At 37.0% G+C, this 144,179-nt stretch overlaps 1 protein-coding gene across 1 annotated transcript; it reads left to right on the plus strand.

Annotated features, from left to right (window-relative positions):
• Positions 1–15,396: 15,396 nt before the first annotated feature.
• On the plus strand, positions 15,397–78,488 carry cdh10b (cadherin 10, type 2b (T2-cadherin); the record flags this gene model as incomplete). Its single annotated transcript, XM_079388904.1, has 12 exons — positions 15,397–15,613; positions 21,726–22,047; positions 44,783–45,077; positions 49,889–50,008; positions 54,266–54,433; positions 55,855–56,042; positions 56,755–57,008; positions 63,586–63,722; positions 64,171–64,289; positions 64,487–64,595; positions 68,968–69,219; positions 77,998–78,488. The coding sequence occupies exons 2-12, from the start codon at positions 21,850–21,852 to the stop codon at positions 78,486–78,488; spliced, it is 2,331 nt and encodes a 776-aa protein (XP_079245030.1). The 5' UTR covers positions 15,397–15,613; positions 21,726–21,849.
• Positions 78,489–144,179: the final 65,691 nt, after the last annotated feature.

The raw sequence follows: 144,179 nt of genomic DNA on the forward strand, positions 1-144,179 counted from the left end.
TCGGTGCAGTGTTGGTCAGGTGGCTTCGCTGCTTGTTTTGACGCTGTTGGCAGAATAAATGCATCCCTAGCTCAAGAATGCCAACATCATCACTCTTTATAAAAACAAGGGTGACAGGCAGGACTGTAACAACTATCGAGACATCTCGCTCCTTAGCCTTCCGGGAAAATGCCTTGCCCGTGCAATCCTCCCAAGACTGCAGCACATTGCTAACCAGGTGCTGCCAGAGAGTCAGTGCGGCTTCCGTGCTGGTTTGCTCGACCTTGAACATGCTTTTCTTGGTACGCCAGCTTCAGGAAAAGTGTGTGGAACAACAACGCCCATTGTACATGGTGTTTATTGATCTGACTAGGGCTTTCGATTATGTGAGTCGCTCTGGTCTCTTCCACGTTCTGCAGCGTCTCTGTTGTCCGGCAACTCTTTCGGCAATACTCCAAGGTTTCCATGATGGGATGCGGGCAACCGTACAGTTCAACGGTGCCTGCTCAAATGAGTTTGATGTCTGCTGCAGAGTAAAGCAGGGGTGTGTCCTTGCTCCCACCTTGTTTGGCACCTATTTCTCGGCTGTGCTGCTACAGACGTTTACGGATCCAGGTGGGGTTCTGCTGCACACCAGGCTTGTCTGAGGGCCAGAACCAGGGTGAAGCACATCCTTGTGCGCAAGTTGCTCTACGCAGACGACGCTGCCTTCGTGGCTCACACTGAACAAGAAATTCAGGAGATGTGCAATTATTTTGCCGCTGCCTGCACAGAGTTCGGACTCACCATAAGCCTCAGTAAGACAGTGGTGATGGCTCAGAACGTTCCTGCTCCCCCTCACGTCACCATCAACGGCACAGTGCTGTCGGTTGTCGAGAAATTAGTCTATCTCGGCTCAACTCTGAGAGCAAACAACAGCCTTGATGCTGAATTGAATACCAGGATTGTTCGTGACTCAACAACCTTTGGGCGACTTCAGTCTCGTATCTGGTGCGCGTATATGAAACCTGTGTGCTCTCCGTTCTGCTATATGGAAGCGAAACGTGGCCTACATACCGGCGGCAGGAGCACAAGCTTAATGCTTTTCACTTCCGTTGTCTACGACAGATCCTTGGCCTGTCATGGCAGGATCGGGTCCCAAACACCACCGTGCTGAAGCTCACTAACAGCAGTGACATGTACACCGCGATCCGGAGGAGACGTCTTAGATGGATCGGCCATGTGCGCCATATGCCGGATGAACGTATCCCAAAGTCCATCTTTCATGGGGAGTTAGCTGTTGGACACCGCCCTCATGGCCGACCCAAGCTGTGCTTTAAGGATGTCGTCAAGTGGGACATGAATGTCTTTAACATCAACCTGACCGATGGCATCACCTTGTGGAAGACCGGGCAGCTTGGCATTTTTAAAAATCAAAATTTGCCTCCAAAAAATTCCCATGCTATGAAAGCTGAATTTAAAGACCAAACTACCAACAACACAAGCACAGATTTCTAAAAATACACTGTTTCTACCTTTCAACACATACACACAACTAGGGTTGACTGAATTAGCTCAGCTTTCCCTTTTAGCAGACCACAGAAATCAATACACGATAACCGATCTACCTCAGAACAAAGCTGCTAATTGTTTTCACTACATCTTTTACTTTGGGTTTCATCCAGTGTTTCTCTGTGAAGGGGGACTCTAAATCTTACACTTCCATGCTTTCTTGTACTTATGACGTAAGGCTCTGTTGGGATTCACTCACCTCTGTGGTTTCGAGTACATCAGATAAGGAATCAGAAATGAATAATTATTTTTTTCTTCGCATGGATTGCAATTGATGTCGTTATCTAGCTTGGATATCCTATACTATTTCTGTCAAGGATCAATCAGCTTGATGATCAACATCTTATATGTTCAGTCATGACATTGTGGGTCACAATGGGTAAACGAGATAACCTAATCCTCTTCCTTCCTGTATGTACAGGAACTCTACATCCACAAATGCGGACATGCGGATTGGATGTCAACATTCACTTACAGCTTCCCTCCTACCTCCCTTTCTTCTTCCTCTCTTCCATCAGTGCTACACAGATTGCGAAGTAGTATTTTCATCATAAGCAGCAACAAGGGAAATAATCTGATCAAAGAGTCCCAGTGAAGGTTACAGGCAGTAATAAAGGAGGAAAAACCCTCAGTCTGGAAATGAAGCATTTTCTAATCAAAGGACTCCACACATCTCACTGTTGTGTGTTTAACTAAGGATGTGTGTGTGTGTGTGTCTGTGTGTGTGTGTATGTGTGTGTGTGTGTGAGAGAGAGAGAGAGAGAGAGAGAGAGAGAGAGAGAGAAAAAGAGACAGAAGCCAATTCAATCTCATAAAGAAACAAAACTTCAGTGATTTTATTCCTGAACCACCATTGTGCCATTGCGGCGCCATAGTTAAATGTTGCTCTATTGCCGTTTCATAGGAAAAATCCGTCATCATTTATTCACATTCATGTTGTTCAAAACCTGTATGGTTCTTTGCTGTTTTTCTTTTTTCTTTCAAGAATATTCAAGCTACATTTTTTCAGTGCATTTAATGCTCCCAAAATGACTACAATAGTCCATAATTGTGCACAATATTCCAAGTCCTCCCTAAACCAGTTCTCAACAATATAAATAGGCCTAATAGCAGATACAAAATTACAATAACTTTAGCAACAGATATTATTATATAGATATTTTAGTCACTTGATGATGTCATTTTTAATCCTCAACTGTCCCCAAACAAAATAAGATAAAAGATTCCGCAATGATTAAATTATGACAGAATTTTCATATTTTGAAAAACTAATTAGATCCTTTAAAACGAGTTGAATTTGTCACCAGAATTAACATAGAACACAATGAAAATGTCCAGAAATATAACATCCAGTTAGTTAAATGTCCAAAGACATTGGTGCTATAAAAAAAAAAAAAAAACATGAATTGAATTGAATTCCTTGTCTTTTTTTTTGGTTTTGTTTTTTTGTCAAGAATGTTTGAAAAAATGTTCCAAAAATTAGAAACATTCTGTGTTTCCTAAACCTTATCACCTATTAACAATGTAAATGTAGAAATAGGGGCATAACTATACATATCACATTTTAATTACAATATACTGTTATACATATACACACAATATACTGTGTATTAATATTATGTATATATAAATAAAAACACGTATCTATATTTTCGTAAATATATGCATGCATACGAGTGTATTTATATATAAATTATTATTATACACAGTACACATACATTTATTATGTGAACACAAACTTTTATTTTGTATGCGATTAATCATTTGACAGCACTAATATATATATATATATATATATATATATATATATATATATATATATGTGTGTGTGTGTGTGTGTGTGTGTGTATTTCTCTTTTTAAGTAACAGCTAACCCAAGGTAAACAAAACTGAAATGTTAATTATCGATTTATGTTTAAGTAAATTGATAACATATTTCAAAACCAGCTGAATATGACACTAGAAATCACAGACTGAGACCATTATAATGTCAAATTACTTGAACATTGTCAAGAGATATAATGACAATGAACACATTTAATTAGTAATATACTTAATATATAATCAATATGGAATTGATGTCATCGATTATAGACAATAAAATTAATTCCATTAAATAATTTTCATTCATAAAATGCAAGCATTTGATTTTACATAAATGTCATACAACTACATTTGCAGAACTTGAACTTCAAAAAACCTCAAATATGTGACCCTGGATCACAAAACCAGTCATAACGGTGATTTATACATCATCTGAAAGCTGAATAAATAAACTTTCCATTGATGTGTGGTTTGTTATGATAGGAAAATATTTGGCTGAGATACAATTATTTGAAAATCTGGAATCTGAGGGTGCAAAAAAAAATAATAATCAAAATATTGAAAAAAATCGCCTTTAAAGTTGTCCAAATGAAGTTCTTAGCAATGAATATTAATTATTAAAAATTAAGTTTTGATATATTTAAGTTTGGGAAATTTACAAAATATCTTTATGGGACATGATTTTTGATTAATGTCCTAATGATTTTTGGCATAAAAGAAAAATCAATAATTTTGACTCATACAATGTATTTTTGGCTATTGCTAAAAATATACCCCAGTGACTTTTACCATATGACAAGGTCTATGTTTATGGTGCTATAATAGTGCTTTTGAATTAAATTATTACTTTGTGAAGTGGTTAGGCATACAGTCTCAAAAATATATATTAGCATAATGATACTTGTGTTAGTAATTCTATTTGTCATTCAAACATATGATAACACAAACATTCCAAGAGGCTTTGATGGAAGCCTCTAAACTGAGGTGGGAATGTCATGAGGGCAATGTTTCGGTGTTGCAGGATAAAAGTCACTACAATGACATTTCCCTAATAAAACCTAGCCTTAGGATTGATTTTAAAGTTCTTTTACTCGTTTATAAATCACTAAATGGCCTAGGACCCAAATACATTGCAGATATGCTCACTGAATATAACCCTAACAGACCACTCAGATCATTAAGATTGAGTCAGTTAGAAACACAAAACAAGGGGAGTCCGCTTTTAGCTATTATGCCACACACAGAGATCAGATGTGCTAAAACATTAGCCTCATTTAACTCCAGACTCAAAACTCATTTGTTTAGCTGTGCATTTGTTGAATGAGCACTGTGCTATGTTCAAACTGATTGCACTGTACTTTCATTTTATATAATTTTCCTTGTTTTTATTGTTGTGATTATTATTCCTAGTTTTTACTGCTGTTATAATCATTTTCTATTCTTAACAGTTTTCAATTAATCAAAATTTTAAAAGTTTAAACTGAAGGCTAAAGTAAGTGCTGTGATGGTAAAGAGAATGTGGGCAAAGAAAGACAAGTGTGTAGGTTAATCAGTTTAAAGTAGGACCTCTGAGTTCTATTTGTTTGGTTTCTGGTTAGGGACTGTCTGTAAGCAGAGGGAGTGCTGGAGGGGGAGAGCGATGGACTCACTCAGATATGAGTGAGTCATAATTTAGGTACACCTGCAAGTGTAAAGGTGTACCAGTGCACATCTATAGATTGAGAGATGTGCACAGTCCGAGAGGGACACAATGCATTCTCTAAGGCACTAAGAGCCCTAGAGGCAAGGGGTATAAATACCGAGAGAATGTGAGACGCTTGAAGGGAGGTTCTAGTCGTGAATCGCTCTACCAACTCTAAATTCCTACCATTACAGACAGGGGCACACCCAGAGTTTGAGCGAATAGGTCAGATATGATGATCATGATAGTAAGTAGGGGGTGAAGTAATATAATAGTTAGGTGTTTTGGAAGGTTTTTTTTTTTTTTTTCCGATCACTTAGTGCGGAAGAGATTGAACAAAGCTTGAGAATATTCATTTTTAAGTTTTATTATTATTATAAAATTTGTCTTTTCTCTTTTTTCAACTCCTTATTTTTATTGCTGTGATCAATATTATTATTATTATTATTTTATGACTATTTATACTTTCATGTAAAGCACTTTGAATTACCATTGTGTATGAAATGTGCTATATAAATAAACTTGCCTTGCCTTATGGCTGTTTGTGATGCATCTATAGGCATGATCCTTGGCTCTTACTTAATCAAAGAATACAATAAACATACGACCATCAGTCATAACCTTGCCATAAGTGTCAATTATTTTCCAAGGCAATCCTCTGATTGCTTCCCATTTTAGAGGACACGGAAAGAGAGAAAGAGAGGGGAGAAAGAGGGACTAAAATGTAAATTTGACCTTTCTTCATTCTCCAAATCTGATCTGAGGTCAGTGCTTTATCTCTTGTAACATTTATCTGCATTCAGTAATGACCTTCCCATCATGCTCTACTGGAATACTGATGGGACTTAAACTCCACTAGCTGTCAGAGGCCATGAATACTCACACTTAACATGATCATGTCCTGCAGTATGTAAAGCTGTAAAAAAAAATCCTTACTAGTCCCCATTATGTCAGCAAGCAGAGAGTTTTCAGTATCTGGTAGCCTAATCTTCAGCAATCCTTTCCAGTTCTCTTTATGAACACTAATGGTGCTGTTTAAGCTCAATGCAGATGATGCCATTTTGTCTCGAGTCTTATTCTCTTGTCAACCCCTACCCCACTCTCGTTCTCTGCGACTGTGAGGGGATCTATTTTTGAAGTATGTACTATGATAAGCTATCTAATATTGTAAAAATCTGAGTCACACGTTTAGAAAGTTAACCTAGACTGCCCAGTCACTTGGCTAATTAATAATCATAAGCCAAATCCTTTGTCATAGTAGAATTTTCAATGCCAAAAGGCAAGTAAATGAAGCACTATTTCTGAGAAATCATGAGAGCCTTTAAATAAATCTTTATAAGTTCAGCATGCTTTAAAAGCAAACATTTGTCCAAAAGATATGGTTAACTGTTGCTTTACCGCATCCTTTAAATGAGATAACACTCATACTGAGTTTAGGAGCCATTTGGAAATGCATCAAGGCTAACATTATGCACCGTAATGACAAATAATCTACACTCTGGTCAAAATTGAAGTAAATTGTCAGTTAATTGAAGCTGAGTAGATGACTGGAACCCATCCAATTAGATCTCATTACTTCAGCATTCTCTTCATTTTCTCCTCGACGGTGTGTAAATTGGAAGCTAATGATTGTAAGTTTTCTTGTGGCAGGTAGCCTATGTTTAAAAAAAGAACCTCAAGAGGGTTTACGGATGTAACATACAATCAAAAGTTTGACCACTCAAGATTACACTTTCTTCCCAAAGCAAAAGACATGTTGATACATGTGTTGTTATGAATTATCAATCATTAATTTTCTTATGCCCTCAAGAGACCATTCTGGACAAGCTACTTTCAAAATGTCCCACATGAAGCCTAGTTAGATTGGTGTTGATAAGCTCCATCACAGCAGAATAATAGTGGTTGACAGACTCAATGAAAATAGATGATTTTTTCTTGCCTTCCTAACCTTAACAGATTTAAGTCATTCTTACTGACTAGGAATGTGAGTGGTTTAAGTAAATAAATAAAAAATGATATTTGAGATATACATGTATTATATCATTCACTGAATCGACTCATTTGGGAATCGCACTACGCTGGTTGGTATGATGAAAGTTTTAAGTATTTGATTCACTAAATGTAATCGGCTCATAAGATTCTTTCTCACGAGCCATTTGAGAAAATAACCAAAAGTTATTCAAATCATTCTGGGCTGGGTGCGTTTCCCAAAAGCATCGTTAGCTAATGTTCGTTAGTTCCATTTAACTCCTTTGGTAACGACTGAACCTATGACCATGTTAGTCGTTTTTTGGGAAACGCACCCGTTTCGTTTTTTAATTACAACTAGTCAAGAATAAAATTATTTTTGATTACCAATTTTAGTGCAATGTGAAACTCTACCTAAAAGGCAAATAAGAAAATAAACAAAAACAGCACGAAAACCACACACAATGACTGCTGACTACTATGACATTGCACCTAAATGAAGACTCTTCAGGAAACTAAACATATACAGCACCATAACCAAGATCACAATAGCAAGTGACGTAAACAACAAAACTGCTGGAAACAAACTCTGAGGGGAAAATACACAGAAATAGCACGACTAGACACCATAGCAAGTGACATTCCGTGTAAACTTGTAAAGAAGTTTAAATCGGGTAACTTACATTCTGGATGCAAAATTGTCCATTGCTTTGTCTGTTTTTTGCTCCACCGACGAATTTAATTCCAAACGAACTCACAGTTCACATCACGCCAACACATTGTGGTCTAAATGTATGTAGGCTATCAGTTATTTTGAATTAATCGTTTGAATGAATCCATAAATGACTCACTCTTAAAAAAAACAATCGACCGTCAATCAAGGTTTTTGAAGGATTCAGTTTATTACGTGAACAATTCACTCAAGACAGTTAAGTTGCACTTAACTAAGAATAATGGTCAAATTTATAACTGTTAATATTCTAAAATACGATCTTCTTTATGATGTATGCAGCCTACAAATGCGACCTCCGGAGGATGAAGTCTTATGAATCCCTTATTTTGCTTCAGAATGAATTTGAGCAAATCGATTGATGGGTGATTCAATGATTCAATGACTCACTCACAAAGTCGCCATCTACTGGCTACACATAAAACGAATGGAAGATCTTCAGTTCTCCATAATACATGCTAGCTTGAAAACAAATTAAGGTTGACTATGTGAATGTGTGGCTTCTTGAAACAGATAAGACTCGGTGTGTGAAAGACTTTACTAGCATTCACAATAACACTCAGAGTAGCCCTGTCCGCGCGCGTGTGGCAAAATGATGAGAAGCCTCAAACCGGGTTATTTACAGGTAAACATGGCAGTGATATACGAGCTCCATCTCACACACTTACGACTCTATTCCACATTATGATAGATCACCTCCTCCAGATTCACATTGTCCTGTCAGCTATGACAATAAAAAACGAGGCACACCAAAATAAAACAAACCACAAAACTCACATATTCCAGTCAGCTATAACTGTAACAAATGTGGTGTGCTAGGAACACAGTCTTGATCCACAGTGAAATTTTAAAAATACTGCCGACAATATGTTCCTCCTGTCTTTACCTCACTTTGTCTTTTTCCTACACAGTGTGGAAACTCAGATGAGGAGCCTTTTATAATAATGACAGTTCTGAGACAACAGCTGTTATCAGGATTGTTGATTTGTGGCTATAATGGTGAGTGTTGCTATCCACAACACAGTGTTCACGATGACAATACGTATGGACATTTTTCTTACAGATAATCACAACAGTTTACCTCATACCAGTATACAAAACAAATCTCTGTTCTATACAGTCCAGCTCGAAATGAGCATGACATTGCCATGTTTTACTGGACATGGCATATCAAAGTAATATATTTAGGAACATTGTTCAAAATTATTTATCCAGTTACTAAATAAAACAAAGGTTATTGGAGTACATTGTACAAGAAAATGTTCAATTTCAGTCTTGCTAGCAATTTCTGAGAAAGATGTTTTTCTTATGTAGATGTCATGATATTCTTTGTAATACCTTATAATCTTATACTATATTAGTGTTTCAATCAAACAATACCATGGTATTTTTCAAAGTGTTTCCATCACTGAACCACAATAAGTTTTCTATGAGCATTTTTCTTGTCAGGCCCAGCAGTAGCTCAGTAGTGTCAAATAAGTCAATAAATATATAATTATTCTTGTGATTTCCTTTTTTTTTTCTTAGTAATTGCTCGGTTGAAAAGCTTTTAAAAGACTAAAAAGCATTTTTTCTGTCCACTCTGCCATCTTCCCTTCAGATGTGTTTGATCACTACAAATAAGCCTATCAGTGCTGGCCTGACTAATTACGCAGTCAGGTCTAATTCACAGTTGAGGTAGGTGTTCGGCGGCCCCTTTCAGTCATTTTCATCATGCGAATATGAATTGACAGCTGAAGGAAGGTTGAAATGAAACACGCCTCACTGCGGCTGACGGTGCTGGAGATGAGAGCTGAGGAGCTCCGAGAAACATGCAGTGACACCAGAGCGCCATTCATTATTCCAGCAGCGCTTGTCCTAATGTTTTCTCCTGCAAAACTTGAGGAGAGCAGCCATTAGTCAGCATAATCTCCATGAGAGGGCCCAATTCTCCCCCTATAACTGACAGCCCGATGTCACATCTGTAGTGATGTGCTGTACACCAAAACATGGCTCTGGTAATGCTTTAACAAGGACAATATAATAAGGGAAACATCACTTGAGCATGTGGGTTTGGTAAACTGAGTTGAAAAAAATATATTTATTTTTAGAGTTTTTGTGCGTGGACATCTGCACCATATGGTTTAAATCACACTGTAAGATTGATTGTCTGACTCTGATGTTTGTGATGCAAGTGATTCCATTGAGTGACATATAAATCATCTAATGAAAACATCTGTCACGTCTTCTATCAACTTCAACTTTAGCAGAAATTGGATAAGTTAATTTGATCTATGCTTATATATATATATATATATATATATATATAAGTTTGGAGTTGGGAAAGAAGTCTCTTATGCTAATCAAGGCCGCAAAATACATAATAATAATAATAATAATACATAAATTTATGATCAATTTAATGTGTCTTTGCTGAATAAAAATCAAATAAAATCTTACCGACACCAAACTTTCGAATGGTAGTGCATTTCTCTTATAGGGCCTGTATAGGCCTATATGTGCAAACATACATATAAACAACATGTCTCAAAAAAAAACTACTTAGGTAGTGTTAGCACATCTTATTTTAAGCCTGAGATATTCAGAACTCATTTCCAATCCCAGACACCCCCTGGAGCACTTGACAGCAACGGAAGCATCTGGTGACGACACACCAGAAATCTCCCAGTAGCCAACAAAGACAGTGGCTGTGCTTTAGGATCTATCGCCATGCCAACCATGTCTTCCCAGGATTATCTTAACATCTGGGTTGGTTTACTCACATGGAGGCAATCCTCTCTATTAATCCACACAAGCTGAGCTAACCAAAGGTTAAAGAGCCAACCGCAGATTCACAGATGATTTTCCATAATATGCTGATTTATAAACCAATTTTGAAAATGGCCTAGTGGTTAACGCACACGTCCCGACACAATGAGCTGTGCTGCTCTGCTTTCAATGTGTCTTGATCCTGCTACCTATCATTTCCTGTCTGCAAAATTAAAGAGAAGAAAAGGCCAAAAAAGTCTAGTGGCTCATTTTGACACTGACAATAAAACTCAACCAAGAAGGCTGATGTGATTCTGCACATAGGTCTGTACTTTTATAAAAGTCTTTGTGAATTATAATGGCTCATAATTTATTTATATATTTATTATTTTCCTTTTTTTAATGAAACTTACTTTTGTTTTGCTATTTTTTATTGTTAATGTTGTTTATAATCTGACCTATGACGCACTTTTTGCATTTTATGTCTAAGCTGAATTTTATGTCTGAAATGTGCCATGCAAATAAAATTGTATTTATTATTATAATAAGGCAGTATTATTTTAGTGTTATGCATTGGCTAAAACAATATTTATTAATATTATAAATTAGCTTTTTGTTATATTTTCATTTTAATTGTAATGATTTTGGTGTGCTTTTTTTCTTAATTTTAATCACTTTTTTACTTCAGTTTTAGTTTTCATCTAATATTTAGCCAATATTTTATTTCATAACATTTTATTTCAATGAAATAACAATTTTGAATTGCTTTGGTTTTAAAGAACAACACAATCAAAATGTATCAGATTTTAAGTAACTGAATCACACGATTACTTAAAGTCTTCAAACGATTCAAACTGACAACTCAGAGTCGTTTGGTCCATTTTATTAAAGAGAACCAGTTCATAAGTGTCTCTTCTACACAAATCTGACTATACCGGTCGTGCTAAATATTTGTTGTTGTGTGCAACCTGTGAGGATAGCTCAATAGAAAGATGTGTTGCCTATTTTTTGGATTTGTATCATTCTGTGCCTCCCAGTGTTTCTCTTTCATTACATCCAATTCAGACTGGAAGCAAAACTCAGCTAAAACATAATTTATTTTGCTGTGACGCTGTAGATTCAGTAGCAGCACAGCTGAGCGATGCAGGAACCACAGTCAGAGTACTTAAGTGCAGTGTTTCATCCCAATAATAAAACCAAATAAATGATCATTAAATGATACTTTGTGTAAAATACTGTGCTTGTCTCTCACACTTTATCCCAGATGATCTGCAGTAACGTGTCGGAGTCCATCCCAGATGAGCAAATCAAAAGAATATGTGCAAGAGAGAAAATATCAGATGGATGGGCAGGAACAATACACTGTGCATTTGTAAAGGTATATAGAGATTATTCATATACATATAAAAAAAAGAAAAAGAAAGATAGATGAAAAATTAAAAGCCCAAGGTAGAGTTTGAAAAACTCACTATACTGTCCTTTGACACATAAATATATAAAAAAGAGGAAAATATGAAAGAAGCTGACTTTCAAAGTCTTTGAAAATAAGTTACAAGGACTGACTGCCTACAAAAGTTTACAAACGTCATATGACTCATATCGACTGTCTTTATTCATCAGAGAGCGACTGGCATCCAGATCCTAAGAAAGCTATACTGTTAATGCCCTTTTGCTCTGTTTAATGATTGTGAAGGATCACTGCGGTGTCTTTAACATCACTGTGTATCAGTTTCACTCAAATCAGATCACTGTCTTGTGGCCGTGATCAATAATGCTCATCTGCGGTTGGCCACTTTAGAAAAAAAAAAAATAAATAAATCATAAATAAATAAGAGCATATAAAACAGCTTAAAGCACTGCGGGATCCAGTCTGCAGTGTTTACCAGCATGACTCAAACCAACTCTGACATTTCTGTTTGTTTAGGAAAATAAATGTATGTTTATGTTGGGAGGAAGTTAATGGTTCCCCTGCAGTGTCCAGTAATAAGCATAAAGGTAGAGAAAATGTAATTGGAAAAATTTAGTAATAAGTGTAAGTATATGTGTTTGTGATTTTCAAATCTGCATTAGCGTTCCCCTACATCATCATTCACGGTCATGACATTCCTGTGGTCTCGATTCCTCATGCACTTCTGTATAACTGTGCTGGCCACATTGTAGCTCTGTTTTTAATTGTTTATTGTATTTATTGTTGATAAGTCCTAATAATGTGTCATTACTCAAAGAGAATGAATGTGGAGCTTTTTCAAAAATAACTTTGGCCCAATACTGCCCCCATCTGGAGACATTACACACTGTGACTGTACTTGTCTACAGTCTAAACTTCCCACGCTTGGCCATCAGCAGCGATGCGATGAGCTGGAAGAAGGAAAAGAGAGTCTGTTAAAGATCTGTATCACATGTGTGATGCTAAATGACAGTCAAACAGCGTCATGCAGCAGTTGTGCCTCATGTGGTAATGTTTTCCACTGCATAAAAGGAGATGGTACAAGAAATATCTAATTTCAGATATAGCCTATAATAGTTTTATATTAATTTTATTCATCATGCAATAGCTTGAAGCCCCAGACTTGCAAGGTAGACAGACCGCTACCTTGCAATATACTCTATGCATAATACTGCTTTCTCCAGTTAAAATATTGGCTGAATGAGGAGAGAAATATGCACAGATCAAACAATGTTACAAGCCAAAACAGTTCTAAGTGAATATGTTGGTGGATTTTGATGTGCGGAAACAACATGGAATGGACTTTTTTTATTATTTTTACTAGGGGACACACTTATTTTATTAAACATTTTAAATAAAAAAAAATCCTTGATGGATTTATTTTTTTACAATTACACAGGTTTTTGCTACACAAAACATTAATTGATTCATTATTGTGATGTTTTTTGCTGTTTGGACTCTCATTCCGACGGCACCCATTCACTGCAGAGGATCCATTGGTGTGCAAGTGATGCAATGCTACATTTCTCCAAATGTTTTCCAATGAAGAAATAAACTCATCTATATCTTGAATGGCCTGAGGGTGAGTAGTGTTTTGTTTTGTTTTTGTTTTTTTTTTATCATTTTTTGAATGGACGGTTCCTTTAAATAGAATTGGTTATAGAAACCAAGAGTTTTTTTTGTTTGATGTTTTTTTTTTTTTGGCGCAAGAATCCGCAGAGCTGTACAGGTCTCCCATCATTCCCCACAGACTGAAAATAAACCTTGTGTTCACAGTATCTCTGTAAAACAAACCAAAAAGGTTTGTCTTTCCCTTTTATCGCAGTGATTGTGCATGTTCATAAACAACAGAAGTGCATACACACATTCTGTTTAAATTGCAGAAGATGAGAACTTGGCACTACAACAAAGCAGTGTGTTACAGCACACAGACTGTGTTAATTGAGCCCATCACTACTCTGAGACCAACCTCCATGACATTACTTTTTTTTTTTTAAGACAAATTTAAAACCTGCTTTTGTGCCTTTTGTGAAAGTAATGTAACAGTGTACCATGTCAGTAATTTGTCAGTCCTAACTGAGTGAGACATTGCTGCCCGACATGTCAACCACAGCCAATCATGTTTTATGTATCGTTTATACTGTTTTAAGTATTTTAGGTTTCTATAAACCTCAATCAGTCACCTATGCTCACGAGACTGCATTTATTTGATCAAAAATATGTTAAAAACAACATTATGAAATATTATTACAATTTAAAATATCTGTTTTCTATTATAACATATTTTAAAATATTATTTATTCCTGTGAGGCAAAACTGAATTTTCAGCATCATTACTCCACTCTTCAGTGTCACATGATCCTTCAGAAATCATTCTAATATGCTGATTTGCTGCTTAAGAAAAATTTCCTATTATTATGCCCATGCTCTAATATATATGATCTCTTCAGCTGGTCTTTGCAGCATTAAAAAATCCAGCTTTTCTCCATTGGTTCGGTTTATGTGAGGTGATGGACTGATATGAATCGGAGGAGAGAGCTGGTAATGACGTTCCACTGAGTGCCTGGACATGGTCCACCCCGCCCCCAACTCCAACCTCACTTTTGCCTCTATCCTGGTGTTGATTTACTTATTATGAGCTCTTTCTCCTTCATTCCACTGTCATTGAACCCTGATTAGATCAAGCTCAGATCGCTTTGGACAGTTAGCATCGATGAGTCCATCTATCACGCGACGTCCATTAGCTGTGGATCGCTACCGCCATCTATTGCCTGCGGTTCTAACGCCCATGGCCCTCATCTCCTTGACCTCTTCCCTTTTGCTTTCTCACTTTCCACCTCTCTCGGACGTTGGCAGTGTATCTCTCTAACACCCCCACCCCCTACAATCTGTGGCAAGCCAAGTCAAACCGCAGCTCCAGGGGAGTAAAGCCTCTTCTTCTCGCTCTACCCTTCTTTTTTTCCCGCTGTCTTTCATTGGCGATGGCTGAGTGGCAGCCAATCATGGGCTCAATCCCACTGCCACAATCTCCCTGACACTCAAAAGGAGAAAAAGAGAGGGAGAAATACATGTGAAAGGAAAATAATACACAGGGAGACCAAAAAGGAGACATAATGCAGGTAAAAAGACAATCAAAAAGCATTTAAGACAAAGGAGCTAGAATAAAAGAGAGAGAGCAGTCAGACATCTCCCTCTCCCTCTCTCTCTCTCTCTTTCTCTCTCTTTCTCTTTCTCTCTTGCACAGTAAGCTTCAGGACAATATTCAGTCTTACAGAGAAAACTGAGAGGGAAGGTGACAAGCGTGGAGCTTATGCTAAGGAGATATAGAAGTGTGCCGAAAACACAGCAGAAAACAATGGAGTACAGACAACGAAGGTAAAACTCTCTCTCACTCTCTCTCTCGTTCGTCCCTCCCTCCCTCTCCAGCTCTGTTGCTCTTGTGCTCTCTCGGTCCCCCACTCTTGCTCAGACGGATGAGGAGAGTCCGGAAAGAGAGCAGTCATGTACGTAATTTTCTCTCTCGCTCTCTGAATCTAAAGGTTATCATTAAGACAGATGTGCCCTGCAGAGTGGTTGCCGTGGAGATCATTTTACACTGGAGGAACTATTTGATTAAAGAGTGGCTAAAACGGATTTAAAGAGAGGGATTCAACTGAGAAAGACGTGGCAAAAGCAAAAAGAGAGTGTGAGTAGACGGCTGATTAGTTTCTTTTGCAGGTGGTTCAGAAAATGCGTCTAGAACCTAAAGAGAGGGTTTGGATGCTTTTGTGAATGTTTCACCGGCATATTAATGCTCAAGGATCTACTGTGCGGGATTTATTGAGTTTTCAGTAAAGTGAGTTTATATTGTGGGGAATTGAGAGGGAATTCCTGGCTTGAAACTGTTCAAACTGTTTTCTTGTGTTGTTGAATTTTATCTCTAGACATCTGAAGTCTTGAGAAGTCAGATTTAGAGGCGCATCATTTCTTTTTTTTTTTTTTTTTTGAATAATTTTTTACATTTTGCAAATATGGAGGTAAAGTTTGTTGATTTAAGATCAATTGGAGAATTATTGTTAGTTATGATGATTTTATGATGGTTTGGCTACAACCATATAAGATTTTTCTATGTGCATATTAAATAAATATTATATATTTAGATGTCAAACAACGTGTTTAAAAACTTCATACGGGCTGGCAGAGCTGCTCTGCGGTAATTTTATTTGACAAACGCTATGTTATGAATCCCGCAATTATACAAATGCTTTTGCTTGATTCTGATAAGCAGATTATTGCCTTGACCTGTGTGTCATTTGGCAGCTATTTCACTGGCTGCCTTAGTTTGAAGATAAATTATGTACGTGTGTGCGCGCAAGAGAGAGAAAGAGACGTGCAGGAATATTTCATAAATATGTATTGTATTGGACACAGCAAGAGTCTACCCCACTGCTCAAGCCTAATCACTCACTCACTCTCGTTGTTTCTTTCACAGACACAGACACACACACATACACACACATGCATGCATGCACACATAAACACTAGTATATGCTGCTTCTAAATACAGCCGATCAACTGGATCTCAGTATTGGAAGTCATTAGTGAGTGGTCATTATTGTCCAACACAAATTAACCTCTAATGCACGTTGCATTTCTGCTTTCTAAATTAGCCACACTAATAGCATCTCTGTCAATGCAAAACGATTCACTTGGAAACACACACAAAAGCCTGTGAATAGAAGATCTGTCACTGGCAGCACACACATTTAGGAGAAGAATATCTAGGGAGACATTTACAGGCTTATGTAACTCTTCTTATCTGTTTTATATGGATTAGTCTTCTGGAAACAATCTATATGAAAGAATAAAATCACATGAAATCTCTATAGTTTCTTAAACTGAATGCAAAAAATAGACTATTAGTTTCTTCCTAATAGTCTCCCTTGGAAGAAATCTCAACAGTGTCTCAAACTTTGCTCAGATTTGCGAGATTCCAAGGTCAAATTTCAATATGAATATGAAATTCTAAGCCATTATATTCATGATAATTGTATAGCTCTATACTTTGCCTGGATGTCAAAGTTTATACATAAAACATAAAACTGACAATCTCCTGAGCTATGAAAGAGCTTTACATTCATTTACATTAAAAACATTAATTTGGGAATGATATATAAAAACATCAAAATACAGAAAAGTGTTTTGTTTTGTCCTGCAATGAGCATAAAACTTATATTAGCCTGAAAATGAAGGTAAACAGCCAATTAGAATCCAATTCCTAGATAATGTGCAAATCTATTAGCATGTATTTTCAGCATTTTAGGCTGAAGACACATGATATAGACAGGGAAACAGGGTGAGACACAGATAGAGAACTTCAGTGTTATCTGAGAGAGAGTTAGCTCCACCAAGTGGCTCAAAATTCAGTTCTAAGCAGCAAAGAAGCGCAGTCTTCACCATGGTTGATCTTCAATCATTTTAAACCCTCATGACTTCACTCTCACAAACAAACATTTAAAACCCCACAATCCTGATTCTACAAGCCCCAGCCTTACATTTAAAGTGAAGGAAGGGCTCTGCCATAGTAAATGTTACAATAAAAACTCCATGTCCATCTTTATCTGACCGCGGCAAAGGGTTTGATGCCCTGCGAGTAATCTGGACAGACCGCGAGGCTGCTTTGATTGTCAGAAATCAGACAGGCCTCGGGCAATATTTCAATCTTTCAGAGCGTATGCAGTCTATATATATTATTAAGCGATTTGTCCATCCTGTTTCCAGAAGTGAAGTTCTCCCGTCAAACTTATAATCTGAATGAAGTCTTCATCCTTTAACGCTTGAGATGTCAAGGTCACGAAAACAAGAAGCACTGAAAAAAAAACTTCCCCCAGCAGTAATAAGCACGACAAATGTACAGACACAAACCTCCGTATCCCACATATGGCTCCAGACATCCATCAGAACACAGTCAGGTGTGGACAGAAATAACCCAGTTTCCCTAAATGATCCGTGTCTGATATGGTCTTAGGGGGAATATACTGAGGAGAGAGAGAGGGGGGTGTTTGGAGGCAGATAGCATGAGTGAACGAAGCTATGTTGAACTCTGGCAGATGTATTCTCCAAAGACAACGCTGCCCCAGACTGCTTTTATAAACCTCGGGAGAAATATAGCACTACCTTGCAGACAGGACTACGGCAATTACATAGAAAGACTTTGGCGGGTCTGTGCTCGCGCTAGTGGTCTGATCCTGCAGACTTGGGCTGTATATCACTGTCAATCAAGTCTGCAAATTACAAAACTTGAACTTTGTCGCCCATTTGCAAAATACAGCTCACAAAATGTTTTCAGTGTCTCACACTGATCAACGGGGGTCAGCTGTGTGGAGTTTTTCGGAAGGACAATTCGCTGTCATTTCTGCCAATTAATTCATAATTATATAGCATTACCTAATTATGCCTAAACTAGCATGTCTACATACGCCCAAATTCACATATACACACTAATTAGACACTCTTAATAGGACAAGTGAGAAGATTCTTCCTCCTCGCTCGACTCCCTCTCGCTTCCTCCGTTCCTCCCCCTATAGTATCACGGATCCTCCCTTACTGCCGCACATAAACAAGTTTTTAATGCACTAATCAAAGTGAGATAATTAAGTGATAGTCCTAAACATCTGGCAAGATAGCTTGTCTTTGTTGTATGGTAACAGGCGAAATGATAATAAAAAAGATTCGCTGGCCTAATGCTTAATAGGCATGCTGTAGCAAAGATTAATATCCAGAATGCTATTAAACCTCAAGGACAGACTTGAATGATAATTAGAAAATGCAATCATGAGAATCGCCACACATAAATTGGTGCACACAATTTCGTTTTTTTCTTGCCAGAACGTTCTTGACATTGCAGTGGAAAGGCTAAGAGTGCATGATAACAGGATTTCAAAAAAATAAAAAATATCTCTGGGTTTCTAGCACCCTGTGAGTCCTGCAGTCATCATACAAACACACAGTCTCCTGTCTGGGCCTTTTCACAAGCTACATCCTCTCACCACTGTAGTGGTAACATCTTCCCGACTGAGCTGGATATATGCATTGCCTCTCTCTCCTTTATTATGTTGTGAAAATTTGCAAAAATCTTGTACAATGTGTGATTACATAACTCTACTCGCCATAATGAAAACAAAAGCACCCTGAGGAGAAGAACAATTCTTAAACAATGCACATGAACAATGGGAACCACAAATTGTTTGTGACTTCAGCGTATGCAGTAAATATACAGTATGCGTGGATAAGATTGTTTATGTCTTGAATCCCTTATCTCTCAGATTTTTGGCAATCTCATGTTGTAATCTCAACAACACTATAAACTATGCTTAGATTTCCTAGCATACCAAAATCTGCAATAAAAAGTGCCATCAAATTCTTCCAAAATCAAAGTATCTGAGATATGCTGTCCACATTTCTCAGCTTTATTCTCTTATAAAAAATAATAATAATAATAATAATTAAAAGAGAATGTGTACTGATGCATAACTCTCTTGAGAACTCCATTAAAACATCAGTGGAACATCAATTCTTAGACTTTTGGAAACTTTAATACATGAATATATAAATATGTCTCTTTCTTCACAGACTTTTCAAAATAAAAAAAAAATAAATTTAAAAATTCAAAGTCAAAATTATATATGCTGCTTTCTACATACATTTTATATTGTTATACTCTTATTGTACTGTATGTTAACAGTTGTGGCTATTTATTTCTTCTGCGGGATCCTAGGAGAACCATAAAAGACAAATAAATGATACTTGAATGAACTCTATAAGAATTCTATTAAATCTCCTGAGCTATAAAAAAGGAGCAACCTTAAACAGCATTTATTGATTGATTTTAGCAGATATATATATATATATATATATATATATATATATATATATATATATATAAACATATAAAATGATAACCTATAAAACATATTAAATGATATATAAATTATATATATATATAATAATAATAATAATTATATATATATATATATATATATATATATACATATATATATATATATATATAAACATATAAAATGATAACCATCTCAGATTTTATTTTCTTCTGAGAAAAAAGTCTGCATTAGGCTACACATTATCTGTGCTGCTATCCACATTAATTGTATAGCTCTACTCAGTGTGAGTAATTTGTGGCTATTTTTATTTTAGGAGAATCATCTAAAATAAAAATTGATAGTTAAATGACACATCACCGAGAACTCTATTAAATCCATCAGTACTATGAAAGAGCAAACTCTGAGAGGGCAGCACCTGCTTCATCAGGCTTTGAAAGAACATGCAATAAACATGCATGAATCAGAACAAATTTTTATTACTCTTTTGTACGCGCTCGCCCTTGAGCAAAGACCGCAGATGGAAAACGTGACATAGAAACCGTTAAATCAATCAAGTCTGTTGTGGACCATGACACTGACAGATGGATATTTATCTGGATCTGTCTGTCAAGGTCACGCCAGAGACTTGAGCAGGTTTTTCGATGCCAGCTGCTGATTACATGCCCCTGTATGATCAGTGCGACCCTCACTCTAAAATCAAATGTGGGCGGCACTTTCCACGCAGACCATCTCAGTTCGTGCCAATGCGTGATTCATACCGGATGTGAAAGACTCAGCTTGGTCTCGTGAAAATAAACATCATGATTAATTCATAAGGATCTTTTGAATGTCAAAGTTGTGCCCTACCAGCTAACCCTGGGCTGCACTGAAACATATGTCTGAATGGAAGATCGGGCCACAAAAGGCCTCCTCTGCTGGGGCTGACAAAATTCATTACTCGCATTAGCAAAGCCAGTGATTCCACAAATTACAGTAGTCTGCACACTTTCAAACGCTGCCTAGTGAATAATTCCTGACTTCATCCATATCTCATTAAGTAAATTATTTGATTCGTATTCACAAGACAGTGTTCATTTACATGCATAACTTCAGTCACATCAAATAGAACCAGAGCCCTAATTTGCTCTCAGACAAAGAAAGGAATCGCTTTGTTCGCCGAGATGGCCTTGCTGACACCGTTTGTGTTTTATTTCTTTCTTTCCCCCCCTTTCCCAAGCCTCCCCTTCTTTTCTTTTCTTTGATTCAGATCGTTAAACAAAAACGGCACAACATTATGAATCTGATCCTCGTTTGCTCACGAGACCCCTGGAGACATTTGCCGTAATGAATGCCTGTCAGGCTAACCTGGCTCCTTGGCCTTTTCCTGCAGACTCCTGGAAAATGGGCTTTCGTCAAATGAGGGAAGAAAAATTTATTAGGATTAACTTCCAAAAGCCAATAAATTATGCATACATCCTTAAAATTACCTATCAGAACTAGTCCTGGAGGAGAGATCGCTCCAGTGAGCCGCTGCCTTTGCTTCTTTTACACTAGTTTGTGTTATAGAAGTGGAAGTCCTCAGCATTTTGAGTTTGCTATCGATTTTTTGGCTATTGCCGCGTTTTGAGGGTAACCGCAAATCTATGCAGAGCAAGGAAATCAAATGTTTAGAGACGTTCGGGCTCATGAAGTTCATCAATTAGAGACCACCGAGAGACTGCTGTGTGCTAAAATTTGAGTCACTTAATCTTTTGCGATCAATCAATATTAACGATTCGTTTTCTAGTTAGAAAACACGTTTTTAGTCAGTTTACACAAATTTACAGAGTGCCGTTCTAGGCTGTGGCACTCGCCCCCGATGTAATTTAGCAAAGGCGTAGCTTTCTGCTGATATTGCGTTGAAATGGTTTCTTAATGATCTTTTTCTATCCATCACAGGCCCCAAGAAGACAGAATTTAGGAGAATTAAGGATAAGATGCCCCATTCTGCAGTATCTTCAACGCAGAGCTCTGTTTCTTAATTGATTCCTTATCAAGGACTCTCCAGGAGTGATCGGAAACAATGATAATCAATCAACTTACTTTCCTCCTGTTGTTCTGCTTGCTGGGCTGGAGCGGCGCACTGATCCGGCCGGTGCCTGGAATTAGCACGTCGGATCGGGATGGACAGACTCTACAACGCACTAAACGAGGATGGATGTGGAATAGTTTCTTTCTCTTAGAGGAGTGGACGGGATCTGGAAAGCAGTATGTTGGAAAGGTAAGGGCTGTTACTGTGTGTGTGTTTTTTCAGAATAACTGAGGAAGTGGAAATATTTTCAGAGTGAATCATGTGTAAGTGAAGATGATTTCTTTTTACCCCTTATGAAAAAGTACCATGGCATTCCAATGTAGGTTTGGATATTGATCCATGTTGGTAATACCATGGCATTCTTTCAAACACCTTAGACATTAATACGGTAATCTATCAAATAATACCATATAAACATATCATACCATGGTGTACCAACACAGTACTCTTTCTAAAGGCTATTTTACCATGTAGAGCAACATAAATGTGCATATAAAGAGTGCATTTCAAGATTTGTGCATGTTCCTTTTAGTGGGTCTTGGGTTCGATTCTCAGGGAATGCACAAGCTGATAAAATCTATACATTTAATGCAATGAATTTGAGAATTTGGTAGATGCATAAATCAAGTTCAAGTTCAAGTTCAAGTTCAAGTTGAGCTTTATTGTCATTCCGCTACATGTGGGGACATGCAGTGGAACGAAATGTCGTGTCTCGCAGGACCACGGTGCTACATAAATACAGACATACAACAATGAAGTAAGAAAAAACACTATAAACCTATACACTACTAACAGATTTAACTATAAGTATACTATATATAAGTATTTACCCTATACAAACTAAAAGAATAAAGGATAAAAAATACAACTATACGAATGCTTCACATAAATATTATCCTATACAAACTAAAAAATAGAAGACGAAAAAAACAAACTGTACATGTGCAAAGAGAGACATTTGAGTCAGCAGCTGGTTGGGGAACAGTGCAGGATGATTTGTAGTGCAAGAGCATGTAAACATAACATACATATATTGCTGAGTTTTTTGTGAGATTGTGCACACGCAGCAGTGTGTGTAAGTGTCCATAGTGCACCTAGTGTAGAGTGTGAGTGTCCATAGTGCACATAGTGTAAAGTGTAAGTGTCCATAGTGCACATAGTGTAAAGTGTGAGTGTCCATAGTGTAAAGTGTCCATAGTGCACATAGAGGAGAGTGTCCATAGTGTAAAGAAAAATAAGAATAAAATAAATAAAAAAATATATAAAAGTTCCATACAGTTTTTCTTTGGTGTGGTAAGGTTTGGGGTGGGGGGTGGTCCATGTTCAGGAGGTAGGGGTTTGCATGAGGTTTCAGAGGGGGGCGGGGTGGTTTGAGTTCAGGGCTCTCACAGCCTGGGGGAAAAAGCTGTTGAGCAGTCTGGCGGAGCGGGCTCTGATGCTCCGGTACCGTCTTCCTGATGGTAGGAGCTGGAAGAGACTGTGGGAGGGATGGGTGGAGTCCTTCACGATGCTGTTGGTTTTGCTGGAGCATCGTGTAAGGAAGATGTCCAGGATGGAGGGGAGAGGGGCACCGATGATCTTTGCAGCTGTGTTCACTGTCCGCTGGAGGGTCTTGCGGTCAGCAGCACTGCAGTTCCCGTACCAGACAGTGATGCAGCTGGTCAGCACACTCTCAATGGTGCCTCTGTAGAATGTGGTGAGGATAGGTGGAGGGAGACTTGCTCTTTTCAGCCGGCGGAGAAAGTGTAGGCGCTGTTGTGCCTTTTTGGAGAGTGACATGGTGTTGGTGGTCCAGGTGAGATCCTCTGTGATGTGCACCCCCAGGAATTTAGTGCTGCTGACTCTCTCCACAGTCGAGCTGTCGATGGTCAGTGGGGGGTGGTCAACGGAGTTTCTCCTGAAGTCCATCACAACCTCCTTTGTCTTCTCCACATTGAGGGACAGGTTGTTTGTGCCACACCATTCAGCCAGCTGTGCCACTTCCTCTCTGTAGTGCGTTTCATCGTTGTTGCTGATGAGACCTACCACTGTTGTGTCATCAGCAAACTTGATGATGTGGTTGGAGCTGAACTTGGCAGTGCAGTCGTGGGTCAGCAGTGTGAAGAGCAGCGGGCTGAGCACACAGCCTTGTGGGGCACCTGTGCTCAGTGTTGTAGTGCTCGAGGTGTTGTTGCCGACACGGACTGACTGAGGTCTTCCAGTTAGAAAGTCCAGGATCCAGTTACAGAGGGAATTGTTAAGGCCCAGCAGGTTTAGCTTATTTATGAGCTGTTGTGGGATTATTGTGTTGAATGCCGAGCTGAAGTCAATGAACAGCATTCTAACATAGGAGTCTTTATTTTCTAGGTGGGTAAGAGCCAGGTGGAGGGTGGAGGAAATTGCATCGTCCGTAGAGCGGTTTGGACGGTATGCAAACTGGAGCGGGTCAAGTGTGTTGGGGAGGCTGGTTTTGATGTTATGCATGACTAGCCTCTCAAAGCACTTCATCATGATTGGAGTCAGTGCTATGGGACGGTAGTCATTGAGACAGGACACAGGTGATTTCTTTGGTACCGGTATGATTGTTGTGGATTTGAAACACGTGGGGACGACTGCCTGACTCAGCGAGGTGTTGAAGATATCTGTTAGGACATCTGTCAGCTGTGCAGCACAGTCTCTCAGAACACGGCCAGGTATGTTGTCAGGACCCGCAGCCTTGCGTGGGTTAATCCTAGATAGGGTCTTCCTTACGTCGGCTGGGGACAGACAGAGCGCCCGGTCGTTGGGAGGTGTGGGCAGTTTTTGTGCAGGTGTGTCATTCTGCATTTCAAACCGTGAATAAAAGTGGTTGAGTGCATCGGGGAGGGATGTGTCCTCATCACAGGCCTGTGGCGGGGGCTTGTAGTCAGTGATGGTCTGAATGGCTTGCCACAGGCTCCGTGTGTCTCTGCTGTCTGTGAAGTGGTTGTTGATTTTTTGGGCATATGACCGTTTTGCTTTTTTGATGCCACAGGACAGATTGGCTCTTGCTGTTTTGAGGGCTGCTTTATCTCCTGATCTGAATGCTTCATCTCTGGTCTTTAGCAGCCCACGAACCTCTGCTGTCATCCATGGCTTCTGGTTTGCACGTGTGGTGATGGTTTTGGTGACTGTCACATCATCAGTGCACTTTTTGATGTAAGCGGTCACAGTTTCAGTGTACTCATTCAGGTCTGTGTGGTTGTTGTAGGTGGCTGCCTCTTTAAACATATTCCAGTCTGTGTCCTGGAAGCAGTCCTGCAGTGCTGAGGTGGCATTGTCTGGCCATACTGTGATCTGCTTTTCAACCGGTTTGGTGAGTTTGAGAAGTGGTCTATATGCTGGGATTAGCATAACAGTGATGTGGTCTGAGTACCCGAGGTGGGGGCGGGGTTCAGCCTTGTAAGAGTCCTTAACTGTTGTGTAAACAAAGTCCAGTGTGTTGTTTCCCCTTGTTGCAAAGTTCACATGTTGGTAGAACTTTGGCAAAACTGTCTTTAAGTTTGCGTGGTTGAAGTCACCGGCTATGATGAAAAAGCCGTCGGGGTTATTTGTTTGTTGTTCACTGATGGCGCTATACAGTTCACGAAGCGCGTCCTTAGCGTTTGCACACGGGGGGATGTAAACCGCAACGATAACAATGGCCGTGAACTCCCGCGGCAGATAGAACGGTCGACACTTCACAACCATAAACTCCACCAGCGATGAACAGTGTTTTGATAATACCGCAGCATTGTTACACCAGTCTTTGTTGATATAAACACATAAGCCACCTCCGCGTGTCTTACCAGACAGTGATGAATCTCTGTCCGCTCGGAAGTTGGAAAGCCCGTGCAGTTGAATGGCGGAGTCCGGGATGTTGTCGTTTAGCCATGTTTCGGTGAAAACAAACACGCAACAGTCCCTTGCCTCATGCTGTGTAGATCGACTGAGTTGAATTAAGTCCAGTTTGTTTTCCAGAGAGCGGACGTTTGAGAGCATGAGTGTTGGAAGAGCTGGTCTTGAGGGGTTAGCTCTTAGCCTAGCTCGTATACCTCCGCGCTTACCGCGTTTCCGTCCTCTCTCACACCGCTTGCGACGCTGCCTTGTGCGGGTAGCGTCAGTAGGCGAGGCCGCGGTCTCGAGGTCCGGCTCCAGCAGTAAACAGAGGCCTCGTAGCTTCTCAGTAGCCGCCGGCGAGAGTTGGTGTACGTAAGCGTTGCTGATATCCAAAAGACTTTGGCGATCATAGATGAATTCTGGGGTGATTTCCTTAAGAGTTAGAAATGGGAATCGAACCCATGGCCATGTGGTGGCTAGCATCATGCTATACCAGTGAGCTACTGTGCAGTATAATATGAGCAATTTCAGTCAGTCTGACCATTAACGCACAACACAAACAAGCACAAGGCTCAGTTATGAACATGAATCACGAACATCAAATGAACTCATACCTAACGGATAATGCTTTCAGTATGATAGCTAATGATGTATTAGAACAAAATCAATGCGAATGTAGGCTATTAGAATGAATCGATGTGTGGGATACAAAGTGACATAATAACCCTCTTTATATTAATGACCACATCCTGATGTTCCAAAACTGATATGCTTGTGTGGGTTTAATTCAAAGGCTTACATTATAACCGTGACCTGATAATAATAGCTGGTGTCCCGGCTTTCAACATGCACAACTGATGCATGTTTTTTTTATTTTAGATCAAGTCAGGACACAAACCAGTCGATAGTCAAACCTCTTTGTACCATTTGTTGAAAGGTGGACCTACCAGTGTAACACGATTCAGTTAAAATAAAAAAAAGCCAAAGTGCAACTCTTGTGGCGTCAGATCAGAGCGGAGTGCTCGTCAAGCTACCGCGTCAGACGGTAGAGACAGCAGCAGTTACATCCCCGGTGCATGGGAGGAGTGGGTCGGCCAATTTTACGTCAAAGATGTCTGTTTTCATCACCGCATTCATCTTCTACAAGTAAACATGTGATAGGTTCGGGCTGGAGAGAAGAGTGGTAGCACAGACAGATCATCATGTCGTCCTCTTATGGTGCAGGGTTGTTTTTGTGGGCAATAATGCAAGAAAAGAAACGTGCAACAGAAAGGCGAGCAAGCAAGAGTGGGTGAAGAGAAAACAATAAATCAATCAAAAACGAGAATGAGAATGAGATTCCGCCCTCATAGCGTTGCATTTTACGTGACAAGGCAACAAAACAGCGCTGACTGCGAAGAGTCCGTCGGTTGAGGAAGTGTCAGACTCAGCAGTGTCCTGGCCTCCTTCCCAGAGCGTTGATGCTTCTCTCTTTTCTCTAGCTCTTTCTCCTTCTATCTCTCCCTCTTTTTCTGGCTGCTGCGTTTCTCTGGCATGACAGCAATCACATGCTTTTGGCCCGCTTTTCATCTACCGTCCACTCTCATTCCCAATTAAAGTGCCAGAAAGACACAGGGCTCCCATAAATACTTTAGGAGGGCGAGGGAGAAAGAAACACCCACATGCTGTTCGGGGAGACCACTGTGGAGCGACTTGATCATCCATTCCATCCATTTCCCCCCATTTCTTACTAGTGTGAGTGTGTGGATGACGTGTGAGAAGTTGTGTAGCCCAATAGATGGGTACTTAGAGCCCCAGCGAGAAGCCATCAAAGCCATTGATGGTTCTCCTCATAAAGTTAATTCAACAACCTTTACGGAGCCTTGTGGGATACCATATTTATGCCTATCTGCGCAAGGCCTCCACTGGCCCCTGACAAAGACAAGCCCTAAAAGAGGATTTATTTTCCAGTGTGGAGCCAGAAATAATCCATAAAATGGGAAGAATCTTTCCAAAAATACAACAGTGCTCTCGACGCTTGCTTCATGGCTCTTTTTCTGTTTTCTATAGCTATTCACAATACACTTCTATATTGTACGACCAACAAGCTCCAGTTTCAAGTAGTTCAACAGTCAAACCACTTTTTAAAAGTAGCAGCACAACTAGATACAAATAAAAAGTATATTTTTTTTATAAGTAATATATTGTAATATCTGGCATAAACCAATGAGGAAAATATACATTTACAATAAATACCATCAATAAAACCAGAAAACATTAATTTATAATAATAAATTATAAACAATGTATACATGATAATGAAATGCCACATATTTTATTATATTTGTTATAATATTATTAAATGATTTATTTAAAATAAATTTACATAATACACATATATATATATATATACATATATATATATATATACATATATATACATATATATATATATATATATATATATATATATATATATATATATATATATATATATATATACTCACACATGCATGCACTAAACATATATTATTTCTTAATAGTAAGTATTATAATATTACATGCAAACTTATAAAATGACAAATAGTGATTATATGCAGCGAATAAAGGTATTTGTTATTTTGAATCAGTTCATTTTAAAATATTGTCTGAATAAACCGATTCACTAAAATGAATAAGATTAATAAGATAAGGTTCATATGAGAGACAATATTAGACCTCTATCACTTAATGTGGTAAAAATGTTAAATATATATATATATATATATATATATATATATATATATATATATATACAGAGGTGGGTAGAGTACCCAAAAACTGTACTTAAGTAAAAGTACCTGTAGAAATATTTACTCAAGTAAAAGTAAAATTAATAGTCTGAATAGTTACTTGAGTAAGAGTAAAAAAGTATCGGATAAAAAAACTACTCAAGTAGTTAGTTACTAGTTACTTTGGATCATATATGTACTGAATATAGTCTATTTTTATTTAGCTATATAGATTACATTTATGTAACGTGTATGTGTATACACACACACACACTGCCGTTCAAAAAAAAAAAATAAAAAATAAAAATATATATATATATATATATATATATATATATATATATTAATGTAATTTATTTCAGTGATGCAAATCAGAATTGTCATCAGCCTTTACCCCAGTCTTCAGAGTCACATAATCCTTCAGAAATCATGTTGATTTATTATCAGTGCTGCTCTTTTTAGCTTTCTATTCATCAAAGAATACTGAACAAAATGTCACAGGTTCCAAAAAATATTAAGCAGCAAAACTGTTTCCAACACTGGTAATAAATCGATATATTATAATGATTTCTGAAGGATCATATGACTCCGAAAACTGGAGTAACAGCTGATGAAAATTCTGATTTGCATCACTGAATTAAATTATATTTTAAAGTAAATTAATTATGTATTATCCTATAACCTCTGACACTGAAACCTCTGAAAACGCCTCACATGACTGCTCTGAACATAACGAAACAAATGCATATTGACGGATCTTCTGTTCTGCAAAATGTAAACAAATGTAGCCTATATTTTTGCAAGCATAAATATTGTAAAAATATGAATATTAATTGTGTCTAGAACAGGCGCGCGCCGCTGCGCAGAGCTAACGCGGGTTTCGCGGGTGTTCATTTCATACTCTGTGACAGCTTATTTAATGTATAAATTATACATTGTATTTAATGTAAGGTACATGTACAACAAACTGGTAATGTCATAGTGGTAACGTGGCCTATACCTGTGGAACAGTAGACAGCACACGCGATGTTCATCTAATAAAAGATCTTCATATAGCTCTAGCAAACAAGCCTTTGCAGATTTGCTTTCAACTGACTGTAAATCCAAAGCCACGTCTTCAGCGCTCTTGATGTTCTTAAACTCTCTGTTATCTGAGTGAGAACCGCTTCAGAGACTCAGCGCGTGCGGCAGGGAACTGAACGAATCATTCAAACTGATTCGCGAACCGATTCACTGGTTTGCCAACTGGTTTGATAAAGCCTTTAAACAGAATCCACTCAAAAGAATGAATCATTCGCGAATGGGCATCGTTCATTGCCCAGAGAAAAGTAGACGGCGCGTTTGGAATAAACCGAAGCATTTTTAACTTGTTTTGCATTAAGATACAGTAACGAGAGGAGAGTCGCCCACAGTAACGAAGTAAAAGTACCGTTTTTTCTCTAAAAATATACTTGAGTAACAGTAAAAGTACCCATTTTAAAATATACTCTAAAAGTATTAGTTACCCAAAAATGTACTCAAGTAAATGTAACGAAGTAAATGTAACTCGTTACTACCCACCTCTGTATATATATATATATATATATATATATATATATATATATATATATATATATATATATATGTATACACACACACACACACACACACTCTATATGAATAATTCAGTCACATCATCATCACTGCAACTGGGATGAATGTGAAATTGATAAATTCAATATTAGCACTCATGTTCTACAGAGAAAATACAGTATAATTTATAATTCAGTTAGCGTATGATATGTGAAAACAGCTTCTGCTTTGAATTAATATGAAGCCGCATCAGGCAGAAATGCAAAACAAACAGGATTAAAAAGGCAGTTTTCTAAATGCAATTTCATGATGACTCAAGCTTAAAACTATTGTGAATTCTTTCAGATTTTAACAGCACACACCATTATATTTATAAAAGAGAAAACTCCCAATCCAGAAAAATCTTACGGACATCCACTGGTCATTATGACCACTCAGGCGCCGTGGCCCTGTTGTGCAGAAAGACGCTCAGAAGTGCTGAAGCCCACCATGCATTTCACCGCTTTTGTGTCGTGAGTTTGATGTGGGGGCAGCGGCTCACATGGCGTGGCATCAGCGTTATTGATGTGAACAAAATCCTATTAACCTTCTCCAAGCCCCATAATGCATTGTGCAAATAAATCTGTTCATACTGTCCCGTTTTCCTCTTCTTGTGTCTACCTAACCCGTTTTATCCTCTTCATGTAAATACTCTGCACTTTAATAAAAAAGTAAATAAAAAAATGCCTTGAGCTTGATCATTTTTGCAAGTATTGATAATGAAAAGTAATAGAGTGATGGCACACATTTGAATTTTTTAATATTTAGCACAGGTTAATTTGGACTTGTCAGGATTATAAACTCATCTGAATGTGAAGAACCACTTCATGAAGCGATAGGGGGGAAACTCGTGCTAATCTGTGTAGCACTACGGCAAGTGTCAACTAATTATGTGATGTAATTCTAAATATTAGATGTTAACTGAGATAACATATGTATAGCAGGGGCATCACTACATTTAGGCTGAAGATCTTTTCTGAATAGAATGTTTTGCAAGTTTAAAAGGTAACTTTTTAATAAGCTATGTATGGCCCATTAACAGAAAATCTACAATACAAGTTACACATGTATGTCAATTTAAACGACAATTATACCTAAAATTCATTAAATTTGTCAAAAATCACTGTAATCACTGAGGTTGTATCCCAACAAGTAGATGTGTGTAGATACTTCTTTGAGTAGATACTTCTTGAATAAGTACATACTTTGCAACAATAAATATTATGTTCCATATCATTTGAATGTGTGTAGTAATAATGTAATATGGACGAACTACACTGCCATTCACAAATTGTATCCTGTGGCCTCATGGAATAGTCCATTGGATGGATATACACACACACACACACACACACACAGACACACACACACATAAACACATACACACACACACATGCATATTTGTTAATTAGACTTTAACTAAAATATTGTGACTGTATTAATATCCACATATCATTAGTTCATAGTTTTTATATGACTACTACCACTAATAATAAATATAATTATTATTATATACACTTAACATATTTCATGTTTCTATTGCAATAATACTTGTACTGTGATAAATACTTATTGTAAATGTAATTTATGTTTAATTAAAATTATTATTAATATATTATTTATATATAAATTATATACTACTACTACTACTACTACTACTACTACTAATAATAATAATAATATTATAGGTATTAATAGTATTAAAACCTCAATGGCTGCATTAATAGTCAGATTAAACAATGGAATATTGAAAATCTGTTTTCTGTTATTTATGCATTAATGGATTTCCAGTATGATGGAAATGCACTAATGGGCAAACTCATTCTCGTTATATATCAGGCAATGGTCCTGATGCATATTATACCTCAAATTAAGTACTCGTAATACTTATTAACCACGAAAAGAGGAAGAAAATAAAACCCAAACCATATAGTTGTCTAATAAAACTCAAACACAGCGTACAGAAATCTGCATAGAAGCACACTGAACGAGTTGGATAAAACCTGATAAAGATCTTGTGGATGTTTTTTTTTTTCTTTAACTCTCTGTCACAGCAAAGTCAGGCCTCACAGGAACCTCAAGCTATCTAAGTAGTTGCAGCGCGTGTCCTTATCCACTCAAATGAACCAGCGGAGTCCACAGCCAGCAGAGGAGATTAGAAGAGAGAGAGCTTTGCTGAGTTTGGGTTCATGCTCTTTTCAACTCCTCAGAGAGTCGGCATGCGATGAAATCTGTAGTAAACCTTCGTGAGTGACAGAAAAAAAGTGTAAAAACTACAGTGCGATCCGCATGGCCTTATGATTAACATCGAACAGCGGAACCACAAAAGGGACGACCGAGGTGAGGCGAGCCAGCGAGAGGAAGATTGCGCCGCAGTTGAGTTAGTCAACTCGAATGCTACTCTGAGCGAGCTCAAGATACACAAAAAGAAAGAAAGGGTGGGGGGAAAATACATAATTATTCTGTATCCGTTCTGGGCCCGGGCTCTCATTTTCACAATCTCCTCTCTGCAGTACTAAGCAAGTGTTCACCGCCGACCTGACAAGAATTGTCAATGATTTCTCCCGTGCTCAGCTAACAATCCCTCTGTGTGTGTGCAAGGGATTTAATTCCTAAAGCTGCTCCGACTCAAAGGCTAATTTTGTGCTACGCGAATTAGCAAAGGCAAATTAAAGCAAGGCCGGGATAAATCCGCATTGCCTTTACTTCATATTCAACTGTCAGCTCATTATAATCAAGAACATCCTTCAAAAATAATGGAAAAGGCACACTTTTGCTTGGAATACTGGCACGCTTCGTGTATTTCTCCACGTTGCCTCTTTGGGGACACGCTTGGATTTTTGACTGCCAGAGATTATTTAGGCAACCTCACGCCGGAGACATATTCTTGCCAATAAACAAAGGATATCTGTTCAGGATTGCCGGTGCCACAGAGAGCGCGGCGTTGTGCCAAAAAGTGCTCCCAGAGCAAAGGAGCAAGCGATCAGTATTCACTGCCATGCGGCACTCTCCCTGTAGTGCATTTGAAATGAACAGAGGGATTGTGGTTAGGGTTGAATCAGGATCTATGAGGCCGAATCAAATTGCTTATATTTTTCATGAGTCACTGCGAAAGGCCACCACATGGCCGACAGACTCCTTATTCTGAAATGTCTTTTAATTCTTCCCCAGAGTCCCAGAGGTGCTTTGGCTTTCTCTTTTTTTTAGTTGTTTTTTTTGGAGCTGGCAGTAATTAGGACACCCCGAGTCTTCCAGTGAGCAGCCAAATGGAAAACATTGGCTAGACTGTGGAAACGAAACATCTGGTGTATTGTGATATAGACCTGTTGGAAAATAAATAAATAAATGGGGTTTACAATTAATTAGGCGAGTTACTAAGGTGCCTGTAGCTATAGCAGTTGTACATGTGCCGTGTGTTCGCGATACGCGATGATTTTTGCCTGAAATGGCGTAAACAACCAATGGAGCAAATGTAAACTTGTACTTTTAGAAGAAACAAAATGTTCAGGTGAAGCACCATGTTAATAAAAAAAAAAAATGATTGTTTTCCAGTACAAATATCTAAATATTCTTAAATCAAGCTACATTCTTGTAGGCCTATTTGAGAAGCAAAATCATATAAGTTGTTTTCTGAAAAAAAAAAAATAAATAAATAAATAAGTGAAGTTTTGCTTAAAATATGCCAAATATCTGAAATTGAGGTAGGAAAAATAATAAAAAAAAAATGTATGAATTAAGTTTATTTTTCTTATTTTTCCCCATTTAAAGATTTTTTTCCCCTTTCTCTTGTTTTAAACATTAAAAACACTGTTTATGACACAGAATTAAAATAAATAATGAATAAATAAATACAAATGTATTAATAAAGAAATAAAGTTAAAAAAGGGTAATATCTGATTTTTATCTCACAATTTGGACCCCCACAGAGTTGCAAGTTTATAACTACTAATTTTGTTTGTATCTTGCAATTATGTAGTAAGAATTGCAAAATAAAGCATAAACTAGTAATTCTGACTGTTTCGTAATTCCAGATTTACATCTCGCAATTCTTTTTTTTTGTTTTTTTGTTTCAGCCACAGAATAAAAAAGTTGATAAAAAAAGTTAATTGCAACTTTTGTCTCAAAATTATGACATTTCTCGAAAGTTATAAATTCACAAATCTGACTATTTCTGACTAATTTTCATCTTAAGTAATTTTGCTTCTAAAGCAATTGTTTAAAAAAGGTCCATTTAACATTTTACAGGTTCGCCTGATTTGTTTGCTCTTTCCAAGCAACAATGCACAGCCCTAGTGGCACCTTTAGTATTTTGAGTTTTCAAATGCTTTATAATTAGAGCGAAGCATTTTGTGTTAATGACTTAAAAAGCACTGAAACTAATTTACTGCTTCTAAACATGTCAGTGTTTCCGGCTCTCCATTCTCTGTGCAATGTTTTTAGCGAACAGTTCCTGGTATCTGACTACTGAAATAATATGCAATGGCTAAAGACTCACCCGCAGCACTTTATAGAACAAGACAGGCTGTTATGAGACGCATTACGCCTTCGCTAAAGCAGGGCCAAAAACATCTTTCACACATCGCCTTCATTCCTGCAGGGAATTTCAGGCTCGACCAGAGTCCACCTCAAATTAATGACCTAATGAAACCCGTTGTTGTCGTTCTAGCATGTGTTTACCTCAGAGATTAATGCAATGTTTTATGTATACCCTTTAAGTGCGCGTATACACTCGTCTGACAAATACCAATTAGCCCAGAGAAGCTGGGGTTTGTATTGGCTTTATGCAGTTGTCTGCTTTCATTGCATGTCTTTGTCTCAGATGTCTTTTTATGGATTTCAAACTCACGTCTGTGTGGGCCATGGCAGCGCTGAAGGATTTCTTCACAATAAAGGACAAAGAGAGACTAATTATGGTGCTGTCAAGGGATTTTATACATAGCGGAGATGAAAATGGAATCTACATCTTCATATCGGCTTCCTCTAGTTACAACTAACATGAAAGTCCTCCGTTTTCCAGAAAATACTCTTTGGAATTGGATGTACACCGTATTGATTTGTTCAGGAATGAAAGAAAGAGAATTAAACCGTGCTTCACCGATATAATGCATGATAAGTGTCGGCGGTGTAGCATACATTGACATATGACTTAAAGGCCTTCAGATGTTCATTTAAAAACATCAAGGTTGCACAAGGGTAGATTTCAGACTGTGGCTGATGTCACCTGTCATGCTTTTAACTATTCCCTAAACTGTGCCAAATACTTACAACAATCATGTTGCTATATTCTAATTAGTAATTTCTGAAACATTGAAGTTCACAATCAACATTTGCGAAGAATGATTAGACATTCAGTAGCACCTTCTAAACTAGAACCATAACTCGTCGCTTATGCCTAAACTATAATGTTTTTGAATCCTGTGGACATAGATTTTTAAATATACATTTTTCCAAAAAGGGAGTCTCACAGAAATGCCATAGAACAGGGGTGGGGAACGTTGATCCTGGAGGGCCGGTGTCCCTGCAGAGTTTAGCTCCAACCCTAATGAAACACACCTGAACCAGCTAATCAAGGTCTTCAGGATGCAATTTTTTTTTTTTTTTTTTTTTTTCAGGGTTGGAGCTAAACTCTGCAGGAGAATGGCCCTCCAGGATCAACGTTCGCCACCCCTGCCATAGAAGTGACATTTTGGGTTCCCAAAAGAAACGTTTAGTTAACATTTCTTAAAATAATAATTTCTTTCCTTAATGATCAGAAGGTCTTTTTCTACTTAAAACATACTCTTAAAAATTAAGGTTATTTATTGCCATCTATGGTTTTCTGAAGAACCTTTAATATCCATGGAACATTTCCATTGCACAAAAGGTTCTTTATAGTGGAAAAGGTTTTAGATTATTGGTTTATTAAAAAGTTTTTAAAAGGATAGGGGAAAAAAATGGTTATTTTAAGAAAAGATTACTGAAAGGGTTTTTGAGGAACCAAAAAAAGGTTCTTCTACGGCATCACTGCAAAAACCTTCTTTTGAAAGCTTTATTTCTAAGAGTGCGAAGAATCATTTGTGCTTTGAGAAGGGTCCATGAATGTTAAAGGGTAACTAAACCCCTGGTCAGAGCCTAACTCCACCCACTGGCAATATTTGAAAAATGCTGGAAAAGTGGGCAGAGCCCAGTGGAGACAGAGGGGACGTTAGTAAGTGCCATCATACGTCACAGGGGTACATAAAACAATAACAAAAAAACATTTTTTATATTTCACATTTCCATCAGAAAAAAAATAAATAAACGCATCTTGAGATGTCATTTCTTCCTAAAAATTGGTTCAACCCCCATCACACTTGGGTCTAGAGTCGCTGGCTGTAAATATGTTGAAAGTAATTAGATCTTATCTCAAGTTATTTATATCTGCTTTGGCTTTCCTGCATGCTGTGTCCCTCACTCGCTCTGTCACTCAGGAGAATGTGGACCCGTGAGATAGAGCGCACAAACATTTCATTAACCACATGCTAATGACTCGCATGCTAATGTTTGCATAGATTACTGGCTTGAAGCTGAAAGCAGAGACGTTCCCCTTTTTCACTCGCTGCGGCTGACAAATTCAGGATTTATTTATTTAGACTTTTCTGGCGTTCTTGTCGGTGACTGTAAACATTGAGGCTTTGTCATCATGTCGCAGGAGGTCGATTAAAAACACAGGCTTCATAGATGTTTCACAGATCAAGTCCAGGTCACTTGAGAGACAAAGGCAGTTTCATAAAGCATTCAATGTTATATTCTTAAACCTTTAATATTGCATTGTGGCCTCTGGTATGCAAAGTAATAATATAATATATTAACTATATACATGCATCGTGTTCACAAAACCCCAATGGAATAAATAAGTGACCATTTTACATGCACAAGAATATTTCAATAATATTCCAAACTTGGTCATATGTCTTATACAGTGTCCTCAAAAAGTATTGGAACAGTAAATACAAAATTGCTCTGTTGGCTGTGGAGTCAAGACATTTAAAAATATGATTAAAAGATGAATATGAGACAAAACTACAGAATGTCCCATTTTATTATTGGGTGATTCAACACACAGATGTTTTACCAGCTAAGAAGTTCAGCACTTTTAGAGTTTCATCCCTCTATCTGATGTGAGCATAAGTATTAGAACAGTTGCCTCACAGGTCTTTCTAAGTGATCAGCTGTGTCCTGTTGCATTAATTCTTCAGATATTAAAAGCAGGGAATGTCGTATCAGTTATATCCATTACTTCTGCATTCTGAATCTTGCATTCGATGATGACACACACAAACCAGGATGAAGATGAGGGAGCTGACTTTGAGAGAAAAGCAAGCAATCTGGATGCTAAAAGAAAAGAGGAAGTCAATTAGAGCTCTAGCAAAAACAAAGGGCATGGAGAAATCAAGAGTTTGGAAACCACCAGCAACCAAGAACTACCCGATCGGCTGAGAACACAACAGTAGTTGATGACAGTTTTGGAACTGTTTATGGACCGATGAGACAAAGATTAACCTTTATCTAAGTGATGGGAAAGCAAAAATGTGGAGAACAAAAGGGAACTGCATATGATCCCAAGCATACAGCCTCATCTGTAAAGCATGGTGGAGGTGGTGTCATGGCATGGGCATGCATGGCTGTCTCTGGAACAGGCCCTCTCAACTTTACTGATGACTTAATGTATGATGACAGTAGCAGAATGAATTTGGAAGGGTACAAAACCATTTTGCCTACCAATATTCAAGAAAATGTCACCAGATTCATTTGGAAGTGCTTCATATCGTATCAGGACAATGACCCAAAACACCCTGCCAGTTCAGTCAAGGAATTTATAAGGGCAAAGAAATGGAAAGTCTTAGATTGAAAGTCAATCTCCAGATTTAAATCTGATTGAACATGAATTTCACCAGCTGAAGAGGAGAGTAAAGGCAGAAACTACCCAAAACAAGCAACAATTGGAATTGTCTGCATTAAAGCCTGGGAAAAGTATTTCAAAGGATGAGACCAAGAGTCTGGTGATGTCTATGGGTCACAGACTCACTGCTGTGATTGTGCGCAAGGGATCTGCAACTAAATAATAGCTTTTAATCTTGTATATCTGCCTTATGTTCAACTGTCCCAATACTTATGCTCACATCAATGAGTGGGATGAACTCTAAAAGTGCTGTTCTTTTTATTTGGTAAAACATGTATGTGTTGAAATGACTAATAATAAAATGCAACATTCTGTAGTTTTGTCTCATATTCATCTTTTAATCATATTTGCAAATGTCTTGACTCCACAGCCAACAGAGCTATGTTGTCTTTACTGTTCCAATTCTTATTGAGGGGACTGTATATGTTCATATTATGAACGTCATCTGTAATATTGATTTATTCCTGTGCATGTCCATAATACAGTAATTTTAAGACCTCCAAAATAAGAGGTCAACCACTCAAATTTGGAGTGAGGAGAGACAGATATGAACAGTTAAAGAAATTAGCATAAATCAGTATACAGATAAAACATCACAACAGTCTTATATTTAAAAAGGTTACTGGCCTTTCATCCTTTACCCTCTTGTCTGCTATTGTAAAAACATGAATGAGAATGAATTATTTGGCTAAAATGCTGACAATTGAGTGTAATAAATGGGGGAATGTTCCATGTGGGAATATTCCAGTAGCTCTGTACATATGGAAAATGGTGTGTGTGTGTGTGTGTAAGAATGTGGTATGAAATCTACCTAATCACTGATTGGGTTAATGAGCTGAACATTGGCAGAAACTGGGAAATAGCCTAAGGAGCCACATCGCAGACCACACTATGCTTGAATAACTCATACTTAATAACTTAAATCCCATATTTAATGCTGTTCCTTTGAACTTTCTATTAATAATAATAAAAAAAATATGTTTCTTGAGCATCATATCATCATATAAGAATTTTCTGAAGGATTGTGTGACACTGGAGACTGAAGCAATGATGCTGAAAAAAATCAGCTTTGCATCACAGGAATAAATTACATTTGTAATATAGAAAAGAGTTATTTCAATTTGTAAGAATATTTCACAATATTATTATTTTACTGTGCATTTAATAAAATAAATGAACACTTGGTGAGCATACAAGATTGTTTTCAAAAACTTTCAAAAGGTTATTGACAAACTTTTGATTGGTACTATATATATAAGCAGTTTCAAACCATTAAATCTATCTATCCATCCATCTTGCAACTGTATTCACTGACTGGTGTCTTTCGAAGTGCTGGACTTACAGCCGACTCAACCAAAGTGCACTCCTGCTGTCTACTATAATTCCCAATAGTTTTAACACCTAATTTTTCAAACAAGTAAAGGTGTTTTTTTATGCCCCTGCACTAAGAAAGTAAAACAGAGAAAAGAACTACAGACGTCTGATGTGTGCATATATCCACTGACCCACAAACCCCCTGCAGTGACAGAGTCTGCAGTGTCTGCTCGTCACAAATGAATGACAGCGCACACTGCACACAGTCTTTACAAGATGGGGAAATTACAAAACATACGGTACTACATCTGCACTCATCTAACATAACAAAGCAACATTTTCTTTTGACTTCATTCTTAAAAATAAAGTTGTATCCATTAAACCTTCCCATTTCAAAAAGGTTTGTAGTGGATAAAGGTTATTTATATGACACCACCACAGTAAGGTCCTAGGGGAGCCAAAAAATGTGTTTATTTGGCATTGCTGTGAAAACCAGTGGTTGCTCTTAAGATCACAGGCTAATGAATGAAGTATTTCATGAATACAAATGTCAAATTGGGTTCATTTGGGATTTTGAATTGAGCTATTGTCAATTTTAATTGTTTAAACAGCGTATTGCTAATAACTAGATGTTAAAGGATTAATATTATAGTTTTGACATATTTTTGATGAGATCAAATACTCTGCTTTATATGCGGTTTCCAAATCAATACATATTGTATAATGTATCGTATTACTCTGTGCACTTAAATAAATATTGAATAGTTTGTTGTCAGAAAGCTTTTTAATTTTACTGAAATAAGTCTCTTTTTCTAACCAAGGCTGCATTTATTTGATATAAAGTACAGTATAAACAGCAATATTGTGATATATTACAATTTTGAATTTGAATATATTTTAAAATGTAATTTATTCCTGTGATCAAAGTTGGATTTTCAGCATCATTACTCCTGTGATCCTTCAGAATTCATTCTAATATGATGATTTGCTGCTCAAGAAACATTTCTTATTATCAATTTTGAAAATGTTGAAGACGATTCATATTTTCTGTGGAAACCATGTTAGATTTTTCCAGGACTGATGAATAGAAAGTTGAAAAGAATCACATCCATTTGAAATAAAAATTATTTTAAAAGTATGGTCTGATATTGAATCACAAATGCCAGAACTCAAGCACAGGATATGACTTATGAGGCATACTATGGTGAAGGTTTTCCTCATGAATATTAATTACTTGCATGACTGGGCAGTCTAGAAAGGTTACCAAGCAACGTCAGCACGGCTTAATTAATATTCATGAAATTAGCCATCACCATGTCATAACAACCGCTGACTGGTATGCAAATTGAATGTCCATCACAGCATTACAGTCCATATACTATTATATATATAGTACTTATATAAGTATTTCATATTTAATATTTTTCTAGTTTCCCACACAAACCTTCAGCTGCATATTTTTTGTGCATTTAGAATTCTGAGTAAAATGGGAATTTGTATTAAATTTGCCACACTGTTTGTCTATGATTGAACAACATTGACATAACTTTCTCTCAACTTTCTAATGCTGGAGCAATATGTCACTTCTAACCACTGGAGAAAAACCCCCTGATGTAATCCAATTATATACACTGTGCATCTGCTAATACAGTACATTTGTCAGATGTCAAGTATAGGCTCTTCACGATTTATTAGATTTCAGTAAAATAGCATAAAAAAACCCACAAACCAGCTTTTAATAGCACTAGAACAGAGTGTGAAAATGTGTTGTATATCTACCATCTGTATTTACACACTGATGCTGTCACATGTTTCCAAAACAGTTGTTTTATACATATTTCAAAGCTGTATCTCCAAGATATTTAGTTTGTCTTTTTCACGCAGTGAGATTTGAAGTGTCATCAGCAATTATTGTAATTTAAACTGTGCAGTTATGCTATAAATATGGATAACTGATACGGTCCATAATGGCTGACGTCATTCTGGTATTGAATGGCTTTATTTGTGAGCGAGCGGTGTATGTTTCTCTTCTCTCTGTGTGTCAGCGGTGACAGCACAATCCCAGGAGACCCGAACGATCAATAGAGTGTGCACCAACTCTGAGACAGGGGTTCACAAAACTAATCAAACTTGTGTTACGTATGTCACCTCTATACAGACAGTTCTGACATACTGTAAGAGAAATCTCTCTGTAAACAGTGCATATACACTTGCATAAGATATCTGAAATAAAAACCAGGGACATTTCTAGTGTAAAGTGTAAAATTACACTTTTCTCCATGTGGTAAAAAAGTGGACAATTTTGCTTTTGTGTGTTTTGACCATTGTAAATGTTACTGTAATGAACTACTCTATCATACAACTCTAAATTACACTGCCACTGAAAAGCATGAGGTCAATAAGATTTCTTTCTTTCTTTCAAGAAATGGCTACCTCTTTTCAGCAAGGAAGCAATAAATTGATCAAAGTAAAGACTTCGAAAGATTTGCTGTTCATGTGAACTCTCTGTTCATCAAAGAGTTCTAGGAGGAAAAAAAAAAAAAAAAACCTTACATACTTCATTAAGCAACACAACCAATTTCATTACCAAATCAGCATATTAGGATCATGTGACACCGAAGGAAGTAATGTCTGCAGAAAATTCATCTTTCCATCACAGGAATAAATTACATTTTAAAATATATTCAAATAGAAAACAGTTATTTTAAATTGCAATAACATTTCACAATATTACTGTTTTTCTTGTATTTTTTAAATGCAGCCTTGGTGAACAAAAAATAAAAATAAAGAAAAAAAGATGATTAGACACCCTGCACTTTCAAAACACTAAGCAAATATGAGGACTAAAAAAGGATGACATGCATGACCCTCTCTGTTCCGTGTTTGTGTTATGATCAAACATAAAATAAGGTATAAACAAAAATATGTATAATTGACTCATCAGCTTGCTGATGGGAATTGAGAACCAATCAGACAGCCACTGTGGTGGTGGTGGTGGGGGGGGCAGAACACTCCAAACACAACAGCAAGATTTTTTTTTTTTTTTCCCAGAACAAAGTCTTTTTTTCCCCCATGCAGAACACAAATGTGATTCTTGTATTTTAATATGAGGGGGTCCCAACCCTTAATTCACCTTCATGCCATTCCACTCCTGTATGACATTCTTTCTATGGTAAAGTAGTCCATTTGATTCACACACTGATTTCTACGAGGAACAGAATAAAATTGAGATATTTACTCACTGAACATATGTTTGATTCATGAATGAATCCTATTGAGTCAGACCTTCTTGATGAATCAGTTCATCCAGTTCACAAACTTACTGCTTAAGCTCTCTGGTAGAGAAAAATATAAGTGAGATTCAACAAAATGCAGTTTGTTCTTCAAACAAAGCGTGTGTATGACTTCAGAAGGTTTAGAAGAGAGTGCACGAGTCATGCGTGGTATTTTTAGGGTGTCTTAATAGTACTCTTGTATCTTTTCTGAAGCTTTCGTCCCCAAGGGGACTAAATGGATGGAAAATAACTTTTTTTTTTTTATTAACATAAATTTAATTTTATGTTACATTTTCATTTTAGTCAAAGTTTTAGCATTTTGTTTTTTATTTTTGTTGTGTATTTTCACCAGTTAGAATAGTTAGTTATTGTTTTATTTAATTTCAGTTTCATTTAGTAACTAAATTAAAATTCTAAGATTTTTTTTTCTTTTTTTTTTTTTTAGTTTGACTGCCATTTTCGCTACTGAATAAAATATAAAAAAAGGAAAATGTGACACTTTATGTCAATTGCGAGTTTATATCCTGCCATTCTGACTTTACATCTCGCAATTCTGACTTTAGAACTCACAACTGTTAGCTTATATGACATAATTCTCAGAAAAAAAATAATAAATAAATACAAATTGTGAGATTGTGAGCTTATATCTTGCAATTCTGACTTAATTTCTCATAATTTATTTTAAAAGAAAAGTTAGAATTGCGAGATGTAAACTCACAATTGCGAGAAAAAAAGTCAGAATTGTGAGATAAAAAGTCACAGTTACTTTAAAAAAAAAAAAAAATGATATATTTTTTTTTATTCAGTGGTGGAAATGGAAAAGTAACAAAAATGTATGGTTTCAGTTTTAGTTAACTTTAATAACCCTGCTTTGCGGTAAATGAAACAAAATCGACACCATTCAGTGGTGGAAATGTATTTCCACCATGCTTCCATATATTTTTAATTTATTACAGTTACTTTATTTCAAGTAACAAGAATATATGGTTTCAGTTTTAGTTGAATATAATAGCCCTGCTTTGCGGTAAACATTAAACGAAATTGCATTCACACAGGCTTGCCTCCTATAATCGCCTATGCCAGGACATAAACTACTAAAATAAAGATAGCCATTTCTCTGAGCAGCATGCTAGTGTGCTGTTAATGCAATTGTGTGTGTAATAGATACCTAATTCAGTTCCAGGACAGAGAGGAATGCTGCTTTACAATGACGCAACCTCCAAATTGAGGTTTTAATTGTTACGTGTCAAATTATCTACATCCTGATAACAGTGGTTAGAAAAGCATCTAAAATCGTTTCCAATTATAGTGTACATTTAGCCGTAAGTGGACAGATTATGAAATTGTAGGGTGCAATGCTTAGCATGCCGCTCTTAGAACGGAAGATATTTTTTTATTATTATTCTTCTTATTTGCTGCTTAGGAAAACAAGGGCTGTTTTTGCAGCTTCTTTCAGGCGTTGATTGTTCATTTATTAAATATGAAACATTTTATGGCACCTATGCTGATTGGTTATTTTGTCCAGGGCTGCATGTCTGGCCTCTTCTGGTAAAATCCTAATCAGGAAAAGAGGAACTGCAATCAAATGGAGAGGGCTGTTGGGCTTCCTCTTGTTGCTAAGAGACAGGTGTAAAATGAAAGTTCTGCTCTGAAGGAGCGTTTTGTGTAATTGTGAGTGTTCGGAACAAAACCGGTCATATCTTTCCTCCACAGTTTGAAGGTACAGGAGTCTATTGACAGTTTTCTGAGATATCTGACATATGCCGTCAACCACGGCAAACACAGAGCTTTCTACACAGTAAGTTCTGTGCTCCTGCAGATAATGGCGAGATCGCCATTCGGCGCTCTGTGTTTGCTGTTGAATAGGAGAAGAAGAATTGTGTAACTATTACTGATACTGATGTGAATGAAATACTTAAGTCGAAATTTCAAGCTGCACCCACAAAGAAAATTAAACCGAGCGCCGAGGCCTTTGAGCAAATTCATATTCACATATTCATGACTCATTTAAAAACATTGCTCAAGAAACACATTCTGACTTCGGCCAGCAAGGGCTTAAACTGCGTTTAGCAAATGGTTTAATTTCTGTTTCCATTTGCACAAGGTTTAGGGCCACCGCCTGAACATTTTGCCTTGACAGACTGAGTATATTTGTGAACAATTTGCCAGTCGCACACTAAGAAAACAGTTCATTCGGGAACTGTTAATTCCAATAAAACTCTCTTTGCTCTTTTCAGCTTCACTCAGACATGGACACGGAAGATGGAAATGTGAAGTACGTCCTCACCGGAGACGGGGCCGGAACTATTTTCGAGATTGATGAGAACTCGGGTGATATCCACGCCATCAGGAGGCTTGACAGGGAAGAGAAAGCAATGTACACACTGAGCGCCAAAGCAGTCAACAAAACCTCCGGACAGGATCTGGAGAAGGCCTCAGAATTCATCATCAAAATCCATGACATCAATGACAACGAGCCAAAGTTTGCCAAGGACACCTACGTAGCCGGTGTATCAGAAATGTCGAATGTTGGTGAGTATGCGTTGTAGGCTCAAGATGTTCTGCCAAATTCACAAAAGTTATTTTTTTAAGGAGCAACAATAAATAAAAATAAGGAGAAAACCTATTGTGATGGGTTATATAATGCTTTTCTGCTTATATGGGGTTGAAAAAAAAGAACATTTTCTGAAAACGTACTCACCTTCAGGCCATCCAAGATGTAGATGAGTTTTTCTTCATTTGAACAGATTTGGAGAAATTTTAGCATCACATCACTTGCTCACCAATAGATACTCTGCAGTGAATGGGTGCCGTCAGAATTAGAGTTTAAACAGCCATCACTTGCTCACCAATAGATACTCTGCAGTGAATGGGTGCCGTCAGAATTAGAGTTTAAACAGCCGATCACAAAAACATCACAACAATTGACAAGTATTGTTAATCGTTGATGTCTTTTGGAATGAAAAGCTGCATGTTTATGAAAAACATATCCATCATGCCATTTTAACTTACTAACAAACCGTTGCTTCTAGACAAAATATAGGTCTATAATCTATAATTACGCTTCCTCCAGTGAAAAAGTTCATCTCCTGTTGTCTCTCACATCAAAACAACATATGTGTTTAGGATTGATTTGGCTAGTAAATGGTGCTTAATCTGTGCATATTTCTCCCGATTCAGATGAGTTGACTTTTTCACCAGAAAGCAGTATCACAGTATATTAAATACATAAAACCGGCTTGAAAACAAAAGATTTCAGAAGGATAATTTGAAATGATTACACGTTGAGCGGAAAAAAATGGGTTTGCCAAGCAGTCAAAACTGTCTCCACCATGATGAGCAAAGTGACAATAAAGAGAAAGACTTTTTTTTTTTTTTTTCGCTAAACAGAAAACACTCTCTTACAGCCACTTAATCAACGCTGATTAAAACTATGACAAACATTCAACTTCACGTGATTTGCAGTGAGGATAAAGATCTGACAATATCCCGTCTGAATTCATTCAATTATCAGTGATTTTAAACCCATTAAGAGCAGCAGAGAGAATCAAAGTAAATGAACGGGATGCAACAAGCTGAAATCAATTACTCTTCACGATGCAACAAATTAACCCGCAGGTTTATCTCAAATGAATCAAAACTCATTTGCAGTTCCGACAAAAACAAGGCAGCCGGTTTTGATTGAAGATTTTGTGCTATGATAAGCTAATCATTGTGGATCTTAATCATTGTGACCAGGCAAATGAATCAAAGACTAATCACTAGGAAATGAGGAAATTATGCTTGAAGTTGTCCTGGTGTACCTATTTGTGTTTGTCAATTCATAAAGCACTGTTTGAGAACGCTTGACACAATGTGACGGAGGTTACCAAACAGAAATTAAATATTTTCACATTTTTACTTTTGCCATTTTGACACCTTAATAAAAATTAAAGGGTGAGATGTAATGCCCCCCAGAGCACAATCTTCATTATAGAAATATATCCCAAACGGTTATTATTATTAAATATAACAATAATAATAATATTCTAATAAAATACAAGCAGTATTAAAATATTGTTTCTTATTTTGAATCATATTTTTCATGATGTATGCTGAATGAATGAATGAATGAATGAATAACCAACCAGTGCTTCAGCGTACCACTTGACATGTACTCTCTTTCTAGGAGAGCTCATTTTTCTGTGGCTTTATGTTATGGATGCTTTTTCCATAATATCTGTTAAAAATTAGAAATATAATATAATTAGGCATATCAATTATCATCAGTTATCAATATCAATTATCATTATCAGTTATCACATTTATCCTTGTCTAGAAAACAAAGCGCCACTGGTTACCTCGCTCTCCCTTACACCAGAAAAAGGAAGAAACGGGACAAGAAAATGAGCTTGATTCAAACTAGCCTGTCCTCGTTGTCTGATTCAATGGGGAAAAAAAAGTTAGCAAGCAACATAGTGTCAGAAATCACAAATATGTCATTATATTATAGCAGATGCTTCACTAGTCCCCAGCATTTTTGAAGCATGAAATGGACTAATATTTTCCCCTGTCTGCTGGCTTTCAAGTCACAGCTCAGTCACTATAGTGAAGGGTTTGGGACTATATTCATTCTTGAGGTGTCATCGGCCAATCAGCACTATCGTCACGTCCTTGCCGTGACATTTTCTATGCGACATTAAACTGAAATGTGCTATTAAAGCATAAGGTATTCAAAATTCTGTTAAGTTCTAGATGTCTCATTGGAGAATATATCTTAGTACAACGGTGTTTGTTGAAAGATGGATCCCTGAGGCGTGAAACACTACCAGTCATCCTTTCAGACAAATGCAACACCACTCCACTCAAGCTTCAGGGACTCTCAGTTGGATTCTTACATTCCAGCGCCTGATCTCCTTTATGCCTCCACTGTCGATAGTCTCAAAGCACATGTGTTTTACAAGCAATGTTGTTTAATTCAAGCTTCTTAACATGATACATGGCAAATTCGCTGTCACTACCGATATTTATTTCCTTCACAGATGTAAAAGCACGTCATGTTGCAACAGTTCAACTGTGGCCAGAGTTATTTATTCAACACAATCTGGTAAAAGCAGTCTTGTAAATGGACCAGTCTTTTTCCCTCAGGCTTTTGCACTTGAAACCCAAGCTCAGCCTTTCTTTTCCATTTCTCTTTCCGTCAGGCTCGTTCTTCCTTTCATATCCGTATTTCTCCGTGGGGTACAAAGTTACATCATCCCCGGTACTCCGTAACATAAATGGGACATCGTGCTCGTTTGACACTTCGCTTGAGCTCTTCCTTTCTCCCGACCGTGTACGAATTCAGGAACGGCTCTGCTTGCCAAACCATGAGGTCACGGTGGCACTCGCGTTTAAGCTGAACAAACCGGCCATGTGTTGCGAACGTGCCTGCTGTTAATCAGATCTGGCCATCCATGAAGCCTGAGACTCTGTTTCCCTCCATGTTATCGGAATGGGAACGGAGGGCGACAGATGTTTTCGCATTCATTAGTATTCTTCAAGCCATTCGGAGAGCGAACGCTGCTCGGCAGAGGTCTTGTTGATGCCAAGGACGCCACTGATCCATGGCAGAAACAACATGTGCATTCAGTCCACCTTCAAAGGTGAGACTGAGAAGCCGCGAAGTCACCTCTAAAGTCTATTGAGAAGAAGGAACAGTAAGTTGTCAGTAGTACACAAATGAGAACTGAGCAACCTCTGAGGAAACTACTCACAGGAAGCCGTGAGTGTAATGGAAAGCTCGGTTGTTGGCAACAACGAATGAGGAGTAATTTTACCCTTCATGTGGCAGGAGAAGAGTTGTTGTCTCTAGTTATTATCTGAGACCAGGCCAAGATCAGACTTTTATTGGCAATAGTGTACTACACGCTTGAAACCACTTTCAGTAGCACATGGGATGAGAGATACAGCTACAAAAAGAGAGAAAAATACTGATATTTTACAGCCTTTTGATGACATTCAAAATTGAAGATCAGATTGATCTGAAATGGCCAGATATATAGAATAAAACGGATGCAAAATGTATACTCAAATTTAATATAGATTTGTTTTTGTTCACTGAATTAATAAAATAATGTTTAAGTATATATGTATCAATATAATATTACACCATTAAAAACAAAAATATACATTCAGTTTTAGGTTAAAACGTAGTACGTCTTATATATAGCTATATTTATATCTATATATATATATCAATCTATCAATCTATCTATATATAGACATATAGATACATACACATGCATACATACTGTGTATACAGTTCTATATATATATATATACACTTTGTAATTACATTGTTGTATAGTATTAGTAATATATAAAATATATACTAAATATAAAATGTTCTATAAAATATAAGAATTAAAAACACTTATTAAACACTTTTGATCCTCATGTATTAATGCAAAAAAAAAAAAAAAAAAAAAAAAAAAAAAACACTTTTACACACTGTAGATGGAAAATGCCAGTTTCAATTGATTCAGATAAATTAAATCAAATTTACCAGCAACAATGACGTTTGTTTTGGTACTGAAGTTAAAATGCTTTTTCAACATCTTTAATGACACTTTCATACTGGCGAGTAGTGAATTAAGGAAGGATTGCAAAATTACTGTACTTATGATATCTTGTGAATCACCAGCAAAAACATATGAAATAGTGTGAATATTTAATATATTGCTTAGCCTATAGTAGAACATTACTTTAGAGCCAAATATAAGCAGCCAAATGAGTTGGTTTACTTTACTCCATGGCCAAATTTCAAAGAGCTTTTCGTATATGAGACATTTTTTTTTTTCCTCCTACAGATGTCCAAAGCTGTGTCAAGCTGAAAACGAATCCCCCAAAATCATGTTAGTTCTAGATTAATTGGTCTAATTATAATGTTTCTTTGAGCAGATTATTAGTCTGACGTTTCCCAGCAACATACAGCAGATTCCATCAGAGCGGAAAATGAATGGAATGACCCAGAGATAGTGGGAAAAGAAAAACTACAATTAAAGATATGTCCATCTCACCGTGCAGCTGGAGTAATTATGAGACTAGGATTTAGATAAGAAACGCACCGAGATAAAGAAGATGAAAGCACGAGTGATCATGCATTCGCCTTGATCGCTGCTCATGCTGGGAGGGAGGGGTCTCATCATATAGGCTAATAGCCAGTTTTACAACTAGGAATTTGTCGTTCATGGTGTAACTTTAGGATGCGTTGCTTTGATCATGGTTGAGGTTTTAATATGGATGTGGGGATTATGTTTCACAGTCATGTTAGAACTGAAATACCTCTCTTTATAATTCTCTTTTGCTCTGTCTCTCTCAAGGTGCATTCGTAATAAGAGTTACAGCCACTGATGCAGATGATGAAGCATATGGAAACAGCGCCAAGCTGGTTTACAGTATACTGCAGGGCCAGCCATATTTCTCAGTCGAACCTGAAACGGGTAAGTTGGGACAAGATGAGAGAACAAGCATGATTTGAAATGATTAAAAGATGGGATACAATAGTGAGGGGATACAGGATTTGCTAACATACTTTCATACATGTGTGGGTGAATCGCATAAAGCCTGTAGAGAAAAGATGTCTTGATCAGATTTCACCCTAAAACCAAAGGATAAGATATTATAATTTGCATAAAGAAAACAAAAACATCATTTAGGACCATTAAGATTTAGAATTCCTTAAAAATCTCATTACTGTAATCTGTAATAATCATATTACAGTATTTCACTGTATTAAAGTAAAACAAATAACTACTTTATAACTACAAATCTACTTTATAACCTATATAAACAACAGACAGTACAATATTTGATTTTAATAATATTAATTATAGTTATAGCTATTATGGTTTTTATTAATTTTGTATACTACATGCAGATAGATAGATAGATAGATAGATAGATAGATAGATAGATAGATAGATAGATAGATAGATAGATAGATAGATAGATAGTGTTACGGGGTTGACGAGACGTGAGACGTGCGGATCCATTCGCAAGGCTTTATTATAAAACATGGTCAAGACAGGCAGGGTCAGGAGACAGCAAACAGGTATGGCAGAGGCAAGACAGAGCAATCCGTGGAACAAGCGAGGGTCGACGATCGGCGTACAATATCCAGACAGGGCAAGGCAGAGAGATAATCCAATAAACACGGGCAGGGTCAGACACGGCAAGATAAACAAGGCAAGACTCGGAAAACTAGGACTAGAAAACGCTTCGTAAGGTAGACGGGCTAACAATACTCGGCGGTGAGCAAGAGCAAGTCCCAGGCTTAAATAGAGTGATGGTGATTGTGAAATGGTGATCAGGTGTGGGCGAAATAGTGAACAGCTGTGCAAGTCGTCAGTGCAATGGATTGTGGGAAATTGAGTCCAGTGTGCTGTGTAGTGTGAAAAGTCCATGTGGTGAACGGGTGACCTCTGGTGGTGAATGAGTGGAATTGCAAGCCAGGATTCGTGACATAGCCCCCCCCCAAGGAGCGGCTTCCAGATGCTCCTAAACAATCCAGGAGGGCGGTGGCGCGGAGGCGGAGCAGGGGGAGGGACGGAGGGCCAGGTCCTTGAGGACGTGGGAAGACCGGGGATAGAGGCAGAACCGGCAGAGCAGAAAACCAGGGCGGAGCCAGAGAACAGGTCAGGACCGACAGAGCAGAGGCCCACCAGGGCGGAGCAGACGGCACGGGAGCCCACCAGGGCGGAGCAGGCGAGACCAGAGCCCACCAGGGCGGAGCAGATGACCACCAGACCCGAGCATAAGACCACCACGGCGGGGCAGACAACCACCAGACCCGAGCAGAAGACCACCATGGCAGGGCAGAGGACCACCACAGGGAGGCAGACAGGGCAGGAACCCGTGACGGAGACTGGGATCTGGGCAGAATAAGGACAGACAACACAGAGAGAGCAGGGACAGACAACACTGAGAGAGTCCTTGTTGCAGGGCAGGACGGGACCAGATTCCACCTGGGCGGAGCAGGAGACCCCCAGAGCCAGACAGCTGACCACCACGGCAGAGTAGACGGAGCCGGAGCCCACCAGTGTGGCGTAGACTGGGCATAGTATCTCCACGGTAAAGCGGACTGGTCAGGAAGCCATGGCAGGATCAGGGATCTGGGGAGAACAGAGACAGACACCACAGGGAGAACAGAGACAGACAACACAGAGAGAGTCCCCATGGTCACAGGAGCCGTGACCGGCCAGGTCGAAGGTTCACAGACGGCCTCCATGGCCGTGATTGGCCAGGACGAGGATTCACAGACGGCCTCCTTGGCCGTGACAGGGCAGGGCGTGAGTTCACAGACGGCCTCCTTGGCCGTGACAGGACAGGGCGTGAGTTCACAGGCGGCCTCTTTGGCCGTGACAGGACAGGGCGTGAGTTCACAGGCGGCCTCTTTGGGGCGCTCTGGAGGAGCGGGCACTTGAGGGCGCTCTTGCAGCGCGGACACTTGAGGGCGCTCTTGCAGCGCGGACACTTGAGGGCGCTCTTGCAGCGCGGACACTTGAGGGCGCTCTTGCAGCGCGGACACTTGAGGCTCGGGAACGGCACTCCTGGCCGTGACAGGGCAGACAGTGAGTTCAGGGACGGCCTCCGTGGCCGTGACAAGGCAGACAGTGAGTACAGAAACGGCCTCCGTGGCCGTGACAGGGCAGACAGGGAGTTCAGGAACGACCTCCATGGCCGTGACAGGGCAGACCATGAGGTCAGGAGTAGGTGCCACCACTTCAAGAGGTTCTGCAGCGGAAGCCGCCACCTCTGGAGGCACTGGAGCAAACTCGTGGACAGAAGAGGCCTCAGCAGCACACTCGTGGACAGGAGAGGCCTCAGGAGCACAGTGTGCAGCCCACACACTCAAAATGGCAACCGCCATAACGGGAAGCACTGAGATCAGGGGAACAGTCTCTGTAACAGCCAAGGTTGAGGCCCTGGGAATGCCAGCTACTCGCACCGACATCAGTGGTGGGTCCATCACACTGGATATCATAACTCGAAGGACTGACCTTGAATCTGTGGTAACAGCCTCTGGCAGTTCGGCGGAGGCGTGACGTGACTCTGGCTGGAGCACTGAGACGTGCTGTGACTCTGGCTGGAGCACTGAGACGTGCTGTGACTCTGGCTGGAGCACTGAGACGTGCTGTGACTCTGGCTGGAGCACTGAGACGTGCTGTGACTCTGGCTGGGCAGGCATGACGTGAGCAGACTCTGGCTTGACGTGAGCAGACTCTGGCTTGACGTGAGCAGACTCTGGCTTGACGTGAGCAGACTCTGGCTTGACGTGAGCAGACTCTGGCTTGACGTGAGCAGACTCTGGCTTGACGTGAGCAGACTCTGGCTTGACAGCGACGACGTGAGCAGACTCTGGCTTGACAGCGACGACGTGAGCAGACTCTGGCTTGACAGCGACGACGTGAGCAGACTCTGGCTTGACAGCGACGACGTGAAGGGGTGCTGTTGCTGCCGCCATTTTGTGAGTGAGTGAGGTGTCGCGTTCCTTCGCGACACCCACAGTAAAAGAGGAGCCCACACACAGTAAAGAATAGTCCATAAATTGACTGAGAGATGAGCGGGGACCCTCGCGGATTAACCTTGACCGGAGCGGCTGATTAATGCCCTCGCAAAAAAAATCTATAAGTGCATAGTCCGGCAGATCTGAAAAATAGGCGAGGTCTAAGTACTCCTGAATATAATCCTCGAGCGGTCGCGAGCCCTGCTCGAGGGTTAATAACAGTCGTGCACAGTCCATACCTGGCCAATGTCCTCTTGAAAAGCCGCTGGATCCTTGTGTGGCCGAGTATTCTGTTACGGGGTTGACGAGACGTGAGACGTGCGGATCCATTCGCAAGGCTTTATTATAAAACATGGTCAAGACAGGCAGGGTCAGGAGACAGCAAACAGGTATGGCAGAGGCAAGACAGAGCAATCCGTGGAACAAGCGAGGGTCGACGATCGGCGTACAATATCCAGACAGGGCAAGGCAGAGAGATAATCCAATAAACACGGGCAGGGTCAGACACGGCAAGATAAACAAGGCAAGACTCGGAAAACTAGGACTAGAAAACGCTTCGTAAGGTAGACGGGCTAACAATACTCGGCGGTGAGCAAGAGCAAGTCCCAGGCTTAAATAGAGTGATGGTGATTGTGAAATGGTGATCAGGTGTGGGCGAAATAGTGAACAGCTGTGCAAGTCGTCAGTGCAATGGATTGTGGGAAATTGAGTCCAGTGTGCTGTGTAGTGTGAAAAGTCCATGTGGTGAACGGGTGACCTCTGGTGGTGAATGAGTGGAATTGCAAGCCAGGATTCGTGACAGATAGACTATCAGTCTATGTTTTTTTCTTTTTTTTTTTTTTTAGTTGGCATCATTTATTTCTATTCTAATGTAATAACATATTTCGTTTTTTTTTTTTTAAATCTATTTTAGTGAATTTATTATGATTTAAGTGTGTTGTGCTTTAAAAAACGTATAAATTCTGCTCTCATGTACTCATAACCTTATCACAACATTATTTGAAGACTGACATCCTACTCAATTAAAACTCGCTCTTTAAAATACCCCAGGGCAGGGAATTCATTTCCTTGGTTGTGTTTTTTTTCCCTCGTCCAACCTTCTTTTTTAGCATGACATTAAGATATAAATAATGAAGTCAGAGAAGCTCATTAGATAACACCTAACAAAACCTGTGTCCGTCCATCCTGTCAGGCGTCATAAGGACGGCGCTTCCGAATATGATTCGAGAGAACCGGGAGCACTATCAGGTGGTGATTCAGGCTAAGGACATGGCTGGACAGATGGGCGGTCTCTCCGGGACCACTACAGTCAACATCACTCTCGTGGATGTCAACAACAGTCCTCCTCGATTCCCCCACAGTAAGACAGCACACACTCTCACATGCATATGTTGACCTGACGGAGACATCTTGACATCAGTATTGGATTTTGATTTAGAAAGGAACACAGATTCAATACAGAAATAAATTGTTCTTCCGCCCTGGTCCACAAAATTATTATTATTATTATTATTTTTATTTTTATCTATCACCATAAGGCCTTTCTTTAACTTTTTTTGTAGTCAAGCCAACATTCATAGTTTTTTTTTACCTAAAAATTATGAATGTTTAATTCAATTTAATTCTATTTCCTTGACTGCATATACAATGCAATTCCAAATCATGTTTGCTACCTCAATTTGAATCAAATTAAAGAACTGAACTGAGCTTCAAATTCAAAACAAATTTTGACAGAAACCACTCTCCAAAGCAATTGGTAATGCATTCAAGCTATATTAAGTTAGTGTGTGTGTTCTCAGGGAATCAAAACCTTGACCTTGGCGTTGTTAACAGCATGATCCGCCATTTGAGCTACTGAAATAATTTCCCTTGCTGTAAATCTTTAATTGAAAGGGTTTAATATACAAAGTAGCCATAATCTACCAAAAAAAATGCAAAGCTTTCTTCTCTATCCACAAAAGATAGTTTGCAAATGGAGGCCTTAAAAGGTATAGGAGCAAAAACAGCCAATTTTAGGTCAAATAAAATTAAATTATGACTTCATTAAAGAAAAAAGGCTATTGAAATGTCTAGAACAAAAGACCTAGAACAAGCCAGAAAGAGCATATCAAATTAAGGAATGAGTTTGACTGCCAGTCATCTATAAAAAATTGATGCAGGCTAGATTATCAGAGTAATTATGAGCAGAATTGTGCTTGGATTTTCAAACAGATAATTAGCATATGAAATCAACTGTTCGGATAGCAAGTTTCGCAAGTGATATTTCATAAGAACCACAACAGACCTGCGTCACGGTTCAGCCGAATTATCATGGAAATGCTTGGGGCCCGTTTCTCCTACTGACCAGGATGAGTCACAATGTGAACACAGAACAGAATCTACACAGAAAGAAGCTTTTATAGAGCGAGAGAGAAGGGTGGATAGAGAAAGAAGGATAGAAACTAGAAGACAGAGAGATGGAGAGAGAGAAAGAGAAAGAGAGCACAGCAGGAGCTTCATTTGGGGTGATAATCCTTCTCTCTTTGCCACAGTCTCAAATCCAATACAAGAGCCACATCAGAAACAGTTTCCACAAACTGGGTTTAAAAAGAACCTTCTCCAATGGCTCATCGGAGCTGAAATTCTATTAAAGAATAACCACTGAGAGGCAGCTCCGCTTTCCCCTGAGAGAAGGATAAACAAATAGACAAATGCACGCCGAAGCGCCTCGCTCAGGAACAAAGAGTTCGTACAAACACCTGCCTGTTTACTCAATTGATTTATTTTGCTGTCCTTCTCCAGGTACCTACCATCTCTCTACTCCAGAGTCGGCCGGAATCGGATCATCGGTGGGCCGGATCAAAGCGTACGACGCAGATGTGGGAGAGAACGCTGAGATGTGGTACTCCATCCTGGATGGCGAGGGGCAAGACGTGTTCAATATCATCACGGACAGCACCAGCCAGGAAGGGGCGATAACGGTGAAGAAGGTAAACAGACCCTATTATCTAATGTTTTAAACATCACACTGTAAGTCAGCGGTTGAAAATAAAATCCGCACCATCCGCCGGTCTTTCCCTCATTCTCATTCTCTCATTCTTTCGTACGCACGCACGCACCCATACGAAGCGAAGTGCTTAGAAAGTAATCCCCTAAATCGAAGCCTTCGTGTCCTATCAACTTTACAAAGGTGCTTAATTCTATTCACAGCCCAAAAAGTCCCTTTTTCCCTTTTGTGTGGCACAGGGATCTATTTGCCTGCTGAAATCTGCCTATAGCTTATTTCCACTCTCTGTCAGGTCAGGCCTTGACGAGGCTCAGGCAATTATGCAAATCTTATTGCTTAAACTAGAATGAAAGATAGCTACAGAAGAAGGCCTGAATGGGCGAAAGGTAAAAGATCGTACCTTGAGTCTTTAATCGGTTCATAATTAAAAGGCTGCATTAAAGCACGATGCCCTGCCTTTATGAAAAAGACATTCAACTCAGAAGAAAAGGGAGAGAGATAAGCACTCGTATGCAAAAATCGAGCTTTAGATTTAGAAAAGTTTAGGGCGACATTGCTAGAGCATGTCGTTAATCTGTGACCAAAGAGACCTGAGCTGGAACATATCAGAAATGTAAGCCTTTCTTTATTAAGAGAGGTCATGAAGACCGGACTAACCATCTTATCTTTGCTCTTGTAACCTTTCTCCCGTTCAGCAACTAGATTACGAGAGTAAGAGGTTGTACTCACTACGGGTGCAGGTGACCAACACGCATATAGATCGACGCTTTGAGCAACTGGGGCCTTTCAGTGACACGGCGATTGTCCGGATCACGGTCACGGATGTGGACGAGCCTCCGGTCTTCAGTCGGGCCATGTACATTTTTGAGGTGGATGAAGACACCCCTGCCGGCAGCTCGGTTGGCACTGTGTCCGCTCGAGATCCTGATACAATCAACCACCTGGTCAAGTAAGTAACTCTTAAACATATTAAACTTCACAAGCATAAACAATTAATTCTACTTTGCCGTTAGGAATCGTTAAGCTTTATTACTTCAATTTTCTAATCATCCATTAGCAAAACTATAGAAATACCAAGCTGGGGTGCTCACTAAGAGTGGGAGAAAATTCAACACGCAATATGGCAGAATAAATCCTACCATAGAAACACGCTGCGTCTGAAATCGAATACTTCCCTACTACAGGTCCTTTTCAAAAAATTAGCATATTGTGATAAAGTTCATTATTTTCTGTAATGTACTGATAAACATTAGACTTTCATATATTTTAGATTCATTACAACACAACTGAAGTAGTTCAAGCCTTTTATTGTTTTAATATTGATGATTTTGGCATACAGCTCATGAAAACCCAAAATTCCTATCTCAAAAAATTTGCATATTTCATCCGACCAATAAAAGAAAAGTGTTTTTAATACAAAAAAAGTCAACCTTCAAATAATTATGTTCAGTTATGCACTCAATACTTGGTCGGGAATCCTTTTGCAGAAATGACTGCTTCAATGCGGCGTGGCATGGAGGCAATCAGCCTGTGGCACTGCTGAGGTGTTATGGAGGCCCAGGATGCTTCCATAGCGGCCTTAAGCTCATCCAGAGTGTTGGGTCTTGCGTCTCTCAACTTTCTCTTCACAATATCCCACAGATTCTCTATGGGGTTCAGGTCAGGAGAGTTGGCAGGCCAATTGAGCACAGTAATACCATGGTCAGTAAACCATTTACCAGTGGTTTTGGCACTGTGAGCAGGTGCCAGGTCGTGCTGAAAAATGAAATCATCTCCATAAAGCTTTTCAGCAGATGGAAGCATGAAGTGCTCCAAAATCTCCTGATAGCTAGCTGCATTGACCCTGCCCTTGATAAAACACAGTGGACCAACACCAGCATCACTGACTGTGGGTACTTGACACTGGACTTCAGGCATTTTGGCATTTCCCTCTCCCCAGTCTTCCTCCAGACTCTGGCACCTTGATTTCCGAATGACATGCAAAATTTGCTTTCATCCGAAAAAAGTACCTTGGACCACTGAGCAACAGTCCAGTGCTGCTTCTCTGTAGCCCAGGTCAGGCGCTTCTGCCGCTGTTTCTGGTTCAAAAGTGGCTTGACCTGGGGAATGCGGCACCTGTAGCCCATTTCCTGCACACGCCTGTACACGGTGGCTCTGGATGTTTCTACTCCAGACTCAGTCCACTGCTTCCGCAGGTCGCCCAAGGTCTGGAATCGGTCCTTCTCCACAATCTTCCTCAGGGTCCGGTCACCTCTTCTCGTTGTGCTGCGTTTTCTGCCACACTTTTTCCTTCCCACAGACTTCCCACTGAGGTGCCTTGATACAGCACTCTGGGAACAGCCTATTCGTTCAGAAATTTCTTTCTGTGTCTTACCCTCTTGCTTGAGGGTGTCAATGATGGCCTTCTGGACAGCAGTCAGGTCGGCAGTCTTACCCATGATTGCGGTTTTGAGTAATGAACCAGGCTGGGAGTTTTTAAAAGCCTCAGGAATCTTTTGCAGGTGTTTAGAGTTAATTAGTTGATTCAGATGATTAGGTTAATAGCTCGTTTAGAGAACCTTTTCATGATATGCTAATTTTTTGAGATAGGAATTTTGGGTTTTCATGCGCTGTATGCCAAAATCATCAATATTAAAACAATCAAAGGCTTGAACTACTTCAGTTGTGTTGTAATGAATCTAAAATATATGAAAGTCTAATGTTTATCAGTACATTACAGAAAATAATGAACTTTATCACAATATGCTAATTTTTTGAAAAGGACCTGTATATAGTATGCAAAAAACTGTACAGTATTCCAAAAAAGAGTAGCATGTCCAAATTCATAGTATTTGCAAAACGGTAGGCGAAAAAAGTACATGGATGATCTACTAGTTCCACCAGGATTCTCAAGTGTGCATTCAATGGACACTTTACTGTTGTATCCCATAAGGCCACGGGAGAAGATTTATTAATGAAAGGGAAGCGGCGCAACTGACTCTGGTAGGTCATGTGATAGTAACAACATGGTGGATGTAGTACATTATAGACTGTACTTTTTTAAAAGTTGTGTAGTGAATTCACATTCATATGTAGTACAGTACGCCATTTAGATGCATGCTTAGGACTACACATGTACATTGGCTGGTCTGGCTGAAAATATAAGCTTATTTAATGCTATTTGAGCATATCGACCAACATTCATGAGACAGGTGTGTCAGATTTCAGATTTTAAAAGTTACTTAAATATGAGTTTTTGAGATTTCAAGATTTCCCCATTCAAGTAGATAGGATTTGTTCTTGCATTCCCGAAATAACTTCCATCTGGCCACCGAATGAACAGACTTTTCTTGAAAGGGAGTTTGTCTAATAGGCATGTACTAGACCTTAGTCAGAGTATCACCATATTTAATTTTTGACAGGTCTGAAAATGAGGCTGTGAGGGATAGAATAGGTGCAGTGCGTTCAAAGGACTGTACTGTTGTCTAACAACATACCAGCTGTTCAGTTGACGAATTGCAAACGTGAGTTGTGAAAATTATGTGATCTAGGACCTTTAAAGCACTATATAAATAAAGGTGACTTGACATCTAACCTGACTAGGGCCTATTAGCATTAGAACAAGGACGATAGGACGATCGTGCTGCTGCATTTTGTGTGATGTGTGGTGATTATTTACATATTGAGTATGCGTGTGAGTGTATAAAATATGAATTAGACCAACTACACTAACTTATATAATATATTATTTTACACTATAAGAGCAGTATTTATATAATATAAATATTAGAGAAATAAACATGAATAAAATATTTTCGAATATGAATTAGACTCATTTAAAATAATTACAAAATTTTAAATATTAAACTTTAAAAAAACAGTATTAATAATAATGAATAATTAGCGAGGACATTTTGAGTATCTGAAAGTTGCTTTTTTAGCATAATGAAGGAAATGGAAACTTGATTCTGCTTTATATGACCCCTTTAATGCTTTGATGCTCATACTATCTTTGCGATGCTTTCTGTTGCACTCATTATATTAGTTTCATTACCATCCAAAGGATTATTCAGCTAATAAGGAGGCTTCTGTCAACATATAATCTTAGCCATTGTAACAGGCAATTTAATGGTCCAGTAGAGATTTGAACAGAGGGACTCAGTAATTAAATGCTTTTGAATATGCAACGAACAAACAAGTAGTTCCTTTCACCTTAGACACAAATAAAAGCTGCAGCGGGGGAAAACAAAAAAATGACACCTTGAAAAGTGTCTCCCAAAGCATCAGAACATAAAGTTCATTACGGTGTATGAAAATCAAGCAGAACACGTCTTCGCCTTCTACATTTTGGTTGTTGATCAGATGTTTTGTGCTCGGTTAAATCCAATCCATCAACATGCTCCCAAGCGCGCGCGTGTGTATGTGTGTGAAGACGGGGGAAAAGCGAATTATTCATGGGGCCTCAGTTGGTGATTTCCCTCCGGAAGTTTGACAAGATGAATACAGGCGCTGTTTTATCCCCCCCCCCCTCCTTTCCTTTCTGAATTCAGACTTTTATAAGTCACAAAGTTGGTATGAAAGAGTGTGTCTTGTCTCTCGTCTCCTGTCCGTGTGCGCACTGTGAGCGATTGTCTGAAAAGCTTGTCCTTCTAGCTTACTCATGCACGTCACACTCAGTTGCATATTTAAATGTCAGCAGAATATGTAAGCTGACATTGATAAATGGGTTTAATAGGAAAGATTTCCTTTTCTTATTTCATGAAAACAAAAGGCAGGGGATCAACAGAGTGATTAGCATTCAGGCTCTTTCAAAGCCACTTCAAAATTCACAACACGCAATATGCGGTTAAGAATAATTGATAGTTGCTAATTGCTTCGGCTAGGAAGGTATTCGTCACAGCTGGCTATTCGATGCATACCGCATAATTGATTACTTAAAAATTAGCACTTACTGGCACTAAGGTACTACTATTCTGATGAAAAATGAAAAAAAAAAAAGTTTCAAATGCTAGAGTTGCAACGAGACCAGCAAGACTTCTGAGGTCAACAACCATCACTACATAAACTAAGATCTGGAAAAATCAATTTCAATTTTTTCTGATCGTCTTGTTTGATTAGTTGGGGATTGATCAGAAAATCGCATACTATTATAACCAATTGAATTGACAATATATATATATATATATATATATATATATATATATATATATATATATATATATATATATATAGCAAACATCACAGTGGAATAACTTGTAAATAAATAAATAAATCTCCAAAGTGATCTAAAATAATACTGATACTTAAATAATTATGACTGACATCGATAACTGGTGTTTGGAATCACGGGGAAAAAACAGTTTTGAAAAATTATAGTGGAATTAATAGTAAATAAATACATACATTTTTAAATGCCTAAATAAATATCTCTCCAAAGTGATCTAAAAATAAAATATAATACCCAACATTACTAATTTCACAAGTATTAAATATGAATTATTTATTATTACATAAATAATTCAATAAAAATAATTTGTGTGTAGTCAAAGGTTTTGAATAGATTGTGGTCTGAATACTTCCATCTGGAAGGTCCAACTTCTGGTGAGTCATTGTGGCAGAACTTACACCATAAAAACACCCCCAGCAGAAACTAATTGAAATGCACAAGGCAGGGGATGATTACAAGATTTTCAAGTCATTGAATGTCCCCTGGAGTACAGTTAAAATCAATAATTAAGAAACGGAAAGAGCCTGGCATAGCTGTAAATCTACCTAGAGGAGGATGTCCTTAAACGATGTGACAGTGTGCTAGAAGGAAACTCAAAAAAGGTCACAAGCGTCAATACCTGATATTGGAAAGACATAGGACATCTGTTAATCGTGTCCTTCACCAGTCAGAGCGGAAAAGAGAAAGCCACTGCTAAAAAACTGTCATATGACATGTCGGCTACAGAAGGCATGTGGGAGACTTTGAAGCCAGCTGGAAGAAGGTTCTATAATCTGATGTGACTAAAATTTAGCTTTCTGGCCATTAAAAGAAACGCCACGTCTGGCATAAGCTCAACACTGAGCATCAGCAGAAACAGATCATCCCCACTGTGAATCATGGTGGTGGCAGCATCACGCTGAGGGGCATATATGCTTCTCTGCAGCAGGCCCTGGAAGGCTTGTGAGGGTAAAATGAATGCTGCAAAATACACAGAAGCCCTGGAGGAAAACCTGATGGGGTCTGCAAGACACCTGCAGGAGGAGATTTGTTTTTCAGAAAGACAATGACCAGAAGCATGAAGTCAAAGCTACATAAGAATGACTAAAAAAGCTCAACAAGTGTCCTGCAGTGGTCCGAGTTCAGACCTCAAACTGAGAACTTATGGGTGGACTTGTGATGTCCATGCAACCTATTAGAGGTGAAGCAGTTTTGAAAAGAATGGAAAAAACTACAATGACCAGATGTGCAAGGATGAAGGTCGTTTGCTAAAATACTGACTTGAAGTACATGAATACTGATGGGGTTGTGCGTCATTCAGATTTGATTTGAAAAATCATTTTGAATTCCAATTCAGTTCTTTAATTTGAATTCAACATGTATACAAACAAGTATCATTTTTATCCAGAAAAAGGAAATGTCATTGCACTGAAAAAAAAGGTGTTGGTTTATGATTTACTTTTAAACAATTTTCACTGAGAAATGTTTAATTTCACAAATATTTACTAAGAAACCACAAGTAACACAATGAATTAAACAAGACATTTTGAAGTAAAAAGACTAAAATTGTATTTTCTTGTATAACTACTTCAGTAGGTTTTGTTTTATTTACAACTTGGATATTTTTTTTTTGTAAGTGTAATTATTAAATTCGTTTTAATTGCATTTCAGCAAACGTCACTTCCTGTTTTTTTTTCGTATTCCAGTTCCATAAGGTTCCAGTTCAACTTGAATTGCTCAATTTCATGCTCAAATCCAGTTCAACTTCGTGAATTCTAAGTTCTGCATCAAATCATGATTTTATGCTTAATAAATTTAACCCAAAAATGTTCTGTTAAACTCTGTCAAAATGGCAAATGAAATCCTTTGTTATTCAATGCTATAAAACAGCAGAACATAAAAACTTCCAAGAGGGCGAATACTTTTTTTATAGATGCTGTAAACCAGTCCGGACCGGCATGAGAATTCAATATCTGGTCTTTTCAGCAGGGTAGTTTGCAGCCGCGGTCTTAAAAGGCAGAGGTACAATGTATAGTTTGTTGTCCTCGGCGTGTAACTAACATCAATGCATTTGACGAGGGCAAATTTGTTCTGTAATAGAGATGCCAAATCATATACGTCCAACCGTTTGAAAGAAAATTAAACCAGTCGGGGCTGATTTATTTGGTGGACCGCACAGGCACCGTTCTGCGCCCTTGATTAAGGGTGTGTGATGTACCCTATTTCACTTCCTGGGGCCGTGTTTACAACGCTTTAAAACACCGAAGACGTTCCGTCCCTGTGCTTGGGCATAATCAGAGCTCCATTGTCTCGCATTCATTATCGTCATTCTTGTTTTCAGATACACCATTGATCGCCACACAGACCTGGAGAGACTGTTTAACATCGATTCCAACAATGGGACCCTCAGTACACTGCAGGGTCTGGACAGAGAAACTTCCAAATGGCACAACATCTCTGTTTTGGCAACCGAACTCAGTAAGTTTGCATTGTGAGCCTTTGCTGATATGACATGAGATAATGCCACAAGGTTTACTTATTTAACAATCCAGAAAGCTCTTGCCTTTTAATTAAATATTTCAATTTCAAATCATTAACTAGTTATGGTTGGAAATTCATTTTTAGTTTTTTTTAGTTTGTTCAAACCTGTTAAAATAATGTGCTAAAAGGTGGACTAAAACTTCTAGAGCCTCAAGACATTTTCAGAAATGGCTTAAACCACAGCAATTCAATAAATGACTGATGACAAAAATCAAACTGTCACCTTGAGTTGTGATTTAATTCATGCTTTCTGCATTCTCTGTAGAAGAAAATATGCCTGGGGTAAAAGGCTCAAAGACAAATAGAGAGAAACAAAATTAGACCTCTTGAATGCAAACGGAATATCTTCCACAATTGCTAAAATGCATTCATCATTGGCATCTAGGTACTGCCCTGCAAACCAGAGTGCCGGTGTTTATCAAAGTGCGCGACGTGAATGACAATGCACCTGAATTTGCCATGTACTACGAGACCTTTGTCTGTGAGAATGTCAAAGCTGGTCAGGTATGCCGCAGTTTCATGTTTATTCATTGTTTCACACAAATATTTCACTAAATACTTCTGCTTGTTTTGTTTTTCTTCTGTTCTGTAGAGCTTTACAACTACATTCATGACTAGGATGGTTTTGTTATATTACACAGTTCTATGTTGAATTAGAATGAAATAAAAAAAAAGTGAATCATCTTAACTTATGTTTCCAGCTCATCCAGACCATAAGTGCTGTGGACACTGATGAACCTCTTGTCGGGCACAAGTTTGTTTTCAGTCTAAGCATCATCAATCCAAATTTCACCATCTTTGACAATGAAGGTAATTCAATGGAAAACCATTTCTGCATCATAATAAAAAAGTAAAATGTGAGAAGTTTTAAATAAGAAATACAATGTAAAATATAGCTGCAAGCAGCAATGACGGGGCCAAGCACATCAGCGGCAAAATGAGGAGCTAAGCATAGCATGGAGCATCAGACCACCTGCAAAAATGAGTAATTGAAGCCATTTTAAGATGATTGTAGTCCAAATGGCTGAAAAATCATAAATAAATCTCTAGTAATAAGATTGAATGACTTTTAACTTTTGACCAACAGGTGGCACCATTATCAAATCGATGTGGTGTGTTCTGTGTGAGGTGACAATGGCACACACAAAGTTTGGTGTCAATATGCCAAAGCATTGCAGAGATACAGCCTCAAGTGTCATTTTGGCATCATGCCTCAAATTCATTGTTGTGGTATGTGAAAATAGTTTTGTCTTTCAACACAAAATCCGTAACTTTTTGTCAGCATGGTCTGAAGATGATATGATTCGATTTTTATGAAAATCGGACCAACGGTCTAGGAGGAGTTCGAAAAAGTAAGTTTTTAAAGAAAATCAATAGGGCAGAGAGGAAGTTTGACTGACTACGGAAACATTGGTATCACTGTTCTCACCATGACCCAAGGAATCTATTAATACCAGTCTCATTACAATAGGCAAAATTCACAGAAAGCTATTAACATTTATTTGACATTTCATTGTAACTTTTGACCACAAGGTGGCATGGTCTCAAAACTTTTTGAGTATTTTCAGGTCATGGTATCCATGGTAAATATAAAGTTTCGTAATGGTACGCCAGTGCATTCGTACAATATAGAATTTTTTTATCATAATACCCTAATATACACAATGGCAATTGGCAATTTGTTCAATTATACCGCCACCAAGAGGCACAATCCCACCAAATTGTTTATGTGTCCTTAGAACGTACCCATACATATGTGTGTCAAATTTGGTGAAAATATCTCATTTTGCTTTGGAGTTATAGACATATTTGTGTGTAAGTAGATGAAAAAATTACTGACTGTTGACTTTATTTGCATTTTTGTGCCACTTACTATCAACATTTTGGCAACTGGACATTAGCATATAGCCGGGATGCTATGTTTTTGAATTACCTGCGGTAGTTTCGTGTACGTACAAACCATAAGGCAAAACCTGGCAAGTTTGGTATCACTGGACTCGGCAAGGATTCAGGAGTCTAAGAAGGTGACTCCCGTGAAAGTAAGTCAACCCCACCAAAAGTTATAAGCATTTGAATATTTAATTTTACTACTAGGTGGCGCTGCCTCGAAACTTCTCAGGCTCCTTCAGAGCATCGTGCTGATGACCACCAAGTTTCGTAACGATACGTTGATGCATTCATAAAATATTGCATTTTACTACAAAATTCAACATGGCTGACACCCACAATGGTTGACATGGGAAAATTGGATACGGTTTGACTCGGCATGATGCACCGAATCTAAAGAGACCAGTTTTGTGATTTCTGGCCAAACCATTCACAAGTTATAAGCAAAAAAAAAAGCATTTTTCATATCTCCTGACCACTACGTGGCACAGCGCCGAAACAGGTAGCCTCAGGTTATGCTTATTATAACACACACCAAGTTCCGTCTCAATCCGTCAAACCCTTGCGGAGATATAGCCTCAGATCCATTTCTGCATGCTTTTCGGCAAATTTGTTAGTGTGGTATTCGAGAACGCTTGGACGAATCAACTTGAATTCCATCAATTTTTCCAGCATGGTCTGTAGATCATTTTCAATTTTGGTAAGAATCGGCCGAACCGTCTAGGACGAGTTCAACAAAGTAGGTTTTACGAACAATTGAGGATAGCGAAAAAACTAAACCTTACAATTTTTGAATCTTGGACTTGATTCGACTCGGCCTGAGCCAAGGATTCAGAGGAAAAAAACTATTTTTGTAGCTTATGGTTCAAAAGTTATTAACATAAAAATCTGTGAACTTTGGACAAGTGGTGGCGCTAGAGAATTTGAGTTAGAGACTCCAAATTTGGTGTGGTTACTATTGACAGTATCATCTACCAGTGTGCCAAATGTTATAACTTTTTGCCAAGCGCTTCTATGGGCTGCCATAGCAGAAGAAACGGAAGAAGAAGAATAAAAACGCCAACGGTTACAATAGGTGCCTACGCACATTTGGGGCTTGGCCCCTAAATATAAATGCTGAGACAAAAGGTTGCAATTCCAAATATAAATTAAAATTTAAACAAAAAATACTGTATAATATACACTACCATTCAGTAAGATTTTTTTTTTAAAGAAATGAGTACTTTTATTCAGCAAGGGCACATCCATTTGATCAAAAGTGACAGCATTGACATTTATAATGTTAAAAATGATTTTGCATATTATAATTGTAATTGATTCTAAAAATCCAGCTTTGCATCACAGGAATTAATTACTTTTCTAATATATTAAAACAGAAGCATTGTTTCCCGTGGTGGGCCGTGCATTTCACAACCTAGGCCTTTAGTGGCGTCCTACATTAATTAATCCACCTCTTAATACCAGAGTGATGCCACGTCTATAGAAACCATACATATTACACAGAAATGCAGTATAACAGGGCACTGCATCACAGACAGGTATCTAATGTAGCGAGAATGAAAGCTATTACTAAAGCAACAAACACAATTAACAAATTCAACAAGTTGCCGCAGCTGCGCAAAGCACATCATCTCTAGCTCAAGCATTAACCTAATAAAATGACACAAATATAGTCCACCCGATTTTCTTACAGACATTTATTAACTCAAACATATTTATGCCTTACAGATAACATTGGTATAAAACAAATAAAGCGATTACATGTGTTTTGAATTTGACCTAACAATTTAACGTAAGTAACTCTTACTGCTTTTCATCTTCACGAGTCTCCCCGCCACTCTGCCAGCACCCTGTGGGAGGAAAATACTAGTTAGCGCAGCTTTACTGGGAAAGCGAACAAGTAACATTAAAATAATTAATACAAGATGATGAAGAAAAGTGTATACATGTGTTTTAACGTAAAACTGATATATTCTTACAGAAACTTAAACCTGGCTTTATACGGTATCTTGCAATTAACATCAGAATACAACGCATAAAGTGATAAAAAAAAGTAAAAAATGAAATTGAACCTACCATACATACCATACTGGTGGTTTTTCATCTTCACGAGTCTTTCACAGCACCGGTGCCAAGGAGGTGTGTGGATGTTTTTCGCTGTCATTTAGTTGGCTACTTTAGTATTAAGATTTACGGCAAATATTTTTCAGAATGCACTAAAAATCTACAATAACACACTGTACACAGCATATACGGTAAGAAACCTGAGAAACAGTAATAATACTGTGAAAACAAAAATTATTTATAGTGATGCTGTTGGCTAGCTTTGACTAGTACGCTCAAAAGCTAGCCAAAACGCCTGCACTGTTGATTCTGAAGGCCTATAGGCAGATTTCTTTGACCCTGGCAACACGATTGCTGAAATATGATTGGATAAAAGCTCTAATAAAAACATACACTACTGGAAGCAGCGCAACCAAATGAAAAGCTATGAAATGAAGACAATAGACAATTTTTTTTTTAATACACATTCATGGAAAAATATATATTAAAACTAAGTCAGTGATTCTGATAGTGTTTAGGACAGCAGAGAACACTTTGCTGGCCCTGAAGGCCCACCACTGAGTGTTTCTCATTATTATTAAACGTGTTTTCACTGTACTTTCAAAAAGTACAAAAAAAAATAAAAATCTTACTGACCCCACAACAGAAATTTAGTCACACAACTGAGGTAAAAAGCTGAAATTATTTGCATATACATTTTTTAATAAATGGTTAGATATGAACTCACATATGCAAACCACAAAGCCACAGTTAGGAGAAATAAAGTCAGGTTTGTGAGACTTGTTGCAATTAAAACGAAAAAAAAACAAAAAAAAAACAAAACATGCCTATTAATTTTTCTTAAAGATGTGTAAAGCAGATGGGGGGAATTATTTGAGAACCCTGTTTGAAAACAGTCACTATTTTTCTTTTACAATTCCATTTGGTGCCACTAGAGGCACACACAACACACTTCACCTTGCAACCAGTTACAGCTCTTTATTGTTAATATGTTTGTACTTGAAAACAGTATCAGCATAAGGCATAGTACACTACAGAAGCACATCTGTCATGTAGGCAAACTACAGTTACTGTGTTTTAATTAATTCAAAACATATTATTCTCGATGCCAAAGACACAACAATTACATTGCTTGCTACATTGCAACTCAATACTTAAGCTTTGAAAGCAACATAGTCTATTACACACTAGTCACTGTACCTCTTTTAATCTTGACATCGCTGTCTTGTAGACAACACAGCGCGGATCCTGACCCGCCGGGGTGGCTTCAACAGGAGAGAGATGAGCTCATACCTGCTGCCTGTCGTCATCTCAGACAATGATTACCCCATCCAGAGCAGCACCAGCACACTGACGGTCCGCGTCTGCGCCTGTGACAGCCGTGGGAATGTGCAGACATGCAGTACCGAAGCCCTGCTGCTCTCAGCTGGACTCAGCACCGGAGCCCTAGTGGCCATCTTACTCTGCATTTTAATACTACTGAGTAAGTGTTGAACTCCTGTAAATATACAGCATTGGGACATGTTTAGCTATTTAAAAACATTTATACAGCCCTGCATGGTGCCACTCTGAACATGGTGCCCCTGGGCAGATGCCAATTGTCCATATGGTTAATCCGGATCTGATTTAGACCACCCTGAACATAGCAGCCCTCTTTACTTGCATCATTTTTGTTTACTCTAATGCATGCTATGAACCTTCCAACCATATGTAGTGCACTGTCTTTGAGGCATTTCATATATCATCTATATGCACTGATATAACTAAATTACAGACTGACTTCACCAAAAAGTACAAGTGCCGTGGCTCTGCAGTGCAACTAACAAGGCTCATACAGAGGCAGGAGAAAGGTTGTTGGGTTTCTAGCTGTTTCTGTTGTTGTCTTACCTATTTGTGTCTGTGATTGAGTCGTATATCTCTGGGTTGCAGGCTTGGAACAGGGTGTGTTAAGACAGAAGATACATTAATCACCTTCTGATGAGGAGGAGACTGTATTTTGGCGCATTGTTGTGATTGGCTCTGACTTCAGAATTGGTCACACATTGTGTTCTACACGTTCTCATGGATCTTCAAACCTGGCTGGTTTATCACAGTCTTTGTTTACAAGTATTGCACCTTTCAAAAAGGGTGCATTAAAATTGTAAATTAATTTTGACGTACTGTCAGTAGATAATTTATCACTTCACAACAAGAAAAGACAAAGAGACAGAAAATACAAACAAAGAGACAGATAGGCAATACCGACAGATATCACAAACAGACAGACAAAGAGACTGACTGACAAACTATACAGATTGACAGATCACAGACAAATAAATAGACAGATAGAAAGACAAAGACTTAGACAGATAAACAGACATATAATAGACAGACAGACTGATAACACAGATAGAAAAAGAGACAGACAGACAATACAGACAGATAAGAAACAGACAATAGACAGAAAGACAGACCAAAATAGAAAAAAGATAGATAGACAATAGACAGAGACATACAGATAGTCCCTGTTCCAAATGGAACACTTCATGTGCACTTTCAGTCTTGCGGACTTACAATGGCCGCCACGTGTGCGTTTCCGTTAAGTTTACGAGACCGTAAAAGGTCCCATTCGTCATTTTAGTGTTCAGAAGGGTGCACCCCCTTTGCAGCCGTTATGCCAAAGACTATAGAAATACATAGATGGTTCACTCCCATAGATATGTATACTATGGTTCACTCCTATACTTATGAATGGGAGAAAGTGTGACGCGCGATATGGCGGGATAGTCCCGCCTTCTAAATGAAAGAGCCAATCACTGATTGGTAAAGTCATTGCATCAAGGCAGCAGCTGTTAGAAGCTCCAATTTTCATAGAAACCTGAGGCTGGACCAGCCGATGCGTATGCATAGTCATAAGCGCGTTGGAGCTACGCATGCACATTGGCTGGTCTAGCCTAAAATTTTTGATTTTTTTGCTGATTTGAAATATGTAATTTAATCGTGAGTTCAGAGAGCCGTTTTTTGAGATTTAAGTAAATTTCAGGTTTTAATTTCAGGATTCCCCCATTCATTTAGATAGGACCTGGTCTTGTTTAAGCTGCCCGGAGGCGTTGCAAATATGGCTGCCGAGTGAATGGGTATTCCTTGAAAGGGACTTTGGTTATGTGCCCTCGATACGCACTTCTGTCGAGCTCCGCAACAGACTTCTACTCGACAGTCAAAGCGGCATTACGTCACGTAAGTGCAGACTCAGAGGAAGACCGCAAGGGTTTAGGGTACCATTTGGGATAGGGCCATAGACAGATGTTATCTTTTCTTCAACCTACTTTTGTGCTGAATAACTGAAAATTTACAGACAATTTGCTTCTTTCATCCAGTTCTGGGGCAATTTAGAGACCATACATTTTTGTGACACATTTGATAACAATATCCTTTCTAGACTGATGCAGCCTTCTTAATACAATAAATATTCTTATATTCTCAAAACGACACCAAAGATATAACAGATCTGTCCTGAGGACATGGACCAAAAATAAGCACTTGTAACATCTCAGCAATGTGTCTGGCAAGCAGAGCGGAATGAATCCTGACCTCTTGCCTTGCTATTCTGATGATTCAGCACAGTGTGGGCCGTTCAGCATCCTTCTTGCAATGTTTATCTTGTTATTTATTTATTTTTACTTTGAATTTTCTCCAAATATTTCCTCCAGACAATTAAAAAGTAGGGCACCCTATTAAGACATTACTGTAGGTGCTCTCTCTCTCGTTCTTTGCTTTTCTCATAAAGTGCAGCGGTGTGGAAAAATAGCTTTCATTATTAAATGTATGCAATTGACAAAAATGCCTTTGTGTTCTTCCGGGCCTTAAGTAGGTCGCATGCTCCTTCTCGACGTCCTAAAATGCCACTTGTGCAAGGTAATGCAGTATGAAAGCGCAGCTGGTTCTGAACAGCATGTGTCTGTGTTGCTTCTGCAGAGAAAAGGAAATATATGTTGTGCTTAAGTTAAAACATCCATCAATAATTAATTGTCCAAACTGCTGGTGAGCGCATCCCTCAAGTCTCTAATCTAACCTGAGGCAATCCATCATCGTTCTGCATTTTCTATTATCTGCCTCTGTACGAATCTGTAAAAATAAATATTTTCAGGAACTTCAGGTTGACTTTGCTATCTATTATTTATGCTGGCCAAAGCGGGCTCCATTTGTTTATACATTTTAAAGACATACTGTACCATCAATTTTGAAATAAAATAACTGTGTTTCAAGTAAAGACTTTTACTCCAGTGTCAATGCTTCTTCATGCATCAGCTGTGTTGTGCACCAGTCAAGCGATTTAACTTGGCTCTCAAAGTTCTTACAAATTCAACATAGGACCTGTTTGCAGCTGTCCTCTCGAATGTGTTACATATTCAATATCTAGCCTAACTTTTCACCCAGTGATTTTCTTTACTGATGATATCTTAAAAGTATAAAGCAAAGCAGCAAGAGATGTTAAAAACTGTCAAAATTTATGAAGACATCAAAAATGCTTCATAATTTATTACTTTTAAGTCATGGTGCCTCAGTTCTTAAACTCATTTATATTCACCAACAGCATCCTGAGACCCATGAGTCGTGTTTTTCTTTTTGCGATGTACTTTATCAAAGCTGGTGTTGGGGAAGCTGTTTTAAAATGTCAAGCTACAAGCTACTCAAAACATTATAAGTAGCTAAATTTTTGGAAAAGTAGTTAACTTTACTGCTACGTTTACAAAACACAAGTTACAGTACTAAAAAGAAGAATCATTTTACCACCCATGTTTAAATATCAACACATATTCTATATTCATGAGTACATAAAGTTCAATCATAACTCATAAAGTAAACAAAGCACTGTTCTCAAATTTGTGTCGTTAAAAAGTTAGGATAATTATGATTTGCACATGTTTTTGTAAGATGTCAGGTTCACAGTGACTGAATTTATTTGATACAAAGATGCAGTAAATACATATTAATATAAATAATATTTTTCAGAAACTGTGAAACTGTGATAGAAACACTACCATTCAAAAGTTTGGGGTAAGATTATAAAAAAAAAGGGTCTTTGGACCTTTTTATTAATTAAAGAATGCTGAAAAAAGTTTAAACAAAAATGTTAAGCAGCGAAAAGATTTTCCAACATTGGTAAAAAAAATAATAACCATAATTAATAATTGAGCAATGAGCATAATTGATAATAATTAAGAACCAAATCAGAATATTGAAATGATTTCTGAAGAAATTATATGACACTGAGGCTGAAATAATAGCTGCTGACTACATTACATTTTAAAATATATATGTTTTAAATGAGCTCTCTCTCTCAAGTACATGGCCCCTTTAAATTCCTTCCCAAAATTATATGTCCATATTTATATGTTTCTACCCATTACACAACACAGACAATTGTGCGCCGTGTGTTCAACCAATTCTGCCATCTCATATTCTGCTGTTCCCCTGTACAGGCACCATCTAGTCCACCACTGATCCTCTCTGGGCAAACTTAATATGGATATTTTCCCCTTTATCCTTCTCCATTTTCAGTATCTTCCCCTAAACCCGTCCACTGGCGCTGAGTGGACAGGTCACAGAGGACAGAGCCTTTCCACAACAAACTATTGCATCTTTCTGCTTTTTTTCCCTTTCCTCAGGCTCCTGCTCTCCATTTGCCCCTCATTTTATATCCTTTCCTTTTGCACCCTTTTCTGATGAGCTGGCTAATGCAAAGCCCAGAATATACACTAATAGATGAAGTAACTGGTTTACGCGACCAGAGCGAGAAATATCCGCATCCAGCCCACACTCTTCCACCATCATTTCTCTTCCAGATCACAGAATGAGCCCTGCACACACCACAGGCCCCCAGGCTGGGCAGAACACAGCATGTTGCCCCCCACCGTTCCTTCTTCATAATTAACACCTGAGTGGGAGGCAGGGGCGAGCTCTCCGATTACCTGCTGGGAGGAGAGAGCAGCCACTGAACAGGAAAAATAAGCTGCAAACTACAGCACCTGTTCCCTTTTTAGGACCATAATTCCCTCTTCTCATCTCTTCTAGCTCAACATACTGTATGAACATTATGTGGTGAATTCACCAAACAGTGGTAGCACTTGGCATGACGCATTTCAGCGCTAAGGCCTGCATCATAAACAGTGCCATCTGATATTTTTGCAAAATGAATAAAATATCATATTTTGTTTCTTTTAAAGAAGTGCAATTAAACAAACAAGCAAACAAAAAAAATATTAAATAAAAAAAAAATTAAAGCAAATATTCAATATTCAAATCTAACCATTTTGACAGTTTAGTTGATGAAAATTGAAAAATGCCAGAAAAAAAAAAGTTCTGCAACTTATAATTCTATGAATACTGCATTCTACAAATTATATAGAGACATATTTATACCGCGGCAGCGGTCGCGGCAGTCGTCGTGTGAAGCCCTCTTAGTGTGAAGACCAAAGAGTGTAAAGACCATCGACTCTACCGTGCGACTCCACCGGGCAGGGACACCGGCAAGGGATAGTAGTAGCTTTTTATTTAATTTTTTCATTGATATGTTTATTATTGAAATGTTGTTGTTATATGCATGTGTTAATTTTATTTAATTTCTTTATTTTCTTAAATATGTGGGTAGATAGTATTTATAGAGTTGTAACTTTTTAGTTTTAGTTACTTATTCTTATTTGTAAGTCGCTTTGGACAAAAGCGTCTGCTAAATGACAAAAAGTAAAGTAAAGTATATCATTTAAATTGTATGGATGGCATTATAACAATAGACTATACATTCAGTTTGAATGATTCCACTCATTTTGTAAAACATAATTCATAATTATTAAGTGATAACTTCATGAATTATAACAAGGGCTGTCAAGCGATTACATTTTTTAATCTAATTAATTACACGATATGGGAATTAATTAATCAAATTAATTGAAAATTAATCAGACCTAAAATTTGGCTGAGAAATCACACCTAAAAAATCAATTAAAGCCATTATTGTGTTAAATGAGAAAAGCATTAAATAGAATTTATTACACAAACATTTAGGCAAAATAAACTGTGCAACAAAAAATAAGATAATTTGACAAATGGCTCAGTATTTGTTTGGTTAGATACTTAGTTAGTTCATACAATGGAAGTCAATGGTAACCAAAACAGTTTGCTTACCAACATTCTTCAAAATATTTTCCTTTATGTTCTTATGTTTTTCATGATTAATATATTAAATTAATGTGCTAAACCGGCAACCCTAATTATTAAAATACTTAAATAAAAAACATACTAAAAATAATAGGCATTTTACCCAAGGGGGTCTAAATTTAATCAATCAATCAGATTAATAATAATAATAACAATATTAATAATATTTTAAAATCATCAGTACCATGACCAAATCATAACTCAATCTATTAATAATAATAGATTAAAAATAGAATAGAATAATAATAGTCATAAAACACCGTAGTAAGGCTTGACACATTTATCTTATATTATTATTCTTATTCTTATTATTAACAACATTATTATTATCTCTATGCTGTTACTCAAAAAAGTACTATTAAAAGTACTGTTAGAATGAAAAAAAAAAAAAAAAAAGAGAGATATGTCAAGCCTTACTGCGGTGCCTTACATCTGTGCCCTTTGGAACCTTACAAATTTGTAATTCACAAGAGAAGAACGCAAACCCTTTTTTATTTCTTACACAATTTTAAAACTGCAAGGTGATTGCTCCAGGCAGTAGAAGTCTTTATCTGCGTTACAGTGTGTGTCTCTCTTCTGTATTCATGAGTACCTTAAGCGCATGACACCTTTTGAAACACACTCCTCTGTATCTCAGCTAAGCTCTCTGTAGTGCTGCGCGCTGTTCACTTGGTTCTTATCTGAGTGCTCCGCTTTAGCCATCCAAGAACAGCCTGTGATTCTCCAGCAGTCCTTTCTTCTCTCCGCAGTGATTGAGATTATGCACGCTTTCTCAATCTGTTTCTCTGAGCAGCCCCAAAACTGTTTTTTTTTTTAGCTGACTCAGTGCTTCTATTTTCAGTTACTGTGATAATTTTATTGTCCTAGCCATCGATTGTCTGGTCTGTCCCTGATTGAATTAGCTAAACCTAATCATAAGTCTCACTCTTTGGTGTGTATGCAGTCTCAATTGAATGATGGGGAAACTACTTTGAAACGGTAGCTAGCTGAGGTAAAAGCTATTTAAACAAGCTACACAACTCTGATAAATTGGTGTAGAAACTATTTTCAATCACAAATTGCTAGTAAATTTCACAAAGGATTACAGTGATGAATTAAAGGGATAGTTCACCCACAAATTTAAATGGTCATTATTTACTTTCTCTCAGTTTGTTCCAAACCTGTACTAGTTTCTTTCTTCTGTTGAACACAAAATATGATATTTTGAAGATTTTTGGTGACCAAACAGTTGACAGTATTCAGTATGGTAAAAAAAAAAACGTCAACTGTTTGGCTACCAACACTCTTTAAATATCTTATTTTGTATTCAGCAAAAGAAACACATTTAAAAGTGTATTTATACACTTATAAAATATAAAAATAGTATTTTCTTGCAAAACATACTCCAATAATATTTGTATTTGTAATACTTCATTAACTGTGTAAAAGCAACTAACTACAAGTAACTTTAGTCACTTTAATTTATAGCTATTATATAACAAAACCAACCTGGTCTCATGGCATAAATGTACCTGGGGACACTTTTTAGTGAGACTGTTTTTCAGTTTCAAAGAGAAATGTCCACTGAGTGGCGCTAAAACACGGGTTCAGTATGTAAACCCTGGCACATTTTTATTACGTTGATATAGGTAAGTATTGCTGTGTTTTTATTATGTTGCTTCAGGTACGTATTGCAGCGGTTCAGAATTCAAATATCCGGGGACCGTCGCTAAAAATGAATGCTCTATCGTGTTGGAAATATGCCCTACACCAAACCCAACCCTAAACCTACCCGACAGTGTTAAAAACGCATTTGCTGATGCAACCGTGCTATTTGAACTTCCTTATATGCAGATTTGAACTGTTTTGTCGAACCGTAGTTACACAGGATTCGAACCGGAGCTCCTCACCTCTCAAGTACATACTCCATACCAAACAAACCTACCGTCTATGAAAACCCATATGAAGCTGGATATGTGTGATGCTAACGTTCAAAAGCATCAGTTTTCAAATATCCCAGCATATTAATATTGTTTTGAAGTCATAACATGATATTGTTCAAGTAATTGTGTGAAAATTACACTTTATTAATCGAAACTCTGCCTCTAGTGTTCATTTATTTTGGAAACTGCAGTGATATGTACTTATACGTATTTCGCATATCGCTAAAAAGTGCACCCAGGTACGTTTATGCCATCAGACCAGGTAGAACAAAACTATATGATGCATTGAAATATGATTGCATAGATCAAATTATATCTCAAAAACTTATCAATGAGGGCATCTGAATCAATATTTTGCTGTAAACTTAGGACCTAAAATACCACATACATATCAATCATTTTTTATTAGTTGTAAATGAATCATCTGAATGAACCAACTCACTATAATGAATTAAGTTTAGTTTGAGTTTAGTCTGAATTGTAAATGAATGACTCTTATGAGCCTTTAAAAAAAAAAAAAAACGTACAAGATCTAGTCTAAGCAAATCTGATCAGTTTCTGGCATCTTTCTGACAAGCCAATTCCAGTTTTGGGGCTTTTAGTCCATGTGTGGCAGCTTTGAAGCCATTTGTATGCTACCGCACTCCTAAAAGACCAAATTAAAGTTATCATTTACAAGAATTATATTTTAGACTAACAACATTGATCACTCATCCTCCACTCTAAAAAAATAAAATAAATAAAAAAGGGGATAACACTTTATTTTAATGTTTCTTTGTTACATATTACATGTACTTACTGTCATAATAATTACATGCAAGTAAACCTAAGACAAACCCTAATCCTAACCCTAACCATATGGTTCAGTATTCCTACTTCAAAATTTCACATTTAATATAAATGTAAAAGAAATGGCATTTTGAATTCTGAATGAAATAACATACCAGTTTTAACAAATTGGAACGTATACAAGATCCTGCATTATCCTGCAAAAGCCTGTAGGAAGCACTGCTTCGGCTCTGAAGTTACCAGAGTGTCAAGTGTCTCAGTGACATTCAGAATGCATGACTATCACAGAGCTTTGTTCAGCTTGATTTGCACCATGCTGATGATATTTCATTCGTCTGTCTCTATCTCCATAGTGATTGTGGTATTGTTTGCGGCCCTGCGGCGTCAAAAGAAAAAGGAGCCCCTGATCATTTCAAAAGAAGATGTCAGGGACAACGTGGTCAGCTACAACGACGAGGGTGGCGGAGAGGAGGACACACAGGCCTTCGACATCGGAACCCTGCGGAACCCTGAGGTTATCGACACCAACAAACTTCGCCGAGACATAATGCCTGAAATGCTGTTCCCCTTCCGCCGCACGTCTCACATCAAAGACAACACAGACGTGAGGGACTTTATCAGCGGACGGCTGCAGGAAAACGACTCGGATCCCACAGCGCCCCCTTATGACTCCTTGGCTACCTACGCCTACGAAGGCAACGGCTCATTGGCGGAGTCCCTCAGCTCTCTGGAATCGGCCGCCACCGAGGGGGACCAAGAGTTTGAATATCTGAGTCACTGGGGTCCACAGTTCAAAAAATTGGCGGATATGTATATAGGGCAGGAGTCCCAGAGAGAGACTTAAAGCGGATATGCAACACAGCACACTTAAATATATCTCAGAGCACTAAATTAACACATACATACTGAAGTCTCCCTCTGTTCTCTGCTGTGTAACGCATATAGACGAACCTACAAAGACTTGAACATTGTGCTCAACTACTGGGAACTCTTCACGTAGACGTTCTCTTTTCTCTTTGTCTACTTTAACTTTGTCCTCTTCTTCTGGTCTCTCGCTCTCTCTTGCTCTATCTTTCTTTCTTGCTTTCTTTCTTTCTCCCCCAAAAGAATCAGTACAGATGCCTTTTAAGATTAGGGACTTGTTGTAATCAATGGTGTGGACAATGTGTTTTATAACCAAGGTGAGTGATAGTAGCTTTCTACACTATCGATGTTTATGGCTATAAAAACATGAAAAAAAAAAAAAAAAAAAAAAAGCTTAGCTTTTATTGCAGACCAAGTCTAAAATAGGTGCAGTATGTGTATAATATGTTTTACAAGTATGATCATTATGTAAACTACTTGATATCTCTGTTTAAGAGGCAGTTTTCCTGTGGAAGGTTTATATGGGTTATGTTAAACTGTGGATTCATTTCAGAACATAGAGTTAGAGCTGTACAATGAATTGTGTACTTGTAGAATATCAGTCATTCTGTTCATGTCGTTTGAATGCTGTCACATTGTTTTATACAGTATTTATATTTTTATACTTATTTTGATAATAAAGTTTTTAAAATCTTTTCTCTTTATGGTTCGTTCACGTTTTAAAGCTGCATTGGATTAAACATTTTGTACAGTTTTCAAAAATACATTTTCAAACAAATACATATCTGGACAACGTAGGGGGGAAAAAGTCCAGTTTTCAAGTCTTCTTTTCATACAGATTTCCAAAGATAATTAAATAAAAAATGAACGATTTAGTATATAATTTAGTAAAAAAAAAATTGTAACTATATATATATATGCATGCATGTATGTATGCATGTTTATGTATCTATGTATATATACTGTATGTGTGTGTGTGTGTGTGTGTGTATGTAAAATTGAAACATCGAAACATATATTGAAACATCGAAATATCAATGTACTGAAAGGTCTAACACATATACCGTTTGCATATGTACAGACATACAGTTCTGTACAAATCCTCAAGTTTGAATAGTCAGAACAGGAATTCCCAGCCACAGGTGACTAGTTTGCATTCAACGACCACTTATAAACAAAAACCCATGAATACTAATGCGATCATGTTGGCTGCACACAGAAAAGTCTCTTGAATCAGCTCTGTCCTTAATTGAACCCAACAGGGTTTAATCCTGAAAGCACAGTTCGTCTTCCCTGCCCTCGATAATAAATGAAAACTGAAGTCATTAACCAATTAACCGATAGATGGGCTGTCATTCCACCCACCTAATGATAGTTTAAAGTTATAAGGCATATTTTAAATATACTGCAGTGTCAATATGGCCTGCTGTATTTAATTAAGGGTTTGATGGATTACAACACATGCTAATTATCTAAAATGTAGCTGCAGACTGTGGCTTTATGTTCTAAATGAAGTGTTTCTTCAAACCAAGGCTTTTTTCCATTCAGTACATGGACATGTTTCGTATATCATTTAAAAAAAAAATGAAATAACAAATTCTGATGTTGTTACTCTGATATTAGTTTGTTCACAGGCAGAACCGCAGCATGTCTGTTCTCATTCGAGTGTAAAGGCCTTTGGTTGCGGTCATGGCCAAGCTGAGGTAGAGTATAATTGGCATTTTATTTCATTAACTCTAGACCGCTATTACACGAGTAAGGTTAACGGAGAAATAAGCATCTATTAGGACTGCCGCTGACCTCTTTTCTATCCTGACCTTGAATAGCTCAATAATAATAATAATCGTTCTTTTGACAATGTAACTATTACAATCTTCTCTTAATGCCACAGCGTTTCCCATTTTCCTCCTTCCCTTGGAGGAACTTTACAATTTGTGACCTTCACTTCCAATGATAGGCAGCAGCTCCCAGTGAACACAGAAATCGGTTCTGAAAAGCAAAAAATTAAAACACTCCATCTGCACACTGTCAGGGAAATGTTTCTATTACAGTGAAGAAAGATGCAATGCTCTCATATTTTTCTATATTTAGCTACCACATCCACCGTATTTGTGTAGGCAACATCACAACAAAACAAATCTGTAAAAAAAAAATAATAATAATAATAATTAAATATAAACTAACATTGGTAAACTAATTGTGATGTTTCAGTTTTCAATATATAAAGTAGAAAATACAATTTTCATACAATTAGTGTTGTAAAAAAACTAAAATTGGGAATTATTAGAATTGAAATTATATATTTTTTAAATGTAATTGAAAAAAATTGCATTACTACAAATGTATAAATACATTTTAATACATTTTATATTGTAAATTATTAATGTGATGCAAAGCTGAATTTTCAGCATCATCATCCAGCCATCATCAGAATTTTTATTATTATTGTGTTTTTTTTTTTACTTTATGTTTGATAGAAAATAAAATGCAGCCTTGGTGAGCAGAAGAGAAAATCTTACTGATCCCAAACGGTTTGACCGGTAGTGTGTATATATATATATATACATGTTTGAATACCGGACTTTTTTCAATGCATTGTCTATATATGGTATAAAATGAGTGACCTTCACTTCCAGCTTCCAGTGAACATTGAAACTGGTGCTGAAAAAGCAAAAAATTAAAACACTCCATCTGCACCCTGTCAGTGAAATATTACAGCGACAGAAGAGGCAAATCACTCTGTTTCTATATGGAGCTCCCAGGTTCATAGTAGGCAACTTCACAACAAAACATCTGAAAGAAAAAAAAAAACGACAGAAAAACGCATTAAAAGACATGCTATTCCACAGTCGCACGTGATAATCTAATTGCGACGACTAGGAGAACGTTAAACTGCTGAGAGAGGCAGAAGCAGGAATGAAGACATTTTGCTTGTGCCTGCACAAGTTAGCGAGTCATACGTTTGGTGGAACCTTTTATCTTTTCATGCTAAAACATTGTTCAGAGTGTTCACCTCCCCCAATCCCCTACTGATGGAACTAGACTTTAAACCCTCACTTCAAATACAAGGGAAATTGCTTAAAAGGCAGAAAAGTTTGTTAGCAAATGCATTTTTCAAGTTTGAAGCTCTTTAAACAAAAAGATGTTCTATAAAACACTATTATATAAATTAAGAACCATGTCTGGAGGCCAACGTCGGATCAAAGAATGCTTAAGTACTGGAGTGTACAGTTGATCTTGCATCAGCTACAAATAGGGGTATTGCATTCAAAGGGTTAATCTAGATTAGCACATGTAAGGATGTAATGGTCGGGACTAACACTGCCAAACAAATGTTGCTTTGTGTGTTCAGCCTCAAGTAGGGGTGACCCAGAAACATCAGAGTCCTGCCATGCCACTGCGCCCTTGAGCAAGTCACTTAACCCTACAACACTCCACAGAGACAGGCCCTCAAATCACTGTTCTCTAAATCACTAGCAAGCAATCTTCATATTCCCAAAATACACCTCCAATTTGGGGTCTTTTCATCTGATATGTCTTTATTAAAATAGGTAATATGGAGTCTCATGTTCAGATTTAGAGTCATTAGGTAAATAAACAGCATGCCTTTAGCAGTTGCTTTTATCCAAAGTGATTTACAGTACGCTAATTACAGGGACAGAGTCCTGGAGTAACTCGAGGTTAGATGCCTTGCTCAAGGGCTTCCCTTGACCCGCAACACAAAACCAATCCCAATAGCAGTTCAAAAGGTTGTATGTGTATATATACAACTGCAGCTATTAAACAATTAATCTATCTATCTATCTATCTATCTATCTATCTATCTATCTATCTATCTATCTATCATCCGTCCGTCCGTCCGTCCGTCCATCCATCCATCCATCCATCCATCCATCCATCCATCACAATAAATGCATATAGAGGGGGAATGATAGCTATGCATTTTCAGTTTCCATTCACTATAATACATGATGTAAATAATATATCATACCTACAGAACATTCTGCTAATATAGTAACCATCATTTTTTCTCATTTGGTCAATGTTGTTTTCTTAGATTAAATGATGGAGCCTTCAAAATATCTATGGACGGAGGTGTGGTTCCACTAAGATTTCTATTGTGCAGCTGTGTAGAGGCATATTTTTACTACAGCGAAACTCTGCCCATCTCACATATATAGATTTCATTGTGAGGCAGAAGAGGAGATAACCATTTTCCTCCAACACTCAGTCCACAACTCAATCCGAGCCAACAATGTAAATCTACCCTCACTCTACTTACAGTAATGCAACAAAAGTGTCGATATCACTAAACGAGATCCACTTTTCATTTGATCAATAGCTCCTGACCGGCCATTTGTGAAGATATTTTCTCTGCGAAGCTACCGTGCTGCGCTTCCATTTTAGCTCCGAAGGGTTCTTGTTTCTGCAATCTCTAAAAAAACATAATCTCCCAGTAGTCATAGCTGAATGTCGAGAGTCACAGGCGAATGCAAAACATAGCCATTATACTGAAGAAGCCACTTATCTACTGTATAGAATATCATCGCTCTCCCACATAGTCTCCCACATACAGCATGTAGATCAATCAGAAAAACGCCTAAAGGATAAACATAATGAAATATACGGTCTAATTGTGATAGATAAGTTCCAAAAGGAAGGCCTTTAAATCATTCTTTGTTGTTTTTCTTTTGTTTCATTACTAAACATACACTTATCATATACAAATATCATGCTTCTTGCTGTTTGCATAAAAATATATATATTTTTTTGTTCACAATAAAGAATTTCAATGGTAACAAGTCACAAAGGGTAGTTAGTAACGGATGGACGGCTGGACGGATAGATAGATAGATAGATAGATAGATAGATAGATAGATAGATAGATAGATAGATAGATAGATAGATAGATAGATAGATAGATAGATAGATAGATAGATAGATCTTAAGTATTATAATAATGATAATAATAATAATAAACAACAACAATAATAATATATTTATATACAGTACTTTAGTAATACTTTGTATTTAAATATATTTTTATTTACATTTTCACAATTTGTTACGTGCATGTCATTTAATAGGTTTCTTTATATATTACTATGTGTTTAGTTTAGTTTATTTCGATTAATTTTACTAATTCAATTTTAACAGCAATCTGTAACACTTTATTATTTTTTTTTTTTTTTTTTTTTTTTTTGCAATTTCATACATTTTATTCATTCACTATTCATCTGTTGGCCAAAACAATGGTTACTGAAATTAATAAATACTTATTTAATTATATAATAATTTAAATATTACAAAATACCATATTACGAAAAACTATTAAATAGCATATGCGATATGTTAAATGAACTGCACCTTCTTCATAGGCAATTATGTATATAGAGAAAAAGAGACTTTAAAATAAATGAATGAATAAATAAATATATCTTATTCACTGGAGTAAAAAGTGTGACAATTTTCCCTATCTCTCTTATATCCAATATCCCTCTTCAAGATCTCTAACTCATTAATTGTAATCACTGAGCCTTATCTAACTATTAACCCCATTGCACATCTCTGAATTGGATGTCTATCTGTGTGGTTCTTAACCAGTGATAAGGCAAGAAGGCTATTGGTAAAAAACAAAACAAAAAAAACCATCACACTAATGGAGGTAATTTAATCAAATCACAAGATGCCATAGTAATATGAAAATGTAATATTATAATTCAAATACCAATGCAGATTTAATTTTCCCGCAAAATATTTTGACATTCTCATTGCTGAGAAAGGTAGACCATTTTAATGACAAAGTAATTGGATACTGCAGCAGCCATACATCCGAATTAAAAACCACAGCATGCGTGACCCTCGCACGACATTTGAATATGACCAATGAGTCACAGAAGGACTGTTGCACCTGGAGGCTTTGTTAGTGCGTCCGGCTGTGCTGTTGAACTGTATTTTGCACCAGTAAAAGGGCATGCGGCGACCTGATACAACTATATCTGTAAATTAAACCGAGGTCAAGGTGAAGCGAGACCAGACGGGCTGTCACTGCAGATTACCCCTGTCTGATGATCTAAGAGGGTCCGGAGCGATCGGGCAGCCAGCCACCAGGAATGTGTCGTTAAAATCTGAAATGACCAAGCGAGATGCTCTCCTCCTCCAAGTGCCCTTATCTTTCAAAGAGGTGCGAGCATTTTCCACAGTGCTTTGAGGTAATGTGCTTATAATGGATGTAAGAATGTTACTCTCCGCTCACGTAGACCGTGTCTATTTCTCATGAAGCTCTAATCATCAAACAGTCTACTGCCTGAATAAGACCAGAGACCATTTAAACAAAATGACAACAGGGAAAGTTCTGCCATAGTAAATTTTCGATCTAATTGAGAACATTTGTCTTCGATAACGTTTCAAATGAGCCTTAATGATATTGAGCAGCAGACAGTGTCACATTAAAAGCCTCTAAAACACATGTGGAGCCGTCATTAATTTTTCAATCAAAGGAGAAAAATGCTAGGCACAACTTTGCCATTAGGTTGCTACAGAACGAAAATGCCTGTCAAAGTCACGACTTCTTGATTTCTCCGCATATTCACCACCAACGGGGTGAAGCCTGATGCGAAGCTTGAATTCTTGTTGTGGTGGAAACAGTTTAATCACAGCATTTAGACTGAGTAGGGGACCAGGCGTCATACGGAGAGCTATTTGGAGAGACCAATGACCCATGGACTGCAATGAACTGTGGGAAACGCCTCCAGTCCGGAAGAACACAGTGGCAACATCTCATAAGATGCTCACACACATTAATCATTACAATGATAGAAAGCGATCAGAAAGATGACACTGGCGTGCTTGTATATTGTTGTTTTTTACATTACGTACATCATAGTGTAGAACACATGAAGTTCACCTCAAACTTAACATTTTGGCATCATTTACTCAACCAAGTTTTCTTTACCTGCATTACTTTCTTTATATTTTGAAGAATGTTGGTAACCAAACTGTTGCTGATACCCATTGAATTCCAAAGAGAGAGAAAAAAAACAAACAAAAAAAACCTACTGAAGTTAATGGAACCAGCGACTGTTACCGACATTCGTCAAAATATCTTATTTTGTGTTCAGCAGAAGAAAGACATGTATACAGGTTTGGAACAACTTGAGGTTAAGTAAATGATGTCCGAATTTTCATTTTTGGATAAACTATCCTCTTCAATACATGAGGAGCATGTAAAAAAATATGCAACCTGGACTCATGACGAAAACCTACCTCTGTGAACTTTTTAGCAAGATGCGAAACACGTACTGATATGTATGTTTCGTGACATATTCGATGTGAAATGTCCACTGAGTGCCGCTAAAATACAGTGTTCATCTTTTTTTCTTTTTTTTTTTCGGAACAGATGAACGTGCATATGTTACGTTTTATGTGACATTGCTTTTGTAGGTGTAAACGCAGTTTTGACTTGAAATGTCCACTGAGTGGTGCTATACATGTAAGTCTAATGCTCTGTGACTTTTTAAAATAACATACCATCTGCACTACACCTAAACCTACCCAATATTATGAACAAAAGCAAATGTGATGTAAAAACGCAATCGGAAGCATGCCGCTTTAGCTTGATTTTCGATCTCTCATCTTTCAGCTCTTTCACCGTGAGTTAAGTTTGTGTTTGTACCCAAGGATTACGTATCCTAAGTCCAATTCCGTACTAGCTGAGCTACAGAGCAAGCTTGTTATGTCCGAAAAGCAAAACATAAGGAGCTGTAATCATAACTGTGCATGAAAATGATTAAAAAAGCTAGCTGTTTTACCTCCTCTATTGTTAATTTATGTTGGAAACTGCAGTGGTATGTACCTATTGGTACGTATTTCGCATCTTGCGAAAAAGTTCCCAGAGGTACGTTTTCGTCATGAGACCAGGTATAAATTTTTGTTGAAAGATCACAAGTGAGAAACGAGTGATAAGTGATGGAAATGCCAAATTTCAAATAAAAATTCGCAAGATGCGAAATATGTACCATTAAGTACATACCGCAAGTACATTTGCAAGTTTTTACACTTGCTTGAGGTGTTTTTTGACTTGTGCAAAAAAGGGTTGATGCGAATAATTGGAGATGGAAATGCATTTTACGAATAAATTCCTCCAAGCGCATCAAAAAAGTGTGATTTTGCGCTATGGGACGGCATAACCTCACTAACCAGCGGACCGATCTCATTCCACAGCATCTGAAATGTTGTTATGGTCATTCGGAAATGCATGTGCAAAGTCTGTCATCAAAGTAGGCTATTTCTCTATAATTGCCTCCCAGAAATGTCTTACACGATTGCGTTCCCAAACAGCAGCATCCACCTCTGAAAGCAATGACCGCATTCATTAAGTTTCATCTGCTCGCTCTGATGCGCAAATAATTTATTATATATGAAAATGAATACATTCTCCAACTTTTCTTAGTGATTTATAGTGCCAGTTTATCAGGAAGTGACAATTTTGTTCTATTTGACTCATTGGATGGAAACGGTGCTTGTTCGCAAATGTTTTATGTGATATTCCAGTTTCGCGCATAAGTTAAATTTGCAACTTTGGATGGAAACCCATTGATAGTCATGCACAATTAAACTGCCAATATATTATATCGATCAATTACCAATATATTGTGCTTCACTAATTGTATGGTCATTGTTCATGCATCATGCAAGAACATTTTGAAGAAAATGTTTTGTTGTTGTTATTTTTACCCCCCCACCCACCATCTTTTGTGTTCAGCAGAAGAAAGAAATTCATACAGGTTTGGAACAACTTGAGGGTGTGTAAATGATTTCATTTTTAGGAGGTGAACTATCCTTTTAGCTGCATGAGGAGCATCAACCGTCTTCAATAAGCTGTCAATTACAGCAGGGATCCCAAACTCTGTAAAATGATGGGAGGATTAGATTTGATGTAGGTGTCTTATTACCGGAGGGCATTTTAGAGTTCTACTGTAACTTGTTAAGTCAGCAAGGACAGAAATGTGTGAAGTGAACACCTTCCCTCTGCTGTTACCCCATTCATAGCGTCAGCCTTCTTATCAAAGTCACGTCAATGAACGTGTGTGAAACAGCAGGTGTGTGACGGTGACCCACCAGGCTAAAAAGAGATCGATTGTCATGTATCTCTTTGATATTGCGTGCGTTTTTAAAACAGTTGCATCAGCGTTTAACATTCGCAGCTGGTATTTCCTCTCGAGGCTTTGGGATTCGAGACTCAGCTCTGCTATCTTGTTCTTTTCTTTTTGGACTTTGCCGCATTAAAATGCAATTATTCTGCTGAATGTGACTGTTTCACTTTAGTTAGAAAGACCTAACTTCTCACAGAACTTGCAGTGCTTTTTATAAGGGTTCAGTCAATTTATATGCACTTCGATCAGTTTATATATATTGATTATACAATTCAGTCTTCTGAGTCAAATCTTTTATATGAACCAGTTGATTTGGTTCAATAAAATGTAATGATTTAATCACAAATCTGGCTGATCATAAAGGTTTGCCACAACATGACTTCTATTTTTGCATAAACTAAACAATTCCTTTAGCCCTCTAATAAACAACAACAACAAAAATCACTTTCCTTGCATAAAATATGACTTATAAAACAAAGGCAAATTTTGAAAAATCATTTGTAGGGAACCTTACCTAGAGGCAACAATTTACTACAATAGAAACATTTAATTAATTTAACATCAAATAATATTTAATTAATTAAAGACAGGCTTAGACTTAATTAAATATTTGCAGTTACACTGGGCGATGTAAAATGACCAAAAATGGTAAAAACAGAGAACAACGCTGTTATTAAATGCATTAATATTACACTAAACGTTAGAATAACTAATAATTAAATGATAACTGAAAAAAAAAATTCTAAATGGATTGCAACCATATCTACTTCATTTCCTAAAAAAATACTAAGAAAACAAAGTATGATGAGGAAAAAATGAGGAAAAAGGAAAAAAAATGACTGCAATATTCAGTGGGGAATTAGCTAAGAATGAATTGTGCACACAAAAGTGTTTCTTATTTGCACAGACAATTCACTAAAGGAATTCAGGTAAACACCTGCAAATCAGGTCAGAGGCCAACCGTGATCTAGCATACTTTACTGGGACGGTACAGCATCACCACATCACTGCTGGATATGCTCTTCTCCATCAGTTGATGAATTACTATGACCACAGTCACCAAAAAGTGCACATCATCATTTAATTTACCGCCTACTTTTTGCACTTTCATATAAAAAAACGAAATAAAAAATAAATAGTTTGAAACGTTACAAGTGAATTTAGGCATCACGACATTTTAATGTACAGTTATGGAAAATGGATTTGACTATTTCACGAATCAACTTTTCATAGAACTTTCAGAGCTTTTCATATCTTTCATTAAGAAATAGCAAACTTCAAAAGCTTTTAATTATTCATTTTAATTAGTTACTCACCCTCATAGCGTTCCTAATTCATGTGCCTTACAGTTTCAATGGAAAACAAGCCAAAACTTTCCATTCCAGGTACAATTTTACAGATAATTTTTCGAAGATCACTCCTTTCCATGTGATTATAAAGGGACTGGAGCTGTAAAGTAATGGTAAAATTGGGCTAAATGACTTGTGAAGAGTGAAAACGTATATTAGATTGAAGATACTACATTTCAAATGCAATAAAAGCAATGTGTTTTATAAAATATGTATATATTTTATGTTCGTCTTACATGCATTTTTTTTTTTTTTACTTATATGGATGCAACACTTGTCAAATGCTCCATACAACTGTCGAATGCATTTGGAGAACTATGAATAATGTATGTTAACACTTTTATTAGACACATATAGATGCACAATGACTTGAGAGGCAAAGGGCAGATTATTGATCAATAATGCAAGTCTTATTTGATGTGCCAAGAAAGGTTAAAAGAGGATATCTTCACAAGACACGAGACAGGAAAAAAAGACAACAGCGAGGGAAAGATTAAAGAAAAGGACTCTGAAGTTTTACAGGGTCGTGCCACAGGCAGTAAACAGGTACTCCAGCGTGAGCTCAAGGGGGCACGATGAGTGGAACACCGCCCTGATGTACGATTAATCATTTGAGTCATGCGGTCCAAATGTCACACAGGATGTACTCATCGCTTTTTAAAATCCATCTTAAAAAGCAGCCCAGCTCTCCAGAGATTTGGAGGGTAATAGTCAGGTAGAGTCTCTAGAGGTGTTTGACTATGACGATAGCAGCCTAACAAGCAGCATGGGGCACTGGAGGTTGTGGAGATGGCGTGGTGTTATGGGATCCTAAACCAATTTGGAATAACAGCTTGATGGATTTGCAGACACTCAGAAAGGTCTCACGGTTATATATTTATATATAACTGCAATATATATTTTTTCATCTAGGCACTTAGTAGCGGTTTTGTTGTGGGTACCGCTAAGAGTTGTCGACTCATAAGTGATACGTTCCAAAGCCTTGTACAATAAAACTAAACGTGATATATCTTCTTAAAGACATATAGTCGCGGGACAGACACAATATAACCGTATCATATCATGGGCATTATTGAATGCCACTCTTTAAATGTAATTTACTCTGTAAAAGTCCATAAATCTAATTTACAGAGAACTTGCCAATTACTCCGCACAAGAAGGCACTTACAGAGAGCGGGTGCAAAATGCATTCTGATAAAGCACTCAGCATCTCCATAAAACCACTTGCCAACGAGAAAAAGCCCCGATACTTTACCTGACTGAGCTCATAAAAAGATTTTATATTTGGCACTTTGGCAGATTTGCGAGGTCTGGTGGACCTTGACTCGAGGACTTCCCGACCTACCGTATGGAAGAAAACTATACACGTATCTAAAATAACACACGAGAAAGCCTTCTTCAAACTCTTAAAAAGAGCACAACATAACCCCCTCCAAATCTTGGCCTCGCTCAGTTAGCGCTAGTCTTGCTCACACACACACACCACTTATAATGCCATGGCAAGCTTCATTACACAAACATCAGCAAAGAATGAGCCACATAAGCATCAAAACAGCATTTTAAGTGACAGCCTTCACCTCATTCGGCACTGTGGAATGACTCTGAAGCATTTAAAACGGAGGTGCATGCCCCACTATATTGTAATGGTCGTTTCAGACTAAATTCGGAAGAGAAGCGTTAATGGTTGCACAAATTGTTGCATATTTTGGATCCATCTGGGTGATTTTCTTGGGGGAAAACTGTAATTGCCATTCTTGAATGCGGGTTGCCCGCCTCTTTTGAGCGGCAGTAATACGCATCCATCATATCTCCCGTGATTATGGGAGCTGCAGATGCCAGTCATGTCATTTCCAGCTTATTGCTGATGGCACGGTCTTCCCGTGCCGTTGATGTGTAATTTGGGAGGTTTAGGAAGAAGAAGACGAGCAGGAGAGAAGTGGTGAGGGCTGATTTAGATAATTGCAGTTTCAGTTGCCAACCTGAAGGCTTGCATTAGTGTCTTACCCAAACGCAAGGGTACGAACAGCAGAAGGTAAATAGCTTTGAGATTACCCAGCTTGTTTTTATTTTGACACACCTCAACGGGGTTGAATGAATGACAGATTGTACTCTAAGGCGATAACTTCATAAATTAAACAACACGGTTTAGCAAAGTAAAAGTGCTAACGCAATCTTCAAGCGGTGTCTTGTGAATAAAACAAGCATTTTAGACCCTACACTTATAAAATGTTAAGAAAGCCTTAAAGATGCACATAAATTAGGGGCACGCCTTGCGAATAGACAGGGAACATGCTGGAATTTTTCTTTCTGATAAAATACATCGCTTTTATTTAGAGTCCAGTTTGTAAATGCTGTATGCATCACAATATCTTCCCCTTTTCCAATAAGAACAAGAGAAATCATATTTAATTCGATGGCACCATCTAGTGGTAAATACTCTGTTTGTATGATCTTTTTTGTAGTTTATTACAAAATAAAAGTGCTTAATTATTCAAGTAGGGCTAGCTGCAGTCCACAACATCCAGGGGGCGTGGTTGGATCCACATCTAGGGGGTGGAGATTGATAGGTTTAGGGGTGGGTTTAGGGATCAGGGGGTGGAGACGGGTAGGTTTAGGTATGTGTAAGGTGGGAGGAGTTGGATCTGGATCCAACCCCGCCCCCTGGATCTTGTAGGCTGCAGCGAGACACTTCTCTAATTATTAGGCAGTTCTTAATTACTTCAGGTAATTAAGAAAGGTATAAGTTGAAAACCTTTATTTTTTTATGTAATTTTGTAATTGTAAATGTAATTTACAAACATATGAATATGCAATAAAAACAATATTACACTATAAATTATTATCATTAATATTAATATTTAATTTTATAATAATTAAATTAGAAATTAAGTAATTATTTCTGCAAAATGTAAGCTCATTTTATAGCTCAGACTACTGTTACTCAATATTTGAATGTTGATATTTAATTTATTTACAAATGTAGAAACATTTATTGTTAAAATATTGTTAAAGTAATAAAATATTATATTAGAAATAATTTGTTTATTCTTAAATTATTAATTGAATGTATATGATATAATATTTGTTTATTAAATAATCAAGACATTTTCTGTGTTTTAACTATACTAGACCATAACCGCTTCTAACAATACTGGCAATGTTAAAGTTTGATCCTTAGAAAACACACCAACTCTAGACGTGATTGCTGAACATATCACGTTTACATTATTTTCAAGCTCCAAACTAATCTGCATAAATTTTCGTTGGCTCTTTTTCGGGAACTGTGTTGAAATACTAGACCTGCATTTTAACACACAACAGATTCGGGTGTCCTTGACTTCTTATGCTGAGTTCAGCATTTACTTGGTGCCATCTTGAGGTGAAATTCTGTATGGTGTGCAAACAATGCCACACTTTACCAAGGTCACAGGAACATCTGCCGCCACGTGAGAATGCCGTGAGCATGATGAAATATCTTTGAAACATGGATACTGCATCTTGGCCTGTAGTACAACTCCAATGTTGTTCACGGTCATTTGGGTAAGTCGATCATCTAAGGAAAAAAAGACTAAAAATAGAGGATTTAGTCAGTTAATTCAAATTCTATATTTTAGAAACTGCACATGCATGAAGGTGACCTAAACAAACCTGACACACTGCTGGTATATGACTTAAAGTTTAGGTGAAAACTGTTCTGGCTTCAAGTCACAGAACAAAGGTCTTACGTAATTTGTGTTCCTCATTTTTGTAAATAATGGAATCCTTTGATGGCACTATTAGGATAGGGACAAAATATAAAGATGGACAACATAGAAGACAACAAACTATCAAATAAACACATAATTAACAAAAAAAAAAAAACAGATTAAAATTGACATTTAAACAAAATAAATCTCTCAAAACCCCTGATACTTTCATGTACAATTCAAATGTCAATTAAAATGCCTGTTATACAAAAATAATAATAATAAATAAGATTAACTTTACTTGCAGACCCCATTGACGCATTTGAGATAAATTAATGCTCTTAAATAATGTAGTTCGATTAATAGGCTTAAATAATTTAGTTTGATTTACTAGAGTCACTGACATGCATGTCCTAGACCTCTTTCACAGCCCGGGATGTTGGTTGTATCCAAAGACCCTTCAACAGGCTTTGTAATGACCCTAGTTGGTCAAATCCTGTTGAAATGATAAGCCAGAAACATTCATTTGAACCTGAGTCTGTTTTTTTTTTTTTTTTTTGTTACAGATCAATTAATTAATTAATAACATCACATCATTTGGCAGTGCAGTTCCCCAGAGTGAAACCGATTTATATGCATTATGCAGTTTTGACAGATTATTGTTTTGATGCAAAAGATAAATTAATATTGGTCATGAAGCAAGTGGCACGAAGACAATTAGAAATGTTAATGGGTAATGGCAAAAAAATAAAAAAAATAGATCAATTAAATTTTTATAAAGCAGCCATTTAGACCTACTGATGACTTTCTAGTAGCGCAGCCTAGATGAGAATGAATTTGGGTTTCTCCTTGACCTAGAAAGCAGGTCTCTCATTTCATGAAGTGCCTCAATAGATTTGTGCTCAACCATTCATGAATATTGCTCTGCAATCTTTCAACTTGAAAGGTTCAGAGGGCCATGGTCATGGGTTATGACAGTGTTTTATCTTGACGGATCGAGGTTGAGGAGAAATTACGGTTTCTGCAAGGTGCCAACAGCTGGTTCTTCTGCCATAACTAGCCAAGGTTTTATGCCTTTTTTTTCTCAGAAAAATTTCTGTAATTTAAATTAATAAAATTTGTAATTGTTCTGCTTTATGCCCCTCTTTGGGAGGGTTAAAATGGATTATTCTTAATTAGAAATTTGTCATTCAGCTGACACTTTCATCCACAGCGACTTGTGGTAGCCTTATTACCGGGACAAATCTCCCTGGAGTATCCTGAGGTTAAGTGTCTTGCTCAAGGACACAATGGATTGCTTCCTGCTGTTTGAACCTACAACCATGAACTTACAACACCTTCAGGATGCTCCACCCTTTGCTTTATTGCAAAATGTGTTTTGCCAATGTCACATTCACAATATGGAAGAAAAAGACACCCACACACACCCACATAAAAGGGGAATACAATTTAAAAAGTGCAAATTAAAAATAGGTAATTTTAAAAACTAGTCAACTTTTTTGTAAATTTAGTCTAAGTAATGGCCTGTACACTAGAGTGTTTTTTTTATTATTATTATCATTAAAATTTGATTACAATTTGATTAAGTGTTACACAAGTTTTCAAATAATTCAAATAAATCCTTTTGATTAAATTATTATAATCATAAATTATTTTATGAAATAATAAAGATATTTGGCTATAGTATTGGGTATCTTATAGAGTCTATGATAATATAATTATCAAATAATGCTCAGATATGACTGTAAATTGAATTTACAATTGAAGAAGTTGGTTTCATACATAAAATCAACCTAGGTAGTGTTATGTATTGCCTCTTAATCGGTCCTCTTAATGAAGAGCACTTGTTGCATTTGCTTTAGAGGGACATATCCCTTTAATTTTCTTGTGAACTATTTAAAGTAACTGATAACTGATTATAGTTTGTGCTGCATATTTCAAATGTGCACATTCTGTTCTTTATGAGTTCCAGTAAACACCAATGGAATTTTGTGACAAAAATGCCGCAAAAAGTTTTGAGGATCAGACAGCTATTTTCTTTGTAATGATATGTAAGTAAGTAAGTAGAGTCCTCTGGGATTAGACAGGAACAGCATGTGAAGGGCAATCAGAACGCTGCGACAGAACGCTCATCAAAAGACTAATCCTTGTGCTGGAAAAAAGCCCTATCACCAAATTCCCTGCAAGGCTGTTGAAAATACAGGGTGTGTTTCAACCCCCTGTCATTTCAAAGGAAATAGGAGAGCACCTTCTCCAAGGAGCCTCAAAGCTTCCTAGCTTGAAGTAAATCTCTGGGGGGGCATCAGGGTCACAACAACACAAGTGGATCTATATTCTATATTTGTGCCTCCATACTTGCTTTAGGATAACACCGTTTCACCTGAACACACCAATGTCCAAAAAGTGACCTGAGAAACTTGCACAGGGTCACGTAGTCCACCTGAGATTGCAACTTTTAGTCAGAAAAGTCTTAATTGTAATTAGTTTCAAAGGTTTTGCTTCAAATTTATAATTAATTGCTTATTGTTACATATGAATAAAAATAAATGCAATTAAGGTTCCCATATATTTAAAGTTGCACCTTAAATAAACAGAAATGAATCAAAATACCATTTGTTTAATCGCATATCATCTTGAAATCCCTGGGATTTTTATTCAGCTCTTAAAGTGAATCAGTTGTTGATTCAATAACTGTGCTTAAAGAGATAACGGTTACTTTGTGAGTCTTTTCGAACAATTCATTAAAAGATCTGATTCTTAAAGGGGTCATATGATGCGACAAATTTTCCTTTCTCTTTGGAGTTTTACAAGCTGTTTGTGCATAGATAAGACCCCTGAAGTTGCAAAGACTAAAGTCTCAAAACCTATATTCTTTATAAATGTTAAGACTCGTCCACGCCCCCCTAAAACGGCTCATTCAAACTTGCCCCCACATGTCTACGTCACAATGTGATAAGATTTGCAAAACACCGCCCAAACGTATACGCAAAGAAAGAGGGCGTGATTTTTATTTTCGCTGTAGTATTGTTGCTGCTGCCGGCATCGTGTCCTGGAGATGCTGTGTTTCGTTGTGAAAGCGAAAGTACTTTGTTTGGGCTTCCAAAAGAGGACAACAAGAAATCAGTGGTTAAGTTATATTTACAACACTGTTCCACTGCAGCGCATTTTACGGAGGACTATTTCCTGAACCTGGGAGTAGCCTAAAAAACCTGGGAGTAGCCCTATAAAGTGGGACAATTCCAACTTTGCAAGGACAGTCTGGTGCTTCTGACTCACAGCCTGTAAGTATGTTTTCTTATTTAAATAATCTGCCATTGACGACTCAAAACGAGTTTTGAGCAGTGTAGAGTAGTGCTTGTTGTTTGTCGTTTCTCCGATCCCAAATGCAGACATGGTAATGTTTATGCGGCGCGATGTAATGTGACACGTAAAAAGACGGTGTAAGTCATTATAATCATTAATTATGTCCTCACTAGATGCAACAAATGCCTTGTTTATAATGGGTTTTATTGTTTTTGTGTCCTCGCGTCAGGACACGGCATTACAATACGCTAAGAGGCGTAACATTTCCGTCTCACGCTTGAGGTATCCGGCCAATCACAATGGACTGGATAGTTGGCCAATCAGAGCACGCCTCGCTTCTCAGAACGATGAGCTTTGCAAAAATCAAAGCATTTCAGAAAGGCGGGGCATAGAGGAGCAACAATAATGTACAATATGTGGAAAATAATGTTTTTTTTTTTTTGTTTTTTTTTCAAAACTTAAACTACATAAACATATTGCATTACACCAACTACACAAAATTATGTTCTTTTTAGCAACGTCATATGACCCCTTCAAGATTGATTTGTTGGTGAACCAGACTACTCCGCTGTTGCACGGTATGTTTTTGATTTATTAAAAAAGAACCATCTCATAAACGGAGTTGCACAGTACATTTTTGATTCACTACAAAGAACCGGCTCATATGAGTTATTTCTTGGTAAAACGGACTTGCACAGTTTGTAGCTGATTCACTAAAAAGAACCGACTCACAAGAGTCATTTACTCATGAATTGGACAACACTAGCTGTATTTGTTTGTTTTTACGTGCAGTCCGCGAAGACAACTCAATACAAAGACATGTTTTCTTACCATTCTTTTACCACTTCTTATCTATTTCAATACTGTAAGCTAACAACGCGGGTTAATTATTATTTATTTTAAATTGATTGTTAAATTAAATTGATTGATTTTTAAACTTACATCTGCCTTATTTTGTGGTAAATACGAGAGAAATATTAAATAATATTTTATGAATCAATCTGTAATTCAGTTTACGTTATTTCTTTATTCAGTGAACATTTACACAGTATAACTATTTCATTTTCTGTATTCAGATGTGCTACTATGACAAAAGGTTCTATATGACAAGTCAAGTCAAGTCACCTTTATTTATATTGCGCTTTTAACAATACAGATTGTGTCAAAGCACTTAACAGTTTCAAATTGGAGGATAGAGTATCAGTAATGTATAATAACAAGATTAAACACTCAATTTTCAGTTAAAGGCATTTCATTATTGAATTCAGAGATGTCTTTGTCCAGCTTAGTTTAGTTTAAATAGTATCTGTGAAATCAAATTGACCATAATCGCTAGAAATTAAGTGTCCCCAACTGAGCAAGCCAGAGGCGACAGTGGCAGGGAATGAAAACTCCCTCTGAGACAGAATGGAGAAAAAAACCTTGGGAGAAACCAGGCTCAGTCAGGGGGCCAGTTCTCCTCTGGCCAGGATATTATTGTTTATTTATTGTTTAATTATTGATTTAATTAAAATTTTAAATGTATAAATGTTTTATATTTCCATTTTTATATTGTTGCAATTTCTAACAATAATAGTATTATGTAGTTAGGTATTTTGTTTTATTTTTAGTTATTTTGTTTTATTTTTAGTTTGATGTCCCCGGGGCTCATCCAGGTGTCCGGCCTGCGCCGACGATCAAGGCCGCAGACATAATCTCCCGGTGCCGATCCACCATCTGATCCGGACACGGACTGAGAAACAGAATAAGAAAGAAACAGACAAATATTAGCGTAGATGCCATTCTTCTTACGATGTACCGAGTACATTGTGTGTTATGAGGAGTGTTCCCGGTTCCGGTTGATCTAATTAATGCAGCCTAACAATCCTTTAATGGATTTAAATAATAGAAGTGTAGTAGTGTGTTATGTGTAAGCCAGGTTAAAGAAATGTGTTTTTAATCTAGATTTAAACTGACAGAGTGTGTCTGCCTCCCGAACAGCGTTAGGTAGATTGTTCCAGAGTTTGAGCGCTAAATAAGAAAAGGATCTGCCGCCCGCAGTCGATTTTGATATTCTAGGTATTATCAAACGGCCAGAGTTTTGAGAACGCAGTGGACATCGAGGACTATAATGTGATAAGAGCTTGCTCAAGTAGTGAGGAGCAAAGCCATTCAGGACTTTGTAAGTAATTCAAATACTTATAAAGTATTTTAAATCTATACGATGTTTGATAGGAAGCCAATGCAGTGTTGACATAACTGGGCTAATATGGTCATACTTCCTGGTTCTAGTAAGGACTCTAGCTGCTGCATTTTGGACCAACTGTAGTTTGTTGATCAAGTGTGCAGAACAACCACACAGTAAAGCATTACAATAGTCTAACCTTGAGGTCATAAACGCATGAATTAGTATTTCTGCATTTGACGTTGAGAGCATAGGTGTTTTTGAGATGGTAAAACACAGTTTTACAGATGCTAGAAACATGGCTTTCAAATGAAAGATTGCTATCAAACAGGACATCTAGGTTCCTAACTGATGAAGAAGAAGTGACAGAGCAGCCGTCAAGTGTTAGATAGTGTTCTAGGTTATTACATGTGTGGTTTTTAGGTCCGATAATTAACACCTCTGTTTTTCAGAATTTAGCGGTAAGAAGTTACTCGTCATCCAGTTTTTTATATCGACTATGCATTCCATTAGTTTCTAAATTTGGTGTGTTTCACCGGGCCGTGAAGAAATATAGAGCTGAGTATCATCAGCATAACAGTGAAAGCTAACACCATCTCTCCTGATAATAAGAGGTCAGTCTTATAAAGAAAGTAAGTTTCAGAGTTTAGTGTTCTGTGCACATCCACTTTTCCCAAGATCATCTCTGCTTTGTGCATCCAAATAGCCTTGTTTTGTGTTCAATAAAGCAGCGCAGACACAGCAGCAAGCATACACAATGCAACACGGCCTTTCACGGCCCCCTCTGGGTATCCATTTAGGTGACTGCATGGGAGAATGTCTGATAAACCTGTGTATGAACCCCCTTATCTCCACCAGCCAAGACCACAGAGCAGATTGTATTACAACAGAGATGGACCCTTCACCAAAAGCAGCCAAACACTAAAATACACACACACCACTCAAAAGTGGTCTCTCCGGAATCCCTCATTTGCCCACACTCAGTTGTGCATTGTTTTCCTCCACACCAATTTGACACATTTAATTTAGAAAACTGGATGTGCGACAACAGGACGATTGTGTGAGCTTTGCCCCAGGGTGGGTTTTTGGACTGGGCTCTTGTCGCTTCCTTGCGTGCCAGTCAATTGTGTCCAAGGCAGGTTTCAATGGAGCATAAGGAGCTGCGATGGAGGCTAGAGTGTGTCTGTATTTAAAAATGCAAGGAAGAGGAGAAATAGAGCCAGAGTGAGATGCAATATTTTTACCCCAAAGCAATGACTCACATAGTCTAAACAAAAATGATCCAATGGATTCAACAATAGTCTCATAACTGATGGATTAACATTCATTCAGTCAATAACTGAACTTAATTAAATTTCCAATCAATCTGTTGTAAAACATTTTTTTTTCTATTTTCATTGTTTGTATCTCTCACAATTTTGTATTGTGATAAAAATCAGTTTAATACCATTTTGATTGGCTGGGTTTCCTGATACTAGTGCATATAATGTTTAGGCCACTGGATTTCAATTTATAGATTGTAGTTCTATTCTGATATAAGAAAGAGCTGAGATAAAAACAGTGCATAGGTCAGGCTTATTATCTTTTTAAAGGGAGGAGAGTCTGTGCATCCAATCAAAGTCTAATGGCTGGTGTAAATCACACTTCTGTTGCTGGTTATGCTTTTTATTTTTGTTTATTTATTTATTTATTTTATCCCCACCCCTGCCCCCCTATTCAGCCCATGACAGGTTAATAATTTTGCATGGTTTCCAAAACCAGAATGTTTTTAATTAAAACATAAGTGCATAACTATAACAGATTTCAGGTCCAAAAGATCAAAACGTTCACCAATATCTGAAGCAGTTAGAGCAGAAATAGCACAATTACTGCCAACAATGGAATTTTTTGTCAACCTTCTGCAAGTTATTAAGTATGGTTGATGATAGTGAAGAATATACTCAAAGATAAAAACAGATTGTTCATAATATCAAATGAATCATCTACTAAGATACTTCTAAATGTGCTAATTATGATCAATTCATTGGGTTCTTCATGTTGATGCAACAAGAGTCAAAATTATACATATACACAAGGTCATATGCACTATTAACTCATGAACAGAAGATGGCAGTATATGGCAAGTTATAAGTCACTGCATTCTACAAAAAAAAAAAAAAAAACGGTTTGTGCAACAGACATGCTGAAAGACCTATAGAACACTATTTATATTTCAAAGCAGCACATCCTGGAATGTTTTATTCATGAAATACTGTAAATGTCAGAAGAGGGGCTCGTCTTATCAGCAACTCCCTTCTGGTATTTTTATTTGTGACATAAGTGACATTTAAATTTAGATTTTTTATTCTTTGTCTTTCTATGCACTTTTCAGTTTAACCTTGTTCATACGTCTTTGTCCTGACAGACTTGTTAAAGCCCCATATGTTCAGAAGTCACTCTCCTAAGCTGTGCATTAATGTATAATGCACAGTGTTTTGCTAATAATAGCATCAAGTGCCTCCACTTGTCTAAATCAAACCAAAATCTTTCGGGGAACCTTACCCTTTAAAAGATGCTCTGAGGGTGAAACCGTACAGCAAACGTAGATCGATATCACTAAAATTCCCATCTCCCCTGAGTCATATTCTCATTCTCCAAACCAACTGATATTTCAGGAGCATTATTTCACCTGTTTTCACACACTCATGTTAAGTCCGTATGGGCATAAGAAGCATGAAAGACATGCATTTTAAAGACAGAAAATATGCAAATTATGTTTAGAAAGTTGAAGAATGGCTTACGAAGTGAGAGATGACATTTACAACACTCTCCCCTTTGAACTGTTAACTGAACTGAACTGATAAAATCAGCTCCATTTTGCAGTTATTGTGGAAAGCAGCACAGCAGTCTCGTCATGTACTTCCCGTCATTGTGACCGGGTTCAGTGCATTAGACATAATAGCTACTATAGTGCTTTCTTTAAAATTGAAAGTAAATGCAATGCATATACAGTATATGCAAAGCATATTTGTAAAGATATGTTGATTAAATTGGTGTGATATGAGGTTCGATTATATGATAGCTATCAAAGGCTGTTAAAACTACACTGTGGATGATAAAACAAAAAAAAAACTCACTGTTAGGTGATTAAAATGCCAAGGTCTATACTAGTAACACAAACAGAACTGAGCATAACACTAATTACACCACATATTGTTGTAACTGTTTCCTTTACTTTTGACCATGGCACAAATCTCCTCTCAACAACGTTGATGAATGGCTACACTATTTTGTCATTTCAACTGAATATCAAGATTTTTTGTTTTGTTTTAGATTTGTGGAGTAAAAAAGACAGACAGACAGACAGACAGACAGACAGACAGACAGACAGATAGATAGATAGATAGATAGATAGATAGATAGATAGATAGATAGATAGATAGATAGATAGATAGATAGATAGATAGATAGATATATAGAACAAGGAGCCGCATAGACTAGCCTCTGTCAATATGGGCAACACAAATCATATCCATAACCTGCACCTGAGTCTCCATGACAGAACCTGCTCTGAATTATTTATAACAAGCCCTTTCAAGAAGAGCACATATTATTGAGCTTTGCATTGATATATTGGTGGCCAAACACATCCTGTCAGTCCAAATAAATGGCTTTTTTTCCCTTCACCATGCTACGTACAAATCCTGGTACCAGTTCTCAAATGCAAGCATTCCATATTAAGCTGTATTGGAGGTATGACATGTTTCTCAAGTTCTCCTGTGGCTGAGTGTCATGTTTTACATTAAAGTATCATGCATATTTAATGATGAACTCTGCACGGGAGCGGGGCCTTAATATTGACTCTGTGCTATTTTTAGCCGGTCTCTCAGACAGTAAATTGTTTTGAGGGAACCTATATTTCATATGCAAGGTTACTTCTTGTAACAATGGCAGTGAGTCAATGGCAGGTTAATCATCTGGCAACTTTCTATTAACAGGGTACAAAATACTGCACAGGGTCTAAAATGTTTTTATTATGGTTTGGCTAAGGATGCAAAACTTGAAGATTTGCCTAATTGTCTAACTGTTGTCAGCCTGATTTGTACAGTTTGAATTTTTACTTGGAATAAAATGGCTAAGGTTGGCTTCAAACCCAGTGGATTGAGGGAGAGAGAGAAGTCTGTGTGGGCTGTTTTGAAATGAGCCTTTTTACAAAGCGTAACCTGTTGCCCACACTTTCTAAAAACCTTGAGAAAATCTCCCCTTCAATGCGAAATCTCCAGCCTATAAATCCAAGCAGGTTGGTCAGTCTGTGCAGAATATTGATTTTCCTCATGATTTGCAGCTAAAACAGTTCAGTAATATGTGTGAAATAGAAACGCCATGTGAAAAAGTTGATCAAGTGGCCTGAAAATGAGAGCCATGGATGGATTGGTCACACCATTTGAAAATAAACATCATCTCAGCATGTCTAAAGCTGATGACCTGGACAGCGAGTAACAAGGTGAGCAGATTTTTATAGCTTCAAAGCATTTTATAAGTTTTATTCTGTAGCTTTTACCAAGACAAGTCAACATTGTAATACTCATGGGATGTGGATTACTAAAATTAATTCATTATAGAAAGCGATACTGAATAATGACTAACGTGTAGCGTCTAGACCAATCAGAAACACAATTTTGTTTGTTATATTTAACAAATAACACCCCTCAATCAACAAGCCAACTGTGAGGGTCTATGGACCCTTCCCCCAAAATGTGGCTAACGCCTCAAAAAGGCAGAACAGGCCTCTGGTTCCATGGCAACCAATGCTGATAACTGGTTTTATTGCCCAAAGGAATGTAGGCAGAGCAACTTTCAATTCATTACCCATAGGAAAGACACACAATCCCGTATAAATAGACTCTCATTCACAGACAAACTTTTCTTTGACCTTCCTATCACATATCCTCAGGTCACTGTGTATATTATTACTGCTCTTGTATATTGTCTTTTGTACTGTATACTGTTATATGCATGCTTATGATAAAAAACACTCGTTCACGTAACCTTACCTCTGGTCTCTATGAATTCGTCTTCGGATGATCTAATTGAGAGTGTCTATTATATGTTTATACCTATGCAACATATTAGTGTCCTAAGAATCTTTAGTAGTCTTTGCATCAACATCCAATCCAGTAACATATGCAAGTTAGCATGTTCGGAGACAAAGAGTCGCAAACTTTCCCTCGAGAATTGCAAGTCACCATTAACTCTTTGACCCCCGAGAGATGTGACCTCCACAGAACTTAAAAGACCTCACTTCAGTGACCCGCCTTGCCTTTTAGTCTCTTCACTCGTCTCTCATCACCTTCCCATCTTCTGGTTGCTAAGTCCCAGAGCCGGCACTACAGCGCCTGGCAGGCCTCGGCACAGCTCAGTCTGTGGTACTTTTAGATCCCAGAGGATGGGGATGCTGAGCTAGAACTCTTCTGGGAACTCCCCCTAAATTTGGTGCCAGGCTACAGTCTCGTCTTTCCATTCACCAAGGATTTCAGCTGATGTCTCTCAAGCTCTGCGTTCTTCTCTCATTCATCTGAGAGAAAACTCTCCCAATCACCACAGAGACAGAATAACATCTTTTGGAGTTCATCACCCTTCAAGCCTGGAAGAACGTGAAGAACTCCAACACCACCAAATCTTCTAACCATCAAAACTTTCATTCGAGACTGCATCTGGACACTCGTTCAGTGACCAAAGGCAATGCAAATATCGTACATTTAACGAAACGAAACAGAGGTTTAGTATAAGGTATAGACCCCGTTGGAAACGGTGCTGATGGTTTTACTCAGGTGGTTAACTGACTCTTTTCATGGCTTCATTCTCTGGTTTCTCTAATGGCTTCCTTCATCCCGTTTAGCTCGCCTTTGTATGTACGCGTGATTGTATGTTTATTTGTTTGTTTGTACGAGTTATGTGTGTTGGCGTTTAGTTAATAAAACTTTTGTGCACAAATTACATGATATTCTGGTCCTGCTTGTGAATAGTGTCCTTTTACGATTCTGATGTGCTCTAATGCATTAATACTGTAGGAAAGATATTTTCTGTGGCCACGAAAATATCCTTTCTTAGAGTTGATATGAACTTACACTGAATGTTTGCTGGACGAACAGATTAGTTGATGACCATATTAATTCTGCTACAGTTACTACTGGCTGCTGATATAAATAATTGTAATTAATCATAAATGATTGTAATTATTTATATACATTTCCCTGTTGAGATAATTTGTTACACATGCATAGAAGTAGCACACACACACACACACACACACACAAAACCCGTAATTAACACATTTACTCAGCAAGGGCACATTATAATAAACAAAAGTAACAGTAAGGACGTATTTTGTCGCAAATATATTTCAAATTAATATTATTATTATCATTATTTTTTGTCATCAAAGGATCCTGAAAATTTATCACTTTCCACAATAATATTAAGCAGCAACTGTATTCAACACTGTTAATAATAATGCTAATAATAATAATAATAATGCATATTAGAATGGTTTCTAAAGAATCATGTGACACTGAATATTGGAGTAATGATGCTAAAAATTCAGCTTTGCATCACAGGAATAAATTACATTTCAAAATGTATTCAAATAACAAAATGGTTATTTCAAATTGTAAAAATATTTCACAATAATATTGTTTCACTGTATGTTCAGTCAAACAAATGCAGCTTTGGTGAGCATAATAGAACAATGAGTATTAAAAAACAAACAAACAAAAACTAAGGAACAAGGGACTAACCGGAAAAATTAAGCTTTTTACTGTCAGCATCATTTTTTTTTTTTTTTTATTCCTATTCCAGGTACACCAACAATACACGCCTGGGAATGAGTATGATGTGGATTAATCTAGTGCAGAATGTCAGTGTGTAACTGACACATGCTGTGTTGGTCAGAGAGTTGTCAGCTGCCACTGGGACTTTACATTTGAGCCTTTATGTAAAATAGCCGGAGGATAATGGCCTCAAAACTCTTCCCAAAACACACACAACATCTGGTAACACTAAGCACACTGCTACAGTATAAATAACAGATGTTGCATTTTCCAGGTGACGCTTAGAGGAAATTAGAACGATTTGTTGGATGTTTTTGACCTTATACTCCACACACCATTGGAAGTGCACAAGGCTTTGCCCACAATATTAATGCATTAATTATTTGTTATATCAAATCTAATGTCCATAAAATCTTGAATAACTGTATGAAACTTGAACAGTACTACAATATTCACTGTAAGATATAAGACATAGTATGCAACATTTGATTAACAACATTGAAGTCTTTTAAAAGGAATATTATGACATCCTGTTATCATTTACTCACCCTTATGTTGTTCCAAATCTGTATGACTTTGAATTTATATTCAAAAAGAGCATATGGACCACTTCTATTCTCGTATGGCACTTTTGTTGGTAGAAAGCTCCTTGTCCTTGTGTGTTCTACAGATGAAAGAAAGTCATACTGTTTTACAACGACACTGAGGGAGAATAAATGATGACTGAATTTGCATTGCTTGTGAACTGTCCCTTTAAAAAAAAAACTTGCTGTTGAGAGCTTGAATTAACATCCTAGGGGCAATTTCCATTAACCAATTATTGTTCAATATTTCCAAAGAGCCCACAAATCTGTAATATGCAGTGGCATATTATGTGTGTGTCCGTTTATGTGTTTACAGTATAATCTATATGTGTATATACCCTGGGGTACCTCTAAATGTGAGGGCAGCACAGTTCAGTGAGCACATCTATATCAGCAGCATGGTATATGTGCCTTCGCTGATGCCACTGATGTTTAACCAAGAGATTTGCAGCTGTATTCATTTTTACACTACATGAAATCTAAGTAACACTTTATTTTGATGATCCCCTTTAGACATTCTGTGGACTATACCTAAGTAAATATGTGACTACACATCAACTCTCATTAGAGTATTAGTACACAGTTAGGTTCCAAGTCAAGTTGAGCTTTATTGTCGTTCCGCCTGAGCATGTAAACATGCATATATTGCTGAGTCTTTTGTGGGATTGTGTACACGCAGCAGTGTGTGCAAAGTGTCTAGTGCACAGAGGAGAGTGTGTTAATACAGATGGTTTGTACAGGCCCACTCACCTGTGTGTAGCACACTTCGAATTGCACAAAAAAAAAAGTTTCATACAGTTTTTTCTTTGGTGTGGCAAGGTTGGGGGGGGGGGGGGGTGTTTGGGGTGGGGGGTGGTCCATGTTTCAGGAGGTAGGGGTTTGCATGGGGTTTCAGAGGGGGGCGGGGTGATTTGAGTTCAGGGCTCTCACAGCCTGGGGGAAAAAGCTGTTGCGCAGTCTGGCAGAGCGGGCTCTGATGCTCCGGTACCGTCTTCCTGATGTTAGGAGCTGGAAGAGACTGTGGGAGGGATGGGTGGAGTCCTTCACGATGCTGTTGGTTTTGCTGGAGCATCGTGATGGTTGGGTTATGGTTAGGGTTGGCAGAGTAAGTTGACATACAGTAGCAAAGTGATACATGTCTGTTGGTGGACCATCAAAATAAAGTGTTATCAGACATTAAGCAGAGAGTCGACTGATACTCTAAGTAACTTTGTAACTACACCTCAACCATCGATCATTAGATTATAGTTAGTCGAATTTCTAAAGTGGACTATCAATATAAAGGGTTACTGAAATCTATTCAAAACACATTTTTATCAGGTTTATTTTTATATTAAATGGCAGTAACACTAAGTTGGACAATGACTTGAAATGAGCCTCAGTACCAAATGACTATTTATGCAAATGTATTACTTGAAGTTGATTTCATGGCTTTTCTACTAAATGTAAACTTCTACTAAACGTCTACTTTTATTCACCCATCACATTTTATTCCCTTTCTAGGGAATTTCAGATCAGGTAGACTCTGTGAATTTGTTCTTAAAATACACATTCACAGCATATTAAAATAGAGATAAAATAAAGGATGTCTGAATGTTAACCGTGCCATATTGAAGATCAGCATCCCTGATTGCAGAGATGGCAGCTCCTTAATTACACACTGATTAATTAGTCAGTGTCACACTGAGGGAAGAGTGGCTAGGCTTTACCAACAATACCACATCCTCTCATTATTCTGTTTGTTCTGTGTTCAATGTTTTTGTAGGGTCCGTTTCATATTACACACATGAGCAGTGCATATGGGAACAGCAGGCTCACAATCACACCACCAGTGCTTCTGCAGCATATTTCATTGCATTATATTAAATACTATTCATTACCTGTTTTGTAATGTTTATATACCGGTACAGGGAATTAAAACCCACTATCATATCCATATTTCTCATAATAGGCTCATGATAGACCGTTCTATAAATGAAGACTTCTCGTTTGTTATTTTTGTTATTTGCTTATGAGTTACTGTATTTTTAAATAAAACAAAACCATTTTAGTGGTGATTCGTTAAACGTTTAAATCAGTCTCTGAGTAATGAATTCTTAAATAACTAGTTATCAGAACCTAAATAAATCCTTACTTCGAGTTTCAAGTGGTCAGAACTTGACTGAATTAGCACGGACACCGGGAACAAAGGGTTGAAGCTACATCTAATATCCATTCAACGGAGAGGTGCCATGCAATTTGCCGGCCTCGTCCATCTCTGCCTTCAGCCCTTTATAGTCTTCCATCCACCTGTGTTATTCTTGCACGTGTCGTCTATCTCCCCCCGCTCTCTGTATTGGTTTCAGTTCCTCAAGCTGGCAGAGACCGTGACCCTTCACTCAGATACTACTCATGGCGAGGTTAACAGTTCAAATACAAAATAACAACTTCCCCGTTTCTTAGATAGCAAGCATGCCTATTATTATTTTAAACTATGGACAATTGTAACACCTCATTTCACACATATATATTCGTAAATATAGGTGTCAAAACCATACGCTTCATATATAGCAAATATGAATAACACCTCATGACTTTGTTTTGACTAGAAGGTCCATTCTGCAAGTGTATTTAACAAGTGCAAAATGCATATCCTTGACATCAACCATTTATTTGCGAAGCAAGCTTCATAAACATATTATTAATAACTTCACAGCAATTCATATTCGTGCTATACAGCACATACTGGAAACATAACATCTTGACATTTATATTTCTGTAACAAGAGTTTGAAGTTCCATTACCTCTAAACCATTTGTTAACATTTGCAATTCAGAAAACCCACTCAAATTAATCATCTCTCTCCTATTCTTCATTATTCTTTTGTTTAAAGATTCTAGTTTTCTCATCAACTTCAGAACCTCTTTTAGTTTAACACAGATCTTTTGATTTTCCAGCTCTGCCTTTGGCCCTCTTGCGCCGTTCCTCTTTTTGTCTCTTCTTATCCTCCTTACTCTGGTAACGTCGCAGCCCCTGGTCTAAAAGATTGTGAACAATCAATTTCTATTTTTTCTGATTGTCTTGTTTGATTAGTTGGGGATTGATTAGGATATGTCATACTATTATTACCAATTGCATTGACAGTTTGCAACTTGCAACTATGTACATGCGAATACTGTAACCTGCTAAAATAAATATGAGCCGCATACGAGGTTGGGGTTTAAAGCTCAAGGTAAATCCTGTTTTTCTGAGCGGGGCTAAACAGTCCTTCTGTTCACCTCCAGCAGGTGGAGGTCAAAATCAGCAACACATTTAGAATGAGATCACCTTCTACTGGGAGTTTTTTTGCAAAGTGCTTTTCACTTCAAGAGACAAATTTTGCATTTGACAAAGTGGCAACCCAACAAGTGCTAAAAGTGTATTAAAAAGTAAATCAAAAATGTCCTGTAATCAAATACTGGAATGTATTATTGAATGAACTGAATTTACTCAACAATGATAGATTGAATTTACAGGCTTTAACCTCAACAGCAAAATACAATAAATTAACTATGTACAATTATATGGTTACTCACATTTCACAATTTAATGAACCTGTCAGATCAGACCTGGGACCCATTTTTTTAAGGCAAAAACGAGAATTTGAGAGTTTCTGCTGTACTTCTGTTAATTTGTGCAAACATGAAGGGGTTTTACGGAGAAACAAAATGGACATATTTGTCATATTTGTGCATTTATGTATCGCAGTATTTGCATGTCTGTGAGGATAACAAAGTCACAAGATATAGAGGGTCTTTGAAGCCATATTTTCCAGAAGTAATTAACAATTTTAATAGATTACATCAATACATAGCTAGTCAGCTGCCACATGTGAGACTTAAACACACAAACAAAGACAGAATTGACGCATCCTGCACCCGCTAACATTGTTATCTACATTCAAACAGGCCATAGCTGATGGGAAACAAGTTTGTCCTCTTCTGTCCTTCAAAGCAACCCTAATAATACCATGCAATAAATTCACAACAAGGCTGGCATTTTTCGCACTTAAGATAATGCTTTTTTTTTTCAAAAGGGGCAACGCACTGATGGACAGACACGCAAATTACAATAATGAAAGACTGTTTGGAGAAATTAACAGAAGCATTAAAGTGGCTCTGATGCGCCCCTGCAAATCTCTGCCTCATTTCTTCTCATTGATGTGAACACAGAAGGTGCTTTTTCAAATAAAACTGTTATGTATTCATTTATGATTTGCAGATGTGTTATATTTAATCTCCCATGGGATATTCTAATGAAAATGAAGATTAGATGTGGTCAATATGGTACTATATTTATAATGCCTAATAATAATTCATCCCATATTTAGCAGATGCCCTCTTTTAGAGTGATCAAATAAGGCATCTACAAGGAAAAGAAGTGCTTTCTATTTAGATGCAATCGAATACCAGTAGAATTAACATTTTAATGAGGTTTGCACAAGTAAAGAGAATGTTTTATGATCTTAGTCAGTGACTGAGAATGAGAGATAGTGAACATTATATTTGACTTACTGTTGTGTTACAGTTTGTTGTCTAATATAAACATAGGTTTTGCTTAATATGAATATAGATGTGATTGAGCTAAATTGTCAGATGGCATTAAATACAGATGCCTTGACATAATGACAGGTAAGCTACACTTTTTAATGCATCAATCAAAAATAAATGAATGAATAAATAAATAAACAAATAATTTGATTAAAGTTTTAGTAATTTTGCTGTGTTTTTGTTATTTTTATTATATTATTTTTTAATCATATTTTTAATATATAATTTTGTATATGTCTATATAGCTTTTCATAAATTTGTATTTCAGTAAAGGTTTTAGAAAATGTTGTTTTTGTAACTACCTGAGATAAATAAATATGATGTTAATCAGTGACTTTGATGAAAATGTATTAATTTGTACAATTATCACTCATAATCAAAAATATATTACATTGCAAGTGTTTTCTAAATTTGAGAGATGTTAAATATTGTATTAGACAATATAAATATAATATGTGGACAATTAGCAATGCTGGATTTATTGTTATTTATTTATTTTTCCATGCCTGCTCTCGAAGCAAGTCTGTCCACTCTGACCCCCATCTGTCTGCAGGTTTCCATGGCAACTGTCATCACATTCCACACCCTTATAAGCACATGACATATCAGCTACGCCAAATGGCCTGGTCTGCTGGTATGGGGCATTCAATTATCCATACTTTCCAACTGTGTGTGAGACAGACGCAGACAGACAGAGACAGACATACAGCTAGACGTTGCACAACTGTAACACTTGCAGGTGCTCATTCAACACATTTCTAGCTGGTCAGTACTGATCAGTACTACCCATCCTCAAGCTACATGTAAACAGAAACACTAAAACACCAAGTCTGAAAGAACATCGATAGTAAGGTGATGAAGTCAAACTGGGAAAAAATAAATAAAGTTTTAAATGTAAATTTTGTACAATGTAAAATGTTGCATATTACATTAAATTAATTAACCATATATATATATATATACAGTTGAAGTCAAAAGTTTACATACACCTTGCAGAATCTTCAAAATGTTGATTATTTTACCAAGTAAGAGGGATCATACAAAATGCATGCTATTGTTTATTTAGTACTGAATGAGATATTTCACATAAAATATGTTTACAAATAGTCCACAAGAGAAAATAATAGTTGAATTTTTGAAAATTACTAAAAAATAAAAAGTTTACATACGCTCAATTACATATGCACCTATCACAGAATGTTCAAACGCTCTCTGATGCTTCAGCCGGAAAAACGATGCATTTTTGAACATCATTTTTCTTATTTTGTCTAAGTATCATATTTTTTCTTCATTTAGTATAGCCCTTCAGAAGCTACAGACGACATTTAAATGTTTCCCAGAAGACAAAATAAGTTCAATTTATCCTGATCTTCAATTTCCAAAGGTTTTCTTAATGTATGGTTTTTCCTTCTGGAGCATTTGTGAATGTTTGAACCTTCTGTGATAGTTACATATGAGTCCCTCAGTCGTCCTCAGTGTGAAAAGATGGATCTCAAAATCATACAGTCATTGTTGGAAAGGGTTCAAATACATAAAAATTCTGGAAAACCAAATAATTTGTGAGAGCTAAATGATTTTTCTGAAGAAAAGCAGGCAGTTTAACTGTTCAGGACAAACAAGGGACTCATGAACAACTATCACTAAACAAAAAAAAATCACAGCTTTGGATCATTCAGGTAACAACACAGTATTAAGAATTAAGCATATTATTTTCTCTTGTGGACTACATGTAAGGCTCATATACGTAATGTAATAGCCTACTATTGTTACTATTATATTATTACTATATTAGTAATATTATATTATATTATATTTTATATCACTCACATCAAATAAATCAATTTTAGATAATATATTAAATTATTAAAATTACTATAATAAATGAACGTAAATGTATATTTATATAAATAATTTAGATTTCTTAACAAAAGTTACAGACTTTATATATGTATGTTAACATGTTATAAGCACGTTACGATATTCTATATATGTATGTTCATATATTTTACACATTAGAACTTTGTTTTTTATGTTATATATAATTTTATATGTTTAATTATGTGTGTAAAATATATGAAAATACATATTTAAAATATTCATTTTATACATTACATTATATATAATTTTATAATAATATAATATAATTTAAAATAATATATAATGATCCCAAACTTGGCATAACAGCTTAGGGAGACTCAATATAGCGGATCATTACATCAATCTAGACAAAGTATGTGAGCACTCAGGTCATTATATCATTTTCTTAATCGGTGCAAGAATCTGTTTGTGCATTTACCAGCTTCCCCTGTGGCTCCAGGAACTGTCTATAAACCCTGAAACACATCAATAAGATTATCAAATAATATTTACTCCTGAGACTCAAAGTCCTAAATGTACTTGAGACCTATTCTCCTGGCAGGAAAAAAAAAAAACTATATGGGTCAGTCATTAGTCATATTTGTCTAAGTTTTTAAGTTTTATGTAAGACATTAGCTAAATAACATTCTGGCTTGCCTCCGTGTATATTTAAGTCAGTGGACAAAGTTGTGTTGCCATCCCAGTGAACTTTAAAAAGCTGAGGCCAGTCTCGGGAGATGAAGGTCCCAGTTATCAGATCCTCAAGAGAAGATCTGATAAACTTCTGATTGAAAGAAAAAGTTATTCACTACCCAGCACACATCTATCATACTGACTTTAGTTCAGGGTGCAGCAGTGAGCTTCTAAAGCCTCAGATACTTAAGAATTAGAAGAGCGTCTGCTAACCCAACACCATTCATCATGCAACCCGTCCCATACAGCTTTATTCATTTTGCTTGTGACATATAAGCAAAAACTCACCTTTTGAATATCGTTGAGACTTGGGCTCTTTTGACTTAAACAACCAAGTTAAGTCACCTTTATTTTTTATAGCACTTTACACAAAGATAAATTGTTTTAAAACAGCTTCACAGTATTAAACAGCAACGTAAAAGAATCAATGATGCACAACAGTGTAATTTTTCAGCTTCAGTCTTGATTCAGATTCAGATTCAGTTCAGTTCGATAACTGCAAAGTGAATTCACTATGAAACAAGATCAATACAGCGATAAGCAGAGGACAACGGTGTCATTTTTCAGCTCTATTCAGTTCAAGTTTTGTTCTCATCTGAAATTATTAACCCATGGGAAACACTAGCTTCATGAAGATGACTTTTGGGGGAACAAACACTAATATTATAATGTAATATTAAGTTTGAATTGAATATTTATGAAGCATATTTAATATTAATAAAGCATATTTAGCAGACACTTTCATCCAAAGCCACTTACAATAAGCAATTCATCTTAAGGAGGCAATAAGTGCATTACAACCTTTCAAACATTGTCCAAGTTAGAACAGGGAGTGATAAGAAACAGAAAACGCATAGAAGATGAACATAGACTGTGAGATTGTACTCACTAGAGTATGTATCCTATAAGTCCAGGATGTTCAAGCTTCAGAGGTTCAACACACTATCAAGGTCAGAGAATCAATCCCATCAGCCTCTGTTATATAAATGAAAGTCCCACCCTATCCTTGTGTGAGGTAGCAGCTTCAGGTGCAGGCATTGATTGAAAAGGCAGGGAAGAGCATCTGTAATTGTGGAGAGAAACACACACTCCCTGGGCCACGCTGGGCACTGCAGCTGGGATTGAAAGAGATTAATTAGCTCTGTCTACAATGACCAGACTGTACCAGGTTATCCGCTGGCTATCAATTACCTTGCAATGCAATAAAAACTGGGGGACTGATTTTGTACAACAGTAGGCATGAAGAGGTTTAAGTGTAAGATTATTTCAGAAAGGCAATGATTTTTTTAGAGATATGTGTAACTGACTGGTCATTTCTAAATCTCTTTACTTTGTGCCTCTATAAGAATAAAAATTAAATAACTCTACTGTTCAAAAGTTCAGTAATACATCTAGAATTTCTGAAAGATATTATTACTTGTATTCATCAAGAATGCATAAACTAGATCAAAATGACAGAAATCCTTTGTAAAATTATAAATCCTGTTACTGTTTTAAGTAAATGCTGTTCTTTGACCTTTTTTTCATTAAATTATCCTGAAAAAAAAACATAATGGTTTTCGCAAAAATATGAAGCAGCACAACTAACATTGCTAAAAAATAAATGTTTCCTGAGTGACACTGAAGACTGAAAACATAACTTTTCAATTACATTAACAAATTACATTTTAAATTATATTCAAATAGAAAACAGTTAGTTTACATTGTAATATTATTGTATTATTACAAAGTAATGTCGAAGTTGTACGTAGTTCTATAGGCGCACATTTTTATTGGAAAGTGCTATTTGCCATTTCTTTGTAATTAATTGTGAAATTATTAGCAGTTTCTGAGTGAACATTTTTGCACATAAGAGACATACAAAATTATACAGTGCATGAGCAATATGAGAAATCTGCCAAGTGCGATGAACTACATAGGCACTTAACTGATGTTTGCAAGCCTTAAAACACTGTTTGACGTATGCTCAGGTTAGTATATAATTATAATACAGCATCAAACTGATTTTTAAAGCTTTTAGTTGGCTTTGCTAGGGGACTAATTTTCCTAATGGCTTTTTTGGTTAGAAACCTTTTACCTTGATGTTGTGAAACAACAAATAAGCCTAACACACAAAAAATAATAACTGCATATTGCACAATACTGAGGCCAGTATTGTGCAATATGCACAATATGCACAATACAATACTGTGTATTGCACAGTATTGTGCAATACACATTGGAGCAGCATACAAATGGGTAGTAGATTGCACAACATGTCAGAACTTTATGAGCTCATATAATGACTATAAAAGAATGATTAAAACACTGTTTAAAATAGTTTTGCTATTCCACAGGAGACTTCAAAAGTACCAACTATCCACAAGGTCCATTCATTGCCCTATACAGATAAACTGACAGCGAAGGCCATTTGTACAGTGCAGACGAAGACTATATGCAAAATAAATGCAACCCAGAATATCTAACATCTGAATAATTCAAAGTTTGTCTTCTTAACTTAGAACATGAATGAGCTAACCATAAAAATCACCCTAAATTTTGAACCCGCAGGGAAAGATTTTCCTGAAGAGGGATCTAACCTACTTTCCACCAGTTGCATATTCGTCTTCCCTTTTTTTAATGTGAATGAACGGCGGCTTTCCTCTCTTTCAGGGTGTGCGGTTTGATCCTCACAGGCTGTCTCAGCTGAAGTCACAGAGGGAGAGTGCATGCCGGAACAGATTGTTGAAGTTTCACTCCCGTCTTCTGATCCATCTCTGAAGCAGCTAACAAATCACTTGCTTCTTCAACACGCTTTGGTCTCAGGGACAGCCTGTCGATCTGCATTTCCTACCTATCTCTTTATCTTATTCCCAGCCCAGCAGTGTTCTAACTGCCCTCTTTCAAATATGCTCAAACACAGAAGAGCAGATCCCACTAGAACGCTGTTTCACACCAGCATGATAACAAAATACATTTTCATGTGTGTGAATTCACAGCCGTTCATCGTAAAGAAGACGAGGGCTGTCAACAATGATTCATTTATCAATTTCTTGTGTTTTCTTTCAATTTGAATCGCAGAACTCAACATACGAATCATCCGACGTGTAAAGTCATTCATTGTAAAACGAATCATCCGACGTGTAAAGTCATTCATTGTAAAGGAGACTACAGCTGTCAACAATGATTTATTTCACAATCTCAGATTTTTCTTTAAATATTAACCAAAAATCAACATATAAATAAATAAATACATTTTGTGTTTAAACTATGTTCACTTAGCAATTGCTAGGAAATATCACAATTAATTACAAAGAAACAGAGCTATTTTTCATATAATTAAAATATTATATTTTAAATGTACATTATTTATATTTTGATTTTGTTTTTATTTGTATATTTCTGTTTTACTGAATATTTACTTTCATTACTTTTATTAGAATTTAATTTACATTAATTTTTTATTAGAATATTTTTAGATTAGATTATTTTTATATGTACGTATAGCTTTCACTATTATTATTTTTTTTTATTATTATTTTCTAAATTAAAATGAGAAATCTTGACAGAAATATAACTTTTATATTTTATTTTATGTTATATATATATATATATATATATATATAGTTTTATACCTGCATAACAAGTAACATTTAGAATTGCACATGACATTTTAAAGTAGAAAGACTAAAACAGTATTCATTTGTGTACTATATTGTACTAATGTACCATTTTAAATGAATGAATGAATAAATAAATAGTGAGATTTTACAATAACTGCAGTTTGTCATTGTCATTTGTCAAGTCATTGTATATCTGTTGTTACTGTTACGGGGCTGACGAGACGTGAGACATGCGGATCCATATGCGAGGCTTTATTACAAAACATGGTCAGAAACAGGCAGGGTCAGAGATCGGCAAACAGGTATGGCAGAGGCAAGACAGAGCAATCCGTGGAGCAAGCGTGGGTCAACGATCAGCGAACAGTATCCAAAGGGGCAAGGCAGAGAGATAATCCTCGAAGTCGAAGCAATAATCCAAACGGGGAGCAAACAGAGTCCAAACGGCAAGGCGAAGGGTTAATCCAGGAAACACGGGCAGGGTCAGACACGGCAGGAAAACAAGGCAAGACTAGGACTAGGATAATGGCTCTGTAGAGTTGCTATCGCTTGGGGAGTGATATACGCTAACAATACTCGGCCCAGAGCAAGAGCAAGTCCCAGGCTTAAATAGTGAGTGATGGTGATTGCGAGATGGATATCAGGTGTGGGCGTGATAATTGTGAACAGCTGTGCGTGTCATCAGTGCAGTGGATTATGGGAAATGGAGTCCAATGTGCTGTGTACGAGTCCATGTGGTGAGTGAGTGACATCTGGTGGCGAGTTAATGGAAGAGCATGGCCAGGATTCGTGACAGTTACAGAGCAGAACTATATTTGTAATATCCAATATGGCAACTGTCTTAAAGACAAGTAACTGAGTTAAACATATAGACCTACAATTTATCCAATTGACTTTGCCATGTCTATTTAATACCTGAATGAAATCTAAAGAAATTCCTTTGCACAACAATAAGGAAGAGAAATTGTAGCTGCATGGACATGCATCTTTTTTTCACCTTACATTATTCGCATGTTCGTCAATAACACTATTTACATCTCATCACCTTCATAAAGCTGCTGATATCATCTCTACAGTAACAGCCTGTGAAGTATACAGCAATGACCGTGGCTGCTCCTTCTGTTTCAAATGATGTATGGAGGCCAAGCAAACTATAGACATCCTGTCCAGTGGAATGATGCTAGACAAAACAACACCGCTGTAGGTTATTGTCATGCTTCACTTCAATTAGGGATGTGTACAGTCCAGCGAGATTGTTCATCCTTGAATCAAGGTGCCACATTCAGGTCTCCTGTTCATTGAAATTCATAGTATGTATAGATTAAAGGTCTGTGATCCGTTGCATTGCCATGTGTGTTCCTGATGAACTACAGCACCTTACATGCTGAAACACATCAGTTTGTTCATGGAGGTTACAACACACCAGCAGGAATTTAACGAGTGGAGGCTTATAGAGAGCAGATTCATATTATTCTGTATTTTTAGAGCAATTAAGCAATTGGCGTTAAAATTAAAAAACAACAAGAACAATAATTAAATGTATTAAGTATAATATACTTGTTGCACTGCATTTGATTCACTAAAAAGAAAAATTAATCATAGAAGTCATTCGTTCAGTAATCAAACTACACTTGTTGTGCTTTATGGATTTGATTCATGAAAATAACTGGCTCATATGAGTCATTCGTTTGGGAATCACACTACACATTTTGCACTGTATGTATTTGATTCACTAAAAAGAACCGCTTCAAAGAATCATTCATTTGAAAATCAGACTACACTTGTTGCACTATTCACTACTGAATGACAATAACATGTTAAATTAATATTTTTATACTTAAGTGTTCCTTTAACTAAACATAATTTTTTTTCAGCGAAAACAAACTACTGACGGCCTCACAGCTGTGAGATATTTGATTCGCTAAAAGAACTGGCTCGGAACTGAGTCATTTGTTTGTGAATCAGATTATACTTGTTGTGCAGTATGTATTTAATTCACTATAAAGATATGAGAGTCATTTGTTCAGGATTCAGTCCACACAAGTTGCATTGCATGAATTTGATTCACTATGAAGTGCAAACTTACAAGATTCATTCCTTCCGCAGTCTGACTACACTGATGGCGACATCGGTTTCACTCTGTAGATTCAATAGCAGTGTTTCAACCCCATTTAACAGTAGTTGCGTATTTTAGTACAATATTCTGTCCGTGTCAACAAAAGAATGCAAGCACAAGAATAGAATGTCATGCATTCCTTGCTTAGACTGGAAGTTGGTCAAATTGAAACATAAAAAGCATAACAAGTGTCGCTGCCACATGTCTCACCCCAGTATTTAAAGACCAAGTGTCACCTTCAGTATTTTGATTAAGATAATATAAATATTTCTTCAGTTCAGATAAATCATACTGCTGAATATCCCGCATGCAGTCCAATTCAAACCCATTACGATTCAGTTTAAATGTATTCAAATACTTAATATGCTTAACACTGCATGCCCATAGTGGTTTTCCACAAGTTAGAAACTATTACAGTTGTGTCTGTGCAGTGGGCAATAAAATAACCCAAGATATACTGTGTTTCCAACTGAATCACTATTGACTGCTGTGAATTGCCCTTTCTCACCAGCCAATTCACAAATATCAATATGCCTTAATATGCCTTATTAAGGAATGAAAAGACAAGCAGGTGACTTACAATACTATAGTGACTGTCTATGAGCGGTAACGTTTTACTTCAAGAATTCTCTGCTGAGCTCTTTGGATCTCAGGTATTTGTATTTAAATACAGATATTTACGTTTTTCAATTTTAGTAAGGACTAAAATATTACTTGACATATTTGGCAGCATAGCTACCTTAATACTGATATAATGCATTAAAACAACACTCTAATACTGTTTATATAGAGTTATAAGACTGATAGATGAAAATGTTCATCATAATGTCCATATATGAGAAGTCGAACAAGACAGAAAGGTGTGTGCATACTTGCGGCTGTCGTATGAGACATAATTAGGAAACACGGTTTTACCATCAGCGTTCTGCTTTGTGCTTGACCCTTTGCTCTTGATGAATGGTTCAAGTCTCCAACATGACACATGAGCAGAGGATCATCAGTGTTAGCTGAATTACATTCAGTGAGGTAATTAATCATAACACACAGACCTAATCCTGTTTTAATTAGCAGTTCGGCCCAGCGTCGGTATTCATCGAAGGTCAGTAGAGGTTTGCGAGGGACCTTCAGGGCAATAAATAAGTTTGTTGATTTTAATCATTGTGTTATCAGACATCATTAAATTAACTTTTATTCAGCAAGGATGTATTACGTTGGCCAAAACTGACAGTAAAGACACTTTTAATTATATTTCTATGAAAAAAAAAATGCTGGACTTTCTATTCATCAAAGAATCTGGAAAAAGAAGTATCATGGTTTCCACTATATATATATATATATATATATATATATATATATATATATATATATATATATGTATATTAAGCAGCAAAGCCATTTTCAATATTGATAATGAGAAGAAATGTTTCTTGAGCAGCAAATTTCTGAAGGATCATGTGACACTGAAGACTTGAGTAATTGTGCTGAAAATTCAGCATTGCATCACAGAAATAAATTATATTAACCGTAGACACACAACAGACCAATTCCCGCAATCAAGCTGGTTTGATGAACAGCTAGTTAGTGACTGATCAGCTAGTTAGTGAACAGCCTGGACCAACAAAGTTCCAAAGCACATATACATGTGGGTTTTAATACAGGCAGTCTGAGTCAAAAGCAGACCCATACTATCAGCTCCATTATGATTATCAGTGTCTGCAATCTTTCCTTCTTCTTTGAGACAAACAATTTTCGCTAAAAAGTAAAACACAGCAGCAGGATACCCCAGCCAAAAAGCACAGATGATCTCATTTATCCTCGTATCGTCTCTCCTCCTTAATCACAATAAAGCTTTAAAGCATTTCTGTAAAGACGTTTGTACTCGCAGAGCACATTGTATTACTGTAACGTGTATTGTGAATGTTCCATTGTCTAAATGGACTGCACACAATGGGCTATTATATGTCCTTCATCTAATTATACTTCAATCAGCATCAACAGGAGAGTCTAAAGGACTTTAATTGTCCAGAATGCCATTTCAAGTCTGTGAGGAGCTAGATGAGAACATCCGTCACCAAATAAGCCCTAACACTGATCTCCACATTTGAATAACCATCTCTTGAATTAACCCAGCTGATCCGTCTCACCATAGAGGAATGTGCTGCCTTTTAAACATATTGATTTGTGGCTATTACGCTCCTGCTACAGGCTCGCTTTTCAGAGGGTGATCCATCTCAAGGTCAGTTCCTCATGTCTGCATTATCACTCAAGTTTGCTCTATTCCGGTCCTGAGTTGCAGATTCCTGGAAACTCTGGGAGACAGACAGAGCATGTTAGGGGACAATGAGGCTGAAGGCCCCCAGAAGAAAAAGGCTTTTTATTTAACTTTCTCACATAACACTAAATAACAAGGGGGTGGTGATGGCGCAGTGGATAAGACACATGCCTTTGGTGTGGGAGACCCGGGTTCGAATCCACTGTGAAACACCAATGTGTCCCTGAGCAAGACACTTAACCCCTAGTTGCTCCAGAGGCGTGCGACCTCTGACATATATAGCAATTGTAAGTCGCTTTGGATAAAAGCGTCAGCTAAATGAATAAATGTAAATGTAACAAAAACAACAATAGACTATCACTATGCAACTCAAAATTAGTCCCAATCCACGAGGTCTTCTATCTGCTTTTACCACAAAAATGTATAATATTGAAACTGTTTTGATCCATATATGTCAGATTTTGTGCAAACTCTGCAGCAAGACATGGTAAAAGTGTTTGAGAAGCACCATGACACAGTTCTTACTGTTTTTCATCTCTCTCTTTCTCTCTCTCTCTCTTTCTTTGTGCATATACTGTAGCACTTTTTTTTTCTTTCCATGCCCTGGCATCTGGTAGAACAGAAGGACTTGATATGAAGAGGGAGCGGTTTAAGTTCACACGACTGACCCAGGAAACTGCTGCCAAATTATTTACAATCAGCGTCTGTTTAACATTCAGCAGTTGAATGTGTGCATCTTGTGTATCTGAATGTCAATGTGTGGGAGACTGCAAAGCAAGGTGGGTAGAAACAATATATTTAGGTAAGACATTTCATAATGCTTGTGGGGATATATTTAATCAACATTAAAATACAAATTAAATGATATTAATAATTTTTTTGACTTGTTTTTACCTCATTTAATAAAAAAAAAATGCTAGGAAGAAAATAAGTTGAAAACAAGTTCTAATTTCTTATTCAGTGCTGCTCAAGTAAATGTTTTAGATTCACTATTGTTAAAAAAGTTTGTAATAATATTGTTAGTAATATATGTTAGTCTGTTATGACAGGAAGACATTACATTTTAAAATACATAATAGAGAGCAACCTTTGGAAAGATCATTAGTCTTGAAAAAAACAATCATTGTTTGTGATTGAAAGCTCATTACGAATTGAATAGCACACAAATAAGAGCATCATTAACAACTAAAGGAAGTGGCAGTCTTGTGACAATGAATGGAGCCATACATATTTAATCTTTTAACAAGTTGTGCATCACACGTTTCTCTCCTGCTCAGCTGACAGCACAGACAGTGATGAATAGCGCCAGACCCTGATGGAGATTGCATGAGCATCAATAAATGGCCATATGATGAATAGCAACATGGTGCTCAACATGAACACGATGGGTGGAGAATGATGCAAAGACACTGTAACTTATGGGTGTGATAAATATGGGCTGACACGCATGCCAAAACTCCACACATGCTCGTTCAGACCCATCCTTTGGGAGGTAGTGGCGGTTTATTAATCACATATGCCCTTCTCACGATGTGACATTATACATGCAGATGGTTTAATATGCATTAGATTGGTTGAAAGTGATGGTTGATGCAGTAGATTAAAGTAGAGCAGAAAAAAGATCTGTCTATCAAAGCATTCGCACAACAGCGAGGTCAGCTGTAGTCTAATTAACTTTTAGATGTACTAAAATTCTAAAGAGTTAGACAAATTATTGTTTTATTTTAAACTTAAAGCTTATGAAATATGTGTACAGTTCTAACCAGTCATGCCAAGAAAGAAGAAAAGTGACTGTAAAGCACTGTTCACTCACAAGAAATACAACAGCACTTCCAGTACTTTAACAAAAACAAATGCTTCATATTTCTGCTTTTAAACCATCTGGAGCGCTAGCCCAGTTTACCCCCGCTGTTAGTGCATTAGTGTAAATGTGACTTTTGACAAATGAATTATGACTGCCGTCAGTTGAGCTAAACTGGCAGTGAACCTAAAAATGCTTAATTAACAGAGTGAAATAGACATGTGTCAATGGACTTTTCCTTGTCTGTTGCCTTTGATAATATATTGATTGCATATTGTCATAATGCCATCAGCCATTCAGCATTGATGGTATTACGCAAAATAGAATAAACGACAGACAGACAATCAGACAGAAGGCTGGATAGATAGATAGATAGATAGATAGATAGATAGATAGATAGATAGATAGATAGATAGATAGATAGATAGATAGATAGATAGATAGATAGATAGATAGATAGATAGATGAACAATAGAATGTTGGATGGATGGAGAAAAGACAGAATGAAATAACAATAAATAGAAAAAAAGAACGATAGATAGAACAAGATGATAGATGGATGCTGAGGCCTGCTGTCTGCTGAAGGTCTACTTCATAATACAAATACATATTTAAAGTTAAAAAAAGTTCTAAACTGGTTTATTATAACCTAATGTGTTTTAAAACTTTCGCACTACCTGTTTAATTTTTTAATGCATATGCATTTCTCCATGAACTCAAAAAGACACCCAGAAAGAAAAAGAAAAGGTCTTGTTCACTGCCATTTACAATAGCGTTTCAACCTATCAAGTCGGGAGAGAGTTTCATCATTGAAGTTCTCCTTGAGATAGTCATCTGCTTCTAAAGTTCAAATCAGGGACAGGCATATTTTAGGTAGACAGCCATCACATTCATCACAGGGATATAAAACACAGCTCTCCTCTCAGATCTCCTTTACCGAATCTCATGGAGAATTTAAGCATTGTCTGAAGTTTCTTGTCATAACCATCCACTTCATCCACCTCAAGTACCTCATTTGATGTTCGTCTTTGAGTTTCTCTGTTTATTTCACCGCTCCCGGATCCAGAAAACTTTCTCATCCCGTCTTCTTCATCATCACCCCCCCCCCCCACCCTACCAGTTTCGCATGGAGGCATCGAGCTACTCTCCGACGGCAGTGAGCACAGGTTTGTCTTGATGTTCTGAAATGGAAAGGTAGGTCACAGATGAATAGTGCCTGCACTGATTTCTGGGGCAAGCAACACCATCTCTGGGAATATATATATATATAAAAAAAGACATTTCAGCACAGTATATGGATGGGGTGGGGTGTTACGTTAGTCACACATCAAGCTTCAGCATTTTCTAACCCTACTAACTTGATAGCATGCTATTCTGAGATATCACACGAGAAAAAAAGAACACATTGCAATATTACTGGCTACATACACTGAACTGCTATCTATCAAATAAACCTATCAAACAAATAAACTTTCCATCTCCGGAAAGACCATTTAAAAAAAAATAGATAGAAAAATAGATTATCCATCCATAAATTGTTCATTCCATCAAAATGCATTCTAATATTGATCAAATCAATTGTTCCATCTATCCATCCATCCAATCAGCCGTTCCATTCATCCAATCAATTGTTCCATCTATCCATAAAATAAATGTCCAGTCATTAATCAAATCAATTGTTCCATCCATCCATCAAGTTGTTCCATCCATTTGATTTTTCCATCCATTCATCCATTCATCAAATAAATTGTTCCATACATCCAATCAGTCGTTCTATCCATAAAATCAATTGTTTCATCCATCCATCCATCAAATCAATTGTTTCATCCATTGTTCCATCCATCCATAAAATCAATTGTTTCATCCATTCATCAAATAAATTGTTCCATTCATCCAATCAGTCGTTCCATCCATAAAATCAAATGTTTCATACGTACATCCATCCAATAAATTGTTCCATCCATCCATCCATACATCCATCCATCCATCCATCCAATCATTTGTTACATCCATCCATCAAATCAATTGCTTCATCCATTCATCTAATACATTGTTCCATCCATCCAACCAGTCGTTACATTCATACAAATCAATTGTTTCATCCATCCGTCCATCAGATCAATTGTTCGATTCATCCATCCACCCATCCAATCATTAATTCCATTCATAAAATCAATTTTCCACCCATCCATCAATCAATCAATGGTTCAATCAATCCATCAATTTAGCAATCTATTATTTAATCTATCTATCCTTCAGTCTATCAATCTATCAAATAAACAAAAAGATTCAAAAAGATTTTTAAAAATTTTATAAGACAGAAGCATTCTAATATCAAAAACTGGACTCATCGTTTCTGCTTTGACTGACTGATTTTGAATAAAACGTGTCTAATGTTTACTGTTTCACATAAACAGCTCTAAACATGTTCGGTAAATAACACAATGGAAAGGAAATGCATCCTATAAAACACAGCTGTCTTCCTATCAAGCTTTAAGTGATTTCCATTATTCTCTGCCCTGTGTTTGTTTCACTTTAGCCCTGCGCTGGCGAAGACAACAGAACCTTTGATTATGTCCATTTCCTCACACTCCCTTGGCTCTGAAAGGCATTTTTTTCACAGATGCAAGAGGAGGAGGATAGTATTCCGATGAATGACACACCACTGAGATTTTGACGCAGCATCTTATCTGTAGTCTGACACCTGATTGACTCTGAGGCGTTAGACTTTTATGTTCTATGATGGCTATTTAGTATAAATTCTCCTCTCAGTTGAGGAGAGTGCACAGAACACAAGGAAGTTCATTTGGCAAAGCAGCACTGATTGAAAAATAATTCACACAAGCCAACACTGCCAGAACAAAGAAAGAAAGATACTGAGAATAAAAATTCAATTCAATAATTAATTAACTTGTTGGCAGTGTTTCACACACTCAATAAGCTTGTGACAGGAGACAACAATAAATGAAGTGTGATGCTCCAAAAATGAGGCATGCTTAGGTTAAATGGTCTTGTAAAATGACAAATTCCACATTTTCTCTGCAATTGCATATTATATGAAACAACAGTGTGCATTGCATTGTAGATAACATAAATCAACATAATAAAAGGTGAGTTGTTTCAGTCCTAAATTCGTCATTTTATTTGAGAAAGAAACATAAAATATTGAGGAATTGGCATGTTTTTGACAACACCACCAAAATAAATAATTAAATCAAAAATAAATCTGCCTTGTGTTAATAAAAGCAGATTTTCTTAATAATGATTTACTGTCAGCAGCATCTCTGGTCTGAATGCCACGGCTTCAGGATTTCTAGGTTGTGTCAAAGTTGCCAACAAGCGCAACAGTCAGTAATAACAGCTGTCAAAGTCAGATGTCAATGTAGAAAAAAAAAAGCACACTATGTAGTGCAGTGCCATGAAATGTGACACTTTTTGACAATTTCTGACATTTTCCTATTCTGAGGTCTATACTGGTGGGAGCTATATTATTATTCAGAAATTGTGTAGAATTTATTTTGCAAATAGTGTAGACTAATGGTAATACTACTACTACTAATAATAATAATAATAATAATACAGCATCATTATTATTATACATATATACATACTAATTTGAAATAGTGTAGACTATTACAAATACTATCAAATGCAATCACAATTGTGTTGTCTATTATTTAACAGTCAAAGTTTACACATTGTAAAAAAAACCAAAAAAAAAAACCAACAACCATATTTCATAACTGAATGGCATTCACGAGCAATTTGATGGTCATGATGGTCATATGGTATTGATATACCATACTACTCTCTAAAGTGTTCATCATTGCACTATTTAAAAAGCATGCTCCACTCTCAGAAAAAAAGGCTACAATAACTGATATTGGGGCAACACTGAAATGCAGACTTTTGGTACTACTATGTACATTTTAGGAGATGATATGTAATTTTAAATTACTAATACATTCTTTAAGGTAGTAATATAGGGGTAAGTTATGTACAAAGATGTACCTTTTAGCTTTTGTAGCATGGGATACCGCCCCAGTGACAGCATTGTACCTTTTTCTTCACTGAGATTTTGTGTAGTATTCAGTTAGTAGGAAGCTAGTATTCCATTCCGGATATAGTCAATATTTGTTTACTGTGCACATCTAAATGAGCATCATCAACCCCAACATAATATGTATCTCAATTTCAAACTGCAACTGGTGCAATACTCATCAGACGGTCTATGTTCACACTGAGACCCATCAACCAAAAACACATCAAGGAAAATATCTAAAAATGTCCAGCAAGTAAAATATCTTGAAATCCAGAGTGACACAATCTCCTGAGAGTAAAGACAGCAGTTGGTGGGGACGTGCATGGTTTATATCGGCAGCTGGGAGCAGCTGGCTTGGTCTTATTTAACGAGACTAGTGCCAAAAGTAATTAAACTTTGTCAGAGATAAAATGGCCGTCTGCAACATATGTCCAGTAAGCATCGCCATCAAAGCCTTTTTTCACACACTGATTTCATATATGGCTGCACAGCAGTCCCCAGCCACTGGAAAGACATCATTTAAGCAGACGCATGATGACATGCAAAGTAAATTAGTGCAGGTTTTACAGAAGTAACTGTCAAAAGTTACTTCTGTCAAAAAGTTATTTACTTTGTCCATACATAATGAACCTCAACAGTACAATATGAACTGGCACTTTCTGTTTAATTAAAAATTCACCATACAGCTCTGACAGCTATATCAATAGCAAGATAGCTTAAAGAGCTGCTTTAGGTAACATCAGATGGAAACAAAAGTCAACAACAAAAATTAGACTCTAATAGACACTGACAGATCACTATTTGTTATTTAAAACGTACAAACCAGTGGCGTTGCTGCTAATACATACAACAAATACTGTGTTTAGCTTTGTTTTGTAGAGCTCATAGAGAAACAATTACAAAAAATGGTCTGTGATTGTCATTACATGAAAGTCCCATTAATAACCTCAAAGCTGCACATGCTTTAGGTCTCACCGCAGAACAAATGAGCTTTTGCCTCCAGTCCAAAAATGACATCACAGCAGGTGCAAAGACATCAGAATAAATCAAACTAACGTCTAGCCAAGCACCATTACTTGTCAGTTGCTCTCATGTCTCATCTTGTAGAGAGTACTTTCAGTATTTGTTTTGTATACAGTGGTGGTCAAAATTATTAGAACACTAGTATTTTCAACAGCTGAAAAAGGTTTTATGTCAGTTATTTCTATCTTTTTCTGTAGTGTGTCAGTAGGAAATATCAATTTACATTTCCAAAAATTAATTTTGCCATTAATTATTTTGTTGTTGTTTGTTTGCACAAGGAGTCTGACAACAGCCAGTGCCCCACACAGATCTGATCTCATCAGCATCCAGTCTGTCTGGAATGACATGAAGAAACAGAACCGAGACAGACTAAATCCAGAAGAAATGTGGCAACGCCTCCAAGATGCATCTGGCAGTACTCTCCAAAGTGGTTCCACTGCCGCCAGCATTAAGTTTGAGTACGATTCAGTGGGCTATATAACACTTTTAATTGTCAGGAAATTACTTGTATTTAACAGTTTTGGTTCAATACCTGTTGGTCAAAAATAGCCTTAAACCTATACACAGCCTATTTTTTATATAACTGTACGCAGTTTTGCAACACAACATGTTATCACTTTGATAAGAAATTCTTATTTTGCTGAATAATTGTCATCTAAATAAAGCGTAATTGCTGAATTAGTAAAATTTTAGAGGGGGTGTACTCATTTATGCTGTGCACTGTATATATATATATATATATATATATATATATATATATATTCACACACACACACACACACACACACACTGTACATATATATATCCACACACACACATTACTGCAATTTGACTAACAAGTGAAAGTCAAGATTTTGAGGCTCTGAATTATATACAGTAAGACACTTGAGTCCCTGAGCACAATTTCAAATCCGAGCCACAGAGACAGACTGCCAGAGGCTTTTGTGTGTGTGTGTGTTTGCACTTCGTAAATAAAACCAACTACAAGTGAACAATAGTTTATCTGGGTAGGGTAAATGCACAATTTGGCAAACTAGAAATGTAGAGCTGCTGGTTCAGCTGATATTTTTCTCCTCAATGCTCCCTGATGTTTCAGAGAATAATGCAGTGGAACATGTGTAGAGTACAACATCTTTCAATTTGCACTTTCTGCAGTCTCGCGTCAAAGACAGCACGATTACCATAACATGTCATGAGGCTTTATTTAATTAATACATAGAAATAAAGTACATTTATTTTACAAATGAAAACATGACACAACAGCATTGTAATATTTGTTATTAGAGTTAGAGTAAATTAGAGTTATATATAATTATGTATATACTGTATTGTTATACATATAATTGAATTAACTGTATTATATGCTAATTGATTAAACAAACCACTAGCAATGAATATAAATATTTTCTGGAAAAGGCTAATTTAAGACAACATTATAGTGGAAAAAGACATGGCTTTAAAAATCTATATACTATTTATTTCAAATGATTGAATTGTGTTATAAAGTATTGGTTAGTCAGTATCTCATAACTTCTGTATGGAAATATTCCTGCTGTCTAGAATATATACCCATGACTCAGATACACATTTCTGGATGGGAAAAAAAAAGAAAAGGAAAAAGTATTAGCTGCTTCATTTAGAAGCCTGTTGTCAATGCCATTATTAATGCCTGGATTTCATATCACACCAGTACACTGTGCCCTGTGATATCAATTAAATTCACATTACATCTGAGATTGTTAGCTTCAAGGCCTTGAAGCATAAGAGATCAAGTGAAATTCAATAAAAACTCTTTGCCTTCTGCTTCTGAGAGATCTAATTTCATGCTAAAATGCTTGTGAAATAATGGTTAAATATATTGAAATCTAGCCTATATCTTGTGTTCTCAATGCCAGGCTGGAATAAACACTTGTTGAAAGAGGAACTCGTGAATTATGCCATTAATTTCTGAGATGGAAAATGCAGCATCATTTTCACCAACAGCTCATCTGCTGTCTTTGAAACTCTATGTAAAATGAAAAATAGGATAGAGAGACAACAATGAACCCATATTATGTCCTAAAAGCAGATTCTATTAGATAAAATCAGTAATGTGTAATATTAATATTTGATCATGTAATAATCATAGTATATGATAATTATCATATGCTACTTTTTAGCAGAGCACCATGTGTGAGATATGACCTCACAGTGACCTCATATTTATCCCGTAGAGTAAATAATATGGGAATTTCCATGCATCACTAATGATGGCAAGGAAAAGCTAAAATTGGGCTTGATATTATCCAGCAGTATGTGGACAAGCAGACCCTTGCTACACATCTAGCCCTCTATTTACACCACAAGATAATTATCCAGATTGCTAATACCCGATTTGGAGACGACAGAGACACTCATCCATTTAGCTTACTTTGCCAGTGGATCTTTCATGGCAGAAGAAAACCCTTCCAATATGTCTATAGTTAGACGCGCTTATTATTTCCATCAGACATCAGCTCACGCAATCTTTGCCTTCACCCTTCCCTAGTCACATAACTTCATGTTGATTGTTTTCTGTAAACTATATTTGCCCAAGGATAATGAGAGGCAAAATTTCAGCGTACAGGGAACAACAACAACACAACGAACAACAAAACGGAAAAGAATTTGTGGATAACGAGGCTCTTAATGAGAGGATGATGGTATGCCCAAAATGGTACTTGATGGAATATTAAAACTGTAATGTTTGGAGCTGTGAATGCTTCACTTATAGTTTAAATGAAGGGAACTGCTAAATGCTGATGTTATTGCTGCAGGCAAAAACCTACTGAGAGCATCTGCACATCATGTAACAATATAAGAAGCAATTTTAAAAATGATATACACTACCATTCAAAAAGTTTGGGGATGGCAGGAATTTTTTAATTTTTAATTTTTTGAAAGAAGTTACTCACCAATGCTGCACTTATTTGATAAAAATAGAGTAAACATAGAAATATTGTCAAATAATATTAGTATCATATTTAAATATGAACTACAACACTACAAATGTCTATATTGTCACAATTCTATGATAAATTTAATGCATCCTTGCACAATTAATGTATTAATAAACCAAAATACATGCATACACGTATTCATACATACATACATTTCAAATCAATAAGTCATACCCATGATCCCAAACGTTTGAGTGGTGACATTAGTATAAACAATAATTACAATAATAATGAATAATTTACGATAATATATCGAAATACTTCAGTGGATGGTTTTCTGTGGTCTGCAGGGTAGTGGTAGATTTATATTCAATGATGTGAAAATATAATATATTACTTGATGCCTATTCCAAGCTACAATAATGCTATATTTATTATGTTATCTTCATTTCATTTTAATCGATCGACAACCAAATGAATGTCCATGAACCCATTCAAAATGTCTTAATCATAGTCATAATCATAAATGGTAACACTTTATTTTAGGGTTTCTTAACTAGTTGCTTATTAGCATACATATTACTAGAATATTAGCCATTTATTAGTACTAATTAAGCACATATTTATGCTTTACCCAATCCTACCCAACACCTAAACTTAACAACTACCTTACTAACTATTAATTAGGAATTTATTGAGGGAAAAGTCATAGTTAATAGTGAATAAGTGTTCCCTATTCTAAAGTGTTACCTCATAAACTTTTTAGTTTTACAAAACAGGGGTTTCTACATTATTCACATATTCACAAAACTGTCTCTGCACCACTAAACAAACAGAGACAGACAGAGAGAGAGAAAGAGAGCAGAAGAGAATTAAATGCTGCTTGAGTGATGGCAGATGACCAGAGGCAGCAAGACACATCAGTTATTCACAGCCTCTAATGATCCCACGTCTCTGCCGAGGACATTTTCCTAGAAAAAGCCACATTTAACAAACCAGGGCGGTCTCATGTGGGAAACCAAGCTTTTTTTCTTTGCACCTCCAAAACATCACTCTACGGAAGTTCTAAGCGGCCATGCATTATTATAATTTTTCTGTCTTGTTTTGTCGTTATCACGACTTAATTTTCTCGTGATCTCGACATAACGAAAGTTGTTTTGTCGTTATCACGACTTAATTTTCTTGTGATCTCGACATAACGAAAGTTGTTTTGTCGTTATCTCGACTTAATTTTCTTGTGATCTCGACATAACGAAAGTTGTTTTGTCGTTATCACGACTTAATTTTCTTGTGATCTCGACATAACGAAAGTTGTTTTGTCGTTATCTCGACATAACGAAAGTTGTTGATCGCAACGTAAAAACCGTTTTCTCACGACGTAATTGTAGCTATCGTGAGTAAATCAGGGTCGCTATATTGTCTTCAAAGATAAAGTTGCAGACCCGACAGCCTCCTTCTCAAGTGTCGAACACTCATGTGTAAGTCGTCAATCACTGACAGACACAGAGCTAAAATGGCCAAGTATGAATATGCATGAAAAGTATTCTATCATGGATCAATGTAGTCGGTCACACACACAACACCTTCAATATTTGGGATGGTTCTTATACCATATTTTTATTTTTATTATTTTAGTTTGAGTGAGTCCCTGATCAAAGTAAAAGCGAATACGATCATCCATGATGCTGCGATGATGCTGCTTCTATAGCATTTTCTCATGCTGAATACACAGAGAAAATTAAGTCGTGATAACGACAAAACAACTTTCGTTATGTCGAGATCACGAGAAAATGAAGTCGTGATAACGACAAAACAACTTTCGTTATGTCGAAATCACGAGAAAATTAAGTTGTGATCACGAGAAAACAACTTTCGTTATGTCGAGATCATGAGAAAATTAAGTCGTGATCACAAGAAAACAACTTTCGTTATGTTGAGATCACGAGAAAATTAAGTCGTGATCACGAGAAAACAATTTTCGTTATGTCGTGATCACGAGAAAACAAGACAGAAAAATTATAATAATGCATGGCCGCTTAGAACTTCCGTATCACTCAGTTAAAAGCCTTTGCAAACTTTGATATTATCCTATCTGAGTGACACAAACATGTGGCAACCACTGCAAAGCATGAAAAATGTAACAGGTAGATAAATATAGTGATGATAATTTCTAAAAAAGAAAAAAAAAAAAAAACGTAAAAAACTATTCCATGCACTATATTCCAAGTCGTCTGAACCCATACAAATAGCTTTGCATGCGAACTGATCAAAACTAAACTTCTCCTCTAACAAATTTCATTCCAAATGATATATTTGATGAACAAACACTGGAGTTGCAAATGCCACATTAACCTGCAGAAAGTTCCAGAGAAAGGCTACAGCCCTAATAAGTTGTGACACTTTTTCTTTTGAGTTTGTTTTCAGAAGTGGGCGTCCTAAGTCTCATCGATAATGATAACTTAATAATTTCAAGTAAAGAATTCCCAGAGATAAAGTTTCTTGACACCTCAAAGCAAGTTCAGAACCCACCTACGCTTCTTTGTTATGAAGCAAACCTGACAAAGATACCCCATCAAATGTTGAAAAAAACATAATTTTAGTTCTACTGCAGACTCGGTTTTGACATATTGTCAATTGACATATTTTGACATATGCGTGGATGAATTAATTCTTTCAACAGACTACAGGTCAGAAGTGCAGAGGGATGGAAAGAAGAACTTCAAGCTGTATACGTTTTTAAACACGCATATTAAAATATCAAAAGCATCTCTGTAATAACACTGTCAAAGTTTGCAATTGCAAGCAACTTGTTTTCTCATCATCTATTTAATGTAATTGTTCAGAAGGTGCTATTGTTTTCTATTTTTGCCTTTTTTTCATTTTTATTATTTTTTTATTTATTTAGAGCCAGATTGCAGACTTTACAGAACAATCTAAAATGCAATAATAACAATTTATGGTCGTCCGCCATCACACTCAAGTCAGACAAATGAGTAACCCACATGACAAAGAACCATTATGCATTGATTTCTGAAGATTGCTCAGTATTGGCTACAAAAAAATGTAACACAGCAGATGCTTTTCTGGATAATTGGCTGTTTACATGTCTGATTAAAAAAGCGAGATTGTTATTAGCAGACGTCTACTGGCTGTAAACTCCGTTATTTTACTGATCAGCCGAACAGCTTAATTTGATACTGTGACACAATGTTTCATTCATTTGTCGTAATGAGAGAGCGAAGCTGGCAAAGTGATGGGTGCAGCATGACATTTATCATTATTTAACATCTGTGTAATCAACCCAAAACCCTCCACTTCTGCTGTGCATGTGAAAGACGACTTCTGCTGTGATTAAGGTGCCAAAATGAAGCCACCATTTTGGGCCAAATGGACAGTATCCAACTATCTAACTAGAATTCAGAATAGCTTCCTATGTTTCTAGTCACTAGTAATTGAAACAAGCAAAAAAAATGCTGTTATCAAGATATACAGCAAACTATTTTTGAAGACAGCAGAATGGAAAGTCATTGTTCAGTAATTGAATAACAGTTTACATGATAATTTCAAAGTTTTCATATGCTATCAAACTGATTTCTTTAATTTTATCAAACAAGATGCAACATTTTACAGTGAAACTAGACAAATAATACCACAAAATATTACAAACTTGAGTCAGATTTATTTACATAATAACTCATCCACATATGTCTGTCTTTGGCCTGTCCCTCCTGTCTGTTACAGCTCTCCAGATAGTGCATGAATAACTCTATAAAACTGTATGATGAAATCCAAATATAAGCAAGGATTTCAGCCTATGTATCTTTTGCTCATGCCAGCAAGACTAAATACATCACACACTTTCCTGACCAGGTGGGACATTCATTCCCTGCAGCTCTGCATGTGCTGTGCCATTCCAGAGATTAGCTCAGCATCAGTGTGTGTGAAAGGACAGCGTGTGCGGGCTAAGAGGGGTAAACCCATGCTTAGAGGCCCAAACATTGTGGACCTCAAGGGGCTGTCAGGATGGGCTGGGTATATGTCCTATCAGCACTTTGCAAAACAGCAGATTACTCTAGTACAGCATGCCTGTCACAGCTGGGAAATAAGAAAAAGCTCTGAGGCATAAAACCAACAATCTATTAATAACAGAAAAAAGAGACTGACTTAGATGGCATGGAGAAAACTGAAATTGATTGCAAGACCCTTTTCTGGTTTCAGGTTATATTGCACACACAGTATATGTGGCCTTAAAAAAAAACTAAAGTGAAGTGTATTAAACTGGACAGAATCTCACCAGTCATCTATCTGTCCATGACTACATTATATTTTATTACATTTTTGCTTCAAGTTTGGCTTGTTTGCAGTTTACAGAAAGATTACACATTTCTGCATGACTAATGGCAAGAACTGAAATCGGAAAACGAAGAAGTACCCATATTTGCTACTTAATTATGATTGACATTTATTCTTTAAATTATGGAGATAACAAAAATTAACTTTTGAATGCACTTACATGCAAAATCCAATTCATTATTTAGCTTTAAAGTCACAGTTTCTTTAACAGGACTGGAAATTACAGCATCAGACCATGTAAAAAAAAAATATTTTGCTTCACCTTTGGAAACTCGTGATATCTGAACCACCTAACAGTATATCTCCTCAGATAATGGGTGCCAGCAGCAGACAAATAAGTCAATAGTTAAGTACAGAGACTAAGCCCTTGCCATGAAAAGAGACTAAAGGAAAATCAATACTTTAATAAGATCACAGTGGAGACGAGGGTGCGTTCAGAATGCAAGTCTTTCTTGGCTGTTTAGCAGTTTTTGTTGCCTCAAACTGCCTTTGACACTCAGTGTCCTTCTGCCATGGCTGGCAGGCGGCCCAGGGACTGAACTGCGTCTTCTGTAATTAGTCAGAAGTGAGAAACCCAATTAGGGTGGAAGGTAGCTGCTTCTTCTTATTAAGCCAACAGAAGAGAGATGCCATGTCAGTTGCTCAGAGGATAAAGAGCGCCTCCAAACAGAGAAATAGAGAAAGAGATATTGCTTACATAATCTATAGCTTTTTTTTTTTCTTGGGCCTTAGCCGAGTCAAATTTTCCAAATGTATTTCAGAGACAGGACATTCTCATAAAGACAATGTCACTGTAGTGACTTTTATCCATCTATCACAAAAAGACGCAAAAACACCCTCAGTTTGGAGGATTCTGTCAAAGCATTTGGATTTTATTGTGTGTTTATGTAATGCAACACATGGAAAACACTTGTTTTGTCCTATACATATACTTTTATATAGTCTGTCAAATGTTTGGTACTTTTAAAATGCAATTTTTGGATGTTTTGTACAGTATGTATCTATTACTAAAAGTGTTAAACATTAGAATGTATACTTTTTACTGTTTTTATTAAAATAATAATGAATAGCATTTAAATTAACAACTTGATGTGAAATATAATGCATGTGTAATGTGTAAAAATACAGAGCGGGTAATATATTTCTAAAGGTGCTGTTGACATGAGATTTTCACTAGATGTCGGTAACAACCCAAGTAATCCATACATACAAAGAAAACAAAACAAATAATTTCAGAAAGCAAGTTCCATGGGTCTCTTCTATGAACTCAGATCTTTAATTCTTTCCATGGATTTTCTATTGGTTTCAAGTCAGGTGATTGGCTGGGCCATTCTAGCAGCTTTACTTTCTTTCTCTGAAACCAATTGAGAGTTGTGTGTCTTGGCTGTGTGTTTGGGATCTTTGTCTTGCTGAAATGTCCGCCCTTGTTTCATCTTCATTATCCTGGTAGATGGCAGCAGATTTTTATCAAGAATGCCTGGGTACATTTTTCCATTCATCTTTCCTTCAATTATATGAATTTTGCCAGTGCTACACCATGATGTTTTGGAGTGATGTGCAGTGCCATTTGACCTCCAAGCATGGTGTGTATTATGGCATCCAAAAAATTTACATTTTTGTGTCATCTGACCAGACTATATCCTCCCAGTATTTCACAGGCTTGTCTAAAAGTTGTATAGCAAACTTTAAACCAGCTTCTACATGCTTTTTCTTCAGCAATGGAGACTTGTGTGGTGAGCGTGCATACAGACCACGGCGGTTGAGTGCATTACTTATTGTTTTCTTTGATACAATTGTACATGCTATTTCCAGGTCTTTCTGAAGCTCTCCACAAGTGATCCGTGGCCCTTTGACAAGTCTTCTGGTAATTAGTTTCACTCCTCTGTCAGAAATATTGTGAGGAGCACCTGGTCGTGGCCGGTTTATGGTGAAACAATGTTCTTTCCACTTCCGGATTATGGCCCTAGCAGTGCTCACTGGAATCCTTCTGTAATCAATGCCATCAGTAAGTTTTGCAGCAATAAGGTCACAAAGGTCTTGAGAGAGCTCTTTGTTTTCACCCATCATGAAATGTTTCTTGTGTGACACATTGGTAATGAGACACCTTTTTATAGGCCATCAGTTGGGACTGAACCAGCTAATATTAATTTCCACTGACAAGGGGCAGGATTGCTTTCTAATTACTGATATATTTCAGCTGATATCTTGGCTTTCCATGCCTTTTTGCACCTCCCTATGTGTTCAATACTTTATTACACATAACTTAATTTCTGAATTTATTTGTTTTGTTTTCTTTGTATGTATGGATTACTTGGATTGTTACCGACATCTGGTGAAAATGTGAAGTCAACAGCACCTTTAGAAATATATTTACTGAGAAAAATGGTGGTGTGTTCAATACTTATTTTACCCGCTGTATATATACAATATGGTAAATATCACAAAATTTCCAATCAATCTGTAATTTAGTTTAAATGATTGAAAAGTATGAAAATATGATTTAATAGTCTGTGATTTTATTCCAAAAATTAAATTGAAATACAATACACGATTTAAGATGTGATGGAAATGCCCATGACTCTAACAAAAAGTTAAAATGACAGATTTTTTCAGTGACATCATGTGGCATCACTTGTAACCAGTTATTATTAAATGAAGTATGAATAAATGCTTTGAACACAGAAAAGACTGATTCGACAGGAACAACAGCCTCTGGTTCACCCCATCCAGAGGCTTTAACCAGTCACCCCAACTAAAAATCAATACCAGCATCGTTCATTTTAAAGCTTCAGGGGAATGTTTTTAACCTGTGCTTGAGGCTCTATTAGAAAGATTTTGACTGGCTAATAATGACAGCTAATCTCATCAAACCTCTCTAAACACTGAACTGTCATCGTGTTGAACGACAAGACAGAGGGAAATACACGCCCCACCGAACCTGTCAAATCTTCATGTCTTCTCTGTTCAACTCATTACTTCACCCAGTGTAAACTCTTGTACAGCAGGACAACACAATCACATATTAACTGGATCAGATCTGACAGGCCTGTCTGCACAGGAGCCTCGGAAAACAACAGTACAGCCATGTTCCATCATCTTCACCTGCTTTCTTTGACACTTCATTCCACTCCTTGTCAGAGCAACCTCATACCTCCTCCTTTTGGATTCTTTCATTTTCTCTGAATCTTAAAGGCATAGTTCACTCTTGTGTCATTCAAAACGTATGCGACTTTCCTCTGTGGACCACAAAAGAAGAATTTGTCACATTCATGAGAGTTTCTTAGAGATGTTCAATTTATGAATGAATCATTATTTTTAGTAGAATCTTAATTATGTTTTTGATTCATTCATTTACAGCAGTTCACAAGATTATCAGTGAAGAACTGACATTTCAGTCTGTTTCTAACACAAAACTATGACTTCAGTAGACTTTGAAGATAGTTCAGAATTCATACAAAACACTTTTGCATCCTTTTTGGAGCTGTAGCACATTTATGTACTGCACAACTCTTCAAATTCCATCCTTTTGTTTCAATGGAGCAAAAAGCAACAACATATTTGTTCAAAAACATATTCTCAACTTTATTTGTAGGGTCTCAAAAGGCCAATTATCACGTATAAAGCTACACCTTTAGTTGTATTAATAAGACATTCTACGAACCATTGAGAAGCAGCTCTATTTTAATAGAGGATATGACACCTGCCAGCTGTTATTGCAAAGTCCCATTAAAATGCTGTCAGAAATCTGAGTGATTATGATTACGACTGAAAGAAAGGTGATGCACTAAACAACCATTTCTTATATTAAACTAATAGAGTGGTGGAGGGATGATGTAATTTTTAAGCCAAATCAGAAGATAGCATTACTCTGGTTACCTTGACAAAAAGCTAATAGCCATTGCCTATTGGATTATTGCAAAACTAAGCAATTGCTCTGTGACCAAAAAAGGTTAATGATTCTTACAAGTACTGTTCATCAAGAATGGTTACACTTTATTTTGATAGTCCACTTTAGACATTCGGCAGTACTGTAACTATAAGTAACTTTGTAACTAGTTTGGTTAAACATAAATGGCCCTAATTTAACGATCTAAGCGCATGGTCTAAAGTGCATGGCGCAAGTGCACTCAGGGCATGTCCGAATCCACTTTTGCTTTACTGTACTTTTACTTGCACTTTTGCTTACTTTTGTTTAACGATGGGAAAACGGTCGGCGCGCCCGGGTGCATGGTCTAAACAGTGTTACGACCCTGGTCTAGGGTCCAGGGGTTCAACCTTGATATACGATATAAGTAGGGTAGCGAAAATATACTTGCGGATTCTCTTTCTCGTATTTATTATGGAAATGTTGAAGATTAAGAGTCAAATTGTGTTGACTTTTATGGGTGGGGGTGTTACATCTGGGGACGTAGTTCTTTCTCTCTCTCTCGCTCTTAGCATATTGGTCACCACGAAGGTCAATTCACAACAAACAACAATGCCAACAACTCTCTATCCCCCTCCCTTCCACTTCCAACGTCCCCTATTTCAAAAGACGCTGGATTTCCCAGGGACGAATCAGCAGGTGCGTATTTCACGTCCAATTAGGGCGGAGTCATCTAAGAGCGAGAGAGAGAGAAAAAGAAAGAGAGAGAAAGAACTACATCCCCAGACGTAACAACGGGTTGTCCCTATTCTCTTAATGAATAATGGGTGTTTTTTTGGTGTAACGTGCAATAAACTCATAAGTCTCATCTCCCATTCCCTTTAAGGGGGAGTTGCGCTATTTAAACGGTGGAATTTTACAGTAGCCCCTCACTGCAGAACAAAGATCCAGGGGGCGTGATGGATCCACATCTAGGGGGTGGAGATGGTAGGTTTAGGGGTGGAGATGGGTGGGTTTAGGGATCAGGGGGTGGAGACGGGTAGGTTTAGGTATATGTAAGGTGGGAGGAGTTGGATCTGGATCCAACTTCGCCCCCTGGATCTTGTGTTCTGCATTGAGGACCATCTCGAATTTTAAGGCACACAGACTGAACGTGTCTTCAGAGAGCAAACGGATCTGCTCATGCATGAGCAAATAGGTAAGCTAATTCTGATACACGCAATGACTATCCATTATGACATGTATGACATTTTTATATTTATGTAGCCTACACAATAATATTCTTTTACACTGTAATCCTTTAATTTTTAATATTTGGCATGTTTGTGTACTGCTGCGTGTCCCTGTGTGTAATGAGCTTTAAGACTTTAGACTTTAGACAAGGTTTGAGTTGGTCTATGGCGCAGTCTATTTTCAGTTCCTCAAAATAGCAAAGCTCCAACAATGCTTCTGCACACACCTTTTTTTTAGACCAGCACGCGCCCATGTGCGCACAAATGGGCACAAATGCATTTGCTATTTAATCATCGCGGCGCAGGATGGGAAAATGAGAACTGTGTTGGGCTGAAACTAGCAAAAACACTTGCGCTGCACCTTGCGGCGCATTGCGCCAGGTGTATTATAGGGCCCAAAGAGTGTTAGCAGATACTGGTTGTTGACATGTAGTTGCAAAGTTACTTATAGTTAGTAGAATGCCTAAAGTGGACTATCAAATTAAAGTGTAACCTCAAGTTTATTTTACAAATAAACACAACTTTTATACACTGCAAAGCCTAAATATAATCGCCAGAGGTAAAATGCCAAAGGTAGGCCAAATATGACCTACACCTCAGCTGCAAGACTTTAATGTTAACACTGCTTATCTACTGACAACTCATTCTGTCTTTATTTAAAGATTGACAAGTTGGAAAGTTTGAGATAGAAAGGTTTGCAACAGCGTGAGCATACAACGAGGCTGTAAAAGCAGACTAGTTAGTAGATGAGTTTACCTGTTTGGCAATGTCGTTTAATGTCCCCGAAAGCCTCTGTGGTCTTATTTAACCGCTTGTTAGCAACCACCACTTTAGAGACATGTGAAGCTTAAAAAATCATCACAAGTTGTGTATTAATGATGCATTTTAAGTTGTAGAACAAAACATGGGTTATCCACAGACAATATTTCAGGCATTTAACCAAAACCCATTCAGAAAAAAACAATTGGCTTTGAAACAATTTCTGCAGCACTTTTTACATGGTTTATTAATCTTACAGCACTTATTAATTTTCACTTATTCATATTAACGCTTGTTTAGATTTAAATGCTTTAAATGTTTAGTAGTTGTATACAAAATCTGATGTAAACATTGGATAACATACCAAAGTTTAGAGTTAACACAAAAAAATTATATTTGATATATATTTTTATTAATTGAACGCTTATCTTTTACATTTGAGAGACTGGATTGCTGTTTCCTCATAAAGGCATTCATTTCCCTTTTGATTTTACCTGTTTTCATCTAAAAATTGCACTGGATTTGGTGAGTTAGACACAACTCAACTTGGGACCTGATGATATGGTGCAAGTGGCTCTCAAATTATGAAGACACTCTAAGCTAAGAGACAAGTAAACAGTCTCCCCAGAGAAGAACTTCATAACACGCTCATCAAGACAGCCATGCGTTTGAAGCAGCAGATCTAAATCTAAATTCTTGGAAAACCACAGAAGCTGAAATACTTGGAAGAATGTAACATTTAGAAGGGGCAACTAAAATAGGAGCTTTAAAAAATGCTGTGGCACTCCATCAAAAATTGAAAAACCGAAAGCAGCAATGAGAGGTGTTTCAAAAGCACTATTGCTTTATTTCCTCTTGATTTTTCTAGCAGTCCCGGCTGTGGACCTGAGGAATGTAGCATGGGCTTGACAACAGGGGGAACAGGTGATTGGCAGCGCTAAACTGTGAAGGAAATGGGATGAAATTGTAATAACAAAGGATGCAAAAATGGAACTACCTAAAAATGAGCTTCATATAAATGCTAACAGACTCACATCAGAATTCACAGTGGATTCACAACGTTCTTTTTTGCCCGAGCAATCCATTATTTATTATTACTCTAGTCAGTTTCTGGTTTCCAGTCGACATTAAAGTGGTTCAACAACTGCAAAGTATTTCAGCTTCGTGCCCTGCAACTCTTCACCTTACATACAGTCTCATTCTCTACATGATCTGTAACACTCTCTCTTTGAGGTGTAATCTCTCATGTGTACTCCACCAAATACCACGTGACCCAATGGCAATTTTCATGCCCGTTGCTCATTAGCATTTCAAACACATTTCAGTCCCTTGTGCCAATCCCTGGCTTGTTAGCAACCCCAAAAGATGAGCTGCTGAAAAGTTTCTTCATTAGCTAAATGTGGCTTAATTTCCATATATATATATATATATATATATATATATATATATATATATATATATATATACAGTATGTGTGTGTGTATACCATTAACCATCTTCCAGTACACAGCTATGTTATCTCTAACATTTCCCTTGTATCATTCCTGAAAGTGATTTTTACATAGGTACTTCTAAAACTCCCAGCAAGCATTTGTTGGTAAAAGCCTCACTGACATGTCATAGCTAATCAGTCAGGAATTGCTGGAAATTGCTGGAAATGGAGGAATGGGTCAGTCATAATGGTTAAAAGGCAAAGTAAGCAAGGGGGAGGAATGAAAAGAGAAGCTTTTATCATAGCATTTTCAGCTTCAAGGCAATCAGCTTCAGACGGACCCTTGAGGGACCCCACGGCGAGCTCCTGTCAATTGAGTCAGCAGAGGGTGGCCATGACAGAAAGAGGGAGAGTTGAAGAGTACGTTCTCTTCAGCTGATGGGACAAAATGTTGCTTCAAATGCGAGGAAAAATATAAAAGAAAGAGAAGTTTAAATACAATTCAATTGTGATATCAACCTATAGAGAAAGAGTTCACTGGTTTACGAGGTCAAAGTCAACGTAAAAAGCTTACAGTCCATTTTAATCCCAAATTTCAAAGTGAAACAGCATAGCAACAAGTAAAAAAGAGTAGACAACCCAGGTTCATCAAATTATGTGGCTATATATGTACCTATGCATACATTTCACTGCAGTTTCCATCTGAAATGAACACTAGTAGTAGAAAAATGTTGTAGATGGAAACTAAACAAATGTCATGGTTGGTTTAGTGGTTAGGTTTAAGGTAACCTTAGATCATTAATAGATAGATAGATAGATAGATAGATAGATAGATAGATAGATAGATAGATAGATAGATAGATAGATAGATAGATAGATAGATAGATAGCTGTGCAATGTGCATAATAAGAGTAGTTCTTAAGTTTCATTTTAATGCAAATTAATTTATATATATATATATATATATATATATATATATATATATAATATATATATATATATATATAACATACATAAATATAGGAGCCTGATAAAAATGCTCATTTTAGATGAAAATTTCAGACGGCACTTAGAGGCTTTTGCATCTGAACTCATATATATATATATATATATATACTGTATATATATGAAAACAAATTTAAGCCATTACAACTTAAATTACAACAAACACAAATTGACCAGTGACATATTTTAATAGCATATCTGCTTAAAGTCTATAGCATTTCCAGAACTGTGTGTGTTCTCAAGTCTGACCATCTCAAGGGCAAAGAGACAGTAAGGACATCTCTCTGCATATGGCATTTGAGTGCCGCTGAGGAGGTGTCTAACATTGAACATGCCTGACTGGCCGACATTTACTATAGAGATGACAGACGACACCAGGGACTAGAGTCATGAAGCATACACACATTAGGACACAAGCAAGCCACTGCTGAATAAAAAAGAGAAGTTGTTGCATTCATTTCAACAAGGTCAGAGTTTAGTCTGGCTTAAAACAATTTTCTGTGCTTTCAAAGTTCCCTGTGAGAATATTTCACTTTGCATATGATTGGAATCTTCCTTCCATAACAAAACATATTATGTTAAATATATTATTATTATTATTATTATTCAACCTTGGTGCATGCTGTGTATATTATATACCTGACTGACAAAAAAAAGGCCTGGAATACAGCACAAGAGACCTTTTAGTTATTATACGCACACAAAGTTTTGATTGGTGCAGCCAAAAAATTGTATATATATACAATGTCAAACAATGTGGGTTTTGTAAAATTTTTTTTATTATTATTTTTTAAAAGAAGTCTCTTAGGCTCCTAAATGTTGAAAATAGTTGTGCAGCTTAATATTTTGTAGAACTTTTGTAACATTACAAATGTCTCAACTATCACTATTGATCATTAAATGCATTCTTGCAAAATAAAAGTATTATTTTTTTTCAAAAACTTTTAAGCTGCAATGGCCATTAGAAAGTTCTTTCTGACGAAAACTTGCCTGTGTCTCTGGAGAGCACAACTTTTTCACTTAACACGGTGCAACTAAAACACAATTATCAAAAAGGGTGAAAAATGTTCCTCTCTGGTCTGTCAT

The sequence above is a fragment of the Barbus barbus genome, assembly GCF_936440315.1.
Source record: "Barbus barbus genome assembly, chromosome: 32".
NCBI classification, from domain to species: domain Eukaryota; kingdom Metazoa; phylum Chordata; class Actinopteri; order Cypriniformes; family Cyprinidae; genus Barbus; species Barbus barbus.